A 141,240-nucleotide genomic window follows, 5' to 3' on the forward strand; every position below is an offset into this window, starting at 1 on the left:
ACTTGTATTGTCAAGTTTAATGTATATTGTATTGTCAAGCAATGTGTATTTGTATTGTCAAACTTAATGTGTATTTGTATTGTTGGTTTTAATGTGTATTTGTATTGTCAAGCTTAATGTGTACTTGTATTGTCAAACAATGTGTACTTGTATTGTCAAACAATGTGTATTTGTATTGTCAAACAATGTATTTGTATTGTCAAGCAATGTGTACTTGTATTGTCAAGCAATGTGTATTTGTATTGTCAAAAATGTGTATTTGTATTGTCAAGCAATGTGTACTTGTATTGTCAAGAATGTGTAATGTGTAATTTGTATTGTCAAGTTTAATGTGTACTTGTATTGTCATTTGTGTACTTGTATTGTCAAGCAATGTGTACTTGTATTGTCAAACAATGTGTATTTGTATTGTCAAAGCTTAATGTGTACTTGTATTGTCAAGCTTAATGTGTATTTGTATTGTCAAGCTTAATGTGTACTTGTATTGTCAAGAACTAATGTGTATTTGTATTGTCGTTGTGTAATTGTATTTGTATTGTCAAGCTTAATGTGTACTTGTATTGTCAAGCAAATGTGTACTTGTAATTGTACTTGTATTGTCAAGCAATGTTAATGTGTATTTGTATTGTCAAGCAATGTGTACTTGTATTGTCAAGCAATGTGTACTTGTATTGTCAAGCTTAATGTGTATTTGTATTGTCAAGCTTAATGTGTATTTGTATTGTCAAGCTTAATGTGTATTTGTATTGTCAAGCTTAATGTGTACTTGTATTGTCAAGCTTAATGTGTATTTGTATTGTCAAGCTTAATGTGTACTTGTATTGTCAAGCTTCATGTGTATTTGTATTGTCAAGCTTAATGTGTATTTGTATTGTCAAGCTTAATGTGTATTTGTATTGTATAACAGGATGATTTAAGATGCTTTAGTTTATTCTCTAGTTTTAGGACATTTAAAATAAAAATTCAGTAATAAAACTGTAAATTGAGCTTACATAGAGATATTCTAGTTTCCTAAGATTTTAGATTGTCCTGAAAAAATAAATAATAAACGCTGATTTATTTCAGATGTTTGAAGTATATAAAATAATCTATAAAAGCGCTTATAAATTATTCTGGTGGACACTAATGTTTCGTCAGCACTGTTTACTAAGATCTGTCAGCTCATATCTGGAATCACTTCATTGCGATATCTACATCATGGTTGAAAAACTTGTTACTGTACATACCATGCAATAATAACTGTGAACAACTGCTGCCAAACCTTCCTGTTTACAAATCCTGTCACTCCACCTTGCGGATACAAACGACGCTAATGGCCTCACACTCCCTGTGGCCAAGACGTGATGGATTTAAATGACATCACTGATATTCTCGCTGTTGGGTCCCAAGCCTCTATAATTTTTTTTTTTGGCTCCCAGCCCAGAATGATATCATGGTTCTGTGCTCATTACTCACCCTGAAAGAACAGGAAACCAAAATAACAGCGTAGACCCTCCTTCAAAACAGTGACTGTTAGCCAAATGAATCAAATTGTAGTCAGTGAAAATTCTAAATGTTTAAAACTTTTCATTTCAAGTTATCTTCAGTAAATATAAAAACAGTATTAATAATAATTTATTTAAAGATGAAAATTAGTTTAAATAAAAATGTATTTTTTCATATCATGGAGAATAAATAATATAATGCAAAAAAATAGTGTGGAAAAGGTTATTCGAAGTCATTAGAACGATTGTAAGAGGTTTTTTTAATTAATATACTAAAGTTTACCGGTAGGTGTCAGGATTATAGTGGTTATTGTGTGTGTGTTCTCTGATAGCAAAGTTATCTCGGGCTATCTGCCGAGTCCACCAAGGATAAGAGAACCTCTAATTTTAGTGTTGTAAATCCGTAGACTTACCGCTGTACCAGTGGGGGACGGTAGTTATGGTAAAAATATTTACTAGAGATGTTTCGAAACCACTGGTGAACATATACACTTAACAAACTTATCAGATGACTTTGGAACCATTATGATTCGACTTTTGAAAATCATGAAATGACACTAACGCACGCGGTGAACGTAATATCATGAAATACAAAATCGATGGTGACCAAAAATAATTATTTAACAGGAATACGAGAAAACAGTTCATTATCACCACAGAATCGTTAATTAAATCTTTACGGTTGAAAATACTTTTCTTAGTTAGCAAAGACTAATTAAAGTCTAATTATATTTTTTCTTCATTCTATCCACTGTGAACCTCCATTCTAAGAAATTGTTAACATTTCACTAAAAAAAAACGTTTAACAAGGAAACACAAACACATTGGTTGTCCATTTCTTTCAAATTACAATAAAACTAATTCAAGTAGATAATAATAATAAATAAATAATTGGTATTAGCAATAAATACATAAAGATAATAATACTTTGTTATTAATCGTTATTGGGCGAAAGTGTTCGTTGACACTGATTACGTCAGATATTGTTCTTTTGATTTGAATTTCGCGCAAAGCTCATCGAGGACTATCTACGTTAGCCGTCCCTAATTTTTCAGTGTAAGACTAAAGGGAAGGAAACTAGTCCTCACTACCTACCGCCAACTCCTGGGCTACTCTTTTACCAACGAATAGTGGGATTGACCGTCACATTATAACGCCCCCATGGCTGAGCATCGCTGGTGTGACGGGGATTCGAATCCGCGAGTCTCAGATTACGAATCGAACCCCTTAACCCAACTGGCCATGCTGGGCCAATTGAAACAGGAACTACACCAAAAAAATGTGAATACATTTCCTTTGTTAGAAAAACTGTAATATTGAAGATGTTTTAATAGATAATCTTTCATTACAGGTTGATGGGAAACACTCATAACTACAGAGATAACAATAGAAAAAGATAAAAGCGAGAAACGAAACACTACTGATGAGAACCAAACAATTATCTAAACATTATGGTTGCATATAACAAAAACAGATGAAAATTCCTAGACTTGTGATTATGAAGCTTATGATAACCAAGACATATTTACATAAAATATTTTCAGGCTTAAATAAACATTCTCTCTTGTAAATAAAGTACCGCAAAATAATTCCGACACTTTAAGCTGTGAATGCGTTATAAGTATGACAGTTAACTCTTTAGCAAGGACAGTGGGTTGTAGAGTGCTGCTGACTAGCTTCCCTTCTGGTCAGTGATTAATAATTAGGAACGGTTTCAGATAGTCATAATAGCTTTGCCATAAATACAAAATATGAATGCAAATATTAGTAACTTACGTACAATAATCTAAAACACAATGTAACAAAAACAAACCTCCTGCTGGTGCATAAATTATGGCAACTTGAGCCGGTATGTCATAAATCTTCGTCTTTGGTTAATAAGTTATACAATTGAGCTACAGTATAATAAAAACCTTACTTATTAAGCTACATAAAGTTACACAAGAATTGCCTTTAACAGTGGGTAAATGTTTCGTTTTAAACTATTTTCTTGGTTGTCGCTAAATCTTCGGTTTTAACATACATGTATAAGAAAGTTATAAACCAACTAGAAACTTTAATACATATATTTATATATATATAGCAGCATAGTGAAGGTAAATACTCGTTGCATTAATAAAGATTTCACCTCGAGCTTCATTAATAAAGCACGACAAATAAGGGATTAATTTCAAGCGTAGTACAAGAACTTCTTTCAGTAGTTTATTTACCGCGGATATTGCGCGTGTTAAAATGCAAACAGTATCTCTAGTATCTCGAATCCTAGAGGAATAAGTCTTGGTACATTAATGTACAGAGAGTTCTACATGACATAAGATTATTGACTTATTTATTGTGTACTTTAACTAGATCCAATAATAACCGTTTTAGCTATTTTATTGGAACTAATGTATAAGGGTTGATGACAGTTTATGATTCCCCTTATGTTATTTTATTCCTGTGTTTTCCAGATTTAAGGTGCAAAATGTTTGGATTCTATTTACTCACTTTTGTCGGATATTTAGTACCTTTAAGGATACCTAGAGCTTTCTACAATGAAACCTTTTGTTTTTTTCAAACACCTGTTTATTTGTTTTCAGAATTTTGTCTCAAAGCTACAAAACATGTTTTGTGCATTGCAGGTCCTGATTTTAAACCTATAGTTTAGAGAGAATGTAGCTAGTTAACAGTACACATCGCCATCTCTTGGACTACTCTTGTCTCAACGAATAGTTGGATTTGATTGTCAGTTTTTAAACTAGCTCACGGCCTGTTAGCGCAGAGGACTTTTTGTGCCATGGTAGATGAGTCGTAAAGTCTCGGATTCACAATCCACAACCACTAATCACTTGGCCACGTCTGACTCGGTTTAAATATATTAAATAAGATCTGTAACAAAAAACAACAACATACATTTATTATGTACAAAATACAAAGTTAAAAATATTACACGAAATAAACTTCTAAATATTAGAATAATATATAAATGACCTTACATTACTTGCAAAGATGGACAAAATGTGCATTCAGAATGCTTTATCAGTGAACATATGGTATAACATATTCCCAACTGACACGTGCACCTTCCTGCAAAAGTCTGGAATTGCAATCAAAATTCCAAACCAGTCCTTTGACGAAAGCTATCTTGAATAATTTGTTTCGTACATACGTAATACAACAACATTGTTTCGTACATACGTAATACAACAACATTGGTATTCTTAGTGTTTATTGTATATAGAGAAAAAATTAACTTCAACTGATAATATTGTTGAAAAAACTCAAAACTGTAAACATGGAAAACATTCGCATTAAATATCTTTAAAAAGTAGGAAACAAAATGTTATAATATTTATAATATGTTATATGTTATTATGTTATTTTATGTTATAAAATGTTAAAATATTTATAATATGTTATATGTTATTATGTTATTTTATGTTATAAAATGTTAAAATATTTATAATATGTTATATGTTATTATGTTATTTTATGTTATAAAATGTTATAATATTTATAATATGTTATATGTTATTATGTTATTTTATGTTATAAAATGTTATAATATTTATAATATGTTATATGTTATTATGCTATTTTATGTTATAAAATGTTATAATATTTACTCAGTGTTTAATTGTTTACAATATTAGTTCAATTTTGTTTGAAATAAATGTGCTCGTTTTGTTTCACATATATTTATACATATAGTCACAATTATTAAATTGCCTTTATAAATATAACAATTAAAATTAACGACTTAATAAAATTTGTGTTCATTAAAGTAGCAGGCATACCATGTATTAGATACTTTGCAGTTAAGAGAAAAAATGTTATTCAAAACAATAAAACATAAAAAGATGACATGGTTGTTCCCATATATTTTAAAGGAAACGTTACACTAACAAAAAAAATATTTGCTATTATGCTAGACGTACCGAAACGTTAGTTCTAAATTTCACATAATTCACTGTTTAATCAAGAACAAAATGATTTTCCTGATGAATTAAACACTTTTAATTTGCTTTAAATGAAGATTAGAAAAAATGAATTTAAACAGCACGTGATAATTTTGTCATACTTTCGTCCTTTACTAGATTTCATTGCACGTATCAGCTATGTACGTTGGAGCTATGTTTCAAAATACGGATTGCTGACCACGTTAAATGTACTATACATTATTTTATAGTACGATTTAATATTGCTCTAATTAAAGTAGAACAAAGAAATAAACGACTGTGAAAAGGAACTGTATAGATATGTCTTGAAATTATTTTCCGAATCATACGTGAATAAGTAAGAAAAGTAGCTTTGTATATTTAATGATAATAAATGGGATGCTGTTGTCGTTTATTTAATTTGTTTAAATGAAAATATCATACAAGAAAAAAATAACTCACCACATGAACAGTTTTTCATCGTGAGATAAACTTAATCATTAAGTAGCTCGTTTAAAGAGCCAAAAAAGTAAAGAAAACCTTAAAAAAATAATTACATTTGTGGTAAAGATAACCATAGATAAGAATATAAAAAACATTTTACTAGAAATAAAGATGCAGAGCAAGTTCACTCAGACTAACGAATTACCTTTAATAATGAAGAAACATTCCTAAACGATATGACAGGCATGATGAATAGTAATAGCAGAGGAATAAAACTGGCATTATAACATTGAAAAATAAATACATTATAATATGTCGTGATTAAGTGTACCGGTTTATGACAAAAGGACTTAGATCATTCAGAAAATATAGTTTTAACTATAATTTAAATAAAATAAAATGTAAAGTTTTGAGAACATCATGTTCACATATTTTTTTAAGTCACTTTGTCACGTGTTTTACCTAATATTAATGCAATAGTTATCTTAGCTTTATTATATGCTTCGTCTAATACAACTAAAATTTTCTATTTTCTGTACTGGAAGCAGTATCAATAAATATTTAGCTGTCTTAGCCTTATTATATGCTGAACCTATTACATTAGGAATATGAGAAAGAGGTTTAGAGTAATTGGTTTGATTTGAATTTCACGCAAAGCTACTCGAGGGCTATCTGCGATAGTCGTCCCTAATTTAGTAGTGTAAGACTAGAGGGAAGGCAGCTAGTCATCACACCACCGACTCTTGGGCTACTCTTTTAACAACGACTAGTGGGATTGATTGTAACTTTATAACGCCTCCACGGCTGAAAGGGCGAGCATGTTTGGTGTGATGGGGATTCGAACCTGCGACTCTCGGACTACGAGTCGAATGCCTTAACAACCGGGCCATACCGGGCAGTTTAGGTTAATAGGATAATCCAAATATTCTAAATGTATAATGTTACAAGAAACATTGCTTTCCAAACACAAAATGTTGTTTATTATTATAAGTTCTAAAAGTTGCCAAAAGTGTTAAGATATTGTTATGATTATTTCTGCAGTTTTGATACATTATATTAATATGATGGGTCGCGTATATTCTACAATTCATAAAATGTACATAATTCAAGAATTGTACAGACTAAGTTTCGAAGCGTTGAAACAGTATAAAATAATGAAAATTGAGCAACATTATAACATTACAGAAAGGCTGATTGAACAGAACAATACTTCAGTTTAGTAACTGACTGACCTAGAAAAAAAGACAAGAAGAAATTAATATTCTTTAATGCAGCCATTTACAGTAATTTGCTGTTTTTTAAATTGTTATCACCTAAGACTAATGAACTAAAGACATCAGGAGAAATAAACGAAATATTAAGAACTGGATGAGTAATTGTTTTGTTTGTTTGTTTGTTTGTTTGTTTTTGAATTTCGCGCAAAGCTACTCGAGGGCTATCTGCGCTAGCCGTCCCTAATTTAGCAGTGTAAGACTTGAGGGAAGGCAGCTAGTCATCACCACCCACCGCCAACTTTTGGGCTAATCTTTTACCAACGAATAGTGGGATTGACCGTGACATTATAACGCTCCCACGGCTGAAAGGGCGAGCATGTTTGGTGAAGTAATTGTAATATATTAATATATTAATTTAAAAAAAAATGAATCAAACTAAAGAAATACACTTTAATTAATTTATCCAGACAAATTAAAGTGTCTATGAAAGATCAGAATTTTACGTGAATGGTAATAAAAATGTCTCTTTTCGAGTAAATTTCTTTCATTTATTAGTTCCAATCGTGATTATTAATAAAAAAATACTTTAAAACTATATCGAGTAATTCAAAGGTAAGGTCAAAATGTATTACCTATCTTTTGTATAATTCTTCATTAGAGTTGCTTTTGAATGCTTAAAATGATCAGCAAACGACTAATTAAAACATTCCCTTAAGAAATCACTCAGTATTAAAAAAGATTAGTTTTAATGTTTCATTTTATGTTATTATTTCGTATAAAGGAAATACTCTTTGGTATTTAACAAAGTAAAATGAAGACCCATCTGATCATTGTAAATTATTTATTTTATTCTTAATAGTTTAAAATTCTTTCCTGGGGTATTAGTTCAAGGAAGCAGTATTACGTTTCAGTATAAATACGTAGCAAACAGTTTAGTAGCTTTTATTGTACATGATTCTTTCTTTGGATATCTCTCTGAAAGCAAGAAACTTAACAATTTATAACCTGCAGACATAAAGTGATAAACATGGCGACTCTTGTTCCGATAAACGATGAGTTTCTCTTTTTTTTATAATCATCATAAACTATTTTGGTCCCAACAAAGTTATTTTAGAAAATTAACTTTTAAAAAATTATCTTTGGTACTTCCATTCCAGACTTGTCCTTAGACTTCAATGCCATTAAAAGTGAATAAAGAAAAAAAGTAAAAAGCGACCTCTGTTGGTTGAATGACCCACCACAGTCTTTCGTGTGTAAACAGACAAAGAAAACTTTGTAATCTTAGTGAATCACCTTGATCATGACTTCATAGAAACATAATTTACATTTTGATGCTTAAGGCGGTGAACACCTGCCCAAGAAAAATGAAACGCTTAAGGGGCACATTAAAAACTTGTTCCATTTCAGATACCGAAGCGGTTATTTAATATATATTACATTGAAACTACGCTTGGTCGAAAGATCACTGCGTATTTGGATTAAATATCAAATCTTATTTATTCATGTCTCTGGAAATGGTGTTGATGTTTTATTAATGTACACGTCCTTTTGTTGCACTAGTAAAACAACAACGTTATACATACGTTGCACCCTGAGAACTTTGCTAATACTATCAGGTTACTGCCATACGTTGTGTAGTGTTCAATGCATACGTCAGTACCAACTATCAAAGGCGTTCTGAGTCATTACGCACGATCTTGTAGGAATGCGTGTATTCATAGAAAACAATTAGATGATACTTGTTCCATACACTGACATTCCATGAATGTTTTCGTCAGAAGATAATTATTTTGCCAAATACATTAATATTTTTGACCTCTTGGATACCTGTACTTCTTTCTAGTCTGTCTCAGTAATAAAGAAGGCGGCACAAAACCCACAATAAATACGTTTTTCTGAAGCCACATTTCAATTTTAGCTGTTTGATAATTTAAGCCAGTTGTAACCAAAGTAAACATTAATTTGTTTTGCACTTCAGACACTGTTAAATAATTAATAGTGATGAAGTGCGCACACTCTATATTACATAACTTTACTTACATGAAAATGTACGCAAACGACACGTTTTTTGTTTTTTTCAACGCCTGGAATGGAACCTCGGAATTTATCGTTGAAATTCCATAACTTAACCACTGACCCACCCAGAAACATAAATGAGACATATAATTATGTTGCTTGGATAAGTTAAGCCTAAAGTCATTCAGTGATAAATGAACGTATCTGATCACTCGAACATAAGTAAATAAGCACAACTTTTAACTTAGTTCTCAATATCGAAATAGCATTAAGTTAGATAAATATGATATTGTCTTGAAGTCATTTGTTTTCTGAATATTGAAGATGGTTAATATATTCCAGTTCTGAATGATCATATGAGATCGGGTGTGGCATAGTGGTTAACGTATAAGATTGTGGTTCAAAAGGTATTTGGTTTGCTTCCTGATGCCGCAGAATTGCTCTCCGCACTTTGTAACCGTTCTAATACGTTGATACGTTTTAATGGTGATGGTTAAATCCCACTATTCGATTAGAGTAGCCCAAGCGTTGGAGACGGGTGTTGTTAATTAGCTGCTTATCCTTTAGTTTATCAGTGAAAATTGCGTTCGGCTAGTGCGTGTAGTCTTAATGTATCTTTATGTGACCATTCGAGACAAAAACACAAAGAAATCGCTTAAGAACTCTTTGTTTATTGTTAATCACATTAAATAGCGTAACTTCTAAGCCCCCAGATTACACGTGGAACGTGTCACGTGTGAGATAGGTATAGAAACATCGAATCACGTTTGAGGTATCTGCAGAAACATCAAACATTTAAACTCGTGAAACATGTCTCACGTGAGGTATTTAAGAACCGTCGAACACTGAAACGTGTGAAATGTCTTGTGTGTGGTATTCATAAAAATATTTATGGATGAGAGACGTTACACATGGGCATTATTTTTTTATAAAAAATATATCAAATACTTATAGAAATAGACTGTTTCACCTGTGTTTAAAGACTTTAAACATTTTCTGAATAAGACATTTATAGAAATATATAACAATAAGACATATGTAATGCCTCGCATGTGAGGTATTTATAAAAGACACGGAGCACATGCAAATATGGAATATGCTATGTTCGGCATAGTTTACCGATCAAACACTGGTTGACGTTATATAGTAAGAGAGCGTTTGAAGGTTTGGAGACGTTATTAAAGGTTATTTCAAATTTACATTCTTCTTGCAAAAAGCCCTCCAATCAAATATAATGGCAAGGAAATTGTAATCGGTCTGAAGTCAACATGTATTACCAACTACCGGATCACGTTTTCAGCTAGGCATTAAACACTGTGAAAATAAAACTTATATAAGAGTGATACAATCAATGCTGTGCATAATTTAATACAGACTGACCGGCTCTGATATTACACGAAAGGCCTCATGGCAATGACGCACAACATATAACTGCCGTTAATATGTTAAATACACTTTAGAAACCAGTACTGACAAAAAGGGTGTGGTTAAAGTTATTGCTAGTGGTACTATAATATCATATCCTACCTACTATTAACTAATAGTTTTCTCCATTGTATTAAAACTTTTCATATGATTCATTTTTATTTTTGTACTATATCTTTTTCTTTAAAGTTTCTGCCAAAACTCGATGTATGAAAAGAACATGGAAAATTAAACAACGAATTAACATTTTAATACGTACAAAACAAAGCATTTCTGAATATGTACTTAGTACAGTTTGTTTGATTTAAATTATGTACTTAGTACAGTCTGTTTGATTTAGATTATGTACTTAGTACAGTCTGTTTGATTTAGATTCTGATATTTTGAGCCAAAGGCTAAAGAAACCACACTCTCAGTTTTTTGTATTTCTATATTTACAGTTGAGGTCCGGCATGGCCAGGTGGGTTAAGGCGTTCGACTTGTAATCCGAGGGTAGCGGGTTCGAATTCCGGTGGCACCAAACATGCGCGCCCTTTCAGCCGTGGGGGAGTTATAGTGTGACAGTCAATCCAACTATTCGTTGGTAAAAGAGTAGCCCAAAAGTTGGCGGTGGGTGGTGATGACTAACTGCCTTCCCTCTAGTCTTACACTGCGAATTAGAGACGGCTATCGCAGATAGCTCTTGATTAGCTTTGTGCAAAATTAAAAAAAAACAGTTACAATTGAATAGTGCGCGAACTTGTACCCTTAAAAATCAGGTTTCGAAATTCGTGGTAAGCAGAGAATCTTTGTGTTTAACTACAAACAAAAATGTAACAATATTAAAGTTTCTTTTTGTTTGAACCTGAAAACAAGAAAAACACTTTTTATAAAGTATTCCTTATTTGAAAATTATAGTTGCATTTACAGATAGTAGGCCGAATCATAAAATATTTTAAAAATAACGTGTTTTGAAATTTACATCTGTGAATTATGAAACTTATACATTACTCTATAGGGTTTGTTGTTTTTAAACAGGGAGTTTTAAGTACTTTATACATGTATTTGTTCCCAAAAAAACCTGATAGTAAGTTTAAATAAAACTCACGTACTTTCCCTCAAAATCATTACGGTGCTAAGAAGAACTATTAATAATTCATGATAATACGTTTTCTAATATTACAAAAAGTATGATATAATGATTTGTTGCCTGATGATTTACTTCTAATTATAAACGAACGCTGCCAATCCAAAAGTGCTAATTCAATTTTCACTGTGCACAACAATCTGTGAGACAAATCTAATTGGGTGAACTCACGCGAATTGATAGCATAGTATTATTCTGGACTGTCGTAAGTTACTACGGAAACAAAAGGTTTTTAAGCAATCGAGCTAATGCACTTCGAAACAACACAGAAATGGGACCGTTCTAGTAAAACATAAATTGCTGAGATTAAAGAAAGTGTAATCATGCATAGAAAAAAATTGCTACTATTATACGCCAAAAGATAGGTAAGTAACCCAAGTTATAACAAATACTAAATACGATCCTAAGTTTTCAAAGCTGCCACGACAAATGTTTAACAGAGAATGTGACGGAGAACCTTATCTTAGCCTCAAATCATCAAGTGTATTGTAGTCACTACCTGCCAACATAAGGTTCTAGACGGCCTATATAACTTATTTAACTTTTAATAGCATCTAAGATTAAATTTGTTTGTTTTTTTACTTGAAATGTCTTACTGGAAAGAAAGTAATCTAATAATCACCCTTATTTACATCTTTATCAACAAGTTGTAAATGCACAGGGTCACAATAATCTTAACTTCTATTACTAACAATTAAGGAAAAGAATAACAATACAACCGTGTTCTCATCAATCGAAAATAATACACTAACTTCAATGTGATTTATTGTAAAAACTTACCAAGAGGTTTTAAAAATACAGGTAGATATAATGGACAGAAATCATATTAAAGGAAATCAAATATTTGATTATTTGAGATTATGTGGGGAGAGGATAACGTAACATTATTTCGTGGATTAGATACAATTTAATTGCGAATAATCCTGCATACGTATTTTAAAATGTGCCAAACATAATGTACAATATATGGCTAACCCTACAACTTTCATTAACAATTAAAGTATCTTATATGATAATTAAAACGTACAAATACTTCGGTAAAACTGTCTAGGTAAAATTATTGAAACTTATCCATTTCTGGTCGTTTCTTTTTGACAAAAAAAAACTGTTTCCATTTGCCTATGTATAATTTTATGATATTGTAATCACAAATCACCTACTTTTCGGCCATGCATGGCTAGGTGGGTTAAGACGTTCGACTCGTAATCTGAGAGTTGCGGGTTTGAATCCCCGTCACATCAAAATATGCTCACCCTTTCAGCCGTGGAGGCGTTATAATTTACGGTCAATCCCACTATTCGTTGGTAAAAGTGTAGCCCAAGCGTTGGCGGAGGGCGGTGATGACTATCCGCTAGCTACACGAGGACTATCTACGCTAGTCGTCCTCCAATTTAGTAGTGTAAGACTAGAGGGAAAGCAGCTAGTCATCACCGCCCACCGCCAACTCTTGGACTACTCTTTTACCAACGAATAATGGGATTGACTGTCATATTATAACGCACCTACGCCGAAAAGGGCGAGCATGTTTGGTGCCACGGAGATTCAAACCCGCAACCCTCAGATTATGAGTCGAATGCCTTACCATCTGGCCATGCCAGGCCGAGTTGAATAAGTTTCTTTTGTTTCATCTGTGCATAAGTTGAGATATGATCTAAACATTTTCATGAACTACAATGACTTAAAAGGGTGTTTTTGTCTTCATCTTTAGATCAGTTGAGATATGATCCAAGTATTTCCACAAATCCTAAAAAGAAATGGCATAAAATACTTCGAAAACAGCTTGTTTAATGGGGTTAAAAGGTAAAGTTTTCCTGAAGTATAAGCTTGTTCCACAGAAGTGTGTCCGTTGACATATTAGACCCGACCACCACTTTGTCTACAGTAGCAGTTAAGAAAACAGGTTCTGGAAATCTAGTTTATATTTACATAAACTAAACATAATTAAAACTTTTCCAAATTTAGAAAATTCAATTAGATAAATAGTGTCATAAAATGACTAATTATAATTTATATACACGTATATAGATGAACAACATAGCCAAAAGTATGTAGACAACCCTTCTAATTAGTGGGTTCATATAATGATTAATTATCATCTATTTACACGTGTATAGATATGTAGCACATATATACTTACATAGTGTTTAACTAATTTTAAGCATCAGTTATAAATTATATCTCAAACGATTTCCCGAAAAATTTTTCATTCACCTTTGGCTTTTTCGAACTGATTACGTCACGTGAGAAGACCACGTCTTTATTCTCCCGCAGTTCAATGTAATCTAGGTTTCTTACAGTGGAATAAGTAATCATTGTTAGTATTTTAATACTGTTATTTACTTATGTAAATCGTGACATACATACCTGTCTCTTCTTGACATGTTTTCTCTTTTATTTGTTTTTCTCCGTTTGTTAAGTCAGCGCCAAGTCGTTTTGCATTGAATTATGCATGACCTACGAAAATGAATTACATAACCTGTCGACAAACATTACTCAAACTCGCAAAAGAGAAAAGAAAGCAATGAAAAAAGCTAATCCTCCCTCGATTTAGTTGAAGTTGTTTTTGGTTTGTTTGTTTTCACTAAGTATGTTTCAACCTTTTGGAATTATCACGTGCATGCCAACTGTCTAGCTGTCTGTTAACATAAATTCATCGTTTCTGACACTAGAACTGAATACAAAAAGGTTTCACTCGACTCGTAATTCGAGGGCCTCGGGTTCGAATCCCTGTCGCACCAAACATGTTCGCTCTTTCAGCCGTGGGGACGTTATAATTTGACGGTCAATCCCACTATTCGTAGTTAAAAGAGTAGCCCAAGAGTTGACGGTGGGTGGTGATGACTAGCTGCCTTTTCTCTAGTCTTACACTCTTAAATTAGAGAATGCTAGCGCAGATAGTCCTCGTGTAGCTTTGCGCGAAATTCAAAACAAACCAAACAAAAAAATTTTGACTGATTTCTCACTCGGAATACTCAGAGATATATGAAAATGAACTTTAGAAAGTGTGCAAGCTAAGACTGAAATATCCTAGAAAATAATTAAAATATCATAAGTGTTACCAAAGAAATAGAGATTTATTTGTTGAACAATTACACGTCTATGGGCAATAACTGTTAGACTCAGCTAAAAAAAAAACCCACAAAAAACATAGTTTTTCATCCGAAGAAGACTACTTAAATATTTTTTTTGCAAAATATCTTGTTTATCGTAGCAACTCATACTCAAGTGTTAATTCTTAAACATTAGCTTTAGTCATACTTGTGGCTGTGGCATTATGAAAAGATGGATCCAACTCACATTGTAACTATCATCCAAAAAAGCCATCATATCTTTAGAACAGTATTTAGTCTTTAGTTTCTTCTTCTTAAGAATATTGTGTTAAAGAAAGAAAAGCCAAGGATCCGTTTTTTCTTCATCATCATGTTTCTACGATAGTAAATTTAAAACAGTTTTTAATGCACTTTTGCATGAAAACTTAGGAACAAAAACGTAAGTGTGATACCTACGTAAACTGTTCCGTTTTTATATTATTCTACTTAATTATTTTGCATCAACAAATATTAGTTCTTACGATACCTTTTTATTCCATTCTTTGGTATTCGAACATGACCTAATTTAATTGGTGAAGTAAAAAAGCATTTGTGTGCCAGTAGCTTGCACATAATTCCTATTTACCTGATGAACCACTGTTGGAATTGGTGTTTTCAACATGAAGAAAACATTGTGAGAAATTCTGGTCAAATAGCCCCTAGAGCTGATATACAGCTATCTAATTTTGAACAGCTGAATAGACGGAAAATAGCAAACTAGCAACACCCTCAGCCACAAGGAATTTGTTCGACTCTATAAATCTAATAAGGGACTGATTGGTTGTCACTTTATGATGCGCCCACAGTTGAAAGTTGGAGGAGAGTTCAAAGAACCTTGCAACTTACCCGTAGCGCTGCGCTAACCACGAATCCATGCTTGGTCATGAACCAATGTTTTTAATTCTAGTAACCTTCAATGCCCTTAATAACGTATAAAGTAAAAACAGAGAGCTGTGATACTTGGTAACTTACTTCCAAATAAATGTAATTATATTCTTAAAAAGGAAAACTATATGAATTTCTCACTTTAATGTATAATGATTAACTAACACTTAAAAGATTTATATTATGTTGTTATCGTAAACGTTAATAATTAAAAGCGATTGTTGTTCACTTAATTTTTAATTTAAACAGCTTTCACTTTGTTAAATTATGAGCAAGTACAATAAAATTTTGACCATAAATTAATCTTACCTTTTGTAATTAAATGATATTAACTAAAACATGTTTTTGTCATTTTTATATTACACTAAAGATTGGACACCCTGTTGATGTTAGTCATTTTAATGAGGTTACCTTTGAGCACCTGTTTTTAAATATAGCGTTCACCGCTAATACATCGGTAAGTCTACGAATATACAACGCTAAATTCAGAGGTCCGATTCCACTCAGTGGACTCAGCGGATAGCCCGATGTGGCTTCGCTATAAGAAATCACACACGCTAAATGTAGTACGGAATGCGTTGAAAACTCCGTAACGAATTTTATTAATAATACAACAATGACAATTGATAAAATATTATAAATTTTGTCAAAACCATTGTTTCAAGACTTGAAGTTCTTTCATTTCTGTAATCCGTTTATCCTGTGATTGATTAGCCTTACAGTTTGTCATGAATAACACTAATAACTAGAAGTATTAATTTCAAGGTTTATAGGTCTCTTCATCTCGGCCTGGTATGGCCAGGTGGTTAAAGCGCTCGAATCCTAATGTGAGGGTCGCGGGTTCTAATCCTCGTCACACCAAACATGTTCGCCCTTTCAGTCGTAGGGGGGTGTTATAATATGACGGTCAATCCCACTATTCGTTGGTAAAAGAGTAGCCCAAGAGTTGGCGGTGGGTGGTGATGACTAACTGCCTTCCCTCTAGCCTTACACTGCTAGATTAGGGACGGCTAGCGCAGATAATCCTCATGTAACTTAGAGCGAAATTTAAAAATAAATGCTCAGAATAACGCGTTTTTTGTTTGTTCAACACGTTCAATCTTTAACTATGTTTTGGTTAATATAATTTTAAGCGTTCTTGGTATATATATCAAAAGTTTTGTATAATTTTAATGATGAAATCATTGTGAATACAATTATTGAAACTTATATCAAATGATTTTAATTTTTCCAGTCAAATAACTCGTTGTCCTGTTATTCGAGTGATAAAACACTATATACTGACCGATTTCAGGTGTTACACTATATTTGATACACTGAATTTTTAAAGCATCTTAAGAAATAAATAAAAAACATAAGCTCATGATTCTTACATTGCTTATATTTATAAATATATTCATGTTGGTTCGGGAGAAGGTATAAATCAATCCGCAGCAGATACACCGATGTAGCTTTGCTATAAGAAAACAAACACACAAACTGAATCCGTATATATCACATCATAGATCATAATGTCATTCATAACGTGCTGATCATTTCTTTTCTGCTTTGAATAGATGGTGGAATAAAACAAAACACCTCAGACATAAAGAGATGTCTGTTGCTAGTGCAAAAATACCAATTTATATTTATTATCCAATTTGTCATTATTCACCGTTTGTCTAAAAGTGATCAGCTTGTACTTCCTAAGATAATAGTAAGTCTTGTAAAGTGCCAACAATTCTATATTGATCTAAGCTTTCAAGTCTCCAATGCATTTATAGTAAAAATAATATTTCCCAACAAGATTCGAAACGATAATTATATTTTTATAAAGAATTGGAAATAAACAGTCACTTTTATAAAGTACTTGTTTGTTTGTTTTTTGAATTTCGCGCAAAGCTACTCGAGGGCTATCTGTGCTAGCCGTCCCTAATTTAGCAGTGTAAGACTAGAGGGAAGGCAGTTAGTCTTCACCACCCACCGCCAACTCTTGGGTTACTCTTTTACTAACGAATAGCAGGATTGACCGTCACATTATAACAACCCCCAAGGCTGAAAAGATGAGCATGTTTGGTGCGACCGGGATGTAGTACTTAACCGAAAAGTGAATAATAAATTAACCAAGTTCTTTCAGTTTTTTTAACCCTAACAGTACAGATCTTTTTATTTTTTTATCTTTATATTTTTAACTAACAAAGTTAGTTAAGCGCTCTAAATTTTGAAATGAATCTCATGCTCAAATGTTGTTAAGAAAAGAGCTGATCTTTAATTATAAAAGATTGTAAAGGTTATTAGTTTAATAGGTTGTTATGAATTTTTAAACGAAAATAAATAAGCGAATATTTCAGTGATTGGAAGTCTTCAAACAAAACTGATTATCATGACAAAATCGCAGACAATATGTTATCTAACGTTTTCGTAGTAGTTAAAAATATTTAACCAAGGTAGATTTCACCAGATTTGAGTTCTTCTTTCAAACAAACAGTACTTAAATCATTGATAAGAAAAAAAATCTGGTACCTACTTTTCTGTGGTCATGCAGTATGCGTGGATCCTAGAAGTGTTTTGTGTAATTATTAGGACTTATCTGCCATTCTACTTGTATATATATATATCTTCTTTACGATCGACAATAACAACGTGAAAAAGGGAAATCAATTATGCATATAGAAGAGGAACACAGGCAGTTTTCGTAGTTTCTCAACCAAGCTTGGATCACAAACAATCTAGATATTAGTTTCCTTTCTTGTCACTAGGGAATACACTGTGTGCTCAATTCTCATAAAAATTTCAGAAGCAGAGCTTCCAAACTTAATGAGCAATGTTAGCGATGATATCAAATAAAATGATGTCATTCATAAACAGTAAGTAAGTGGGCGGATTATTGAACGATATAATTCATTTTTAAGCAATATTTAATAATTAACGTAGTTAATATACATATATATTTTTTAAAGTTGTAACTTGTCAAATAGCTGGGACTTCGCACTCCTGTACATCATAATTTTATTTGCTACGTGTTTAAGTTTAGAAATTCGCTCTTTAAAATATTGAAATTCTGTGTATTTAAAGTATGTTATGTTTAATTTAATTTTGCGTAAAGCTATACGAGAGCTATCTGAACTAGCCGTCCTTAATTTAACAGTGTAAGACTAGAGGGAAGCCAGCTAGTAATCACCGCTCACCGTCTACTCTTGGCTTAATCTTTTATCAACGAATAGCGGGATTGGCCGTCACATTATAACGCCCCTAATGCTAAAAAAATGAGCATGTGTGTTGTGACGTTGATTCGAACCTGCGACTCGCAGATTAGGAGTCGAGTGCCTTAACCACCTGGCCATGCCGAGCGTTGATGTTCAATACCACTTAAATTTTAAAGTATTCATTGTAACTGAAATAGTTCTACAGTTTTGCCTAACTGATATGTGAAAACACCCTTTGTGTTCAATAACACTTGTGCCATATTTTCAAGAATCAAAATTTAAAGAATATTCATGATTTAAATCTATAAACAAGTTACTTCTTGAAATTTATTGTGTGAGCATTAACTAATTACTATACATATATATCATTACATATGTGGTGGTTTCGGCTGTTTTCTAGTGGTTAACCATTTAACTCAGTTTAGAGCACTCCGCTAGCGTCCGGGAGGTCTTGGGTTCGACATAAAGCGGAGAAAAAAATCACTACAGGAAAACTTGGCGCCAAATGAGGTGGTCGTCTATGATCCTGAGATAAGGCCCGAGGACGGACTTTGTTTGTGATAGGTGAATAAAGTAGTAGCTCAGTTGTTAAAAAGTGCCTTACTAGCAGTTAGTGAACTACTTTTCTAGCGTGATGATGACAAGTTTTACTACCAGCCAAGGAAGGAAAAAATCTTAAATTAGCAAACATACATGAAATATTTATTATAATATTAAAGGATAAACATATTATGTTTTTAAACATAAGTACTAGACATCAAAAAAACGTTAAATTAGGCCTAACGTCTGCTTACAGTTGTAAACGAAAAACATGTTAAATTGCATTATTTTACTTATTTAGTCTTTCACATGTTCATATAAAGTCTTCAGATTCGTGTTTGATATCTTCCTGGAATAAAATAAGACAAAATTCACTAGTAACGCACTTCCTTTGCAGAATATTTCATAATTACAGCAATAATTCCATTGTTACCTGCTGGAAAGAACATTATGTATATAATGCAGTGTGAAATTTTACAGAAAAACATCTATTAATAATGCAATCAGATTAACAATAAAAATATAAAAGTACGGGTCAAGCCTATCTGAGGTTTTGTTTGTTTGTTTTTGAACTTCGCACAAAGCTACTCGAGAGCTATCTGCGCTAGCCGTCCCTAATTTAGCAGTGTAAGAATAGAGGGAAGGCAGCTAGTCATCACCACCCACCGCCAACTGTTCGGCTACTCTTTTACCAACGAATAGTGGGATTGACCGTAACATTATAACGCCCCCACGGCTGAGAGGGCGAGCATGTTTGGCGCGACGGGGATGCAAACCCGCGACCCTCAGATTACGAGTCGCACGCCTTAACACGCTTGGCCATGCCAGGCCTTATCTGTGGTTAGTAATACACTAACTGGTACACTTAGCATCTGTCCAAAGCATCTTTGAATTTTTTATACTTGAGCGAGCCTTGACTAAACTGTGGAAAGTTTCTTTGTGAACATTGGTCGGTCGGTTCTACGTAACCCAAGAATGGACACTGAGAAGAGGAAGCATTATAAGATAAGAAAGTATGGGGACGTAGGTTTAGAAACGAATAAAAAACAAATCAGCTAAACGTAGCAACTGAATATGAATAGTCAGTTAAGATCTTATGGAAAAGCAACCTTGATTGCTAAAAATCTGAAGAAAAGGTTAACAACATGGGTGAGGTGCATCGTGTAAGGAAAGACTTCCAAGTCCTATATAGAAAAATGCAAGAGAAACGGCCTACGGATAGGAAAGTAAATATACTATTAGACAACTTGAGAGATGAAGACTCGTGCAGTAAGATAAAAAATGAAGAAGTTTAAGGGCTGCTGAGCCAAAAACCTGCTCTAAGGCAAATAATAACAATGTTAAACTCTTATATCCACACAGGCTGTTAATCATATCAGTGGATATACTTCATGGCTATCTTGGAACAAGAATATCCAATTGTTAATTAGCCAATTCACACAAAATCATATACCATATAAATTATCTACTTACGGTCATGTGACATTACTATCTGTGTATTCTATCATCCGCCAAAATGTTTTTAATTAGTTTTTGATGCTTAGTTATGTTCCTTTATGATCTGGTTTAAATATTCAAAATTTAAATTTTTATAAATATGGAATTAAGAAACGTTTTGCCATGGATAATTTCTATTTGAGAACTAACTAAATAAAAAGTTTCAGTTAACGTGTTCAGTCTAATTTAGTCATTTTCGAACTGGAGAAACAATCATTATACATGAAACCCACAAATCCGAGCTAAGTAATAGAACCCGTAAAATTATCATCCGTGAACTGCAGTTGTGAGAAGTACCAGTCGGTCAACAATAAAGATAGTTACTTCATAAAATGTAGCTTTTTAAGGCGTGTAAGAAAGTTTTGCGAATTTTTTATACGCCACACTATTCCTAATAAAGAAACTTAATAATCAACATGTTTCAATGCTATAATTCTCCTGGTACCTCTGTGTCTTTGATCCATACATTCTGGAAACTGTATTCTACAGTCATAATCAGTATTTCAAAATCATGTTGTTTTTAGTGTCAAAATCATGGGTTACATATGCTATTGATGTATATTTATTTATTTAACAGAAATAAAACGTTAAGCTAATTTCTTACCCAATTTTTCATATCCTTCTGAGACTCGTTGTCATTATACGTAGAGTCTTGATTAATATTTTTTAAACAGAGCACGTGCAGCAGAAGTTCATCAAAATGTAATCTGGACGGCAGTGTACTGGCCGTTTAGCGGTGGACTTGTGAAAATCACTTTGAGTCAGAGATGAAACATCACAAGCGAAAGGTATCGATCTCTTATGGACAGGTCATGCTTGACTTCACAGATGGGGATCCCTATGGAGAGAGTGGGCTGCGAAAGAGATTCAGTGAATGATGCAATAACGAGACATTCGTGAACAAAAACTGTTAAAACGCCAATGTAACTATGTCATATACATGGTAATTTACCACAATGTGCATTCAAGGCTCTAACAAATCTATGGCTCCTGGTTCTCTTTTTTTTTTGTGTGTGTGTGTGGAAAAATAAATCACCTAATCCGAGGCATTCTGTCAAAAGCTAAAATTAAATAGAGTTTAAAATAAGACAGAGCATTCGCCTGTTATATCCATTCGACCTCCAAGCGAACCACAAAAGTATAGTTAAATTTACATTTTCAAAACTTTTAAAATTTTTGTTCCCGTCTTTTTTTTACGAGGGTTTTTATCCTCAATCATTTTCACGGTATATGTTTTAACTACAACATACTCTTTGTTAAACCCTAGTTGGTATAAACTGCTTTTCTCACTGGTAAAAGGCCAACCTTCTAGGGAAGTTCTACTTGTATAGCTTGGTTTTATGAACAGTACATACTTAGAATGACGTCTATCAATTTAAGTTATTTCTTCAGTTTACAACTAAATACAAACAAAATATACTGAAAAACCTGAACACAGGTTGTATTTACTTCAGGCCCGGCATGGCCAAGCGCGTAAGGCGTGCGACTCGTAATCCGAGGGTCGCGGGTTCGCGCCCGCGTTGCGCTAAACATGCTCGCCCTCCCAGCCGTGGGGGCGTATAATGTGACGGTCAATCCCACTATTCGTTGGTAAAAGAGTAGCCCAAGAGTTGGCGGTGGGTGGTGATGACTAGCTGCCTTCCCTCTAGTCTTACACTGCTAAATTAGGGACGGCTAGCACAGATAGCCCTCGAGTAGCTTTGTGCGAAATTCCACAAAACCAAAAAACAAACAAACTGTATTTACTTCGCAACTTTTTCAATGCGGTTTAAAACTCTAAATCCACTTGAGTTTTACCACACGTAATTTTTAGTAGGTGATCTTCGTCAATCTTATCCATACATTTCTCTAGTGAAAAAAAAATCCATGTAAATCTCACTCACATACAAGTTGTAACAAAACATCTACGTTAGACTTATCAACATACATTCTCTAGTGAACTTCACCCATGTACGATTTGTACTGAAATATTCACGTTGTTATACTGATTCACTTATATTTTAGAGCAAAAACAATGAGCGTGAGTCTCACACAAAGACAGTTTATAGTCAAACAGAAACGTTTTGTAGCATATAAAAGAAACAACTAACAGGCCTTCTGTAAAATACGAGAAGTAGTCGCCAGTAACTGATGTTAACGTGCAGGATTTCTAGGCTAATAAAATTAATATCTTGTTAGCGTTCTCTTGTTGGCCTGTATTAAATTTCGTGCTCTAAGAAACAGGAAGAGCCTTTGTTCCACTCAGCCTGGAGCAGTCACTGAATATTCAGCATGTTGGATGCAACAATTAACATTATTAAAACAGACAGTAATAACTAAAACTGAAATAAAAAAATATTTCATTGGTCTACAGTTATTCAGAAAGTACGGATAAAAAGATTCAAAGTGCTCGTTTCTGGGTAAGTGGTTCCATCTATAGCATTTAATATGCATTATTGAAAAAAATTAAAACTACACATTGATATCAAAATAAAACATCTTATTACATTTCATATTTTATAGGCTCTATAAATAAAACCCATCCATACGACTCAGCGGTAGCCCTGAGAACTTCGATTCCTTCAGTGGGCACAGCATACATAGCCCATTGTGCAGGTTTGCTCTTAAAAAAAGATAACAGATAAGAGTGTATGTGTTTTCATTTAGCAAAGCCACTGCGGGCTATCTGCTGAGTCCACCGAGAGGAATCGAACCCCTGATTTTTGCGTTATAAATCCGTAGACTTAGCGCTGTACTAGCGGGAGACTAACAGACAAGAATAAAATTAATTTATAGATTATGCAAATTGTTTTGAAATATTTATTCAAAATTTCCTTTTTTCACAAACTACAATAAAAATGATTACACGTAATAAAGTCTGTATTTCGTTTAAAGTCGGCGTCAGTTTACATATGAAATAATCTACCGAAATAACGTGATATTGAAATACACTTATAAAGCAGAGAATAAAGAAAACCTTATTTACCCAAGCACAGAAAGCACTGATATTTTATCTTCTGACGGACTTCAAAGTTCCTTGCATGAGTTGGTCGTCTACACGACAAAAAAAGTGAAACATCAATAATGGCATGTCGTCTTGTTAAATATTTACTGCGGTATCCCACAATTCTAGTATGTCAGTGTCAAAGTCATTAACATTATACAGATGCAAGGAAGAAAAACCTTTGACTCATATTAAATTGTACGAATTCCTAAACCACCCCTCAACTTAAATACAACCTATATTTCAGTACAAAGTTAGTGTCAGGCAAATAAATGTATTTGAAGAATAAAAAAGGTGTATTCTTTTATAATAATGTGAGGTTGAAATATATCAGTTTTTGTTAAGTGCGATAAGATTATGTTGATTCGTGTACTGATACAAGTTTCGAAGCTTGAAAGTATAGTTTTTTCGTCCATTCTTTATTGATGGATGTAAGTTTTATGAGGCAATTTATATAAAAACATAAATTTCATTATGGCGCTTTGTAAGAAAATTTACTTCGCCTGGATATCTGGAATCACAGCTTGGAAATGAAATATCAGATTGATCATAACGGTCAGTGTACAGAAGAGAATGATATAGAAACAGAAGTAAACATAGATTGCAATGTTATAAACCAGCTGTTAAACCAAAAACCAAATATAGATTAACAGTCTTCGAGAGATGCAGCAAAGGAAACATAAACATTTTCGTACAAATACAAATTACAAATAAACATTATAAGTAAGCATTACAAATACATAGTACAAATGTACATTACAAATAAGTATTACAAGTACACATTGCACATTAATATTACATGTATACATCATAAATAAATATTACACATACACATTACAAATTCCACTGAATAATCCTTTTTTCTTGCTACATAAATAATGTTCTCAAGAGCATACTGACCAGAGCTACGCGTGTTCACAAAGCGAATCAAGAACAACCTTTTCTTTATATATATGTGACGTAACGCATAAATACTACAAAAGAATGGATATACTTCCCCAGTATCGACCCCTGGATATTCCCTGATGCTCCTCCAACCATTCCTGTAATTATTCTCTTTATTACTTGTCGCTTTGCGCTTAAGAAGAAACAGAGATAGATCAAGTATACACAATGCAAACCTGCTTCCAATGAGTGTAGGAAAGATTTTCAGTTTCCAATAAAATAACTTGGTAAAAACACGTTTGAGGTGCTCACAATAAGTATCATTATTTATTTTCTAATCTTTATGCTAAATATTCCTTGGACACAGAACTACACTGAGTTTGGACAATTTATAGGTTAAAAGTTTGGCACAAGTCAAACACTGCTACAACAATATACAGATGTGTCGAATGTCAAACACTGATACAACAATATGCAGATGTGTTGAATGTTTCAATAATCGTAAAGATTGGATACGTCCATCCCTCTCAACATTACCAAGAACAATCCAACTTTTCAAAATACTCCACTTTATCTGGAGTAGTTCAATAATTCAATCTCTCATAATAAACTAGCTTATAAGAAATAATTAAATAATCCATCCTTACATAATTCACTAACTGATCAGAAGTAATTCTAGCACGTGTGCAACCATCACTCGATTCACTCGACCCTCCTTGAAGCTCAAATTACACGAACGAGAGTGCATTTAATATTCAAATCAAAATGTTGATAAATGGAAGTAGGAGTTAATTTTAGACTGGGCCTGGTAAATAAAAGTAGCTAGTCAACTTCTTCAAATACAGTTAAACTTCTCACAACCTTTGTAAGCTAGTTGAAAAAGGTTTGTTTGTTTTTTAAATAAGCTACATAAACAAAAACAATACACTGGCAACTCAATAAAGAAGACGAGTTTATGATGTAAAAAGTTTAGGTATATTAATACTAAAAATCGGATTTGGAAACCTGTAGTGGGAACAGCACAGATAGACCATTGTACACAAATGCAAGGAATGTATTGATGCACAATTATGGCTAAGAATCACATTGGCGTTGACTTTAACAAGAAACCACATGGAAATCTGATAGTGATCTTGATGTTATAGAAGTTACGATCTCTAATGTGATAAAAGTAAACGTGTGGATCTTAAATCGCAGATCCTTTCATTGTAAATTAAATAACATTATACGAGAAAAACTTGTAAATTAATGCATTAGATATACCTGGACTTGAATAAGTTATTGTTAGTAAAAACAGCATAAAATTAAACATAAAAACGTTTTGGTTTGAAATAAAAGAAAAATAAATGAATTTCTCGCAAAAATACACGAGGACAACCTGCGCTAGCCGTCCCTAATTTAGAAGTGTAAGGCTAGAGGGAAGGCAGCTAGTCATTACTGCCTACCGCCAACTACTGGGCTACTCGTTTTACCAACGAATAATTGTATCAATCAAATTTTATAGCACTTCCACGGCTTAAAGGTGGAGCATGTTTTGTGTGACGAGGATTAGAAATTACGACCCTCAGATTGCGAGTCGAGTGCTCTAACCACCAGACAAAAGATAAAAAAAAGTAAAGTAATCTTTCGATACACACCTTACAGTTTCATAAAGAATCAAATCCTCTACTTTGTTACCAAAATATAAGAAGCCCTAATTTATGCGGTTTTCCTTCTTCTGAAGGTGAGTAGACAAGGTAACCTTATGAATATTTTTATGATATAGCTTTATATTACTGACTGTTTTTCTCTTAAGTTAACAATTGTTTAATTTTGTAAAACAAGTTTCAAGAACATGTCATTATATTGACCATACAAAGAAAATGTGACCTATTTGTTATAAGTGTATAAAGTACGCATTTTATTTGAAGACAGCTAGCCCATGGACGTATAGTCCACATTTCCAGTACCACTCTAATTCAAGTTTAATACTACCCGCACTAGACGTCGCCAAATTTGCAGTGTAAGACTAGAGGGAAGGCAGCTGTGTCATCATTACCCACCGCCAACTCTTGGGCTATTCTTTTACCAACAAATAATGGAATTCACCGTCACATTATAATGCTCCCCACGACTGAAAGGGCGAACATGTTTGGTGTGAGGGGGATTCGAATCCGCGACCTTCAGATTACAAGTCGAGTGCCTTAACCACTTGGCCATGCCGTGCCTATACGGCCAGAGGTTTTGGAGGAATTGCGTGACACACAATTTACAAACATTGAATCTTATTATATAAGATTAATAAAAGTTGAGTTGTTAATTTTAAAAAAGGGGGATAGGGATCGTAAAAAAAAGTACAGAAATAATTTGAATCAAACTAGGTAATAAACCTAGGTATATCTGTCTAGGTTTTGGTGCAAACTTGTTTTGTTGTAGGTTTGTGTCCATATTATGAAGAAATATCAAAAATATTGATTTTGTCTACAATCGTGAAGTCACTCGTTTTGCTTATTATCAATGTTTGGGTGGTCTTAACTATTGAAAAGTAAGGTTTGGGTGTTCTGTCAAAAACAAGTCTGCTCTTTCGGGTGTTTTTATGCTCAAATGTTCGGTTAGAGTTTGAGCAGTTCATCTGCGATCCCTATTATGAACCACAATCGTGGTTCACGAGAGATGCGTAGACCTTCTGAAGGACATCACGAAGTTTCTGCACAGATACGTTTTATTGACCAGCATACCATAGTATTTTCTGTTGGTATTAACATATAAAAAATTATTTATTTATTGAGGTTGATAAATTATTAAATATCATGGAGTCTTGTGTATAGATGTATATATATATATAATAGTAAGAAAGTGTTCTCTAGTGACTAATTAAGAAAATAATTTCTTTTCTAAAATGTTTGTTTTTCCAGTTTTTCCAAATGCAGGTTCCTTTTAAGTAGGCTTTAATTAATATTTTAGCTGAGATCTAGACATATTTCAAGATAATACAAGTTAAAGATGTAATTTCCATCATCATATAACCAAGGGATGGTAAAGAAGTGTATACGAGGGCTGTTCAAAACATACGCGGACTGACGTCATAAAACAAAATGTACTTTATTTAGAAGTTACAGGTCTGGGACCCCTTCAAAGTACTCTCCTCCCCAACGCACACACTTATCCCAACGGTGTTTCTATTTGTTGAAACGGTCTTGGTACGCTTCTTTTGTAATGTCCTCCAGCTCCTTCGTCGCATTTGCCTTAATCTCGGGAATCGTCTCAAATCTTCTTCCTTTCAAGGGTCTTTTGAGTTTGGGGAACAAGAAAAAATCGCAAGGAGCAAGGTCAGGTGAGTAGGGAAGGGGTGGGGAAGAACAGTGATCGAGTGTTTGGCCAAAACCTCACGCGTTCTGAGGCACAAATTTCGCAGCAACGCGATGCATCTTCAATTTTTCGGTCAAAACCTCGTAACAAGATCCAACTGATATCCCACACTCTTCAGCAAGCTCCCTGACAGTCAGACGTCGATTTTCCCGCACCAGGGTGTTGATTTTGTCGACGTGTGGGTCGTCAGTTGACGTGGAAGGACGTCCAGGACGCTCATCATCTTCAATGGACTGTCGACCATCCTTAAAACGTTCATGCCACTTGAAACATGCCGTACGCTTCATAGCAACATCACAGTAAGCCGTGTTAAGCATAGCAAAAGTTTCAGTCGCAGATTTTCCAAGTTTAACACAAAATTTCACAGCAAGTCGTTACTTTTTCAGGTCATTCATTCTGAAATCCGCCAAACGAAAAGATCGCACTTCACTTAAAACCGCGTAGCTAATACACAAATGAAGATATCTGCAATCGGGAAATGGCGTCGTAATCAGCTGATCTGTGCAAACCTAGCGACATCAAGCGGATTCCGCTGGAACCAACTGAAGCCGCGCAATTCAAACAGTCCGCGTATTTTTTGAACAGACCTCGTATATACCAGTGTCACCTTTTTTACCAAAAATTGATGAGTCTAAAAAATTTAGTTCTCTTTAGATTACCGTATAGACCAATAACCAATAGTTAACTATATTTACACTTTGATTCCAACATTGGAAGTCTAATCGAAAACATACCATAACAGTAGTTTGATATACTGGTATTGTTGCCTTTATTGTACATAGTGTCTAGATTTGCTTAGTGCGATCCACTTGTCAAGCGCTTGCACGTGTGATAAATATCCCATGACAATAAGACTGAATTTATTTGAATCGTGTCCTCATTCTAACTGTGAAAAATGAAATATACTTGAAATAATTATATGTTTAATTGGGATGTAACTTCATTTTCATAGCAAAATAGTATATATATCTCTTCGGTAGCATAAGCAAAACCCAGAGTGCTACATATTCAACCTTGTTCAGGCAGATCTAAATTTTTAACTAAAATATATGTTTTAACTCTTTACACATTTTATATCAACTACTTTGTAACATCTTATTAATAAACACGTTTAATGTTAGGTTATTTTATAGTTTAAATGCTTTAATTTATCAAGAAGTACTTTTCAACCTTTGGACATCAATACTGTAACCAATATAAAGCTTTGCGAAAACTTAATTTCTATGCAACTTAAAAATTGATAATAGCATTTTGTTTTCACAATAAGTTGAACGTAAACTACCAATTTTTTGTCACCTTCGAATTTTTTTTTTCCATATTATACAATATCTATTTTTAAAATTATGAAATAAGTTTATAGAATTGGATCTGATCCTCGCTAGTATAGCGGTATGTCTCCGGATTTGCAACGCTAAAATCAGGGCTTCGATTCTCTTCGGTGGACTGAGAAGATAGCCCTTTGTGGCTTTGCTATACGAAAAACACACACACACACGCAGAATTGGATCTGTGAATTTCAATCCTATGATTTTTTTCTTTCTTAAAAGATACGTTCTTATTTTTTAACATTTTATCAAATAAGTCGTGGATGTCACCAGAGGACTCTTCCAATCTTACTTTCACATGTTACAGAATAACTCATTTGTTATGGCCCGGCACGGCCAAGTGGGTTAAAGCGTTCGACTCGTAATCTGAGGGTCACGGGTTCGCATCCTCGTCGCGCCAAACAAGCTCGCCCTTTCAGCCGTGGGGCGTCATAATGGTACGATCAATCCCACTATTCGTTGGTAAAAAAATAGCCCAAGAGTTGGCGGTGGGTGGTGACGACTAGCTGCCTTCACTCTAGTCTTACACTGCTAAATTAGAGACGGCTAGCACAGATAGCCCTTGGGTAGCTTCGCGCGACATTAAAAAAAAAAACTTATTTGATTCTGTTTCATTGTTTACCATATTTAAAAAAGTGCAACTATGGAACGCAAAAGATTGGCAACATTGTCACGTGCTTAACTAGCTCTTCAAGACAAACAGAATTGAAACTGTAATATAAATCGTATCATTTCCCCATATCACTTAATTAATACGTATTTGAGTTGTTTAGGTACCAGTGATGAACCAGAAACACTGTATTAAATACAAGGAATAGTTTTAAATAACGCTGGCGAATATCAATTTGAATACATCACTTTATACAGGTTAAACCTAAAACGAGCTAACCATGGTTACTAAAATGTCGAATAATCATAGTTAGAGAATTATACGCTGTTACTGCTCTTCATTCATTCTTATCTCTTCCAGAAGTCCTTTGGGAAACAATTCCAGATGAGCTTAATATTGCGATTAGCAATGACGTTCCACTGGTGACAACTGTTTTAAGGTATTAAAATGTTTGACATGCTTAAAAGTAGGACACGGATGATTTTGCTTTAGTTTTAGTTAAACATTCGATGTTAACATTCTCCCCGAGGCTTCTTCCAGAGCTGTGAGACGTTAATACGATTTATTGATTTACACATTACTACAGCCACTCAGATCAATGATAAGCCTAGAAATTAAATTATGTGTGTATATATATATATACGTACAAGCCAATGTGCAGCAACGCTCGAAGCATAAGGTCGAAATATTATCTAATATAGACTAGTTTCACAAGAAGCATATGACGTAAATACAGTGATTTTAATCTCGCAGCTGTAAGAGCAGACTTATAGGTTTTGAAAGAAGACTGAACACAGTCTTGTTGTTAGAGTGTCACGCTGCTAATTGAATAGCACCGATAAGTCAAGTGATGACAAACGCAGTCGATATGAAGTCGCTATGGAATGGATATATGAGAATTACGTTTTGACATTTTTTTGCGTTCACGAGTAGTGTGATGTCACCAAAAATTCATCGTTTTTGGTTTGGTTTGGATTTCGTGCAATACTGCAAGAAGATTATCTGAGCTACCGTCTTTAATTTAGCAGTGAAAGACTAGAAGGAAGGCAGCTAGTCTTCACAACCCACCGCCAACTCTTGGGCTACTCTTTCGCCAACGAATGGTGGGATTGGGCATCACATTATAATGCACCGCAGCTAAAAGGGAGAGTATGTTTGGGAGAGAAAAAGGATTCGAGCCCGCGCCAAAAGACGGTACATATTACTGGTTTGCTACAGTTGGTATATTATAAACCTCGAAAGCTATAACTGAAATTAACGATTATTAAACGGGAACTTAAGATATAGTAACCAGGAACGTTTACAGATTTCCAACATTACAAACCATTAAGCTGCAGTGAATTCACATTGGTGTGTTTTTCTTATAGCAAAGCCACATCGGACTATCTGCTCAGCCCACCGAGGGGAATCGAACCCCTGATTTTAGCGTTGTAAATCCGGAGACATACCGCTGTACTAGCGGGAGACGAATTCACAATGGACATTAGTAATTTTACGAAAATTAAACGTAAAACTAGCTAGCTTCCCGTTAAGTGAATTGTGCCTATATCAACTCAAATTTGATTCGATCATTATAAATTCTCGACAAAGTATCCAGTTCCAGAACAAATAAAAGACTCAATATTGTTTCTGAGTTTGTAAAAATTTTGTTTAAAAATCATTATTTATAATATCTGTTATTGTAAATTGTGTTAATTTTTTGTGTTAAATATTAAAATATATTTTTATTGAAGAAGAAACTATGGGTATCGACCTTGTTAGTAAGTAACATAAATTGAATACATATCGACATTTATTTAACTTCTAAATCTAAATGAAAATTTAACCCGGTTTTGGGCTACTTCAAATGGTAACATCTTATTTTATTTTTTTATAATAGCTGTGACGATCTGATTGAAGTGTTTAATATTATTAAACGATTGATACTTTTGGTGCCTCGTTTTTTTCATCGTGTTTAATGGTGAAAATGGAAAAACTAGGATACACAAAAATAAATTTCAAGCATATTTATATGATTATGATCCGAGCGTATGAATATTTTGCGTTGGAACGCGTTGTTACATACACTTCCTGTTGTTTATAAAATAATCTTAGGGTCGTGATTTCGATCCCTATCACACCAAACATGCTCACCCTTTCAGCCGTGGGAGCGTTATAATGTGACCGTCAATCCCACTATTCGTTGGTAAAAGAGTAGCCCAAGAGTTGGTGGTGGATGGTGATGACTAGGTACCTTCCCTCTGGTCTTACATTGCTAAATTAGGGACGGCTAGCGCAGATAGCTCTTGAGTAGCTTTGCGCGAAATTCAAACAAACAAACATATATTTATAGAAAGAAGACTAGCAATTTTAAATATATTTTTGTTTATGGTAAAATTAATTGTTTTACGGTACAAAAACGTTCCCATTCTTCAACTGTAGTGAAATATCTGTTTAGCATTTAGATCCACAAAAATCACTAAAACTTTCTCCAAGAAACGTGATTAGAATTATTAGAAAGTCATCAAAAAGAATAATTGCACCTCGCATAACACAAACAGTTCCATTTGGCTTTAAATAATAGTAATTATAACGGTTAATACGTTAACTAAATATACGTGACTCTCAATGATGATTTCGATCAGTAAAATCGAACAAATAATATGAAAAAGATATTACCGTTGCTCAAGGAATTAACCAGATTGATCATGTTATAAATGACATCATTCACGTTGATATTAAAACGGGATTTAATTCCAAACCGCGGTCCCGCCATGGCCAAGCGTGTTAAGGAGTGCTACTCCTAATGTGAGGGTCGCGGGTTCGCATCCCCGTCGCGCCAAACATGCTCGCCCTTTCAGCCGTAGGTGCGTTATAATGTAACAGTCAATACTATTATTCGTTGGTAAAAGTGTGGCCTAAGAATTGGCAGTGGATGGTGATGACTATCTTCCTTCCCTCTAGTCTTACACTGCTAAATTAGGGACGGCTAGCACAGATAGCCCTCGAGTAGCTTTGTGCGAAATTCAAAAACAAACAATTCCAAACCCCGAGAGATGAAAACATTTTTTTTTTTCTGGATTCCCCATGTTATCTAATCGCCTAAAGTTGCTATCTATGTATACATTTATATCGCTGGTTTTGAATGATAAAGACTATTATTAAAAGCAATTTATATGTTTATTCTACTGATTATAAGAAAACATTTCAGTCAGTCAGGATGTTCTTTGACTCTATTTTACGTTTCAGTGTGCTGCTATTGTTTGTTTGTATGTAATTAAGCACGAAGCTATACAATGAGCTATCTGTGCTCTGCTCAACACAGGTATCGAAATCCGGTTTCTAGAGTTGTAAGTCCGCAGACATGCCACAGGATGGGAGGGGTGTTGCTGCTTTCCTACCTCTCCTCAATATTTTTCTCATTGTAAGTAGAACTTGAATTAAGATATTCTGATCTATCTTTACCTGTCCTTATTTTTACATAAGTGTAGCATTTCATTCACTCTGAGACAGAACTGAAATTAAGATGTTGGATTTTTGTTTTCTGTTTCTATGAGCTGTTTACTTACTTGCAGGTAGCATTTCTTTCAGTGTATTTGTTTGTTTATTTGCTGAGTTTCGCACCACATGTTTCGAATGTTTTCTGTCTAGACGTACCTGGTTTTGAAGTGATGTTATTACACTCTATAATAAAATCGTTCATTACTTCATTTTCTATATGCTAAAATATGTTCTCAAATATTAGTCCTGGTTCATTCTGCAGTAACTATTTCCACCAATTAGTCTCTTTACCCTCCAACCCTTTGATTATTGAATTTCATGTTGGATTATTCCTCATGTATGAGTGTTTAAAATATGATCGATAACTGCTTCCTCCCGGTTACATTGGTTGTAGCTTCTTTGATCACATGACAACCAGTTTTCCTCGTCTTGTGAACATTTCCACAACGTCATCTCGACAGTTGATCTCGCTAATTTTATTAGGAACTAAGTGATTTTTTTTATCCAATTGATTTTTAGCATCTTACCATAATTAGTAGAAACTAGCTCTGCGGGTGGCTGTTTGTTCTCATAATTAGTAATCGTAGTATTCATACATCATTAGAAAATTTGCAAAAATTCAACATTCTCTAAAAAAAAGCATTTTTTTTCTGGTAAATACTGCATGGTAAGAGTGTTCGAATTGTGCTACTTAGTCATACACAACTCTTTGGATCAAAATAGTGCTACTTAGTCATACACAACTCTTTGGATCAAAATAGTTCAATGTGCAGAGATACAAATTTTCATAATTTTTACTGATATAAACTGCATTCTTTTAACATATCAAACTTGCTACCCTTTATTGAAAAATCATAATTTTTAAGAACTCTAGTTTTTGGTACTACATTTAAAACTTACGTAAAGATATAATCAAACCATCACGTGCAGTCTTAACGAAGTCGTATTCCAGTTCTGGGAAGAGTGTGAAACGTTTGAATGGATTTTTGTTTGTGGTGCGATTCAATAGACGGCGCCACACTCTGTAAGCTTTAACTACCACTTCTGGCGTTGAGATCTCGCCGCATTTACGCACAACAGATGGCACTATTATATTAATCATTCGATCACATAAATAAATACATAAATATATAAGCAGATGGCCATGCCATTGCTCCATTATGGTAAGATGATTTACCTAAAAAAATTACGGTTCACGAAATAAGTAACTGTGCCAAATTTATTTAGCAAACAATGCAAAGAATATTAGATTACTTTCACTGTTTTGTAACAAACGCTATTCGGGATCTAGCTTTTGTTTTGATCTTTGTTGGAACTGTGTTGAAATAAAAAATGAAATACTTGGATCATATTGAAACTTTTGGCATAAAGCTAAAACGAAGATATTTACACTTCGATGCACAAAATAATTATAAGTACTTTAATAATCTAACGTATGAAAATATTGCATTATGTTTTCACTTGTCACAAACAGTACAATATCTAAGCATAAACTACCCTATAGCATGTGGTGAAAGGATTGCCACAAAAACACATCAGATTTTGTATACAATACAACTCTAATTTAATATATGTTAGTAAACTACAACGTGAGATAATTTTTTGGTGTCCTTCTACAAAGTAATTGAGTAAAATGCAAGTTTTTTCAGCTTGCGAACGAGCTCATATTGTTTGAAATGTTACTTCTATTTATTCAAAGTACGCAAAGAAATATTGTTTACTTATTTGAACCACATGGCAAACTAGGCAAATTTTTCAGGCATACTCCATTACAAGTTTGTTTGCTTTGAATTTCACGCAAAACTACCTAAAGGCTATCTGCGCTGGCCGTCCTTAATTCAGTAGTGTAAACATAGAAGGAAGGTAGGTAGTTATCACCACCCACCGCCATCTCTTGAGATACTCTTTTACCACCGAATAGTAGGATTAACCGTCATGGTATAATACCCTACTGTTGAAAAGGCAAACATATTTAGTGTAATAGGAAATTGAACCCGCGATCCTCAGATTAGGAGTCGAGCGTTCTAACAACTTGGCCATGGCGAGTCTCAAATGGTGCACTCTGTTAAACAACTAAAATATGAAATTAGTTGGCAATATTTTTTCAAAGTAAGTGGAAAGAATATTTTCAAAAGTTATAGTTTACATTCAATGCTCTCGTAATTATGTAATCACAATTAAATTCAATATAGAATTTATTTTATACTTTTAATAATAACATTAGTATTAGAATAAGTGTGTACCAGAGATTCCTTAATAACACATTTTCTCATTGTTACTTTGTAATTAACGTTAAGGTAGAATTCTTAACAATATCAATGTAAGTTAATATCAATTCAAAAGATGAAGAGAAAGTAGACAACAAGTAAACTTTCACACTTTTACACTTACTAGTTCTAATAACTATTGCACTTATCTACAAATACTTCCACTTGAGATTATGCTGTATCAGGCAATCTAACGGATTTACTATTATACGTTTATTTTAATATCTACGCTTGTTTCAGTTTAGTGCATGTGATGCTTTTTGTTAAATATGTGTTGTGCAAGTCCCGCCTGTCCTTTAAATTTGTAGAAGATTCTCAAAAGTAAAAATCAATAATGTACTAGGTCTGTATGTAATGCTAATGACTGATACTGTTGTTGCGAAATAGTTTATAAATCAGCACGCAAGATACAGAATACCGTGGTCAGCTACAGTCACTATACTATAAGCCTAATAAGTTATAATTGTGATAAACCACAACTGGTTTATAAACTACAGGATTCAAACAACAATAATCAGACATTACATGACCAGGTTTTGTTTTGTTTTTACAAAAATGGCAGATATGTCTTGATGGTTTTGATAAAGTTTTAAGCTGGCTGTCAGAAGGCTTTGAACTAGAGGAACCGAAGTTTTAAAAGAATTGTCAACTTTAATGGATTGAGCAGATACAGGATTTTGCTGATCTAACAGGAATTTCATTTTATTAAAAGTAGTTCTATGTGAAAAACCAGCTGTTTCCTGTAGTTCTCAACTTTCATTTCATCCAAATAAGCTTTGAAGTGGTCACTTGTACAGCTTTTAAATTCCTCAATTAGACATTATTGTTTTAATTTGTCGAAACTGTTGTTACTGTGCACAGAATTACGCCATCGATCAAAATAAATCTCTTTTTCGTATACAAATTCCATATAAGTTAGGCTATATTGCTTGCGATAACCTCAAAACTTTTGGCAATAAGCCTTCAGTATTAACTCGCATGTTTTTAAGATAACTGCTTTAACCTTATATTAATCTGTATAATCTTCTAGAGAAAAAGCAGCATAAGCTTCTTGTGCTTTATTAGTTAAGTGCTTTTTAATAATAATGAACACATTTCAGTGAGCCATTCCATGATTCGGACAACTTCTTCAAAATGTTGGAAATACTAATCAATTTCATTCTCAATAAATGTTGGTACATTATTATATAAATTGAGTTCACAATTTTCAATTGAAGTTGAGTTTAATTTCCATTTCCTCCTTGACTTCGATACGAGTTTGTTCAGCCTCAAGACGTTAACTTTCTTTTTCTGCTTTGACACGGACTTGATCTTTCTCAGCTTCGATGCGGGCTTGTTCGAACTGTTTGTTTGAGTTTTAACTAGATTTCTAAGTTAGCTTTATTACTTAACTCTGATTGGCTAGTGAAGTCACTAGAGTATTCTACCAATGTTTCCTCAGACAACAAATCATCATTGACTAATATTTCGACAATATTGTTTTTAATTCCTTTTTCTCATTGATTTTTAACCTCTTAAATTCTAAAATTTTGACAATTTAGAGCAATTTACTTTTGTTATATTTTTCTTGTTGTTCAAAGGAGAGTGAATCTAGTAAACCTTAATAATCAGACATGATCAGATATTCTTCGCTCTGATAAATATAAATTGAATTAAGATTTAAATTTAAATTTAAAACGAATTTTGTCTCTGATTCAGATCTCGGACATGAGCCTTCAATTTATTATGTTTCATATTGCTATTTTAAGAAACCAAAAATTTTATTTAAAAATTAATTAAATGTTAATATCTATTAAATATATTATATTTGCTAACAAGGTGGATACACACAATTGTCTTTCTTAACATAAATGCATTTTAATATACAAACAACTATACAGCGGTAAGTCTCAAGATGTACAACGTTCAAGACAACGTGAAAGAAAACACACAAGCCCCTGAAAATGTGATGTCTATTCTTTCCTACTACTACATTCGACGCTAGATTATAAATGGAGTATAGTTGCGAAGCGTGTAGTGTTTTTTTCAAGATAATAGAGAATCAATGTGTTAGCTATTGCAGTTATCGAGTTATTTTGCGAGGGTAACTTGATTTAATTTTACGTTAGTCATATTATCATCAGTTTTGGACGTCACTTAGAAAGTAGGCTTAGAACAATTTACGACTGTATATGTGTTCAATACAATAGAAACGAGAAAGGAGATTTGTTTGTTTTTGAATTTCGCACAAAGCTACTCGAGGGCTATCTGTACTAGCCGTCCTTAATTTAGCAGTGTAAGACTAGAGGGAAGGCAGCTAGTTATCACCACCCACCGCCAACTCTTGGGCTACTCTTTTACCAACGAATAGTGGGATTGACCGTTACATTATAACGTCCCCACGGCTGAAAGGGCGAGCATGTTTGGTGCGACGGGAATGCGAACCCGCGACCCTCAGATTATGAGTCGCACGCCTTCACACGCTTGGCCATGCCGGTCCACCAGAAAAAGAGAAAATAAACTAATTCGTTAAAAGTTTACTGAACCTAACTTTGAATTATTTACATCACAAAGTTTAAAAGAGCTCGCCAACGAATGACCAGTGCTACAATCTGTTTGTCAGAAATAGGATATTAATCTGGTGAAAACAACAGAGAACGATATCCGTGATGACGAATAAACCCACTTGTAAAGAAAAGTATATATGAAAACGGCTGGTATGGGTAGAGGAGCGAGCAATGTTTGTAAAGAAAAGTATATATGTAAAAACGGCTGGTATGGGTAGAGGAGCGAGCAATGTTTGTAAAGAAAAGTATATATATAAAAACGGCTGGTATGGGTAGAGGAGCGAGCAATGTTTGTAAAGAAAAGTATATATGTAAAAACGGCTGGTATGGGTAGAGGAGCGAGCAATGTTTGTAAAGAAAAGTATATATGTAAAACGGCTGGTATGAGTAGAGGAGCGAACAATGTTTTAAAGATAAGCATATATATAAACAACCAGCTGGTATGGGTAGAAGAGCGAACAATGTTTGTAAAGAAAAGTATATATAAAAAACCATTGGTATGGGTAGAGGAGCGAGCAATGTTTGTAAAAAAAGTATATATATAAAAACCATGGTATGAGTAGAGGAGCGAGCAATGTTTGTAAAAAAAGCATATATATGTAAAACCATTGGTATGGGTAGAGAGAGCGAGCAATGTTTTTAAAGAAAAGTATATATATAAAACCAATGGTATGGGTAGAGGATTTAACAATGTTTGTAAAAGAAAAGTATATATATGTAAAACCATTGGTATGGGTAGAAGAGCGAGCAATGTTTGTAAAAGAAAAGCATATATATAAAAAACAGCTGGTATGGGTAGAGGAGCGAGCAATGTTTGTAAAAAAAGTATATATGTAAAAAACAGCTGGTATGGGTAGAGGAGCGAGCAATGTTTGTAAAGAAAAGTATATATGTAAAAACGGCTGGTATGGGTAGAAGAGCGAGCAATGTTTGTAAAAAAAGATATATATATAAAAAACCATCGGTATGGGTAGAGGAGCGAAACAATGTTTGTAAAGAAAAGTATATATGTAAAACAGCTGGTATGGGTAGAGAGAGCGAACAATGTTTGTAAAGAAAAGTATATATGTAAAAACGGCTGGTATGGGTAGAGGAGCGAGCAATGTTTGTAAAGAAAAGTATATATGTAAAAACGGCTGGTATGGGTAGAAGGGCGAGCAATGTTTGTAAAGAAAAGTATATATATAAAAACGGCTGGTATGGGTAGAGGAGCGAGCAATGTTTGTAAAGAAAAGTATATATGTAAAAACGGCTGGTATGGGTAGAAGAGCGAGCAATGTTTGTAAAGAAAAGTATATATGTAAAAACGGCTGGTATGGGTAGAGGAGCGAGCAATGTTTGTAAAGAAAAGTATATATGTACAAACGGCTGGTATGGGTAGAGGAGCGAGCAATGTTTGTAAAGAAAAGTATATATGTACAAACGGCTGGTATGGGTAGAGGAGCGAGCAATGTTTCAACCTTCTTTGGTCGTCGTTAGGTTCACAAAAACTTTATGAACCTGATGATGACCGAAGAAGGTCGAAATGTTATTCGCTCCTCTAACCACACCAGCCGTTTTTACATATATAAACATAGAACGTTAACTTTTTATTCAAGATAATTATAAGGGCACGAAATGAGTTAGAAAACACGTTACAGATGGTAAAACAAAGATAATAAGAACGAATAACATAGAGGGCATTTAAAGAACATTGGAAAGAACGCGATACAAAATGTAAAAAGAATTACATAAAATTAAAAAGAGAATCGAGAAGTAAGAGATGAAAAACAAAATAACATTAAGGAATAAGATAAGAGTTATAAGAAAAAAACACACTGTTTAAAGTTCAATTTCGAAAATTAATTTTACTTTTGAAGCCACTGGAGGTATACAAAAACTTACAAGAATAAGACTGAAGTATTGAAAAGCTGTAATGACAAATCAATGAATTCAAAACCAAAGTACAAAACAAAGCATGAATAAAAAGACATCAACTGGATACAAAGTAGAATCAGTTAAAAAAATGAAACATTTGGAAAATTAGTTACCAAATGCGAAGATTAAATGAGCCATTCATTTTCCTGAATTGAATGTAACTTCAGTTACAAAATACGGATAGAACTCGCTTCTACTGCACCTATTTTCACTGTTAATGTGTCATGTGTTAGCAAAGGACCTTTCAGGACTGTTTCAGCCATGACACTACTAAATCCAGTCCCAGAATTTAGATGGTCAGTTCAACATCAAGTAATACAGAAACCAACAGACTATGATGGGACAGTACCATAGGAATCGTAGGAGTCTCGGATTTGAAACACTCCCAGAGTGAAAGGGTGGAATAGTGAACGACAGGTTATCCAACTTATTGCCCATCTGAAAGAACCAACTTTGACAACAGTTCGCAACCTTCAAGTTAAAAGCTGTTACAAATATCAAGCATTTATATTTGGTTACTGTCTTATACATAAGGCTGGAAGTGTAACACTAGAAAGAAGTAGTTAATGCACAGCTCCCGAATAAGATGCTAACGACAGATAACACCTTGGCCGAACTTCTAAATGATTTGAAAAAGCTCGCCTAATTATCTTATACAGATGTTCCTCTTGAAGTTATGGATTCATAGGTACATGACAAATTTAGATACCATAGCAGATGAACATTTAAGGATCAGGTTGAAGCAAAGTAGAAGTACTTTTAAAATGAAGTTTTAAGGTTGGCATGTAATTTAAATCCATCAGATAAATTACTAACTGGGTCATGCAGCATTAAAACATTAACTACTTCTAACAGTAGTCTAGAAGAACTAAAATGATAGATCAGTTAGCTAGTAGTTACATAGAATAGGAGAAATAAATCATAATATAACAGATGTTTAAAAGAATAACGTGAAGTGATATATTGCCAACAACTGCACGCAAAAGTCTGTCTGGATAAAGAGCCTCTCCCAAGGGAAACCAGGAAGAAATAATTCTTGTAGATGTGGGAGAATATGGCCATTACAAGTTTAAAACAAAAAGTAAAGTTCGAAAACGCTACGAATAAAACATCTCATTAAACATGTTTTCATTAAACGAAATATCATGCATATGTTCGGTTGATGATTTAACTTTAAATCTCGATTTTTTTGGTTGGTTTTGTTTGTTTGTGTTGGAATTTCACACAAAGCTATACGAGAGCTATCTGCGCTAACCGTCCCTAATTTAGCAGTGAAAGAGTATAGGGAAGGCAGTTAATTATCACTACCTACTGCTAACTCTCTTACCAACGAATAATGTGATTAACCGGAACGTTGTAACGTCCCCACGGCTGAAAAGGGGAGTGTGTTTGGTGTGATGAGGATTCGAACCCGCGACCCTCAGATTACGAGTCGAGTACCCCTAACCACGTGGTCATGCCAGCCTAAAGTTCAGGTTCAGTGAATTAATTTATGTAATTTTTCACAAAATATACCCAACACTGAAACACATGTACTAACGAAAACTGATTTAAATTTATTTTTCAAAATTTAATTTACCTCTTATGGCTATATCTTAATGGTACTGCACAAGGTTTTAACTGTATTCAATTTGTGATAAGTAGTTGGTTTTGAAGAGGGAACCATGATTTTTCAGAGGTAAATAACAGAATTCATTACCCATGCAATATAGGAAACAAAGAATTTTAATGTTTATATTTGAAGTTAAATCACTGCATTTAATTGGTACTAATTAAGATTTTATACGGTATTCTTTCATCTGAATTTAAGTAATCAAAAGCATACAAAACCTCATCACTGCGCACAACGTAATAAACAAGTAGCATCAGTAAACTTTAAACAAGCATAGTAAAAAACACACACACACACACACACAAAGTTCCCTTATCACGTTCCTATGACGTCATTTGCACAAACGCCATCCGTATTAAAATTACACTTCAGTATTTTAAAACTATAACGTGTGGAAAGATTCAATAAGGAAATATAACGTTTACAATTTATTTATTGTGAAAGTTATTTTCAAAACACAAGAGTCAACAACCTTCTTTTAAGAATAATTATCACAACTCAACATTCCTACTGAAATTCACAATTACAATGTGTTTATAAACAACAGTAAAAATAACGAAATTCAAACACGTGTTAACAACTTGAAAGAATCTGAAAAGCTAGGAGATCATTGTTGATTACATTTATTAGGTTTTAATGGTAGATGCATATATTATTGCAAGGTACAGAACACAAAACTATAACGATAAATATTTAACAATCACAAGTTGTACAAAATTTTAGGGCACAAAGTAAACGACCAGTTATTTTATTGGTTCCTTTTATATAGCTTGATTCCTATTATCTGTACAATGGTTAACGTTATGAATACTTAATAAGTTGACTGTGGTGTATTGCTTACAAGTAACATCACAAATTTGAGCTATGTTATCTATTAAAATGAATATTAGTAGCTCAAATTAAATGGTGGTACAACTAATCTTACCACAACTCTTTAAAAATAATTTATCTAAATAACTTTTTATCTTTTCGTCTACGTTAGGGTCCATCAGCATGCTTTTACCGCTATATAAAAAGTAATTTCGTGCGTGTTTTTATGTACATATTTGTTTACACACGTACGTTTTTAAATAAAATACAATAAAAATAGTAAATCAGACTGAGGCAGCTTCATTTCTAATTTCAAAGTAAAACGTCAATGATGACCATCATTTAACGAGCGCTTTTTGCTTCTGCTATGTGACAAAATATTAGATTTTCTCAGATAAAGATCAAAATATTTAGGAAAGATCCCTTCCAAATATAAGTGAATTATGTTCTTACAATGTAACTAACTTATTTCCTAGTTTCATAATTGAGATATACCTGGCAATAGTTGTAGAATAAGGTTTAACAGAACTTTCGATGCATGTGGGTGTATATGTTCTCTTACCATTAACACAAATTGAATTGGATACATTATTTTTTGCTGTATTTTGCATAAAATTAAGAATTAGCAATCTTAATCACTCAAACTTACAACAAGGTTAATACAGGTTAATTCAAGAATTATTCATATAATTACAGAATAGAATCATAAAATAAAAAGCATAAAGTGAATCATTTGAAATATAACAATGTATAAATATATATATAATATTTTATCTATTTAAACCCAAACCATTTTTCAGACTTAACAAGAAAGAGCACTTGAGTGAACCAACAATTTCTTCACACTTGGCATAAGTTACACATGAATCACACTTTCCAAACAAGAAATTCTATGAAATAATTGTTACAAAATAATTATAAATTTGTGAGTCTCATTAATTTAAGCATTTATCAGTTAAGACTTTGTTACCTTCTTGTCTTTAAACACTACTACAATTTAAGGTTTGGTATGCTTTGGTTTGTTTTGAATTTTGCACAAAGCTTCATGAGGGCTATCTGCACTAGCCATCTCTAATTTAACAATGCAAAACTGCAGGTCTTGGTTGGCAGTTTGTTATCACCACCCACTGCCAACTCTTTTACCAATGAATAGTGGGATTGACTGTCACAATATTAACACCCTTACAGCTGAAAGGGCAAGCATGTTTGGTGTGATGGGAATTCAAACCTGCAACCCTCAGATTGCGAGTCAAGTGCCTTAACCACCTGGCCATGCCAGGCCTTACAATTTAAGGAATAACACATATTACATAATATAAAGTTCCCTCTTCTCAAACATCACACACCTTATATAACATGAAATCCTCTCCAATCATATCTTTCATACAATACAGACTTCAGAAGTCCACTTCATACTCAGCTATCCCACATCTTATATAGTAAAAATACTATCTGCATACACCTATTATATATCTGTGATGCTAGAGAAACACACAGGTTCAAAAAATTAAAATCAAAGACAAAAATATAAAACCCTATAACTCAAATACTTTTGAAAAAATTGGCCTTCCTTTATAATAGTAAACCTGATGAATCTACCTTTTAAAACCATTTTGGTTAAAAGGATTCCCTCTCTATGCACAAGGTCACACATTTTACATAATGAAAATCCAAACCATCCAAACTTGTTACAAATTTTACACAGTGTATTCTTCACAACACAAATCTGTCACACATCTTACAAAGTAGACATCCTCTTCAAACCTCAGGTAGCAAATACATATATGCACATCACACCTACTGTTTCTCAAAATCAATTTAATTCATTGCAACCATAGTAAATATATCCAAAAACAAAACCACAGCAATGAAACAAAAAAAATATTCTAAAATAAACTACAAGATTTCAAAAATTAAACAATCAAAAGAGAACACTTCAAACATTGCCATAATTAGAGAACTGGGTAAAAAAACACAGTACATTTCACCAAAACTTCATGTTTCAATGACCATAGTTTTCGAGAAACCATTGTTGTTAATAAAGGTTTTATGAAACATACAGTTGTCTTTGTATTTCCTCAATTTTGTAATAACTAGATTTCTATAAGTACTGATGGTTTCAAATACCTCTTTGGCATGAATTATATTCAAGTTGAAAAAATAGTAAAAGATAGGAGTGCATCACAAAGTAGTCACAATATTAGTGTAACTTGTAATGCAGGACAAATTAATAAAGCACACACGATTTTATCTTCCACCTATCATGTGATTATATGGCATACAATTTTCGTTGTTTCAGTGGTTTAGATCATTAAATAAAAAGGGAACCCATCCACATAAGAAAAAACAACTGTGTTTTGTTTACAATTTACATGACTGTTTTAAGAAAGGATGAAAATGACATACATTCAGATAAATAAATTTAGAATACTTATTAAGTTGTAAAAAAAATATGTCTATATATTTTAAAGATCTTTATCTTTGTTAATAAGGTGAAGTATATATAAATATATATATGAAAACACTATAAAACAATTAGAATGGAAGTTTACAGATCACAAATCCACAATGAGTATCAATATATTACGTAAGTTTAGGTTGTACAATTTTCAAGAGGTTTCTAATTTTAAACAATATTTAATTTTTAATATTATATGTAGTAATAGCAGCTTGTTTCTTTCCTAATAGATTCAGTATAATACAAAACATACAACATTCAAAACTGTAAAAACAATGTTTTAATAGCACCTGACATAAAAGTTCAAAAGTGTTGTGACTTTTTAAATAGAAATTATAGGTACAATTTATTACAAACTAAATAACTAGATACAAACTAAATAATGTAAACCTGAAAAGTACATGACTACCTTTATACATCTAAGATAACATTATCATAAATGATAATTCATGATAAATAAGTTAGTTAATATCAGTTTTCTTCTACTACTACCCAACAGTACAAATGATCAGTTGCTACAATGTAACATGTTTTTAGGATGCACAACAATATATTTTCATATAAAAAAACGTTTTGCATAGTTTTTAAGTACACAAATTAAATATTTCTATATAGTGAAAAAGCACAAGTTTTATATAGAGCCATGTAATGTACATATAGCTAGTTTTCTAAGCACAATTAACATGGTGCAAAATCAGACATTGTGAAAGTGTTGTGTAGTGATAATATAAACACAATTAACACAGTATTCAAGGGAAAATAAACTAAAATAATATTAGGAAATGGGTATTGATGTTATCATTTCTCTAATAAAATGGTTCACTGTTTAATGACATATTACTCAGCACCATTTTTCTGTAGTTTTCACACGTTTATGATGAATTCATGTCAATTTAATTATTTTCTGTAGTTACTCTTTAAGATAATTATTTACTTATTATGAGCTCTTCTTTGGGAAAGGAATCTATTACAGGCTCACAGCTGGGGAAGGACGACTCAACTGAACTCAGGAAGGTCGGCCAGCTTGGTCACTGTACTCAGATCTAACAAAGAGTCTCACTGTTCTACTATGATTTTCACATTTACTATCGATAATAATGTTACTTACTTAAGTGAAATAATGGAAGGAACAAAACTTTGTTTTTCTAGTAACTTATTACCTACATTAGGTAACCCAAATTAGGTTCATGCATCTGTTCTCTGATATTTTAATGTTTTATTGCTAATATAAGTGAAGAGGTCAACTGATTTTCTTGGGAGGCAGGAGGAAACCTGTCATACTATATTTACAGGCCTTCAATGTATAGTAGTTCTATAATACTAGTTTCCAATGCATAATGAAGAAATGTTTAGGAAGTACAATTACTAAATTACATTGATAAATACAATTGCCTGTCAACCTCTACAACAAATCAAACTACAATGGTTCAAACAGCTTAAAACAACAAACTTCAAAACAGTTTGACATCTTTGAAGAGAATTCTTCTTCCATAATATAGAATTCAGTGTAATATATTACTAGTTTAAATAAATAAACACAACAAAACAAAATAAATCATCTTACAAAACTCTGAATAAATAATTTTTCTCTATAAAATAAAATAAAATAAAATAAATGAAACAATTCTCATTTTTATAATACACACATTTTTTGTTAAAAGTAGTTAGCAATTACAAATGTTACAATATAAGAGCTTTTTTGAACTGTAGTAATATCCATTTAAAAAATGCTATGATATTTCTTTTAAAAAATTTTAAAAACATAAACTGAGTGATTGAAATGCCTAAACAAGGGCAAACAGATTTTTTAAAAATCAACAACCATCTTCTTATGGATGTCTGTGTTTCCAACAACCTGGAAAGAGAAAAATGAAACTTTATAAGATTCATAATAAACAAAAATTAAATATATTACTTGCAGATATACACTACTTTTATTTTATTTTTTACAACACTATATAATTTAACTCAGTTGTGGTCTGTTTAATTGCATCATTTAATCCAGATGCTAGATACAGTATTCTGAAATGATCAACCCATTCTTACATGATGTAAAAACATTTATGAACTTAAGGAAAACTTTGATACAATTTTTTTTTTTTTACAGCAAAGCACTCTCATACTTACACCACAAAATTCTTCAAAGGAGATCATTCCATCTTGATCTGCATCTGCAAAAAGGATGGTTTTGTCTACAATCTGTTGAAGCTGTGCTTCCTTCAAGTTGCTTCCTACCATCATCTTCAAAACCTGGAAGAGCTCTCCATTCGAGATGTAACCATCATTGTCCATGTCATAGATTTTGAAAGCAACTACATTTAAAATTAATATGTTTTCACAAACAGTGCTCAAAATATTTAGAATACTGAATTTCTCAATTTATAAAATCTTCCCAAATTTGAGAAACAAGGTAAAATATATACTTCTGTCTAACATCAAACTTTTCAATAGTCTATAATATGATTAGACTGAAACTATAACAACTGTGAGTTTCTATGATTTGTTTAAGTTTATAACACAGTAACATAATTGTACTAAACACAGGAAAATATAATTTAATTCCACTTTTTTATACTACCTAATTTTTAGGAATAAATCAATGATTGAAATGTTTAAGAATTATAAACACTTATGAGTTTTATCCTACTCTTCTGTAAAGGAAATAATTTATTAGTATGTATATGACTTCAGAGAAGGCTGTTTTATAATAATAAGAAAAATATGACAAAATTGATTTCCAACAGAACTTAGATTCATAACTCTCATTGGTTGATGAAAGTATTAAAATTATTTTGTTTAATTTTCCTATAAATGTCATGCTAAAAGTTATTTTTATCAATTTCATTTGTAAGGATATGCTGTTTATTAAGTATATTTTCATTGTGTTAATAATAAGTTACACAAGTACGTGCAAACATTCTGATAACAGACTGAGATATAGTACACTGTTTTTTTATCTTTGGTGGAAACATAACAATAACATATGAAAATACTTGGAACAAAGAGAGATTTTTCTTGCTTGTATGGTCATGATATTCTTTCATAAGTTATTTTTTTGTTATCATTAATAATATCATGTATATATTAAATAATCATATGTGATTAAGTTAGTCATAATTCAGCTTTATAATGAAATTATTTTTAAACGATATAAAATTATTATTTCCTTGTTTCCATCCAGCTAATGCAGAAATGATGTAGGAAGTTAGATTAGTTTGTAAAATAAGACTTTAATCAATTACAAAATTATGGAATATATATTATAGAAATAACAGAACTACATTTTTTCAGCTTCACATTCTATGTGTTATTTTTACGAGTGGTTTATCTTATGGGCAGAATTTGTACATTTATACATTTATAACAGGCAATTTATTGGACCAACTGTACTACACCTGGCATGTACTTGGGAAAGAGGGGAGCAGTGTTTAGATTTAACTATCCCATGTCTTCTTCCTCAAGCATCAAATTAATATGTTAGTTAGTAAATATTAAATGAGCTAAGAAATTTAGCCAATAATCTTTCAAAGTGAAATGACAATACAAGAAGTAGAAAAAGAAAATTTACAGAATGGAAACAAAACTACTTGAAAAACTATTTCCTAAGAAGTTTTTGCTTGTTGGATTACTCAACTATAATGAACTTTAAGAACTCTCTGTGAATTCCCTATATTTCCGAGTTATTGCATTCATTGTGAGAAAAAGTCATATAAGGTTTAGTAAATACAATATTTTGTTTAGTAATGATAAAAATTCAAAGAAAAATTATATAAAATTTAAAAAAATTGGCTATATATATATATACACATATTGACTTTCACTATAGAAAATTACATAAAGCTTTGGAAAATGCATACACGTTTGTTTTGGCTAATATAATACTGAAAAAAATTCCATCAACTTTAAAAAATGTGTATTTTTATATTTTCATACAATCTATTTGAAATACTGTTATAAATATAGCAGTACTAGTACCATAAAAATATTATGAAGACATTTTTGTCCAAACATCTACACCTATTAAGGAAAGTATTAACTAAAAACGAAACATGTTTACACTTACACCTTAATTTTGACTTCTTATCTCCTTTCACACTAAACTGAGACATTCCATAAAGAAACTCTGAAAAAATGAGTAATGTGAAATGATTATTTTCATAGGCACGTATTTTAAAGTGCTTATACAAAATAGTTTTTATTTGTGAATTGTATAATTATATTAATCATCTCCTTTATTTTACTTAATGTTTGATTATTTGAAAAAGTATTAGCTCTTTTTTGAACTATGCAATTTATTTGAAAAAGTAGACACACATAAGGTATGTTATTTATGGCTAAATGAAACAAACTGGCTTATGTATTTATTTTAATGTAAATAATTTCAAAATAGAATTCATACACAAGTCAAACATTTTATTAAATTTATAGTAAAAAAATCAACATATAAACAAATTACCAGTAATTTCAAACAAAATTAGTGATATTGTACACACTTGATGTAATGGTATCCAAACACTCCAATCCATATATACACAGCCACTTGCTATGTAATAAATAAATCTGTATTAAATTAAAAGTAAAAAAAAAAAATTAACGTAACATGTGCCATTATATCCAATGTGAGTGACATTTCAATAAAGAATGTTCAGTACTAATGTCAATACTGTAAGTTTGCATACATAATTACAAATACACCAACCAAAGGAAATATATTATCACTTTCCTGTAATTTAATAGTCACATGCAAACGACATAAGCTTTTTTTCAACAAGTGAAGGAAAGGTTTTTCATTTATTTCTCTACTGCAATAGATTAGAAGAACAAGCACTTTTTTTTTCTTACCATTAAAATCAACTTCCCCATTTCCATCAGTGTCAAATATATCAATTACTCTTTGCACCAGTGGATTCTGTTGGAGTTGTGGTAATGACATAAATTCATCTACACTTAATGAACCAGAGTTGTCCAAGTCCAGCTTTTTAAATCTCTTTCCCAGTCTTTTGATTTCCTCAGCATCAACTGGAATCCATAAAAAGAAAATTAATGAACTGATTAATATCTATAATTGATTAACTTGTATGTGTACATGTCTATTATTACACTACTGATTGAGTTTTGTTCACTATACTGTGTACCATTTATATAAGAAAAATGGATTATTCCTATTAGTTTTATCTTTGACATGGTGAGAAAAAAACTAATGTACACTTGAATCTCAGTATTGGAATATAATAAAAAACACTACAGACAATGTTACATCAATACAACACAAGAACAAAAAGCAATCATTTTCAAAAAGCATGAGAAAAATGTGACAGTCTAATTAAACAGAAGAAAGATATGATGTTGTACATTTTGATCAATAATTGTATAGCCTATTCTTAACAGATTAAAAAATAAAAGTCTATACAATAAAGTTACAACACTTGCAGAGTCTAAAATTTTCTTACACCTATTTCTCCTCAGAAAACAATGTTATATTTGCACTTGAGGAATCTAGTAACATTGTTAATTTTGAACAATTAAAGTAACATTCATCTAAAAGAGTATTTTTGGTTACCATTATCTCACAGTTAAGGAAATACAAACTGTATTTATTCCTCTAGAACATAACAGGTTTAAAATATTCCAAATGGCACATCTGGTAAATCATTATTTTGATAACTGTTTATTTTATAAATAATTTAAATACTTACAGTTAGAGCAGAGCTCCACTGGAAGTGATGTTTCATTTCCCTGAAATAAGAAATAACATAATTACAAAATTATAATTCTTAAAATATAAAAAAATATTTAATTCTTTACTGTCCTTCTTATCATTAGAAGCAACACCATTAGATTCATATCTTCATCAACATACCAACAGAGTTAAATACTAATAACTGAATCAGATCAGTTAATATTACAGTTCACCTAATTATTGCATCTTCAAGTAAATGTAGAAGTTTTGTTTTGTTTTGAATTTTGCACAAAGCTACACGAGGGCTATCTACAATAGCCGTCCCTAATTTAGCAATGTAAGACTAGAGGGAAGGCAGCTAGTCATCACCACCCACCACCAACTCTTGGGCTACTCTTGTACCAACAAATAGTGGGATTGACCATCACATTATAATGTCCCCATGGCTGAAAGAGCGAGCATGTTTGGTGCGACCTGAACAAAGAACCCTCAAAACTACGATTGTGTTTTCAACATGTAATTGGACAAGTACTAATTGACAGTAATAAATATAAAGGATTATGAGTCGAATGCCTTAACACGCTTGGCCATGGCACACCAAATGTAGAAGTGCAATTTAGAAGAGATAAAGAAACATTCTAATTACCATCAAATAACCAAACTTTGCTCATTCTTTTTGCATCCTTAAGCTATTAATAATGTTCAAATGGATTTGAATGCTATATTAAGCTTTTGTTATAAGCAAGCAATGCCAACTACTAAAAAAACCTAACTTTTAGAAATGTGTCATGAATTTTTATCACTAAACATGTTGTGCTTTTTCTTATCTGTAGTAATACAAAGATTAAAACAGTAATTTGAATCTTCAATAAATATCAAAATACATAAGTAATACTAAATTGACAGAACACTAAAAACACCTTCAGTTTGTGCCACAGACATGTTTAGTGGCAAATGGTTGCAGAGATGAAATGCAATGGGTTAGAGCTGAAGGTTTTCTTGGGCATTACACAATTTTGCATCACACAAAAGAGACTGCAGGAATGGTTCATCTTTTAAGCATTGTAATCATAAAATCAACAAAAAAGCAATGAATACATAACTTGCACAAAATGGAAAATTAGATCATAAATATTCCTGGGACAAAACCAGGATAACTCTGTTCTTCTCAACAGATTAAGCAACTAATCAATACACAAATTTTCGACCAAGAGTTATAAACACTTAACACTGTCTTATTTATAAATTAAAAATAAAATAATGTATCACATATGATGTACATATGTGTCTGATTATGGAACTCTACTTTAAATATGGCTCTGTTGTTGCAACTTTGAGCATTTTCAGAAGAGACTATTGACATAAAATGCTCTACGTCATAACACCAGTCTCACTTTAGTTAAAAAGTTTGATAATGAGGGAAATGCTTGTCCATCCAAGCATGCAAAACATTCCACAGTGAAAACAGAAGAAAACATTGCTGAAATAGATGTAGCAATTGGACGAAGTCAACCTGTCACTTTTCAGCAGAAATTGATGTTATTAGAACAAGTGTCAAATGTATATTCCATGAGAATCTTCACCTATGACCATCCAACTTAGAATCAGGATTATTGAAGCCATTGCTGTTATGCAAAATCACACACTATAGACAGTAATGAAAAATGTACATCAGCTACAATGTTTGTACTTCACTTCAATATAATAAAAACTTGCTTTTTTTAGTTCACCTTTCTTGTGTTGCATGAATAGAGTATTAAAAAGCAATTTTGGATCCAAAAGGTTATGAAGATGCTGTCACAGTTATATTGATGCTGTAAATGGATGGCAAAGGTTAGGTTTATTGTTATTTGGTACCATATTTTCGTGTAATAAAGTAAAAATATCATAAACAGGAACAATTTAATATTTAAAGAAATTGTAGCCTGTACTCATCCACATTTATTTGTTACTTAACACCAAACAAAAAGGCAGATTCACATGAAATACAAAAATACATAAGGTTTGCTAAATGAGTAACCATGGTTAGTAGGTGAGTGAAACTGGACAAAGAATGGACTGCTTATTCCTTGAATAACTTGGAACTTGTTTGTGATATTTTTGCCCACAGCTCATACTTTTTCCACATTGTATATTTTGTGTTAGAAATGTTGACTAGCAACAACAAAAATTCCACATAGCTACAAATATCTTCTTAAAATATTAGCTTTTTAGATCACAAATCTAAACCAAAAATTGTGGCTTTGCACTGCTTTTTGATAAGCATTTAATCTTCTTAATAAGATTCCTCATGGTCATATGCTCATTTTCTTGTTTCCCACTACATTTTGATAATTCAATTTCTTTCTGCCTTCATGCTTTTAGTTTGTCCATTACAGACCATGGTCTAGGCCAGGTTCTATATCATATGCTGTCCAGAAGTTAAGTAAAATTTGTCACAATATGCCATCCATTTATAAGAAGTCAGATTCCATAAGATTGCCTTAAACCTTGACTTTAATTTTAAGCTAATTAGGCTGAGTAACCACAACTTTATCATAATAGGTTAGAGCCACTTGAAGCTCACAACTCACAAGGCCTAAGATTAATTTAGACAAAGCCAACTCTATAAGCTTATGACTAACTTAAACAAGCTAATCATCTCATGAAGCTTCCATGATGATTATGCTTTCCACTTCAATTGATTAATTTTTGCTTTTCATACTTTCCTTCTTCTAGAGTTAAATACCTGTATTCTCCCCAACCCATTTTGGCATTATTCTAGTTTTCTCCACTGCTCTTATAGAATACAATAATACTGTCAATAGGCTATAAATTGTCTGCAGCAGTTTGGATCTACAAATGACCTTTATATTTTAGTATGCCCTGTATTGCAATTCTCTATGTACAAAATTCAGATACTTCTTATAACAAATACTTAAACAAAATTTTATGTTGTTTCTAAATACAATCTTGAACATGTTATTTAGGTTACTTTAACCGAAAACAGAGGATAAAAATTTTAGAGAATGTACCTGTTAGGTGAATTAGGAATAATAGTAATAGTTAAGGCAACATGTTAGGCTATCAAATTTTACTACATCTGAAACATGATCGACACATTAAAAAAAGAATAAGTAAATGTTTACAAAAAATTTATTCACTAAGTTTGTAAAGAATATTAAATCCATGGGCCACTTGCTTCTTACAAGTGTTACTAAAACATTATTAACCAACTAGTATATTTGAACTAGACAAAACCACACTACATCTACTAAACCAAGCTTGTTAAAAAAACAATGAAAGTCTTGTGCCAGAGAATACTTCATCAAAGGTTTTCAATGTTGTTAAGGTGGATATGTGAACAACTTGCTATTAATTTTTGCAACTCCTTGAATAGTGGGCAAACACATGAAGATTGAAAGTTAGCTATTGTAACTCTTCTTTTCAAAGGAGTTGAAAAAATTTATCCCAATAATTACAGGCCTATTAGTCTTACATCAGTTGTGGAAAACACTCTGGAGAGTTTTATAAAGATGCTTTTCAAAGTCATTTAATAAGGTTTTGAATTTTGTTGGAGAATAAAACCTGGTTTCACTATGAGAAAAATGCTGCCTTACAAATATTTTGATATTCTTTAAGAAAGATTGTTTTTTGAATTTCTCACAAAGCTACATGAGAGCTATCTGCACTAGCCCTCCCTACTTTAGCAGTGTAAGACTAGAGGGAAGGCAGCTAATCATTACCACCCACTGCCATGCCAGGCCTCTTGATAAGGTTACTGCTTACATAGATAAGGGTAAGGGTATAGATTTAGTGTATCTGAATTTTCAGAAAGTATTTGGCAAGGTGACACATAAAAGGCTTTTTTTTTTAAAAAAAAAGGTCCCTATAGGTGTGGGAGATAAGTTAGTAAACTGAAAGAATGCAGAGGGTTGCTATAAATAGTCCAGTCACACTGGTTTGGTGTTACAAATAGGATACATCTGGGCTCAGTCTTAGGACCTCAATTCTTTTTGATTTACATCAATAACAGAGATGAATAATTGATCAATAAATTACTTAAATGTGCTAATTATTTTTATGTACTGAGTGTTACTGGCTGTGAGGAACAGAATGTTTAACAAAAAGATTTAGATTATTTAGTGAGTTGGGCAAACAAATGGCAGATAGGTTTTAAATTATAATAAATATAAGGTAATGCATGTATGTTATCATAATTTGAATTATAAGTATAATTTAGATGGGAATAACCCTAACAATATCATAAAAGAAAGTGATCTGGCTGTAATGACTGCTCAATCACTTAAGCTATCGAATAAGTGTGCTATTGTCAGCAGTGGGTCAAATAGGACTTTCAGTTGTATCTACAGAAATATTAATTACAAGTCCCAAAAGGTTATAGTTTCATTTGCAGTACTGTGTTTAGTCTTGGGACCCTTATCTTAGGAAGGAAATCAAATTGTTGGAAAGGATCCGGAACAGGACCACTAAAACTGTGTCTGGTATGGAAAGATTGTCATATGAAGAAAGGTTAAGATCTCTGAAATTGTTTTCTCTTGATAAAAAATAAAAAGGTTCGAGAGAATCTGATTGAGGTGTTTTTAAGATTCGTAAGGGAACTGATGATATTGATACATCATCTTTGTTTTCATACTTAATGGTAGAATTAGGGGACACAACCATATACTTTGGAAGGGTAGGAGGCATATTCAGCCAAGATAGTTTTATTTTTCTAACAGATAGGTTACCTTAAAATGTTGTGAAGGCAGTAAATTTCAGTTGTTTTAAGAGAAAGATTGATAAGTATATGAATGCTTAGGACTAGCTTTTGGAAATTTTTTTCTTATGACTACACTAGATGGACCAAACGAGCACTTGTTGTTTAACTTAAACATTAAGTTAAACTTACCAGCCAAAAAAAAAAAACAATAACATATGCAAAAGTATAACATGTAAATGTCAGAAGATCCATGTGGATATGCTTACAAATATGTCTTTAGAAAACTTAAGCATTTGAAATACAATTCTTCTTTCTTCTATCACTACTACATTACTGGCCTTTATTTCTATTATTTGTATTGTAGTAATTTATACATTATAAATATTACTTTTCTGATTACTGTTATTCATGATTTGTGTGATGGATTAATTTTAACATGAAAAACAGTATTTAATAAAATCAGTGTTACTGTGTTCATTTATAAAAGTGTATGTAATTAATACTAATGACAATATTTGGTTAAATGAACTGAGATGGAAGATACAAGATTTAGAACATAATGTAATTAGGTATTAGGTTTAATTTATATGTTTAACCAATTAACATTAAAAAAGAAATAAAGTTTTACCAACTGTAGAGTTCAAATAATACAGGTATATCGGATTCTTTACAATTAAGCTAATTGTGAAATAATCAGATGTAATTCAATAAATCCTAATTACAATACATGAAATGAACAGTAAAATCAGTTTATTTCTTCTTTGTCAGTAATTATTTTGAAAAAATTTTCCTTAGATAATATATTGTAGAAATTTATAACTAGAACATCTTTACTTACTTATTTAGATAGGCTATATATGACAGTAAAATACAAAGGTCCACTCATAAATATTACTGTTTTTTAAATTAATTTACAGTAAACATTAAACTTTAGAACAAAAGTTATACAGCAAAAATAGCACTGGTCTAAACACTTAAAAAGATCTAATCTTATCTAGCCAACATCTTTGAAAAAAAAAACTCTCTCAGAGTGTAGTGAGAACCCCATTTCTAATATTTATCAATAACTAATCTAATTAACCATCGAATTACTTATTTCCTTTAGCATGGTACTCCTTTTATATTGAAATTTACTGGTGGTTGTTTTTTTGTGTAACACATACACTAAAAAAAAATTATGTCACACCCACAACCTCCACAGAAAAACAATGATTGTTACTGAGCAGCAATGAAACATTAGGATAATAAGATGTGTGCTTATTTAATTATTATGAATTAACAAAAAGCAGGTTAATAGAGCTTTTCATTTGCTTCATTTAGTTGTTAAACCATGGAATAAGTACACTAATATTACTAGTTTCAAAATAAAGCATCAAACAGTGTGACACTTAAGTTTTTCATTATCTTTTCCAAGTAATTAGTAGTGCATTAGGATTTTAAAAATGCTATAAAAGTGTAAAAAATTTACATTGGAACATAAATGCTGAATATAAACATAACATTTCTCAAACAGTCACAGAAATCATTGCATTTGAACTTGTGGATAACTTATTTATGATGTGAATAACCTACTATTGAATACTCATGTTCAAATACCAGTAAGGTTAAATCCCTAAAGACAGTAAAGTATTCACTGGGCTTTACACAATCTTATATGCCTGAAATTCAAGTTGTTTCTAGTGGCAACAATTTAGTATGAACGTTAATTCGTTGCATTTTTATAATTTTGTTATTCATTTAAGGTTTCTATTTGTTCAGTATTAAAACATTATCTTTAAATTTCAACAACAAAAACTTAGTAATTACTATCTACTACCCACTTCCAAACTACAACTCCATAGTGGTACCGATTAATTGATTGTGAAGTGATAACACGCCAATTCCCAAAGCGAAAGTCGCAAAAACATCCGGGTGAAGTGCAGAACAAGAAAAAAGAAATTATAATTACTTGAAAAATACCGAATCGAAATGTTTTTAAGCACACAATATTTATTATCTTATAATTAGTAGAACAGTAATCAATTCCTACTTTTCCCTAAGAATTATAGGTCTTAAATTTCAAAACCTCTACGTACTTTAACCTAGTTTGAGCCGGTAATAATAAAAGCGCTCAGTAGCATCCTTTATAGTTATACACGATTTAGTATAGTACAAGTAGCAGTATTGTCGCATTAATACATGTACAGATTACTTAAATAACTACTTCTTTATTTAAATTATTATTCGAACCATCTCTACAACTGTGAAAAATATAGCACCTATTATTAGATTACATTACTAATATATATACATATACACATTCTACATAAAATTTTATCATTTAAAAAGTTAATTTTCTGTAGACAATAAATAGTATGGGAATATGAATTTGAGTTTTCTTTGCTTAAGCCTTACCATTTTTTACAGTATTTAAATCGTTGCAGGGTTTATTTTTATAATGTGACAAAACAGAACAAACTTAAACAGTCACCAACTATACGGTACTTGTAAATAAAATTATTATGGCACAACTCATGGAATTTTGGAACATTCAACGCTTTGATATAAAAACAAATATATACTTCAATCGCTGCAGACAACACAAAAATAATACTACCATAGGTAGCGCTCGCAATGCTGCAGATTTTAGAGAGTCCAAAATTAAACTACGATATGACAACGTGTTTGCGATTTTAGAATTATGGATTGCCTAAATCTTATACAAACGTTTTATTCTATGCCGTCACGATAAGAAAATGAGATGAAAACAAAATATTGTTAAATGTTCCATTCTGTTTCTTTTTCAGTAAGAATCTTTGTTATATAACATTTCTGAGTTAGACGCATAATATTGTTGTTGTTTTTTAATATAATTCACTTACTTTGTGCTTTGAACATGTTTCACTTTATTTACAGCACACGGTCCGGCATAGCCAGGTAGGTTAAGGCGTTCGACTCGTAATTCGTTGGTTCGAATCCCCGTCGCACCAGACATGCTCGCCCTCTTGTTATAATGTAACGGTCAGTCCTACTATTCATTGGTAAAAGAATAAACCAAAAGTTGATGGTGGTGATGACTGACTGCCTTTCCTCTAGTCTTACGCTGCTAAATTAGGGACGGCTAGCGTAGATAGCCCTCGTGTAGCTTTACGCGAAATTCAAAAACAATTTACAGTATTTCATTAACTTCCCACCTCATTTTTTCCATTATAAATTTATTTATTGAGTTGTGAGATAAAGAAGTGTTTGTTGTTTTTTTTACAAGGTATACTTAATAAATATCTAACATAAATGAATAAGCTGACGGATAATGGTAAATAGTTATCTTTAGAGGCACTCGTTATAACTATATATAATTTCTTCTAGTACGTACTTAAGGATGAAAACAAGGATGATAGGCAAGGTCGGTCGAGCGTATTTTAATAGAAACAAGAGTTGCCTGTTATATTTGCAATATCCAAATTGGTTTTGTTAAAGCTAGGGCTTAATTTCAGCGAATTTTTGCTGGCTCACCAAAACAAAACTATATTCTTTAAACCTCCGCTACAAAAATGTGCCCCCAAAATAATGAGAAGTTTGCAGGCAAAAACAACGATGCCCAATTACTGCCTGATATTATTAACTCTTTCTCTTTTTATTTAAAAAATAATTTCCAATCAAACTGATACTAATAGAATTAAGAGAAAATATTTAGGAATTTTCCTATTTAAAGATTCCTGCCATTAATCATATGTGGAGCAAGGATGACATCACTGTATCTGGCAAGTTTGTTCTAGTTTGTGTTTATTCTTAAAAACAAAAGCGGTACAGTGGCTTACCTATGCTGAGTTCATCGCAAGGATTAAACTCTGAAGTTTAGAGTTATAAGCTCTCAGACTTACCGCTGAGTCAGTGTGGTATATATATTATGCATAAAAGTTTATAATTTAAAAGTTAATTTTTCCGTACACAGCATTAGGAGATATGATTACGTTTTGTTTAAGTCTTACTATTTTTTTTACAGTATTTAAATCATTGCAAGGTTTATTTTTAACCTTCGATACAATAATAATGTGACAAAACAGTACGAACTTAAACAATCACGTCCCTAATCTAGCAGCTAATCATCACTACATAGAGCCAACTCTTGTGCTACTTTTTTACCAACAAATAGTGTGGTTGACCATTGCACTATAACACCCCAACGCCTGAAAGGACAAGCATGTTTGTTGTGATGTGATTCAATCCCGCACACCTCAGACTACGAGTCGAGCGCCCTAACCATCTGTCCATTCTGGGCCGTTTAAAGAAAAACCTGTGATAGTTTTGACATTTTTATTAACATATAAAATTATTGGTTAGACCGCAATTCAACGCAATCTTGTTTGTTTTTGCACTCCTTATATAATACTCTTAACATTTTGAGGACTGCAATATATTACCACATTTTTTTCTTCCCATAACCAGTGAATATTATATCTTTATTCAAAAATATTCAGATATTTTTTATTTTCGTCTTCTGAGTGTGGTTACAGCATCCTTTAAGCCGGATATAGGTAGCTAGCATTTTTCTAATTCACTGCCTCAGACGAAAGTTTGTTATCATAACGATTATTCCACATGGTTATATTTGCTTAGTTCCGTTTCTGTTCATGTCTTTCTGTAGAAATCCAAGGGGCGGAACAAAGACTTGTCATTTGAAAGTACAACTCCCTCATATATTTCTTTAATAATAATTGTTGACATAGATAATTTAATTAAAGATTGTAAGTTACAATATTCGTACTCTGGTCTGATTTAAAATTTAGGTATTTGCATTACACTAGATGTTTGGCTTGTTGTCCTGTTTTCTGCCCTAAGAACCGCTTCAAACTAAACCGATTAAAAAATTTGACTGGTTGCATGCAACTTACTTAGTGCATGAAGAAATATTTATGTTTCATTTTATACAGTTACGGTGTTTCAATTTTCTCTGCTCTACTGTTCATTTTAATGCGTAAAAATTATGTAAGTTATGTTTTACGCATACTACATACTTTTCTGTTGGATGTCAGTGTGTCTGCATGCCACGGACTAAGTAATCAACTTGCATTTTATTCTCTTAGCAAAACAAAGGATTTTTTTATTATTACGTTTACTTTGAGCATGCATTTTTCTGTTTGATTCTCTAGTGCTGTATGGTTTTTAGAGTATGAACATTATACAATATCACTTTCTGAGACGATGTAGAACCTATGAATGAGAGGAATAATTTGTGGTCGAAGTAAAGACACAATCCAACAGTACCTTGAAACAGTCGGAAATTTTCCAGCCAGCAAGAAATATCAACTAATCTCTAAGACCATGTCCAGTGGCTTAGGTTGACTCCTATCTTTGTACATCAGAGAACCATGTTTCATACAAAGCCTGAAGATGCCATATTTGTCAGTATGCACAAACCTTTAAATTTTGTACAAGGAGATGAATAAAGGTGTTACCCAAACGCTGACAGGATCTTAACCGTACAGTAGTAAAGTAATTGGTAGCAGGTTAGCACAGTCATTTAATGACGGTGTTTGTGTGAAACAGATAAACCCATCATTATTCAACCTTACCCAAAATACTGCATACCTTTCAGATGATAAATTCGTACTTGTTTATCAAATTTTAAAATTTATTAAAGGCAGTAATTCTAACTCTGCTTCAACAGTTTTTAACACATAAGTATAGATTAATGACCGTAATATCCTTTGCTGGCTAAGTTCATGTTGTCTGAATATTATCTGTTCTTTAGTAAATATCGTGTTTGTTTTCTCAAACTTATTTAGCCCAGCATGGGTAGGTAGGTAGGGCGTTCGACTCGTAATATGAGGGTCGCGAGTTCGAATCCCCGTTGCACTAAACACGTTTGCTCTTTCAGTCGTGTGAGCTTTATACGTAACGGTCAATCCAATTATTTGCCCATAAAAGACTAGCCCAAGAGTGGGCGTTGGGTGGTGATGACTAGCTGTCTTCCTTTTAGTCTTATACTGCAAAATTAGGGACGGCTGGCGCAGATAGCCCTCGAGTAGCTTTGGGCTAAATTCCAAAACAAACAAACTAACTTATCTAGTGTCATTCTTCACACACCTTGACGTCAGTCAAGTTATGAAAGTCAGATTACTCTACTTATTTCCTGAGCATTCGAATATACTCTTATTAGCTAATCTAAATATCTAATATTTCTTAAGGAATTGCTTTTTTACTGGAAAATACTACATATAAAACATATGGGATTATTTACAGATTTAATCGTTAAAAAAGTTTAGAAAATCTACATTCAAAAGCAGGTTTTTTTAACTCGATTATTACAAGTGAAATTAAGCCAGGGATGGCCAAGCGTGTTAAGGCGTTCGACTCGTAATCTGAGAGTTGCGTGTTCGAATCCTAGTCGCATCAAACATGCTCTCCCTTTCAGCCGTCGGGGCGTTATAATGTGAAGGTCAATCCCACTATTTGTTGGCGGTGGGTGGTGATGACTAGCTGCCTTCCCTCTGGTCTTACACTGCAGATAGCCTTCGAGTAGCTTTGCGCTAAATTCAAAAACAAACAAACAAGTGAAATCATTCAGCAACAAGTGAACCACCCCGTCAGACTGTAACTAAAATCAATTTTATTGTCGGTCCTTACAGAACTTATTTCCGTCCCTTTTCTAATATCTTTGGCGAATTCATCCAAGACAAATAATTTATGGCATATAGAGACAAACCAGGTACTATAGTCTTTTTTACTAAGATTATTTCACTCTTGTCTTTTATCCCCGCCCTGTTAACTGCTTTCTTTTGTAACATTGGTTCACTTCGTCGTGTGTTTTATTTAATTATTGGGGTTTTCTCGACATATCATGTTTGTTTGACGAAGATTGATAAATAAAGTGTACTTCCTGAAAACCTTTAAATACGTATAAACTTAGTATTTGAATTACACAAACACTTAAATTAAAAATATTTTCGAGTTTTGTATGTTTGTTTCTTAAGTGCAAAGCTAAATTGGGTTATCTGCTTTGTCTGCTGCTGGGAATTGAACTCCAGATTTTAGTACTGGAAGTTCGTCATAAACTTACCGCTGATGCACCGGATGGACATTTTGAATTTTCTGAAGAAGTTATTTTTTGTGACTCTTAAATGTCACAGCTAACTAGAAAAGTATATTGATTTAAATCGATGTTGTATTATGAATGGAATAAATATTATTTGTCATTCCTCACACACTTACTTGATTGTTTGTTTGTTTATTTTCAATTCTCGCGCAAAGCTACACGAGGGCTATCTGCACTAGCCGTCCCTAATTTAGCAGTGTAAGACTAGAGGGAAGGCAACTAGTCATCACCACCCACCGCCAACTCTTGGGCTACTCTTTTACCAACGAATAGTGGGATTGACCGTCACATTATAACGCCCCCACGGCTGAAAGGGTGAGTATGTTTGGCGCGACGGAGATGAGAACCCGCGACCCTGGATTACGAGTCTCGCGCCTTAACCACTTGGCCATGCCGAGCCTTATCAAAATCTGTATTTTGTAGTTGATGACAAAGAATGTGAACTTAATGGCATAAAATGCTATTTCAACTTCATTTTTGTGATTATTTTAATTTTCATAATATTATTCGAGTGGAATAGTTTAGTTTTGTAGGTGGCTTCATGTACTAGAAATACGCGTTAGTTGGTATTTAACATTTGAATAGGTGAGTATATTTGTTAGCATACGTGTCTTATATTATATTTATATCCGTTTGTGTACAATAAAGTAATATATGTGTAAGAGAATAATTATTCAGCCAGCTAACAATATCTGACTTTATACTACAATATTTGTTTATCTCTAGTAAAGTCTGCAGAGAATATTTTGACGTATTCCATGTCTTTTTAACGTTGAAAAAGAAAGCAGTGAGTTGCTATAGAACCAATATTATTCAGGTGAAAAAAATACCATTTCTTTATATGTAGATGAAGGAATATTTTTGCACCCAGTACTGTGCAAAAGTTCTTGGCAAAGTCAAAAATTAGGTTTAGGCTACTTTCAAAGAACAATGAAAGTTGAATCACAGATGAAACAACAAAATGTCATTAATTTTTGTATTTACACAACAGAAACTTAGTGGAAGTGCTTGAGTTTTTCAGTGTTTTGACAGTATTTTAAGATCTAAATAAAGGTTTTTAACTGGTACACCACCAAATATTCCATTTACGTTGAGTCTTTTTGATAGAGTAGATTTGGACACTTTTCTGTCATTTGGTCGTTTATGTCATGTTTCAGATCAGTAAGTCTTCCTTCTGTACCGAAATCTGTATGAATGAAGATACTTAACATCAGTATAATTAATTTTAGATGTTCTGCCTATTCTTTTTTTTTCCTATTTTCAAATTTGTCTGTTTCGGTTTTACGATACTGGATGTACCGAGAAGAGTTTGGGGAGCATTTCAATTTCGTAGTAATTTGTTGGAAAGTCCAATAAGCATCACGTATAGCTTTTTTGTGAACTCTCTGCTCTACCAAAAATACTTTTTTTGCGGCGTAAAAGCAAAACTTAATATATATTGTTAAACACTGTTTTTATAAAGGATTATTTATGAAGTGCTGTTAAAATCAATTGTTGTAGCATATACTGGTATCACATGCTATATTTTTTCTTTATAGTTAAGACGCTGTATATGACAACTATTTCAGACCAACTTGTCTACAAACACCACTGAAGTAGTTCATTTACTTGCAGTTGTAGATTAAAATTGTTTGTTTAGAGTTTTACTCTCTTTCCATTGGAACCGAAGTTTTACCTTTTACGTAACTAGATAATAGATGTCTTTTATAAAAGAGTCATTCATCAGAGTAGCTGGGACGTGACTGGACCACAAGTGCTGTTTCTGATAAAGGTAAATGATACATGCTGACAGTAGTCAACTATGCGATACGTTAATCCAAAAGTAATTGTATTACCGAAGATAGACAGAGTGACCAGCAGAAGCTCCACTGGAAGGGTTCTTCCCAAAAGAAGCCCTGAGTAATAGAAGTACCCAGTTGACCTCAAAACTGACGAAAGAGATGTGCAAACTCATCAGCACTAGGCAACTCTTTACCGTCCCCCAAAACCCCAAATAAAACTGTGGTAATGTAAGGGAATTTATCACTGATAATGTCGTGATAACAGAGTGGAGAAGAATAAATCCTCTTGGTTCTAAATTAACTGAATTAGCCTGTGTGGACTCTTAACGAAAAGAGACTATTATTTAAAGCTCTGAATACAATTTTGGTAATCAACTGTGTAACGGACATTTATGTATATGTTTGACTCCTTTTAAAACAACTGAATTATGTGCTGTTTGTTTATTGTTAAAATTTATCGCCAACAAGTCACAGGCACATACTATAAAAAATACTATCCATCCAAGCATAAAACCTTATAGCGAGCAAAAACAAGCAATTCCAATAAAAAAATGTGCACTTGCAGCGAGAGTCGAGGAAGACATAATAGGATCTTTGTAATGTATCTACCAGAAAATGAGGTTGACATAAGACGTGAACAATCTTTTATTTATTTCCATGAGAATACTTTTCTTTCTTGTCACATGTTGTAATTTTTTCTGAAGTAATATATAGGTCTATCTATTTTATTTTTCATCATTAAGTCAATGTGATACGCTTATGCAGACTCACCATCTACTTTCTACGTTTTTGTTTCAAAGTAGGATTTTGAAAATTATTCGATAATTCTAGTATGCGTGGTTTTTATGTAACATATAATCAAGAAACTCAATCAGCTGCTTTCATTCTTTTTCATTCTCTTGAGATAACACCTAGTCTGTCCGGTAGGGTATGCTTGAAAAGCTTTACATAATGTGTAAAATAAACAGCAGTTTTCTTCAATAACACGTCAGGTGACACCAAGAGGTTGTGGTCTATCTCATGTTTCAATGGGACTCACCATCAGAGACACTAGTGACACTCGCGGCTTGAGAGGAAAGTATTATAGAAAAGTATATAAAGCACTCTAATATTTTTGTTTGCTCTTTCTCTCTCTTTCAAGCTCATGCTCTCTTTTTAATGCAAAAAAAAAAACATAAGTTTCTAAAATTAAACCCGTAATAATAACAAATTCTTGATACGTTCTTAACAAACTTTAGAGATAACTATGTAGTAAAGACCCTGCCTTTTCCTGCCCTTTCTAATACGCACATTATTACAGCTGTGTTTGTGAGTTTGAATAAATATTAGTTCATTGTGTTTTTGTACACTTATGTTCAGTCTCTTTCTTTATCAAACTCAAAGTCGGATTGCTCGGTTTAATCTTTAACATACACAACTTTAATGACCCTCTTAATAAGTTCCAGGAATAGCAAAGGTGATATATTTCGTTTAATGCACACATTATTTTATTTATTTGAAGAAAGATTGTTTTATTGTCCTTTATTATATTTGTATCAAGTCTCTTTTTTTCTCAAAATCTGTCAAAGTCAGAGAATTATTTCTAAACAACTATCTTGTTAAATCTCTCGTTATTCTGTGGACCTATTTTGTTACTCTTAGGGTAGATGAGTTCTATCGGAGATCATCACTTGCTTTTCAATTTTTGTTATGCTTCTTCGAGTACTAATATGTTGTCTTCTATGTTCAACTTAGTGTTGTTTACAATGGTGTACAACGTGTAATTATGAAATTTCTTTTGATTGTGTTTTATGTTCGGGTTAGCTGTTAAACAAGTTTGTTTTAATTTAACTAATTTAATTCTATGTCATTTTAACTTTAATTTTTAAATCTGTTTTTCATGCTTTACATTGTAATCATTTTAATTTTTATTCCATTTGCTAAGTCGAAGTTTATTCTGTATTATGTCCAATTTTACGTATTGTGTTGGGCCCGGCATGACCAAGCGTGTTAAGGCGTTCGACTCCTAATCCGAGGGTTGCGGGTTCCAATCTTCGCACTAACCATGCTCACTTTTTCAGCCGTGGGGGCGTTATGTGACGGTCAGTCCCACTATTCGTTGGTAAAAGAGTAGCCCAAGAGTTGGTGATGATGACTAACTGCCTTTCCTCTAGTCTTACACTGCCAAATTAGGGATGGCAAGCGCAGATAGCCCTCGAGTAGTTTTGCGTGAAATAAAAAAACACAAACAAACTTATTGTGTCATCTCTTAAGCCTTTGTTTATTGAAAGTCGACAAAGAGGTAACTCTGCATTTTGTTTTTATTTTTACAATTAGTTTTAGGTAAATAATAATCTTGATGTTAGTTTTATCTTTGCACTGCAATTATGTTTTATTGTATTGTACTGGAGATTTGTTCTAACTTTTACTTAGTAGTTTAAACTTTAACTTTAATTTTAATCTATTTTGAGTTGTTTTTTTTTTAAGTTGATTTAGCTGTTTTGAACGTTAATAATTAATTTCCATTTTTGCTGTTGTTTTTTAATCAAGCACAAAGCTACACAATGGGCTATCTGTGGTCTGCCCACCACGGGTATCGAAACCCGATTTCTAGCATTTTAAGTCCAATGACATACCGCTGAGCTACTGGGGGGGGGCTACAATTTTTGCCTTAATAGAAATGTCATGTCGTGACGCTTATGATCTAAGGAGGTGATTAATGCTATTTACAGCCTTGTAATTAATTATAAGACATCCTTTGAAATTAATTTTAAAATTGAGGTCTAGATGTTGTTGTTCTGGATTAAGCACAAAGCTACACAATGGGCTATCTGTGTTCTGCCCACCACGGGTATCGAAACCCATATTTTAGCGTTGTAAGTCCGCAGACATACCGCTGAGCCACTGGGGGGCTTGAGGTCTAGAGAAACCATAAAATAAGGAAAAAGCAGTGTGATTAACAATGTTGTCAAAATCTTTTGTCCATCTCTAACAAGTGAAGGACATATTTTTATTCATGTTTAATCGGGTAATTTTAAGTTCTCGTGCAGGGTTTCTACATATATATATAAAATCATCTATTCTAGTTACGTAATGGTCATATTTTTGTGCTGGTCCTTTGCTTCAGATAAAGATCACATTTCGTAACGATTGTTCCTTAAGATTATACTTACTGGGCTTTCTTCTGCGTCATGACCTTCTGGAATGAAGCCAAAAAATCAGTATCAAGACTTTTGAAAGTTAATATAAGGTCAGATTTTATCTCCCATAAATATATTTATTTGGAGTGAGTATTGTCAAACGTTATCTAATAATTGTAGGATACTACATGATTGTAGATCTTATTCTAGAGTTATGTCTATGTCTTGTGTCACCATTTTGCTTTTTGTACTGGTCTCTGCTCTAGCTGACAGCTGAAATTCAACTGATTACAAAATTCGTTGAAATTTACCACAATTCGTTTATGTATAAATATTTTGCTTCTATTTATCCATTTATGTCTGTTTTATTCTACGTTTTCCAACTGTCCTTTTTTTTCCAACTTATTACCAGAATCATCGTTTTTCAGATACAATACTTTTCTAAGAAATTTCAGTGAAACTGAAAACCACTAGGCCCAGCATGGCCAGGTGGTTAGGGTGCTCAGTTCGCAATCCCCGTCACACCAAACATGTTCGCCTTTTCAATGGTGAGGGCGTTATAATGTGATGGTTATTCCTACTATTCGTTGATAAAAGAGTGGCTTAAGTGTTGGCGGTGGGTGGTGATAAATAGCTGTCTTCCTACTCGTCTTACACTGCTAAATTAGGGACAGCTAGCGCAGATAGTTCCCGTGTAGCTTTGCACGAAATAAAAAAACAACAACAAACCAACTGACTACCACTGAGTGAAACATTGCGTCTAATTTTATGAATATCGTAAAAACAACAATAAATTTGCAAGCGTGTGACTTTTAACGTAATGTTTATTAATAATAAAAAAAACAAATGTCTCAAGCCATTGGGTATTAAGAAGAGAAAAAAAAAATCAAATGAGAGAAGTGCTTAAAGTTATTATATTATCATCATCAGTCAGTTAGCAGCGGCATTTAGGTCTTGAAGACTTGGAAGGATCAGGTTCTAGGAGACCTCTGTCCTGAAGATATTATAGCTTAGATTATTCCTTATTAGGATTTAAATCTTAAAGACCTGGGATGGTCAGGTTCCTGTAGACCTCTGTCCTAGACCTCTGTCCTAAAGTTATTATAGCTTAGATTATTCCTTATCAGGATTTAAATCTTAAAGACCTGGGATGGTCAGGTTCCTGTAGACCTCTGTTCTAAAGTTATTATAGCTTAGATTATTCCTTATCAGGATTTAAATCTTAAAGACCTGGGATGGTCAGGTTCCTGTAGACCTCTGTTCTAAAGTTATTATAGCTTAGATTATTCCTTATCAGGATTTAAATCTTAAAGACCTGGGATGGTCAGGTTCCTGTAGACCTCTGTTCTAAAGTTATTATAGCTTAGATTATTCCTTATCAGGATTTAAATCTTAAAGACCTGGGATGGTCAGGTTCCTGTAGACCTCTGTTCTAAAGTTATTATAGCTTAGATTATTTCCTTATCAGGATTTAAATCTTAAAGACCTGGGATGGTCAGGTTCCTGTAGACCTCTGTTCTAAAGTTATTATAGCTTAGATTATTCCTTATCAGGATTTAAATCTTAAAGACCTGGGATGGTCAGGTTCCTGTAGACCTCTGTTCTAAAGTTATTATAGCTTAGATTATTCCTTATCAGGATTTAAAGCTTAAAGACCTGGGATGGTCAGGTTCCTGTAGGCCTCTGTTCTAAATTTATTATAGCTTAGATTATTCCTTATCAGGATTTAAAGCTTAAAGACCTGGGATGGTCAGGTTCCTGTAGGCCTCTGTTCTAAATTTATTATAGCTTAGATTATTCCTTATCAGGATTTAAATCTTAAAGACCTGGGATGGTCAGGTTCCAGTAGACCTCTGTTCTAAATTTATTATAGCTTAGATTATTATTTATTGAAATTTAGAGCTTGAACACCTGGGAGGGCCATGTTTGTATGACCTCTTCCTCTCTCCAATACTGTGATTTTAGGTTTCTGATGAATGCGAATATTGATATGACATGAGGGTCAAAGTAAACCTCATTTATTACGACCCCTTTCAGGACAATGTCCATGTAGGTATTGACATTAACATTATTCTGTTGTATAGACCGTCACTTATGTCCAGTGTTACAAAGTTCTGCACTTAACGAAAAGTTCAGCATATACAATTACACATTTTACTGGTTTTAAAACTAATTTAAGAACATTTAACATATAAAACCCTTTAAATGTTTTCGTCTTGGTACAAAACTTGTGCAAGTTTTACAGTCTGGCATTAGATGGCCTTATTAAATCTCTATTTTTCCTCCTTCTAAAATGTATGTTAACAAGCGAGAGGTACTTAGGCCTACTTTCATCGTGTATGAAATGGCGATCAGGTTTATAAGACAAATCGTTTTTTGTCAGTTTTTCTCAAAGTCAATTATAGAATTGTGCAAAAGTCTATCAGCGATGGTTTGCATGTTTGAGAACTTGTGGGTAAATTTTGATGAGGTGTTATGAGGAACCTTAAATGCTATAGTAATTACAGAGTTTTGTATTTATTGTAGTTTGTTTATGTATTTGGGTGCTGTTTGTTTTGTTTGTTGTTTTTTAATTTCGCGCAAAGCTACTCAAGGGCTATCTGCGCTAGCCGTCCCTAATTTAGCAGTGTAAGACTAGAGGGAAGGCAGCTAGTCATCACCACCCACTGCCAACTCTTGGACTACTCTTTTATCAACGAATAGTGGGACTGACCGTCACATTACAACACCCTTACGGATGAAAGGGCGAGCATGTTTGGTGCGACGGGGATGCGAACCCGCGACCCTCAGATTATGAGTCGCACGCCTTAACCCGCCTGGCCATGCTAAGTCTCTTTGGGTGCTATTCTTATTCGTGATGGACATGCATATTCAATAATAGGGCGAATATATAAATTGTATATATTTTTATGATATTGTAGAATGAGTTTCCATGGTTTAAGCCATTTAGACGTCTTGCATAATTTGTGCGTTTCCGAATTTTTATCATTATCTATAATTTGGGTAAGTACTGTGCAGTTTTTTAACATTTTTAGGCACATCAAGCAGATCATGTAAAAATAATTCTCAAAAATCAATATAAATTCTTCTCTTGCTAATCTTATTTGTATAATTATGACAAAGCTACTAAGTCTATTTCCGCCTCCCCTAATTTTGAGCTGCCTTCAAAAGAAAAGTCCAGTAACTCCCCTTGTCAACTTTCTTCAAATGAATAGTGAAATTGACCTTCACATAATAACGCCCTCAAAGCTGAACGGGTGAGCATGTTCGTCACGGGGTTTCATTCCCACTGACCCGCAGAATGCAAGTCGAGTGCCTCAACCACCAAGTCATGCCAGGCCTCACCCATCACTTCTGTTAGAATTTAATTTTTTAATATTTTGTCTTGTTTAACCTCGGTCAGCACATAGCTGTTTAAAATTATTATTATACGCACATATATAATCAGGAATGAGCAAATAATTATTTAGTCAGGTTAAAGCCAGTTTTCAAAGCTTGATACAGTGCAGCGTTGTCTAGAGATTTTACTTACTTTGAAGATTCATGTTTCCAGTATTCATTGTGTATTCATGGGGCAAAAGAATATTTGTTATTTAAAGTTACAACATCGGCAGATTTATTTACAGTTTATGAGCTGATTGTAATGCTTGGAATATGTTACACAGAATAATGAAGTAATCGAAGAAACGTTTTGATATGTAACAAATATATATCGTTTAATTTAGTATGATTTCTGATTCTCAAAGGTTATCGCACGAGCTTTCTGCGATTTAAAACTGAACTTGAGCTCTTTGGTTTTCGCACATATTAAATGTCCCATAGTTTTACCTCCGCTTTGAAAATATTGTGTGCATTGGTGCACATCACCACTTCATTTCGTTGATTCAAAGTTACCTCTGAAATTTCTAGGATACCATAATTAAAACTTTATTTTTGCTGTATCAGAAAATTATGTTTCAGGTTATATACTATTTCCTCAGTATAATATAAAATGAATAAGGTATGCACGCATATACTGTGGGAAATTATGAATGGGATTCGCAAACTTAAAGGTAATCTTGCGCATGCGTTTAACAGATAGATAACGACTCGTGTTTTGTGTGCAATTAAAATGAGCCACACACGAACGTGCAGCAGTTAAGAAACAGGATACGATTATTGTCAGCAAGGATACAATACCATAGACATCCTGTAATTCAGTTCATTTATTATATAACATTTTAAACATGGACGTATTATACGTTAAGCCTTAGTTAGTGTTAGGAGAGAATTAGTTTTTGTAAGGATCATTCGTGCAATATCCAAACACCAACTGATAGATAGTTGTGCGCTAAAGGCGACTCATTGATAGGTTGTTTGAGTGACTTATAACCGTGTGGTTTGATCCTATCAGATAACTGGTGCCCATAATGCGAAAATTAAGCGTAGAAGAAAGAGAAAACTCACAATACTAAAATTTGTACCTGTACTAAAGCCTAGATCATCCCTTTATATTACTAGATATGCTGTGATACCACTTCATCTTTGTGTTAGTTAATATTCTGTCAAACAACACGAGATGGGTCGCCTGGGATGTTCGACCTGTTTCATAGTGTGGCTGTTTGTGACACCAGGGTGTGTTGCGAAAGACCTATGTTATTCTCCTGGTGGGGTTGCGGGGATCGTTATTGCAACTTTTATAGTCACAGTGATAATTTGTGGCTTGATTTTAGCAGCAGCTTGGTATTTTTGGAAACGTAAAACAGGTAAATATTCTTGTGATTAACTTGAATACTTAATAATTCTCAACTGTCACTTGACATGATAAAAATACACATATTCTTACACCGATCATGATTGACAGAGTTAAAATTGATAGATAAACAGATATGTGGATTTAACATTATTTTGTATGCTTTCTTTATGTGATAACCTAAATATAAAAATGTAAATAAAAATGTACTTTACTTTAAAATGATTAAATAATTGGTAATCCTTCGATGGGTTAGCCGTAATTTTACAGACCTATAACTCTAAAATTTCTTTGGTCAATTCCTGGCAATAGGTATAGCCGGTTTCGTGGCTTGAAGTAAAAACAAGTTAAAATTAGTGGTACCTCGATAATTATAATGACGTAGGATAACTTAGATTTATATAATATGTTTTGCCCTTTGTTCTCCGTGGATCAGCGGTGTCAGCATTTACAATAGGGTAGACGTATCACAGATAACCCACTCTGAAGTTTTATACTGAACATATAAACAAACTATCCGTTTATGCGATATAAAACTATTTAAAAGACTATTTGGTTTTCACAGAACAAAACATATATTTTTTGAATATTCAGCTAAAATCGTGTTTCTATTCTTAATATTTCTTTTATTACTTCTCTAAATTTCTGTAAAGTAATTGAGTGAGAAAAATGCTACTTGTTTTATTATAATTTTTATTTCAATAACCGACATTAGACTGATTGTTATTCCAAGCTGATAAATATGAACATTAGAGAGCCTCCTTGAAAGCTAAACCTGCTCCTCTTTCATCTATAGTTATTTTGAACTCCACCAGTCCAAATACTGAAGTGAAAAACAATTATCTGAAAGGCAGGTAATTTTCAATTTTCAATTCTACGTACGTGAGAAAGATGAAATTTTTTCAAAAACTGACTAAAGTATTGTATAGATGAATAAGTAATGAAGCATGATTAGCGAAACTATAGAAGTGTTATTGTTGTAGATCAGTTGTTTGTTTTGTTTGTTTTTTGAAAGCTATTCGAGGGCTATCTGCACTAGCCGTCCCTAATTTAGCAGTATAAGACTAGAGGGAAGGTAGCTAGTCATCACCACCCACCGCCAACTCTTGGGCTACTTTTTTACCAACGAAAAATGGGATTGGCCTAACATTATAACGCCCCCACGGCTGAAAGGGCGAGCATGTTCGGTGCGACCTGGATTCGAACCCGCAACCCTCGGATTACGAGTCGAACGCCTTAACCCACTTGGCCATGCGGGGCTCTGTTGTGGATCAAACGAGCAATGTATGACAACTGTGTTCTATTGCGTCATTAACAAAACAACATTATAACACGTATTTAGTCAAACTACCCTAATTTGTCACTTTTTCTAGTTCCATAATAATCTTTAGATGTCATAAACATAATTTTAATGAGCATTATTTTATAATTTAATTTTGCAACATTTTTAGCATAATATCATATAGTTTCTTCATTTCTCGGAGTTAAAATATAACACATTTGAAACGTCTACAAAAGCACACTGAAACTTTTGTTCACCCAGGACTGCGAACTACCTAATTTAGGTTTGAATAGCTTCTGCTTGTTAGCGAGAGAAAATGTGATGTTGTTAGCGACGGAATGATTCCACTGTATTTGTAACCCTTTCTGCTGTAAACTGAAGTTTGAAACGAGTTATTAAGCTTGTTTTTTAGTAGAACTTTTGTGAATTTGTTAAATTTAAAAATATGTATACGTGTGTTTATATTAGTCATATAATGTTTTCAATTAATGTTTATATCAAAACATAAAATATTCTTTTGCACATACGCGATGATAAGACGTCTTATTTTCCTTTCCCATTGTAGACCCAAAATTTCAAATGTTATTTTAAGACAATATAATTTTAAAACAATCCACGTCGACATCAATAACTTGTCAAAAAAAACCTTATAAATGTAATACTTATTAAGAGGGAAAAAATTGTGTTTAGGACATATAAGATTAAGAGATTTACATTCCAACAGTGATAAGTGCTATACTCGCACCCTATATGTCCTCAAAGTTGTAAATATGAAGAAAAGTTGAATTACTTTCCAAAGTCATTGTAATTTTTTTTTATATTGTAAACCGATATGAGGTTTGCTTACCAAGTGGATAAGCACTGTTCTGTATTTAGGTTAGAGAAGAAATTCATCAGTTCGTATCTCGTTTGTTGGTTTCTTGTAAAGCACAAAGCTATCTGTGTTTTGTTCACTGCGGTTACCTGAACCCGATTTTTAACCTAACCAGCTCAATGACTTGCCACTGAACCACCGAGCGGGAAGCAAAACCAGTATTTAATAACCAGCTGATCTGAACAGTAAAGCAATATAACTAATGTAATGCCACAAAAATACATTTATATATCATTTTGTGATAAATGATGGACTGTTAACTCTATACGATTTACGTCATTCGGGTTTCAAATGCTCATTTTGTGAATGAGAAAAAGACAATTTTTATAAGATGCATATATATATTGTAAAGCCTTTTAAAGATAAGAATACTTGAAAAAAATGCTGTTCGCATTAAAGTTAAATCAGTTACATTTTAATGTTACGGATTTAAAGAACTATTGCAATGATAAAATATATATTATGTGAGAGGGAAAAGAAAATTAAAATTCACCGTGATCAGCTATTACTGACTGAAGTGATCAGACACCAAATACAGACGAAGATGTAGCTGGACCAGTATTTGTCTGAAACATTCAAGCTTGGCAACATCCTGTTTACAAAGGTATACATCAAGGTCAGCTCTAACAGGTTCTTGTCCTTCAGTAGAAGTCTGATGTCGAGAGTCTTCATGTATCGTGCACGCCGTCTCTTTAATAGTATGAGTTAAAAGAAACTCTTGTTTCCAAGAGAATGTCTCAAAAAAACACTTAAAACTACCCCTATAAAACAAATGAGTTTTTTTCTTAAATACTGTACAATTATACGACATTGTAGGATGAATGAACCATTAAGATGTGAAAATTTAAGTGTGATATATCACCCATAACAGGGACAACGTCTACACACTGCAGTTAAGAAACTTTTTCTCTTTTTCTTTTTTCTACGCACGTTGTTGTTGACACACTTATGGTTAAATGGTCATTACTGGAAAGTGTAGTTAATACTAACATTCTTGTGATTCAAGTGATAATATAAACCTGGTTGTCCTGAAGCGGCCACTAACTGCCTTCTGTGTAGATATTAGCCGAGAGAAGTGATGCAGAAACTTAAATTTGTTCTGTTACTGTGCATTATCACCACATTCCTCTTGTATAATCGAAAGTTTGAAGTACTTTAAACCCTTTTATTTTGTTATCCAATCAAAATAAGCAAACAAGTAAAAAATGTACATATACTTACTGTCGGAGATCTGTGTGTTTTGAATTTCGTGCAGAACTACTCGAGGCCTAGCTACACTAGCTGTACCTGATTTTGAAGCAATAGACTAGAGGGAAAGCAGCTAATCAACTGGTAGGCTACTCTTTACTAACAAATTGTGGGATTGACCGTCAAATTATAGCTTTTCTGTAGGCTGGTGTTGAAAGGGAGAGCATGTTTAGTGATGGGATTCGATTCCGCAACTTGCAGATTGCGAATCGAATGTCCTAACCACCAGGCCAAGCCAAGTCCCTACTGCCAGGGATCCTTAGTGTAAGCAGTTGATTTTATACTCATGTTCTCTAGAGAAAAGATTCAATCTCTAACTTGAAAAGAAAACCTTAACGAAAGAAATTTGATAAAAAAAATTATCGTTTGCGTTTTTCAGAAATCCCGCATATGTAGCAAAGTCCTGTTTTAACGGTTGTGTAAGCAATGGCTAGCACATTTAATTATTATAGTAACACGTTAACGCGTGAATTCAGTATTAAGTATATGTATATTAGTTGAGTATAACTGTATTATACTCTCTAGATGACATTCTTACACATGTATATCAAATATTATTTATCATCTCTTTCGATTTTTCTTTTTACAAGTAACATTGACAACGTGTGTTAAGTGCATCATAGCAATGTAAAATTTGCATCTTGTCTTCTTCGCATGTGAATATTTTCTATTACACGTTTAAGGGTGCATATACGAAGTATTTTTGTTCATTTCTTCGACCTTAAATGATATCACTGGACAACAAAAGTTTTTGCTTCTTGACCACTGTTGGGTGTTCCTTATAGATTTTTGGCTGCTGATCACGAAAATCACATCCAAATTTGCCCATCACGTACTGTTTCATCGAAATCTTCAGTTTTGCTATAATGGGATAACGATATCAGGGCAACTGGAATCCGTCAATGCTTACTGACTACTGTTGGACACTGCAACGTGATGCACCGGACATTGAATACAAACGAAAATCAGGAGCAAAACACTTTTAATTATGTTGAACTTAATAGCGTATTAGAAACATAAACGCAATTAAATATGTTATTGCCGGTAAACAGTTAACTGTCTATTTCTCAGAGTTCCTACGCGATGAAGCAAAACCAAAACTGTTTTATAATATAATATAATATTTCTTATGAGTCGCTTTTCATTTTCATTCTTTTTTAAATAGTGTGTTGTTTCACCAAAATTTTATAAACATCTCCAAAACAATGTTTCGTTTGGCGAGTATTCTAAATTTCTATAAGATTTTTTTAAAGTTTCAGTTCATTCATAAGCATGCCTAATTTTCTGCAAAGCTGTTCAAAAACTAGCTTTTTCAGTCGTCAGTAAGTTTGCAGCGAAAGACCAGAGAACTAGTTGGTCAACAACATCAACTCTAGGTCTACTCTTTACCAACGAACAGTGGGACTGGCTATCACATTATAACGTCAACATTTGATTCCTTATGTATAACACCTACCCTATAACTACTGAACACTTAGGGTTCACAAATACACTTAATTTCTGAGAATAATATATTGTGTTTGAAACATTGAAATGATATTGTACATCCTTCTTATTTGTATGTATCACTCGTCTTTAAATGTTTACTGTATAATTACGTGATCTTAACTTTACTCTTGTATTACTTGTGGAAGTAGCCCTACATTGTTATAAAGCTTTTCGATGACATCTATGCTCTTTTAGTGCAGTAAACAAATAAAGCTTTAGAAAATTAGTTGACATATATGATTTATAAATGGCATTTTAGGTTTATAGCTCAAAATATTCTTTAGCTGCACTTATGTAAAAATAATAATTGAAATTTTTTTATCATTGATCAAAATAATGAACTCCGTAGTAATGAAGATCCTAAGTTTTCTAATGATTTAGTTATCATTATCTAATGAACTCCGTAGTAATGAAGATCCTAAGTTTTCTAATGATTTAGTTATCATTATCTAATGAACTCCGTAGTAATGAAGATCCTAAGTTTTCTAATGATTTAGTTATCATTATCTAATGAACTCCGTAGTAATGAAGATCCTAAGTTTTCTAATGATTTAGTTATCATTATCTAATGAACTCCGTAGTAATGAAGATCCTAAGTTTTCTAATGATTTAGTTATAATTATCTAATGAACTCCGTAGTAATGAAGATCCTAAGTTTTCTAATGATTTAGTTATCATTATCTAATGAACTCCGTAGTAATGAAGATCCTAAGTTTTCTAATGATTTAGTTATCATTATCATACGTGAAGATCGAAGCTATATAAAAGTACGATAATTTCAGCTATATTAACCACAGAATCTTCAAAAACGTTCTTAAAATTACCAATCAAGTTTTCGAAATGTTGAGTTTCGAAAACAACAAGAAAACATATTATTTTACCATAAAAAAGGCCAACATGGCTAGGTAGTTAGGGCGCTCGGTTCGTAATTTGAAAGTTGCAGGTTTGAATCTCCGTCACATCAAACACTCTCGTCCATTCAGCCATGGGGGCGTTATAATGTTGTGATAAATTTCATCAGTCGCTTGTAAAAGAGTAGTACAAGAGTTGTCGGTGGGTGGTGATGATTGTCTACCTTCCCTCTAGTCTTACACTACTAAATTAGGTACGGCTAGCGCAGATAGCCTTGGTGTAGCTTTGAGCGAAATTCAAAACAAACGAAACAAAAAACACCAAAAACATGTCATTAAATTGTATTTAGTACTATACCTATCAGATTCATTGCCAGTTTCCCACCAGTTAAAAGTGCAGTGTTAACAAATTAAATTTATGACTGAAGAGTGCAATAGGCACTCTTTCCAACTAGGAATAGCTACACAAAACGATATTATAAAACGAGAACCAAGTATACAACACGTCAAAGAACGGAGTTTTAAATGTTCTCCATGTCGGTGAAAAACTTTCATAACAAAGCGTTGGCAGCAGTAGGTTCAAACATCCTAACATAATCCGAAATAATCTCTTCATTAAAAGATGAGGGTTATGAGTGCGATAGTGTCCTCCAACCCTAAAAATCCGTTGTGATGAAGTTGGAATACTCAGTGTCTGGTCTAATTAACAGAATAATAAACAATTATTTCAAGTTGATGAAGGCTAGCTCTGAAGCCAAAAGTCCGCGAATTTCCATTTCAAACTTCGAAATCTACGGTTGTTTTCGATAAAATTATGTCAAAAAACGTTTATAATTTTCGTTTATCAAAAATGGCTTTAGAAGTCAAAGTCCAAGTACAGTGAAGCGTCTGTAGAAAGTATGTCAGTATTATGTAAGTTAAGACTGACCTAGTTTTCACACTCAGGAACCTAGGAATTGCTATGGTGAGCAAAAGTGCGTAGTTATGGTTATTAAACTGATTGTGATCTAGAATAGAGGAACTAGTTACAAAGACAGCACGAGACAGTGAACATCATCGTTGTACATCATACAAATAAAGAGCACCTGAGATGATAATTTGAAACTGTTGAAAAGCAATATTTTTTTCACTTGCTAACGAATGAGTCAGAGCATCTATCTAATCTGTACTTTTCTGGTGTGATAACCCTAAACAGCACAATTGTAACATATACACTTTACATCTCAAAATGTACAAAATCAGATTCTAGCAAATGAGTCACCGCCTCCATCTCATTTCATTCCATACCATTTAATATATGTCCAAAATTTTCCAATGTGGAAATCTAAAACAGATTTAAACATTACCTGATTATAGTTTGTAAACTTGTAAAGTGTTTCAATCTCTTTCATCGGTAAATCATGTGAACTTTATAGTCTGGTACATGGACTACGTCATGGAGTGCTTGGCATTCATTACCGTAGAGAAAAAAAAGGTGTTATTTATTCTGCTATAAGATACGGTTTCCTGAGAAAAACTATGAAAGTGTACACCAAGCCATTGTTAGTTAAGTTAAATATCAAAAACAACAAAAAAGAAGAGATATTACTGTATTTACAAATAACAATAGATTATCTAAGGAGCTCATGACGACGTCATCTCTCCCTCACTGTAAGACTTAGTTTTTTATTTTTATTGACCAAAAAATACAGAGTGGTATCAAAACCAGGTTAAAACTTCAAATTTACTGCTAAGCCACGAGGAGAGTCAGGTATAAAGTAAATAAATTATAAGCACATTTGAAAGGTGTATCTTTCTCCTTCAGAGACAAACTGAATGGGAGAGTTAAATAAAAACATTCCTCTGTAATCTATGTCTCTCATGCAAACGATAAATAAATTCAACAATATTAAACTTTTTATCTAATTTATGAATCAAAATACTTCCAAGGTATACATTATTCTCAACAGATTAGCAAAACTAAGACAGTTTAATTCAGTAGTTTGTAAACTATGTTAAACCTTTATTGGTCTTTGGTTCAAGTTCTTTCACGTTCATCAAAATTCCTTACAACAAACATACTTTCCTATAAATATGAATAAAATTATAATAAACTAGCACGTGACTGGTTTAAAAATCATCTGATATATGACTGGCTGAAAAATTTAAGGTTATTTAGCTTTGCGTCAGTGTTAGATAGACGAAGACGTTTTAGAAAATTTGACATTTTATACGTTATTGGAATGTAAAAGAAGCGGCGAAGTTTTAGTACAAGTATGTATTACGAAGATAGTCGTTGCTCTTAGGAATGCTTTGTTTTGTTTTTGAATTTAGCACAATGCAATACGATGGCTATCTGCGCCAGCTATCCCCAGTTTAGCAGTGTAAGACTAGAGGGTTTGGTTTGTCTTGAATTTCGCACAAAGCAACACGAAAACGCTATCTGCGCTAGCCGTCCCTAATTTAGCAGTGTAAGACTAAAAGAAAGGCACCTCGTCATCACCACCCACCGCCATATGAATAGTGGGATTGACCATAACTTTATAACGCCCCCACGGCTGAAAGGTGAGCATGTTTGGTGTGACGTGGAATAATTTAACATTTAATTAAATTACGAAATATTAAACGACTGAAAGAGTAGTTGCTGGTTCATGTTCCCCTTCAAATAAAATATCACATGAAACAATCTGTGTCACTAAAGATTTAATTGGTTTTCCTGAAACAATTGATTTGCGCGTTATTTGAAATCTATATTGGAATTACATATGTTAAATAAACAAGCAACTATAAGAAAATAGTTTTTATTTTTCTGTATTTTTTCTTATCAAGCCAGATTTGTACGTCATTATTTTTACATTATAATCTGTATGTTTCTGCTCGTAGTTCTAATTCTGTTGTTACTTGTTATACTACTGTGTTACGAATAAGTAAGCTCTGTTCTTTTTTCTGGGCCTGGCATGGCCTAGCGCGTAAGGCGTGCAACTCGTAATCCGGGGTTCGCGCCAGCGTCGCGCCTAACATGCTCGCCCTCCCAGCCGTGGGGGCGTTATAATGTGACGGTCAATCCCACTATTCGTTGGTAAAAGAGTAGCCCAAGAGTTAGCGGTGGGTGGTGATGACTAGTTGCCTTCCCTCTAGTCTTACACTGCTAAATTAGGGACCGCTAGCACAGATATCCCTCGAGTAGCTTTGTGCGAAATTCCAACAACAAGAAGAAGAACAACAACAGTTCTTTTTCCAGTTTTGTAAAATATAAATAGCTTACGACATAAAAAAATGGAGAGTGTTTAACTTTAAGATATTAAAACACAAATGACATTTGCAAAGTATTTCACACTTGTATACCTATATGACTTTGTGTATGTGCCTGACCTTGGATGATCTAATATATAGTTTCAATATATACAGCAATCTTTGTCACAGACACGTTACACGTTTGAGTAGATTGCATTTCTTATTCTGGTAGCATTACTAAGTAATAAAACATTAGCTTATCGACTGAAATCAGAAAAATATATTACTCTATCTCGTGAAACTGGACGTACGACAACCTTTTATGTTTTGTTTTGGTGTTGTTTCTTTTGCATTGTTATGTTTAGATATTGGTTTTCTTTAGGTTTATGTTAGGAGTTGACTATATTACAGTTTAGTAATTGATTATTCGTTTTCTAAACTCCCGCCTTTGTACACAGTTCTACAAGAATGTCCACAGTTGGTAACATTTATTTCGCTATTTGAGAGATAAAGTTAAAAACAGAGAAGTCTCCGAATTATAAAATTATGTAACGATAATACTAATCTTATTCGCCAAGTCTGATCTTCCTGACTAAAGATATTAGTCAGAGATTTTATTAATGTGAAAGTATCATATTGACACTTGTTTTAGTTCTTTCTTGTTTCAAGATGTTGTTACTTCGTGACTGTATAATGTTCAGGTTACACAATTCTTTTCAGGTATACCTGTGTTTTGGCTCAAGTTACGTTTTATCATGACATATTAAAGAGACTGTAAATTGCAACAGTCCACAAACTGTTTCAAAGTAAACATAATAAAAACTGTCTAACAGAGATGACTTTTAAGTAATTTTGATTGTTATGAACCTTCTCGGTTGTTCTTATAAAAAAAAAACTCCGTTGTACATAAGACTCCTGGCTGATTATTCAACGCTTTTTGATCATATATATTGCAGATGTATCCAGTTCCTTTAATACCACCGTAAATTACAGGTAAAATATGTGGGAGGATAATAAATAAATTACTTGAATTATGATAAAATAAAAGAACATCTCTCCCGACCAGTTCTTATAAAGTAGCTTTAGAATCAATGTAAGAGTGTGTGAGTTTTCTGATAGTAAAGCCACATGGGGCTATCTGCTGAGCTTACCGCGGGGAATCGAACTCCTGATTTTAGCGTTGTAAATACAAAGACTTACCGCTGTACTAGTGGGGGTCAGCAATGTAAGAATATAATTTAAATTATTCTCTGTCGTTGACGTTTCGTGAACAATTTAGAAAGAATTCGTAAAGTCTTCTCTCACACAGACATGTCGTTTGTTTTGTTTTTGAGTTTCGCGCAAAGCTACTCGAGGGCTATCTGCGCTAGCCGTCCCTAATTTAGCAGTGTAAGACTAAAGGGAAGGCAGCTAGTCATCACCACTCACCGCAAACTCTTGAGCTACTCTTTTACCAACGAATAGTGGGACTGACCGTCGCATTATAACGCTCCCACGGCTGAAAGGGTGAACATGTTTGGTGCGGCAGGAATTCGAATCCGCGACCTCGGATTACGAGTCGAACGCCTTAACCCACCTGGCCATGCCGGGCCATAGACATGTCGTAAACAGTTCGAGAAGAATGCGTAAAATCTTTCTTCTCTGTCATACACAAATTAGGAGAGGTATACAAGTCTTCTCGGGACAGAACCTCGTCAACCATCCAGAAAGAGCGTGTAAAGTATTCTCTGTGATGTGATAACAAATCTACATCCATCGACCATAAAATTCAACTAACTTATTGGTCATACATATTTATCAACATGGTTTTGAAATGGTGGAAAACCTAAAATTTCGAATTACTTCTTTTCCTGTGTTGATAATTTTATATGTTCATTCATCCTTTCTTTTGCAAATAGTGCATGTACAAAGCTTTATAAGTCTGGCATGGTCAGCCTACTCTGATTGTGAATCAGAACATTCATGGCTCGTGTCTTGTTGTCATAAAAACGCACTTTACAGTTTGGTGCTACAAGTTTGTTTTATAGCAAAACGACTTTCAACTATCTGCTGTGTTCACCGTGTGGAATCAAACCCCGCATGGTAAGTCGGTAAACTTACCGTTGTCTTACCGGTAAATCGGTGTAGTAAGTAATGGCCAGATCCCGTTATTTGATATGACTATATTATTAGCTCAGATTTAATGATGGCAAAGATAGTCCTTTATCTTTTCTTCTCAAAATTCTGAAACAAAGAAACAGTTAAGGCGTTTTTCAACCAATTCTGTGTCAGTAAGAAGTAACTCGTTTATCATATCAATCAGTATATATCTAAATATGGTTTTATTGGTTTGTTGAAATAATGTGTTACATAATATTACAATGAAGTTGAGTATGACAGCCCTTACCAAGATATTTCGTAATTTTTCGTGTTTATATTTATTTTGAGCCGTTACTTTTGATGTTATTTAAAACCTTGATTGATTTAAAATCTTAAGATCGTTTTTCAAGTAAAAGTTTTGCAGAAAACTATTTGGTAATTTGGTTATTATTTTGGTTAAGTGAGGTTGAACTGAATGAGTGTAAGACTGGTAAATAAATGATACAATCGAAGAAAAAATAATAAACTATGAGCAAAAAAACTTAATGTAATGAGATATTTTCATATATATATGCAGTAAGTATGTTTAATAATAATACTGCGACAAATGTACTCAACGTTTAGCGTGCCGGACTATGGAACAGAGGATATTTGCTCGTGACTAAAGATCTGGCCGAAAATACTGTGTACTAGTCGTTTTCTCTCTGGTCTATCAATATAAAGTTACTGAATAGTGTGTATAACTCTTGCTTTCCCTCTAGTCTATCAATTCAAAGTTACTGAATAGTGTGTATAACTCTTGCTTTCCCTCTAGTCTATCAATTCAAAGTTACCAAATAGTGTATATAACTCTTGCTTTCCCTCTAGTATATCAATTCAAAGTTACTGAATAGTGTGTATAACTCTTGCTTTCCCTCTAGTCTATCAATTCAAAGTTAAAGATTAGTGTATATGACTCTTGCTTTCCCTCTAGTCTATCAATTCAAAGTTAAAGATTAGTGTATATACTAGTATATCAATTCAAAGTTACCAAATAGTGTGTATAACTCTTGCTTTCCCTCTAGTATATCAATTCAAAGTTACCAAATAGTGTACATAACTCTTGCTTTCCCTCATGTCTAGTCCCCCGTTGGTACAGCGGTAAGTCTACAGATTTAAAACGTTAAAATCAGGGGTTCGATTCATCAGATAGCCTAATACGGCATTGTTATAAGAAAACACACACACCCCTCTAGTCTATTAATTCAAAGTTAAAGATTAGTATATATAACTCTTGCTTTCCCTTTAGTCTATCAATTCAAAGTTAAGGATTAGTGTACATAACTCTTGCTTTCCCTCTAGTCTATCAAATCAAAGTTAGGGATCAGTATATGTAAGTTTTGCTTTCCCTTTAGTCTATCAATTCAAAGTTACTGAATAGTGTGTATAACTCTTGCTTTCCTTTAATGTATCAATTCAAAGTTAAGGATTAGTGTACATAACTCTTGCTTTCCCTCTAGTCTAGTCCCCCGTTGGTACAACGGTAAGTCTACAGATTTAAAACGCTAAAATCAGGGGTTCGATTCAGAAGATAGCCTAATACGGCATTATTATAAGAAAACACACACACCACTCTAGTCTATCAAATCAAAGTTAGAGATTAACATATGTAAGTTTTACTTTCTCTTTAGTCTATCAATTCAAGATTAGGTATTAGAATATATGATCCTTATATGTTAATAAGTTTTGCTCGAACATCCGAGAAACAAAGAACCACGGTCTTTCTAATCACAACCACAACAACGTTAAGAGTTACTCCTGATTAATTCTTCCTAAACTAGCTTTTGACAAGTAATTCCCTCAGATAAACATAATTACAATAACTATGTTCTAATGTATTTGAATTGTAACATAGTGATTATAGAGCATCGTTTAAGTAAATTATTAAAATACTATATGCGTATATACATATGTGTATATGCAGAGGTGTATCTCTAATAAGAAAAGCATACGTTCAGAAACAACTTCCGAGAAGTATGTAAAATGTAAGTATTTTCTTGAATTCAGCTTGACACGCCTTTATATTTCCAATAATACAGTATATGTTTGGAAATGTATTTACGCGTATACTTATATTTTTTCTTTTCGTGAATGCATTGTTTTTACAGTTGATGGCCTCAGTTCACGATCTCTGAGAACACAAAAGCACAATCCAGGAGGAGTCGGTAAATTCGCCTTTGACAATCCATACTTTCATCATGACGAAATAAAAGAAACAACACAAAGTTCCAATGGTAAAAGGTTTTGTTGATATATAGTTCAAGGGAATATAAGCTTTTTTTTTTTTATTCTGCAGTTGACAAACAAACGATGATTTTGCAACATGTATTATAAAAATCTTGAGATTATGTGAATATAAACTTAGTCACCCACCCAAACACATATGGAACCCTGGTGTTTAAAAGTTATAAAACTCATAAGTTATTTTAAATTACCCGAAGTCTTCAGTTCACTATTGTTTCTAAATAAAACAAAATGTAATTTTTATTCGCTTTCTGCAAGTAAGAATGACATTGAAAACTTTCATTCAAATATTTCTTCTCCGCATTTTATTGTAGTCATTATTCAGTATTCTTACCAAAAAATAAAACTATGATATTTTTATGTATTTAAGTTGAATGTTTTCTAATGAACCACGTATTTTTATCTTGAATTATATTAGCGTACTCAGTGAAATTGCTATAAAAATAGAAAGAAAACAGAACTTATTTTCAAAGCGTTTGAAGGAGACACCATTGGATTATCACAGAAGAACTGGCGCCAACTTACAATGAAGAAGACCCTTGTTTGTGAAAAGGAAAAATATGTTACTTTGAACTTTTTAAAAGTGCCTTATTGGCAAATTTACTTTTGTTAGTAAGTGACTTAGGTTATAATTACCCCTCAAGTCACTTGATAAAGCACTCGCCTGGTGAGCGAAAGGTCTTAGATTCACTCCATCTCGAGGAAATAAAAATAAAATTAGATTAACATACAAAACCTAGGCCTTGACGTAGGGCTCGAACGTAGAGCTCTGAGGTTTCAGATTCATATACTTTACCGACAGACATTACCTGACAAGAGCAGTGTGAATATATAGTATGTGAATTTGAACATAAAGTAGTTCTTTCACTGAGATAGATGAAATTTTTAAAGAGCTAAATAAATCTCGTAATTTTACTCCTTCCACGTAAAATGTAGCAGGTTTGGAGATAATATAGTTCTAATGAATGTTGCGTCATTATATGTTAAAATTAGCAATATATTTGTAAGTTTTGTCTGATATAGACACTTCTCTGGCCAATACTTTGACCTTTTGATTCCATTTACTTTTGACTTGAGACAACATATATCTGTTTCAGCTAGTTGAATGTTGTTAACTAAAAAGTTGCACAACGTGGCGTCTGTGCTCTGCACACCACAGCTATCGAAACCCTATCTCTAGTGCCGTAAACCTACAAACTTACCGCTCTGCCACTGAGAAGCATCTGTTTCAGTAATTCCTGGTTTTTCTCTCCTTCTACGACTGTGTAAATAAATAAATAATTAATTATGATGGATTGTTTGTTTATCTGTTGAATTTAACGCAGAGCACTACAATGGATTAACTGCACTATGTTCATCACAGGAAAAGGAACTAGGATTTTAGCATTGTAAGTCAGTAAACGGCTCGGCATGGCCAGGTGGTTAAGGCACTCGACTTGTAATCCGAGGGTTGCGGGTTCGAATCCCCATCACACCAAACATGTTCGGCCTTTCCGCCTTGGTGGCGTTATAATGTGACGGAAAATCCCACTATTCTTTGGTAAAAGAATAGTTCAACAGTTGGCGGTGGGCGATGCTGACTAGCTGCTTTCCCTCTAGTCTTACACCGCTAAATTACGGACGGCTAGCGCAGATAGTCCTCGCGTAGCTTTGCGCGAAACTAAAAAACAAACAAGTCAGTGAACGTACAATTGACCCACTGATGAACAGTTATTATTTTCTTAAACTGACAGGAAAAAAGTCGTAATAATAATAATAATAAAGTTTATCAGCTGCATGAAAGAATATATTATTTTTATTAGACAAACACGATGTTTTAATCACTTCCCTCAATGAATATAAGTCTTAGATAAATTTGTATTTGAATTTAGCATAAATCAACACCAGGGTTATCTGCGCTAGCAGTGTAAGACTAGAGAGAAGGCAGCTAGTCATCACCACCCACAATCAACTCGTGGGCTACTCTATGACCAACGAATAGTGGAATTGACTGTAACATTGTAGCGCTTCCATGACTGAATGGGCTAGTATATGTGGTGTGACGGAGATTCGAACCCTAACTTTCAGATTGAGGGTTGAGTGCCCTGAGTACTTGGCCATGTCGGACCCATGTCTTAGATAATGAAACATTAGTTATTTATTGATAAAAAATATTGGATACAAATAATAATTTTACAAGGCGTACAGAGAGTAGAATATGTTAAATCAACATGATTTTGGATATGGTACTAGTAAACCACATCACAACAACAGCCGACCTATTGTTGCAGAGGAATGGCATATCTAAGAAACTACATTTTTGCACTCTTTGGCCATACGTTGGTTGTGTGATATCACCGAAAAGTGATCGCTTTTGGCAACAGTATGTGGCAGCTCTTTAAGACGCAAATGACCTCTGATGAGTCGTTAGTCGTTTCCAGCGAAGAACAGTGTGCAATTAAACCACTGTGTAGTATTGTACATGCAAATGACGCAAAGTATTCATACTCTCAGATCATAAAAATGTGCTTAGATCGGGTAGTTAAAATTTTAGACTAAAGTATTTCTATAAAGGAATGGCCATTGAAAACAAAAAAAAAGGGAATATGGATTAGCTTGGAGCATCAGGACCATCCATAAGAAAAGTCTGTAATGTGTCATATCCCAGCCGTCCTTAGCAAAATTCGGATTCGTATAACTTATGAGAATCCACAAAAACATTCTCCAGGCATCAGTTCACAACACAATCAAGAAGGACATCCATCTGGAAAAGCGTCATAACTGACATCTACACAAGATGTTTCAACCATTGCATATCTCAAGTAACTGTGTAATGAAGGAAATATCACGCTATTCCGTAGAAAGATTTACCTGTAAAGTCGACGGATGCAAAGCATATGTATTTATTTGAGATAGGACTGATGAAACCGGCGTTTTGAAACCGTACACTAGATTTATTATTGAAAGTTTGAAGGGAATTATGGTATGCTTACGCTATAACAACATCGTGTTATATCATATCTGTATATAGAACAGCGTTTGGTAATGAAAACTGTTATACAACTATTTTCAAGGTTCACATTTATCGAATAAAGTACAATCAAACATGGACTGTAATGATTTAGGTTCCATGTGCTTTAAAGTGTCGCTTTAGTTACAGTCAGACTAGTTTCAAGTTGAAGTAATGTCAATGTTATTTTCCTTAAGAAGTTTTTGTTTTAGTTTCTCTGGCGGCTGACATAAACAAAATGGTGACATACACTGGAATAGATCCAGTTTAATTAACGTAAAAGTACTTTAAAAGTCGCTAAAATACTATAATATTCACTCTTCACGAAAAGAAGAGTGTATAAAAGACGGTATTTTATATAGATAAGCAGTAAATTAAAAATAATGATAAGAAAAAAGAAATTAACTTACATCTATGAAAATAATTAATAGTTATTCGCAATAATTAAACTTTTATAAAGTGAGATTTAATTCTTTTGTAACATTTTTGTTTCCTTTCAGACCGGATTTCAGCTGGTTCTCTGTCTGATGAAAGTTATTCAAAAATGGTCAGTTGCATTACAAATATATCACTTTCAAAATTCTCAAATTCTTTTTTAAGCTCCTGATTAAATAGAATATATCTGTTTTATTTCTTATGTTAAACTTTCAAAAATATTTATAAAATTATGACCAGCAGCTTTTGAGTGACTTACTCATTGTTGTCAAAATGAATAATTTTTAAGCAATCCTGAGTATTTCTAACAATAGTAGATAAGGATTATTACAAACTCACGACTTATAATCATGAATTTTGATGGATGAATAAACGTTAATCAAAACATAGGTAGAACATAATAACGAACTATGAAAATGATAAATATAAAACAAACAATGCATTTGACTGGTAGTATTTTTTCAGCTATTCACTTCAAAGCTAGATTAAAAATATCCCATAGTAGAATAGTATTTAGCAATTGTTTCGTTTTTCTTTTTAAACTAAACTTTTATTTTTAAAGACTATGACGACAAAGATGTCCAAACCGAGCCAGATTTCCAGCAAATTTCAAAGACAAAGAGCAGTAGATGATACTTGTGTTGGGATGGTAGGTTTATAATCGGTTTATGTGAGTAAATGTTTGCATATTGTGATTCAGACTTTTATCTTTATTTCTATGTGTCTAATTTAATGTCTTGCATCTTTAAATCTTCACCTTTCCACTTATACATTTCTTGTTTTCTTTGAATCTGTTCTCCGCACGTACAGAGGTAAGTCAACAAATTTACAATGCTAAAATCAAAAGTTCGATTCCCCTCCGTGGACAAACCAAATAGCCCAATGTCTTTTTGTTATAAGGAAACACACACATACTCTGTGAAGCCAACCTGAAGGTCCATGACATCCAAGCTCTAATTTTTGTTCTTTTTAGGTCATTTGAAGAACCGAATATTTAAACCATTACTTTGTATCTACATATCAGATTTATTTAAATGTAAGAAATAAAATGTTGCTAAAAATCTAATCTCTATCATGTTTCTGTTTAAGTATTTCTGAGCTATCGGATTATTTGAACATTATTTTTGTTTATTTTTCTTTTAATTCTATAAATATCTGAGCATTGCATGTTAGGACTGCTACCTTATTGTCAACGGTTTACCATATCATGTTCTAATGCTAAGATACAATAAACAACTAAACAAAAGGTCCCTGTGCTACTAAGTGGATTTAAGAAATTTTACAAATTTACAAGGGAACATTTTCTCCTTTTTCCTGGACTAGGCATGACCAAGTGATTACACCACCAAACTTCAATTTTATAGTCCATGACTCGTGTCTGGTAGCCGCTAAAACTAGGGATATGTACTTTGAACTGCGTATGTATAAAACAGGACGGTTATCTCCTACTATTCGATAAGAGTAGACGTTTAACTCCTACTATTCGATAAGAGTATCCAAAGAGATGGTGGTTAGTAAAGTAGACTAATTCAGTAATTGACTTTCGTCCAGGGACGTATAGCGTAAACAGTCTTTCTATTGCTTTGCATTCATTTTCACAACAAATTCGTCTTGCCACATCAGTATACATATTTTCAATTTATTTTCTTTTATCTATCGTTAATAATATCTTAAACCGTCATGATAATAAAAAAAAATAATATACTGAATTCCACGCAATAAAACTTTCTAAATTTATTTCACTCAGGAATTCGAGCGACTTCTGGTGCCATTAAGAGGACACGACTTTACCGGCCTAGGTTTCAATATCTGCGGTAACATGCGAGATGGAATATTCGTAAAAGATGTTCTTAACAGAGGACCCGCGAACGAGTCAGGGAAAATCAAAGCAGGTAGAACAATTTGTTGTCTTAGTTATTACTATTACCTTGAACAGCGGTAAGTCTACGGATTTACAACGCTAAAATCAGGGGTTCGATTTCTCTTGGTGGTGTAAGCAGATAGTACAATGTGGCTTTGCTATAAGAAAACACACACACACAATTACCTTACTAAAACGTACATTTTAAGTAAGGTACAACCTTCGTTCTTCTCCAATCTAAGTAATGTAAACAGCAAATACGGATGTTTAAGACAAAAAGGTTAAATATTGTTACCTTTAACATTATGTATCTTTCGTAAGACCCGGAGCTACCTTATCCAAGTTGTGTGTGTAAGAAACCTTTCGACATTCACATGATTGCACATATTTATCTTTTTATGTTTGTTTATTTTTCTCTGCATTTATCTTTCAAATGCAGAGTTAATCACCACACTTACAATATCGTATTAGAATTGTATATTATTTCTACAGAACTGCTACCTTTATAAATCTATTCAATGTTTGCTTGTTTTATAATTAAGCACAAAGCTACAGCTAACAGTGCTCTACCCACCACGGGTATCAAAACCCGGTTTCTAGTGATGTGTTTGTTTTTGAATATCGCGCAAAGCTACTCAAGAGCTATCTGCGCTAGCCGTCCCTAATCTAGCAATGTAAGACCAGAGGGAAGGCAGCTAGTCATCACCATCCACCACCAACTCTTGGGCTACTCTTTTACCAACGAATAGTGGGATTGACCGTCACATTATAACGCCCCCATGGCTGAAAGGGCGAGCATGTTTGGTACGACGGGAATTCGAAACCGCGACCCTCAGATTACGAGTCGCGTAATGGCGGGTGGTGATGACTAGCTGCTTTCTTACAAAATTAGGGATGGCTAGCGCAGATAGCCCTCGTGTTGCTTTGCGCGAAATTCAAAAACAAACAAATAGTTCTCAAGTAGAGGAACGAACAGAAGACAAAAAAAAATTATATTACACATACTTCGCCTGAGTCACGACCTGTAAATTTTGCAAGTATCTGATACTAACGTGTTTTATTTAATTGTGAATTTAAGCGAGCAAGTTTAATTTAATTTTTCCCACTAGGGTGAAAAGGTATTGTCTCTCTCTACAAAAAAAAAAAAAAATAGAAAGAAATAAATGCAGCCCAGTAAATTGCTTTTAGATGTGATAAGGTTTGGCAAAATCTTTAGATATTAGATAGCAATGCAGCGAATCCAAAATGTAAATCAACCAGTTAGGCTTACTGTCATGTTTCTTCTTACACTTAGTGCCTGAATGCGTTATTAGTTTAACAGTTATTTAGTGTATAAATCACTTTAATGGTACTAACAAGTAACTGAAACACATATAAGTAAATCTGTTTCCAGTAAACCTTCTAAATATCAAATGCGCAACGAAAACACCAATGGCACTTGATTTATCTAATATTTAAGTCTTTTGAACCATACACATAAATACATACGTTGGCTGCTTCTATATTTCGCTAAACACATCTACACGCAATATATACGTATATAAATACAAACTGGATTACCCGTCATTATATAAAAACAACCTGCTATAGAATAATTAATATTAACTTTTGAGCAGAGCAAGCTACAATAACGACACAATAACGAGCATAGCCAATTAAATTACTTATAAAGGTTAGAACTAATTGTTTCTTGAGTTGGATACCCTCGCTGTTAACGACGTATTTAGCTGCAAATCCAAAAATAGTTCAAAAAGTTTGACCAGCTTAGTAGATATACGTTAGTCCTTGTTTCATAAGTTAACCATCTCTACAACAAGAGTACGACAACAAACATTTCAGACAATAAAACTAGATGTGTTAACTAACACTTTTAATTAAAGTAACCTTAAAAGAAGAATAGAGTAAAACTAGTATGTATTAGTCCATGTAATTTCTTTGTTTTATAATCTATCTAGAATTCTGAAGAGCTGTGTTACTTTAAAATATCAAGTTGTTTCCCAGCATGTACAAATATCTGTTATTTTTAATTTAACATAAAGCTAAAAAAGTAGACTATCTGTGCTTTGGCCACCACGGGCGCATCAGTCAGAGGTATATCAGTTTCTCACATAACTATTCTAACAGATAATCCAGTTCTTCATATGACCCATAGCAATACCTGCTGACGATGACCGAAGAAGGTCGAAACGTTGTTCACTCTTCTACGTAAAATATTTTCTCAACCCAAACGAGCCGTTTTTGCATATATACATAGCAATACTTGACCAGTTTTTCGTATGACCTATAGCAACACTTAAGGTGCTTAATATAATTTACAAATACGGTAATTCTTTATGCAACTTGGAAAAAAAGTCAAGTCTTCTTTTAACCAGCAAAAGATACGTAGCAGTTTTTTAATATAACCTGTAGCAACATCAAAATTCATTTCTTATTATAACAAGTTCCAACACGTAACCCAATTATTCATATAACAAGTTGTAGTAACAAGCACGTTAGTTTTTCATATAACTAGCATTAATTAGCAAACCAGTCTTTATATAGTCAATAAAAATAATAAAGTAAAACCAGTAAAATCATGCAACTAATAAATAGCAACATGTAAATGAGAAAAATCATAGAATCTACAGCAACAAAATAATGAGTTGTCATCCAACCAGGGCCCGGAATGGTTAAGGCACTCGACTCCTAATCTGAAGGTCGCGGGCTCAAATCCCGTCGCACCAAACATGCTCGCCCTTTCAGCCGTGTGGGCATTATAATGTGATGGTCAATCCCACTATTCGTTGGTAAAAGAGTAGCCCAAGAGTTGGCGGTGGGTGATGATGACTAGCTGCCTTCCCTCTTGTCTTACACTACTAAATCAGGGATGGCTAGCGCAGATAGCCCTCGTGTAGCTTTGTGCGAATTTCAAAAACAAACAAAACTATCATCCAACCAGCAATCACACGAAAACTGATTCTTATATAGTTAGTAAAAGCAACTCAGTTCTTCATGTGTCTATTAAGCAGCATTGAATAACAACCACGCCAGTTCTTCGGGTAACCAATAGTAATATGATCAGTAAAAACAAGTGAAACAGTTTTTCATAGAACTCATGGTAACACATGTAGCAGCATCAGTGTCATATGTGCTAATGAAACTAGCAGAAACAAATTAGTTAGCTCTTCCTATAAGTAATGGTAGTGAGGGTCCCTGTTAATGTACATATGTTCATAAAAACGGTAGAAACGAACGAGCCAACTCTTATGACATAAATTTTAGCAAGACAGAGATTAAGTTTTAACACAACCATTATCAGCAAGTTAGCCACTTTTTACTTATAATCAGTATTAGCAGCTCGCTCTCTTCTTCATATAATCACGAGCAGTAACTCAGTTTCTATGAACATTTCTTTGTGGCTATGTATGAATTTTTAATGACGTTAATAATGGTGTTAGTAACTACATCGCATTTCCTCTTGAACCTTTGTATGTTATAGATGCCTTCTTCAGCTACTAGTAGTATTTTACAGAAGTCAAAGTATGAGATAATTCACACTGTGGTTAGCAATTTAGTCTAACTATTCTTCGGTAAAGATACGTGGGTCGTAGATTCGCTGTATTTGTGAGATCGGTCGGCCATGACAAACTGCTAGACTGAAGCTTGGCTTAGTAGCAGCTGATCAAAGAGAAGGAATCATGGTTAGCCTGCGTTCTGAATATGTGGTGGTTATCTCCATACATGGTTAACTCCTGGCTATTGTTTGCATAGGAAGAACTAGGATATAAGTACAGTTGTGACGTATGACGTAGATAGATAACAATAACAGCTGTTCAAGGTTTTATGAATGAACATTTTTTAATGACTTTAGAAGTCCATTCGTCCAATAACGTCTAACTAATTTACAGCAAATTCGAAGGCCATTGGAAATCATACAGTTTTATTCTTACAGGAAACAACTGTTTTTGTCGTTTTTTCACAACAATTTTTAATAGTTATTGTTTTCATGACATCCATCAAAATATTACATACCATAATATTTTTCATTAGTTATCATTAAACGTACTCTTTAAGACTGATCATTAGATCTTTAATATAACAGAAAGGCATAACAATGAATTACAATGTATTCTTGAAATTATCGTTTATTTCTATCTCGAATCTTCAGGGATACATTCAGGTTTGGTTTCGTTTGAATTTCACGCAAATCTACTCGAGTGCTATCTGCTCTAGCCGTCCCTAATTTAGTAGTGTAAGACTAGAGGGAAGGCAGCTAGTCATCACCACCCACCGCCAACTATTGGGCTACTCTTTTACCAACGAATAATGGAATTGACCGTCACATTACACGTCCCAATGGCTAAAATGGCGAGCATGTTTGGTGTGATAGGGATTCGAACCCGTGAATTGCGAGTCGAGTGCCTTAACCACCTGGCTATGCCGGGCCTAAATTCAGGTGTGTGTGACTTTTGTTTGTAAGGACAAATAGTTTTATGAACGGCACCTATTGTGTACTTTACATTTGCAGAATATGAAAACTTTTTATTCATCTATTGTGTAAATAGAAAATAAAATGATTATTTCTTAAAATCCCTCTATTTCCTAGTTACTTAACATAAAATTTCAAATTTGAATAAAAGTTAGTTAGCAATATGATTTTTGTAGCTTAACGCAATGTTACACACTATACTCTTCTGTATTCGGTTCGTCTCAAAAACTGAGCCCCTGAGTTTAATGTTGAATGTGCTATTAAACATCCCTGACTAATTGAGGTACTAACCTCAGATATCTTCTATTAAAACTACGTTATTAATCTATAAAAAACTTAGTATGGCAAAAAGCCAAACCTTCTTAAATAAAAAGCAGTAGAATGAATTGTAAGATTAAATTTTTAATCGTGTTTTTAATTTTAAAATATTTGGTGTTTAAAAATTAAAAGCTTAAACATAATTCAGAATCTACTCAAGAGATGACGCCACATAAGACGCCTTCGCCATCGTTTTTTTTTTTTTTTTTGCGGTAGACATGTTTGATCAAAGTGTTTTTTGAAACTTTAATGACAACATCATTTTGGTTACGATTGAATGTATCCTATTCCTTGTTTATGGTCACTAACATTTACTTTCCTTGAGTTTCTTCTACAGTTATAAATCAAATATACCGTTGTTGTGAAATTTTTTGCTATATTTGTAAGGCAATTATATCGTTGTTGTGGACTCACTTGCTACATTTATAAAACAGTTTTTCCATTGTTATGAACTCAACTATTTATTTAACATTTTCATTATAATATTTGATATTGCGACTGAACATATTATGTTTCTGTTGAACTGGTACTATTAAACCGACTGTAAAATGAAGTAAGAAAGGTGAATATATTTGGAAAATATAGAAACAAAATGAATCAATGAGTGTACTTTAGTGCGTTTTAATTTTAATAGCGCACGAGGAAAAAGTAAGAATATATCTTTGTAAAGCAAAACGGATGGGCGTGAATATTTCATTTGTTGTCTAAGGTCACTGTCAAACGTACCCTATTCCAATAGCAAGGGTTTCGAAAAATACGACTTCTAGGGTTAGCTAGGAAACTGTGTGGACTCAAATGCATTTTCACAATAAAAGATAATAAAGACAGATTAATCAGCAAAAGCTAGCTTTGTTTATGGAATGAATGATTAATATAACGTAATAATACATTTGTGTGAATGATTAGTATGACGTGTGTGTATGTTTTTCTTATAGTAAAGCCACAGCGGGCTATCTGCTCAGTCCACCGAGGGGAATCGAACCCCTAATTTTAGCGTTGTAAATCCAGAGACATACCGCTGTACTAGCGGGGGGCTAATATGATGTAATAATACATTTGTATGAATGATTAATATAACGTAATAATACATTTGTATAAATGATTAATATGACGTAATAGTACATTTGTATGAATGATTAATATGACGTAATAATACATTTGTGTGAATAATTAATATAACGTAATAATACATTTGTATGAATGATTAATATAACGTAATAATACATTTGTGTGAATGATTAATATAACGTAATAATACATTTGTGTGAATGATTAATATAACGTAATAATACATTTGTGTGAATGATTAATATAACGTAATAATACATTTGTGTGAATAATTAATATAACGCAATAATACATTTGTATAAATGATTAATATGACGTAATAATACATTTGTGTGAATAATTAATATAACGTAATAATACATTTGTATGAATGATTAATATGACGTAATAGTACATTTGTATGAATGATTAATATATCGTAATAATACATTTGTATGAATGATTAATATGACGTAATAATACATTTGTGTGAATAATTAATATAACGTAATAATACATTTGTATGAATGATTAATATAACGTAATAATACATTTGTATGAATGATTAATATAACGTAATAATACATTTGTATGAATGATTAATGTAACGTAATAATACATTTCTATGAATGATTAATGTAACGTAATAATACATTTCTATGAATGATTAATATAACGTAATAATACATTTGTGTGAATAATTAATATAACGTAATAATACATTTGTGTGATGATTAGTATGACGTGTGTGTATGTTTTTCTTATAGTAAAGCCACAGCGGGCTATCTGCTCAGTCCAGCGAGGGGAATCGAACCCCTAATTTTAGCGTTGTAAATCCAGAGACATACCGCTGTACTATCGGGGGGCTAATATGATGTAATAATACATTTGTATGAATGATTAATATAACGTAACAATACATTTGTATAAATGATTAATATGACGTAATAGTACATTTGTATGAATGATTAATATGACGTAATAATACATTTGTGTGAATAATTAATATAACGTAATAATACATTTCTATGAATGATTAATATAACGTAATAATACATTTGTGTGAATAATTAATATAACGTAATAATACATTTGTGTGAATAATTAATATAACGTAGTAATACATTTGTATAAATGATTAATATGACGTAATAGTACATTTGTATGAATGATTAATATAACGTAATAATACATTTGTGTGAATAATTAATATAACGTAATAATACATTTGTATAAATGATTAATATGACGTAATAGTACATTTGTATGAATGATTAATATATCGTAATAATACATTTGTATGAATGATTAATATGACGTAATAGTACATTTGTATGAATGATTAATATAACGTAATAATACATTTGTGTGAATGATTAATATGACGTAATAATACATTTGTATGAATGATTAATATAACGTAATAATACATTTGTATGAATGATTAATGTGACGTAATAATACATTTGTATGAATGATTAATATAACGTAATAATACATTTGTATAAATGATTAATATGACGTAATAGTACATTTGTATGAATGATTAATATGACGTAATAATACATTTGTGTGAATAATTAATATAACGTAATAATACATTTCTATGAATGATTAATATAACGTAATAATACATTTGTGTGAATAATTAATATAACGTAATAATACATTTGTGTGAATAATTAATATAACGTAGTAATACATTTGTATAAATGATTAATATGACGTAATAGTACATTTGTATGAATGATTAATATAACGTAATAATACATTTGTGTGAATAATTAATATAACGTAATAATACATTTGTATAAATGATTAATATGACGTAATAGTACATTTGTATGAATGATTAATATAACGTAATAATACATTTGTATGAATGATTAATATGACGTAATAGTACATTTGTATGAATGATTAATATAACGTAATAATACATTTGTGTGAATGATTAATATGACGTAATAATACATTTGTATGAATGATTAATATAACGTAATAATACATTTGTATGAATGATTAATGTGACGTAATAATACATTTCTATGAATGATTAATATAACGAAATAATACATTTGTGTGAATGATTAATATAACGTAATAATACATTTGTGTCAATGATTAATATGACGTAATAATACATTTGTATGAATGATTAATGTAACGTAATAATACATTTCTATGAATGATTAATATAACGTAATAATACATTTGTGTGAATGATTAATATAACGTAATAATACATTTGTGTGAATGATTAATATGACGTAATAATACATTTGTGTGAATGATTAATATAACGTAATAATACATTTGTGTGAATGATTAATATGACGTAATAATACATTTGTGTGAATGATTAATATAACGTAATAATACATTTGTATGAATGATTAATATAACGTAATAATACATTTGTGTGAATGATTAATATGACGTAATAATACATTTGTGTGAATGATTAATATGACGTAATAATACATTTGTGTGAATAATTAATATGACGTAATAATACATTTCTATGAATAATTAATATGACGTAATAATACATTTGTGTGAATAATTAATATGACGTAATAATACATTTCTATGAATAATTAATATGACGTAATAATACATTTGTGTGAATAATTAATATGACGTAATAATACATTTGTGTCGACTACTTGATTCGTTCATCTAATTAAATGTTGCTCTCGATAACAAGTTTTTCGTAATCATTTTGTGACTAATTTAGTTAGAACATATTCATAAAATCAAAGCACGTGAAACTACATGCAATAAGCCTAATTTATCACACTAAGAACAGGTAATTACATTTAACGGAAGTGATTAAAAACTCCTTTGATTGTAGTTGTTTTAACATATGATTATGAAGTAGTCCATTCAGATTCAAAACTTTAAAAAAAAGCATGTGAAATGTATCTCAGCTGTCACTATGAAGGGTAGTTTTCTTTCAATACCAATAGGCGTAATGATTGAGCGAATAGTGCAAAGCTATATCGGGCTATCTTCAGTGTCCGCCGAGGGGAATCGAACTCGTGATATTAGAGTTGTAAATCCGAAAAATTACCGCTCCCTCACAAGGGGACATCTAAGTGAATTCTCGATTAAAAGAAAAAAATAAACTTCCAAAACCAAAACTGATTGTCACTCTACTTTTATTTTTTTGTTTTGGTTTAAAACACTAAAGAGCAACGAAACAGCAAATATATTTTAAATATAAGTGTATGAACGAGTCGATTACTAGCTTTATATTCCTCTATGACTGATAACTGACTCTTACATAGTTAGACCTGACATGGCCAGGTGGTTAAAGCACTCGACTCGTAATTCGAGGGACGCGGGTTCGAATGCCCGTCACACCAAACACGTTCGCCCTTTCAGCCGTGGGGGCATTATAACAATGTGACGGTCAATCCCACCATTCGTTATAATGGAATAGCCTAAGAGTTGACGGTGGCCTTCCCTCTAGTCTCACACTGCTAAATTAGGGACAGCTAACCAAACTTACATAGTTAAACAATTAAAACATCATTCCTATCACTTGAATGTTTATTTGGTTGTTTTAAAAATTGGCCATAAATCAACTTAAATGGTATCAATACTTTGGAAAAAAGTAGATGACTTCATACATCTAATTAAAGACCAGTGTTTGTTCTTTAATTTAACTACTTTTTTATTCAAAGCATGAAACTATAGCAATATGGAACACTTTCTTCATCATAAATTTAACATTATCCATTCATACCCTTTCTCTAAATACATTCACAACGTTTTCGACTAACATATTAAGTTGGTGAATATGTTAAATAATGGCATGTGACTAACGTTATGAATGGTAATGTCTTCCACTTAGGTGACAGAATTTTGAATGTGACAGTATCATTCACCACTATTGTCTATGAAGATGCTTTAACTATCCTAAGCTACGCTTCTCCCTATGATGTACAGCTAGAAATAGAAAAAACATCTCGAGGAACTCAACCTGTAATAGAGGGTGTTGCGGGTAAACGTTTAGGATCATCTAATTTGAGTTCTGAAGGAGAAAGACTTTTCCACCCATTGTACCGAAGTCAGTCTATTGACGATTTGACACAAATCGAAAAAGACTCTACCTTGTCTCGTGCCCTTGCACCGAAACGTTCTCAGACAATTGGTTTAGTAACACAAAGGAGGCATTCTCAGTTTATATGTAGAGAAAGAGAATCAGTGAACAGAGAAATGGATCGTTCAATAACTATGACAACTGGCTCTCTGAATGAGAAAATGTTCATAAGCGCAACAGACAAAAACGCTCATTTGTTAAAACAGCCATCCACGAGATCATATCGAAAAAGTAATAAAAGTTTGTTCCACGAGAAGGAAGATGTCCCTTTTTTTAGAAGATATTTTCGCATGTCCACGTCTACATCTGAAAAACAAGGAAATAAGAATCACAATTTGGATGGTCCTAATAAACAACCTTCTCCAGCACTAGAAGTGAAAACAAATTTGAATTCTACTTCTTTTCAAAGCTGCTCTTCTCAAGAACTGTCAAGTTTCTTGTTAAATAAAAACATCGATAGTTATGATCTTTCTTTTCAACAAAAAGGTCCTTCTATTAAAAAACAAGGATTCTCTCAGGCAACTGGAACCACAGTACAATTTCATCAAGCTGGAAGTGGAAGACAATCAACAACTACAGAAACATTGTTTTCTCACCCAAATGAACAACACTTCTTAAAGTCTTATCAACATCAAAACAAGTATTTGCAAGAAAATCATTTCCAATCACAAGAAATATCTAAAGAATCGTTAGATCGTCCTGACCATCATTCAGAAATCGAATCGTCACTGGAAACTGGAAACTCGGATATTTCCAACGAGAACACTTTTGAAACTGAAAACAACGAAAATATAAGTTTCAAATCTTCATCTTTTGAAGATTTGACAATCATTGAGGAAGCATTTAATGAATCTTCAATTTTAATGGAGCGTTCTGCATCTTTAGGTTTTCAGCAAAAGAATCATTCAAATTTTGACTCAAATAAGACTAAACTTCACGTTTCCTTAGAGAACATTCCATCAACAAAGGCTTCGAGAAATTTCGTAGTAGAAACAAATGCTCTGACACCAGAGACAGCAAACAGTACTGTAAGAAACTTTATCCAAGATGAGCCCCCTCTATCACATCATTCATTTTGTAAATCACGTGAATTTCTAGAATGTAAAGAAAATCATGTAGTTGAAAATACTAATCAAAGACTTGATGAAAATAATCAATTGAGTAATAAAAATGTATCACCCAGTTCAGCGGATTCAGCGACAAATCTTTTAAATGCTAATAGCCGAATTTCGCTGAAAGATTTAGATTTCAAAGATAAACATATAAAAAATTTAAATGTGGACACTGTATCATGCCTAATGAAGGATCAAGTAGGTTTAAGAAAAGAGTGTTCATACAACAGAGTAAACGTTTCTAAGTCAAATTACTTAAGTGAAAAAGGAGAACGAATTTCACAGTTAGCCTTAACCAAGCACTCACAACATGGGCGGAGCAGCTTCACAAATCTTTCAATTGAAATTCCTGTCATTCCACCAGTCATTAGACAGGATCGTCAACACATTTCCCCTAGTGTACCTCTACTCGCTACTCTGAATCCATCAATTCATGAAAAAGAAGTAATTGAAATAAGTAAAGATGAACTTGATGACGTCCTGATTTCTCATCAAGACTTTTTAATCAAACAAACAAACAAAACAGGAACATGCTGTGATTTAAATAAGAAACGTCAACGCAGGACAGACAAAGATGGTGAAAGTGAATACTGGATTGTAAATGACGAAAGTCATAGCTACAAAGAAAGAGCAAATGGGAGTCATGAAACAATAAAAGAACGAGTAGCTACAAGACAACAGTATTCTGACCAACAATCCAGGCACGATGCTTCACGTTATGCTGTTAAAACAGTTGACAACCTAATCGCCAGAAGAGTAATAATTTCTGGACCTTCAGTGTCCCAACACAGTCCAGAAGAAAGGTCATCTCCTTCTTCAGAATCTCCCTTACCACTCTTAAAACCACCTTGATTTCTTTCATACACTGAACCATCAAACTTGTGGTTTCAATGGTGTAAAAATGCAATCAAAGAACGTACTTTCTCATTGCTTAAGTTTGTTAACAAAATATCTCTGTTTGCAAGTCAGATTCAAGTAGATAGCTAGCATTGCCTACAGTAGTCTTATATTTGAGTATTATCAAGTACTCCTTAATATATTATCAGAAATAAGATTTATTATAAACTCCAAATCTCGATAATTTTACGCCTATGAAGACTCAACTTTTATTATGTATTACATCTTTAAAATATTTTCTTTTTGGCATGAAATTGGCTATTTATAAAGATTTACTGTAGTTTTTATTCTGCCATTAACGATGGTGAACACCGCCAAGAACTAAAGGTGGATCAATCATGTCCTAAAGGTTTGCACGTCAAGACGTGGATTGTAAAGTTCAAGTTTCGAGAGATAATGTACTCTGCACCTGCAATTGTAAACGAGTTGTAATAGTAGCAGTCAATCTCAGCTTTAGACTTAGAGTCACCGTATAAACGGTGAGAGTTTCTAACTGATCGGCCTCTTTCTGGTTGACTTATCAAAGTTGGGAATAACTTTGCTTAATCCTTGGAGTCTCTAAAATGTCTCTTTAGTTCGTGTATCGTATAAGATGCACTCAAGAAACACTAAATGTCAAAAACTAACACTGAACAGGTATCTAATGACACCTCACTTTAGTGCCTAGTACTGATAAAACATTTATACTTTGGTTTCTTAGTATTTATTTAGCTAATGTTTAACTAACATTGTGTATTCAGGTACTGACAATCCATAGCTAAGCTTAAGTATTCAGAAAAGAAGGTTCTGGAACCGTAATCAGAAAATAAAATAAGATCGAACAAAAAGACAAAACAAGTAACGCAAGTGAACAAATAAAATCTTTATTGACTCTAAAAATGTATCTAGACTTTAGTTTTTAAAATATCTGCATTGTCAAAGGACTAAAGCAAGAATAATGAAATGCCACATTGTTTTTTTCAAGCCAGGGTCTTAGTACGGTATCCCACACTCCTTAGATTACGTACGTGAATTATCATTGCTGTTAAATGTATTAAATGAAGATCAACACCTACTCGTATTCGTGTTAAATCTTACAAGTCTCTGTGTCGCTGCATTCAGAACACATGCAAGAAGACTTTAAAAATTACCTGTATACTCCTCAGTAAAGATAAATTCTATACTATTTATGAGATGGTTAAATTACGACGAAATTTTATACCAAAACAACGATATCATTAACACATTTGTACTCAGGACTCCTAGTTTAGCTTTCATTCTTATTTAAAAGACTGTGAAAAACTCAAAATATTTCTTTTTTGTTTGCTAAGCTTAATATATTAGAAATCAGTTTTGGCATAAATTATTATTGATACCATATTAATCATGAGTGATTTATAATAATTTCATCAAATTCAGGATCTTCCTCTTTCATTATAAATTATGGATTTTTTAATATTATGCAATTAATATATAGTTTATATGAAGGCAAATTCTAATATTATTCTACAAATAAATTTAAATGATCCACTGGACTTTATGCGATTAATTCTTATTATTAGCTATAAAGTTGTACAATCCTCCTGTTGACGCAATCTTTCATGTATAGAGAATATTTGTATTAAATTGAAACTATTTTGGACTCACCACTTCCTTACAGTGAATGTTATAATGCTCATTAAAGCTCTGTCTGATGACGTTTTAGCTTGCCAAGAGCCCTAAAGCATAATTGCTATTGAAAAGAGGCGCCTTCGTAAGACTTCAATTGATTATCCACCCAATGTACAACGCGACTGTTTCCCAATACCCATCTCAGTGGTCCAATAGTACAGAAATTCATATGTGTTTAATCTAGCAAAGTGACTAGTTTGTCTTTGCATGGACTAAATAGCATCAATGCCAATTTTGTTCTTCATTTGCTAGCAATATGTGATAGTTAAATAGAAGGTATGAATGAAAGCCTTATCTAACTCATTCCTTGTTTACCTCACTTTCAGATGGAGATCATTTTTACTTACATTGCATACTGATGCCTGTTAATTGCATATCTTTTGCTACCTACTTTTGTGGTTGAAGATTCTTACTAATTACAAGATCCAACACTTTGCTTACCAACGTGTGGTACGAATTGTTATAGGTCTCTTTCTGGATAGTCCTGGTGCCCCAGATTGATCCATTTCCTATGTTTGCCAACGCCATTAAGTAAATGGATATCTACATCTTGGGAATTCAAAATTAGCGATCTGAACCCAACTTTACGACCTGAGTGTAGGGCTGTTTTATTTCAGAAAAAGCTATTACATTCTTTTCCCAAAAAGTGATCACTTGTAGACGGCATCATATTACCTACAAATGACGAACATCATCTGAATGTAGCTCTTACATATTTCATTCCATTACGAATTTATAATGGCTATAGTTGTGACATGAATGCTGAATTGCATATTAAAAATAGTTTTAATATAACATACTCTACCCTGTATAAATAGAAATATCTACAGTCATAAAGTAACATAAACTTACTAACTATTACGGTGCGTTTAAAGTACAACTTTGCCTGCAAAGACATATCATAATTTGTGCATACTTTAAACATTCAGATTTTACTCACCTTCGAATCATCTGGTGGTAAAGATCCTGATGGTTAATTTCACTTATAATATTGTTCAAATATGGATAGAACGTTTGGCCATTTGCTACTGCTGCAAAGAAGAGTCATCAAAGAGATTTCAATACGATAATATGTAAACAAAATCAGTTGTTAATCAAAAAGTACTCAGCACAAGAAGGAATAAACAAGCAATAAGCCATAGATTATCTTCATTGTGCTCTCTGACATTCGAGAAATAGATTATTTTGTGTAATATAGTATCGTAAATGAAATCTTCTGTTTGATATACGTTAAAGTGAGTTTCCTTCATCTGTGGACTGTTCTAGCCAAGAATCATCCTTACGTTACTACAACTATGCTATAACAACTGAACACAAGAAGAATTACACAAAAGGAAAAGCTCGTATAGCTGTGTAAATAACTCAGATGAATTAAAGTAATTCTCAAAGGAGTCAGAATACGAGAATATAAATACTGAGAGTTATGTTATATATTAATGCTTCACTGGTAGCATCATGGAAAGATTCAAAGGACAGGTAGCATTATTGCTGTCATTAAATTCATTAGCATACTTAAAATAACACTGTTGTGTAACACTTAATGATGTTTTGTCATAAGTTTCTGCTATGAAGAGCCACAAGGGCTTGATCTTTTTAATTTCAGCAAATTCTTTAGAGTTAGGCCTACTGTGGGAAATGTTACCCTCGTCATTGGTTTTAAGCTACACTAAACAAAAATATAAATGAATCATACGAATAACATTAATTGAAAGCATCTAATGTGAATAGTAATTGTAATGTACTTATCTAAATACAGACTGAAAGAAATAAAAATATTAAAGATATTTTTGCAAGAGAACAGTTGAAGAAAACATTAAACACAGGTGTGTGAATTAATTCTGTTTAAGACTGAAAATGAGATATAATATGTTTAAACAAGCATTGTTCTGTTTCTATAAATGTATCATCTTACTTTTTACACCAATAGTTGTGAATATACAATAAACTCTTTTAGAGAAATAATAAAAATTAAAATTTGTGTCGTTCTTTTTGTTCATAAACAATGAGGTTTTGAAAGAATTTTTGTAAAGAATATTTAAGAATACTACAAACTGAAAACTAATTTAAGAAAATTCAATGTAAAACTCTAGGAATTATATTCAGATTTCAATTACTCAATATGACGTAATTTATATATTACCAAATGACCTATTTAATTAATAATGTCAAGCTTCAAAATAAATTTTATTTTTGACACATTTTTGCATTTCAGATACTGTTTAACCCTTTTTTATATCTAGTTGTATGAATCTAGAATAGCCTTTATTGACCTCCAAGTCCCAAAATTATGATCCAATTGCATGTTGCAAGCACACCATGTACTTTCCTACCCCTTAATTAGCATATGAAATTATTCAAGATATATTGAATATTTTGTTACTACTACAGAATGTTGATCAAGGGAATTACAAAACTTTCCTTGTCTTAACTACTAATTGAAGTATATAATCAAACATGAGTATCGTGTGTTCTTACAAAAAAAAAGAATACTTAATGTCAACAATAATATTTTTCAGTAGCAAGACTTGCAGTGCCCTATGGGTAAGACATTTTTGTGGTCTTACAAAAAAGAATACTTAATGTCAACAATAATATTTTTCAGTATCAAGACTTGCAGTGCCCTATGGGTAAAACATTTTTGTGGTCTTACAAAAAAGAATACTTAATGTCAACAATAATATTTTTCAGTAGCAAGACTTGCAGTGCCCTATGGGTAAGACATTTTTGTGGTCTTACAAAAAAGAATACTTAATGTCAACAATAATATTTTTCAGTAGCAAGACTTGCAGTGCCCTATGGGTAAGACATTTTGTGGTCTTACAAAAAGAATACTTAATGTCAACAATAATATTTTTCAGTATCAAGACTTGCAGTGCCCTATGGGTAAAACATTTTTGTGGTCTTACAAAAAAGAATACTTAATGTCAACAATAATATTTTTCAGTATCAAGACTTGCAGTGCCCTATGGGTAAAACATTTTTGTGGTCTTACAAAAAAGAATACTTAATGTCAACAATAATATTTTTCAGTAGCAAGACTTGCAGTGTCCTATGGGTAAGACATTTTTTATTTTGAAATGCAAGTGACCGTCACTTAAGGAGGTAGTTCTTGTATTCTGAGAAAAAATGTCATTGTTGTTGTGAGTATAAAATGTTGTTTTCTCAATCTTGAACAGCTTGATATGTAACTTGGTTCAGCTCAACTAACTTAATACAACATTAAACTAGAAGAGCATGAAACAACTCTAAAATCCATTTGTGACTGTGTGTTACTGAAAACTCTTTAGTTTACTAGCTTGATCGGGAGTCAGAGATCGAGACAGGGAATTTGAAGTTCAGTGATAGAGCTGATGAGGGGTAAGATGCTGAAAACACTTATCTGATTGTGCAAGATGAGAAATCATCCGAAGAATAGGTGCAAAGAAGACAAGTTGTCGGTCCAGATTATTATGATTTCTGATTGATATGACTAGAATTAACTACCAGATCAGCAGCTATTATGGTTATTTAGTTTAAACGTTCTGAGCAGTCACGTGGTGTTTACTGTACAATGAACGTACTACATTACATGATTGTTACTTTAGTACCAGTAGTTATTTGGTTGACGTTTGTCCTACAATCCATTGTGTAATTTACTCTTGATTACTACCAAAGTGTATTGATAGTAATGGTACTGAAAGGAAATGTCTTGTATCCATTACTGTCCGAGCTACTAATCAGTACATTATATGATAGCTGTTTGGGTATTATCTAGTTGAAATGGATAGTGTCAGTAAATATGATGAACTACAACATTAACAGTTTGCATGACTTATGATGATCACTGGAAGTTGAAAACTAAACTGAAATAGCATTATAGTTCTTACCTTCACAGATATTTAGAGATTCTATATAATTAAACTGTCACCTGATATTTCTTGAGAATCATTTTCCATAAGTATCCAAGTAGCAGGAGTTACATCTAGCAACCAACATAATGCTCTTTGGACTCTCCTCGATATACTTAAATGTGTTTAACTGTTCCATATACAGTGAGAAAATTGTGTTCTTTTTCAACAAGTAACTTAAGTTAGGTTGTTGTGAAACTCGGTGGAATGGTCCTTGTTTTACTGGATTTGTCTATATTTACCTTTCTGCAGTGCCAACCGAAGCAAGTGGATTGACTTGCATAAAGCAAAAAATAATATTGATAGTTTCACTACTTGTGACTAAAACAGTCAAGTTATTTTACTTTGAATTATTGAGTTTAGCCTAAATTTATATGCTTTATTGATATATACAGTAATGAACATGTGAATATCAAACTTAGCAGAAAGGTTTCAATCTTCCATAAATTCAGCTAGTGATTATCAATTTCAACTTAACAGTTCACAGATGGCAGCACGTTACAGAATCTCAGCTACTGAGGCTGTTTATAGCGATTTTTAGTGCCTTGTACTATGGTAATGGTGCACTAACCAAATCAACCAAAAGTAGTCTATCTACAGCTATTAGCATGTGGCAACTTGTAATGTTATGATATAGATTTGGTGACATACATGTGTGCGTGTGTGTGTGGTGTTGCTAAACGTATGTAAAAACTTAATGCACAGTCTTATGTTATACTTATGGACTAAAGTCAAAATAAAATAAAGGTAAAAACCCTATGTAAATGTCAATAATTATTCACGGAGGGGACGAAAAGGAACCACAACGTTTCTGAACACCCCAGTTGGAGAGAGAATTCTTCAGATTTCTCTCTCTCTAAACTAAACCCCTGCCAAGTTAGTTTGCGTTTTGCGTTTGCTGCATCTGACCACTGCTTGTCTTCGAGCGCACGTGAACGTTTGTCAAATAACTAACTAATTTTCGTTGGTTTTTTTTGGTTATTACTATGTTATCTTTAGTTATAACACTGCACAACACAGTTTTTACTTCTTGAACACTGTTGGATGTTCCTTATAGGTTTTTGGCTGCTGATCACGAAAATCACATCCAAATTTGCCCATCACGTACTGTTTCATCGAAATCTTCAGTTTCACCAGGACATTGCTACAATGCAAAAACGATATCAGAGCAACTGAAATCCGTCAATGCTTGCTGACGGACGTTGCTGTTGGACATTGCAACGTGATGCACCGGACATTGAATACAAACGAAAATCAGGAGCAAAACACTTTTAATTATGTTGCACTCAATAGCGTATTAGAAATATAAACGCAATTAAATACGTTATTGCCGGTAAACAGTTAACTGTGTATTTCTCAGAGTTCCTACGTGATGAAACAAAACCAAAACTATATTTGTACATACCCACCAGGTACCTGTAACAATCAGCAAACACTTTTCAGGAAGCAAAACTTTTCAAAACAATTGTTGTGCAGTGTATATATATATAATTATTTTACCAATACTTTCACCCCTCCTGACAACACTAGCTTTGATCAGGGCCATTTCTCCAAAATTATCGATTATAACAGGATTTGTTTTTCACTTACTTTTCCGATTAACATATCTTCCACGATTACAAACATATTCACACACACATACATGCGAATACATCAAACCCGGCATTGTTCTCCTAATCTATCAAATCATCTAAAAAACGTTTTTAGTAGATCTCTCTCTTCTCCAAATGTATCCCCCAAAACTTTTAAAGCATCAATAATCACCCTGACCACTAAGAAAAATTTGATTTGCCTTAAATTTCGCGCAAAGTTACACGAGGGCTATCTGCGTTAGTCGTCCTTAATTTAGTGCTGTAAGGGTAGAGTGAAGGCAACCTAACTCCAACTCTTGGGCTATTCTTTCATTAACGAATAGTCACATTATAACGCCTCCGCTGAAAGGGCGAGCATGTTTCGAGTGCCTGGCCGCCCTAAGAAAGGACAGAACGCCAAAAGCCCAAGTAGTTTAAAACCTATAAGCCTGTTAAACTGCATGGAAAAACTCTTGTAAACATAGTTATTACTAGACTACTGTGGTTACTAGAGCCCAACAACTCGTTAACAGACATTCAAAATGCTGGAAGAAAAGAAAAAACAGACAAACATCAGATCACTTCGTCAGCTTAAAGATTCAATCTTTATCAGCTTTGAGAATTACCATCCAACAGTCGTCCAAAAATCTTCTCACACAGATAAGCTTTTTTTTTTTTTTTTTTGGAATTTCGCACAAAGCTACTCGAGGGCTATCTGTGCTAGCCGTCCCTAATTTATTAGTGTAAGACTAGAGGGAAGGCAGCTAGTCATCACCACCCACCGCCAACTCTTGGGCTACTCTTCTACCAACGAATAGTGGGATTGACCGTCACATTATACGCCCCCACGGCTGGGAGGGCGAGCATGTTTAGCGCGATTCGGGCGCGATCCCGCGACCCTCGGATTACGAGTCGCACGCCTTACGCGCTTGGCCATGCCAGGCCCACACAGATAAGCACGAGAGCCTAAAGTATAGGCCAATAAAGTATAACATTTCCATCACCTGCACTAAAATGGATAGCCAGACACTTTCCTTGAAAATCTAACAATTAAAATGCAAATTTAAACTACTAGATTACAGCCAGTTACCTTAATACTTGAGTACTACAAGTTTAGTCTTGAATCTTCTCTTATACATATCATTTGCTACCGATCTGACTCGTCTCTCACACTTGCATCTAACGAAAATACGATCTATTATCTTTCTCAGAAGCCTAAATAAAAATTCAAAATATTAAGAAGCGTCAAACTTCCAATATACGGATCTATCATCTTATTCAAAACAGCATAATTTTAAAACATGACCTTAAACCATAATTTTACATAACATTTCCACATTTAAAAAAATAACGATAAACTATGAACCGGAATAGCTCATATCAGGAACATAGTTCATCACATACAGGGTACAATACAACTATATTCCTCTACACATATAATTATAAGATAAGGATGCATGGTTACATGTGACATGAAAAATCGTCTGTTAGCATTATCACGAACATTGCAACATCATGCTTCTTCCTTAGCATACCGATTCTTACCTATACACCTGCATTTCACACAGAAAAACTATCGAATCTTCTCCCAATAAAGACTAGGCTTATGAAACTCGCCATTAATTGCTATAAAAAACAAACAAACCAAAGAACCGTAACTGTAACGCAGTGACGTCACTTTTTCCCGTGTTGCTGCCGCTCCTGCTGTCATGAAGGAAATATTTATCTCCTTACATGAATCTCATTAAACAGAATACGTCGAATGTATATGTGTAGAATTTGTCTCTTTCTTACAGATTCTCAACCAACCACGAAGCAGATTATTTCCTTTTTCCTCTGAGTACTGTTTGGGGGGCGGAGCTATCACTCGATTTCACCCAATGGGTTTTCTCAAGCTACTGCCATTCCTTTCGCCGAAAACAATCTCTGGGCATTGGTTTACGGATTCCAACCAAGGTATTTGAATTTTTAGCTCCCCGCCAGATCCTGCAAAGTCCCGTTTATTGATTGTCAATGTCGGCCTTATTCTTTCTTGATTAACATCTTGGATCGCACACGCCTGCCTTTACGCATCCTTCGTTTTTCAGTTATTATTAATTACAGTTAAATTAGGCCGACTTACTGTTCCCACTAAAGCTCGTGCACTACAGCCCCTAGTTACAACCTCCTACCCGGTGCAAAACGAAAGAAGATACAGTTACGACAGAAAGTGTTCGTACTCCTACGTCCGGAGTTGTTTTTGCTCATAACTTAAAAAGTATCACGATTAGGCTAATAGAAGTAACATATATTATAAATATTATACTAATACGCATCTACATAAATTTTTATGCTAATTAAACTACAAATAAACTGTTTATAAACAAATAACCAAAAATAAGAGTAGTAGAAAGTGTTCGTACAGTTCAGAACGTGTGAAAAACTGATATTCCCGTAAAAATTTTGTTTGGTTTAGCAAATAAACTACATTATACCATTCCAGAAATAAACACTGGGTTCATAATTATTGGAATTTAGCCAGCAAAAAATGTACTTCCGGCAATTTAGCGCCGTCTCCGTCATTATATGCTTGGACATCATAGCGAACAGGAAACAACTGTCCAGTGATTTAAAAAACCGAATTATTGTAAAATACAAGTCTCGTGTGTCTCTTTGCGGTATCGCTACACAACCTAATGTGCCGAATTTTACTGTTCAAAGCATAATTGCCAAGTTTAAGCTTACAGGATCAACTGCTAACCTACCTCGTTTCGGACGCCCCACAAAAATTCCAGAGAAAACCAAAAGGAAAGTTCTCAGAGAAGTTAGAAAGAACCCTTGTTTAACACGTGATGACATACAGAAGCTAGTAAGGGAAACTGGGGTTGAAGTAAGCACCTCTACAGTTACGAACACGTTACGCTCTTCTGGGTTCAAAGCATGCCGTCCTCGTAGAACTCCATATTTAAAGCCCGTTCATTTAGAAGCACGATGAAGGTATGCAAGAAAGTATGTACATAAATCCTTTACCTATTGAAAGAGTATTCTTCTTTGGTCAGACGAGACTAAAATCGAGTTTTTTGGCCACAATGATGTTTGATATATTTTCCGTAAGAAAGGGGAACGAAATCTTCCAAAGAACACCGTCCCTACATTTAAACATGGAGGTAGCTCGATCATGCTATGGGGTTCCTTCAGCTGCTCTGGTGTAGGCAGCCTTCACCGCGTCAACGGAATCACGAAAAAAGAAGAGTGCGTTGATATATTAGGCACTTATATAAAGAATGACGCTCGGAACTTATGGCTTGGGCGTCGTTGGATCTTCCAGCACGACAATGTTATTAAGCACACATATATGTGCAATCATGGTTGCAGAGGAACCATATAATCGTTCTGGTGTGGCCATTGCAGTCACCCGATCTCAACCCAATTGAAAACGTTTGGCATGAGTTGAAGACCAGGGTTCATCAGCGTCATCCAAAAAACTTGCAAGAGTTGGAGGCCTTCTGTAAAGAAGAATGGAAGAAACTACCAGTCGAGTACTGTCAAACGATCATGGCGGGCTATGAGGAGAGATTGCGCCAAGTAATTCACCTGAACGCACGAACACTTTCTGCCCCTCCTATGTTTAGTTATTTGTTTATAAACAGTTTATTTGTCGTTCAACTTACATAAAAATGTATGTAGATGTGTGTTAGTATAATATTTATAATATAGTATACTTTCATTATTCTAATCATGATACTTTTTAAGTTATGAGGAAAAAACTACTCACGACTCAGGTGTACAAACACTTTCTGTCGTAACTGGAGTATGTTTGATATTATAGGATGATTATACTGGAAGTTGTCTCATACGTTCTTAGAAACGATAAGAAATTTTCACAGGTGAGCGTTAGTGAACGCATGATTGTAGTATATGACTTTATAGTTGCTTAGAAATGTACAGCATATGTTTGTGGTGAAGCAATCCTTGAAGTAGTAAAAGCCTAAGAAATTTGTTCTGTGTTTATAAGATGATTGGTGTGACATTATTTATTAAAGTTACACTTATCCCCTTATAAATAAATAAATTAAAATAGCTCTAAGCTTTAATCTTTTTAAATACTACAAGATAAATATGATAAAATTTGAAATATTTCACGAGTTGTTGTTGGTATTTTGAATTAAGCACAAAGCTACATAAAGAACTCTTGGTGCTCAGCTCGGGTCTCGAAACCCCGTTTGTAGCGTTGTAAGACCCCAGATATACCGCTAACCCATTGTGGGCCGTCATGATGTATACTTACCGATTTAACTAATACAAACATAGAAATACAAATGCTATCTCAGTTAGTTTCGAAATGGCTTCGTGGTCATTACTATGCTCCTTTCAGTCGTCAGATAAATTTAACAACTGCCTGTATATATTAGGAAAATCTACGAACCTTACGTATTCGCATACACACGTCCGTACAAGTCAGCAAACGTTTAGTAGTATGTTTATAAGCTCCCAGGGATACACCCGAATTACTTTCAAATATTAACTATTTTACATTTCTAATCTCAATAGCATTAATTATCGATAATTTGATATTGATTTGTTTTAATCTGGCATGAAATAAAATGTGTAAAGAGATCCTATCTGCTATAAGTACATACCCAAAAATATAATAATTTTTATTTCAGAAGTTATTACAAATATTTATAACCTTGAGAAGTGCTGCCATCTTCTATCAACATATGTCACTATTTATATACATCTCGGATCTGGTTTCTTTGAGTATATATTAATTTTTTTGTTTTATTCTTTCTTTCTTTTTTTTTACTATACATTCTTGTTAAAATTCGAAAATGACTCCTTGATTGTATTACACGAACGAATATTTTCGTACAGATTAAGACACTAAAGGAAATTCAGAACATAAAATTTCAATAATGATTTTAACGTAAAAGTTATTGTTTTTCTATAGCAAAAGGACAATGATTTAAGAGGTTGGTATTTTGTATAAACTTTTATTATAGTTATATATATAAAAATATATTTCTTACATTTAAATTTGCTTTGGATAATAATTAAGTAGTTGCAGGAAGATGTTTTCTCTGTTTATGGAAACATGTTGGTAAAAATTCAAATAAATGTGACAAAACTTTTCCACTCATGTAATGTCACACTATATTATATTTCAAATAATTTGTACACTTTCTCTAATTTATGAGCAAAATTAATCCTCTACTTTTATCTCATAACCTGTGAATATTTAAGTTCCTTTTCCTTTAGGTTTCGTAATTACGTTTCTTTTTAGATACCAAACCGCTGTTTAACATGCAAGACTTTTGTACAAATACTATACGTTCAAGTGTTTTACCAAAGTTAGAATCAGTAGCTCAGTATACATTTACAGAATGATCTGTCATGTCTATAAGAGGCATGGTTCAGCGGTTTAAATTAACCTTTTATATTCCAAACATCTCAACAGAAAACGCTAAATTTATAATAAACCAAACGACTCGCATTAACAAAATGTATAGTAAGTCCTCGAATCATGAATAGTGGTGAGCTTAAAACACAACTACCTGTGAATGAACGATTATTTGAATGTTGAATCTTCTGGTTTGTTTGAAGGTCAGGCTGTGAAGCCGAAGGTCCAAGGTTCGTAGCATTACTGTGTTCCTTACTTTGGAGATGTGAGTATTTTTTATAAGAGTAAATTAATTATAGAATCACGATCAGATAAGAGTAGCTAAAGAGTTGGCGATAGGTGGTGATGACTAGCTGCCTTCCCTCTAGTCTTATACTGCTAAATTAAGGATGGCTAACGCCGATAGCCCTTGTGTATCTACGAGCGAAATTCAAAAGCAAACAATCAACAAACGCGGAACCTGAACGATAGTACTTTGTAATACCTTCAAATGCTTACCTTCAAAAGGTCTCTCAAATGTATTCCAAATACTTGCGTAAGAGAGAACGTGAAATCTGTCTTATCGCATATGATAGTGGTAACATATCACTAGAGAGAAAACTCAAAGTCTGCTGAAGTAGCGTCAGTTAGAGCAGTAAAATTATCACATATATTGTTATCAAACAGTGTAACTAAACTGTGACCACTGTGTTTGTATTTTGCAACTTACAATTGACAATGTTATATTGACAAGACTGTGGATCAGGAATTCTATTATTTTTCGCCCTATGAGCATTAGGCCCATTGAGGTGTTACAGTTCGCGTCCCGTTACCTCCAGAATACAAAAATATATATCGTGTTCCGCATTCTGAAAAGTGTGTGTGTGTTTGTGTGTATTTTTATAGCAAAGCCACATAGGGCTATCTGCTGAGTCCACAGAGGGAAATCGAATCCCGGATTTTGTTGTAAGTCCGTATACTTACCGCTCTAGTAGCAGGGAACTCTCTAAAAACAGTATTAAGACTTGGCGGCGGGTGGTGTTAATTGGCAGACTTTCTTTTAATCTATCACTTCGAAATAGTTTTGCATGAAATTTAACAAACAAAATTATTTATGGGATAACCTGAACATTTGTTTGTTTGTTTTGTGTTTGTTTTTGAATTTCGCGCAAAGCTACTCGAGGGCTATCTGCGCTAGCCGTCCCTAATTTAGCAGCGTAAAAATAGAGGGAACGCAGCTAGTCATCACCACCCACCTCCAACTCTTGGGCTACTCTTTCACCCAACGAATAGTTGGATTGACCATCACATTATAATTCCCCCACTACTGAAAAGGCGAGCATGTTTGGTGTGACGGGGACGCGAACCTGCGACTCTCAGATTGCGAGTCGCATGCCTTAACCCACCTGGCCATGTCGGGCCTAAGCTAAACCTGGGCTCTTGGTAGTTGTTTTTGAGTATGACCACGTACTTTGACTTTCATTACTTCTGTACATATTGTTGAGTAAGTTATGGTTTATAACAATGCCCAAAAGTATACTTACAGCTAGTGAAATAACTTTTGAAAATCAATCAAACGTTTTCAATCAACATTTTACTCAAAATACATTATGCATTTATAATACTGCCACAGAAACGTACGTATCAAGGGACAGTAGTTTGTTATTAGCATGACGTCAAGAACATTCGACGTCTCGTGTTAATACTCATACAGAGCTAGATTGAAGCTTACATAAACCGATTATCTACATCAATCATTTCAGGTAACCCCACCAGGATGGGTTCGAATTGAATTCTAAATACATGTAACAATTAAATTCTGCTGTTATTTAAAAGTATCCTAGCTACGACTAATCTCTATAATTAAACACCCAAATTATTCGTTGAGGAGAGAGACTAGATTTTATTCGTGTACAATGGATATTATCTATAATGTCCTACCCTGAGTCTGTTGTTGCCTAGGTGTGGTTGGTCTGTCTAAAGCATCGTGGATGATTGTTTGAAAATTTTGGAGTAACCACGTTCCTGCCCTCATGCCCATTATATTGCCAGTTGTTTAATATGTGGATAAAATAACACTGATAAAGTTAATTATGTAAATTTACTTTTAGATATAAGTAGCTGCCATTTAGAAAGCTGAATTACTTCAGAACTTAGTTTTTGAAATGTTTTACATACGATCGATTCTTTCTGTTTATTTATTGAGTTTTAGTTAGTTAGTTTTTGTTTTTTGAATTTAGCGCAAAGCTGCACGAGGGCTAACTGCGCTAGTAGTCCCTAATTTTGCAGTGTAAGACTATAGGGAAGGCAGTTAGTCATCACCACCCACCGCTAACTCTTGGGCTACTCTTTTACCAACGAATAATGGGATTGACTGTCACTTTATAATGTTCCTGAGTTTTAGTACGTATGGTTTTACAAGTATTTATATCTTTCTAATTTCTCTTAATAACAAACCAAAATGTAAAATTAACAAGTTGTGATTTTTCATTGACAAGTTAAATGTGTCAAAAACCAAACATACAGCGTATGTTCAGCGTAATAAAACAACAGCTGACCATTAAATAACAATTTTCTATCAGAAATTTTCATGATAGAAAACGCTTTATCAGAGGTAACTGTAAATCTTACGAATAAGAAGGATAAAGCTATGGATAATTAGGTCTTTATAGTAATGAAGACTTGAACTGATATTTTCATATAGAAAAATGCAGATCAAAAGCTAAGATATATATTGTTTAAACTATATGACTGTAGAATGATATGAATATGTTAAAAGTAGTTTAGTTATTTAAGGTATAACATATTTTATAATATGGAATAACAGTTAGTGGATGTGCTTGTTATAATGCTTTTCAAGCTTAGAATAGTATTTTGAAATATATAAAGTTAATGAGTTATAATAAGCATGAATTATAAAATCATTTTCACAAAAACAATTACCCAAACATTAAACCAGTATAGAACCTATTTGTATAAAGCAAGTTTTTAGGGCTCGGCATGGTCAATCCCACTATTCGTTGGTAAAAGAGTAGCCCAAGAGTTGGCGGTGGGTGGTGATGACTAGCTGCCTTCCTTCTGGTATTGCACTGCTAAATTAGGGACGACTAGCGCAGATAGTCATCATTTAACTCTGTGCGAAATTTGGAAAACAAACTAACTAACGAAGTTTCAATTACCAACAAATAGAAAATCTGTTTATTTGTTGCGAAGCACAAAGCTACCAAGTAAACAATTCGTGTTGTTCTTTCCTCAGGGATCAAACCTTAATTTGTAGCGTTATAGGCCCTAAAGTGGGGATGGAAATTTGTTAGATTAAATGGACTATATAATCTAGGGAACAAAGAAGTGTATTATGTTGTACTATATGAAAGAGAAAGTATTCATAACTATTGTGATTATTTTGGCCCAAATGTAACGATTTGCCACTTATTATAAGTCAAAAATACGTACAGTTCAGTTGAAAGAATGCATATATTTAAATACTTTTTGAAAGCTGAGAACGTAGAAACGTTTATTAATCTGTTAAAGTATTTGATTAGTGTGTATGAATATGTGATTTTTTGTTGAATTTATTGAAGAACAAAAAATCGATTTGTCTTCTCATTAATAATTTTACAGAAGCCAAGCAACAAGTCGTTGCTTTAGAAACATTTAATGTATAGTCTTTAAGCTGATTTTAAAGTAAATGATGAAACAGTTTTATCTGTATGTACATATGTAAACATTCTTATGTATTTACACACGTATGCCTATGTGCTTTTTAGTGGATAAACACAAATCTGTAAAGAACGGTGCTACGTTTGGAAGAAACAAGAGGGACTCCTCAATAGCCGCGGCAATTGAAATTCTTTTAAGCAGAACCAGAGTAAATTAATCTATAAAACCTCCCACCTTTTTATTAACTATATATTTGTGTACCAGCAATACCAGTAATCATCTCATCTTTAAATATTTTTTTAAAAAATGTGAACAAAAAATAATATTCGAACATTTGAGTTCACCACACTGTGCATCACAATTCCATTAAAAGAGATTTGATATTTGTTTTAAATTAAATAATAGAACAGCTCTGTTATCCTTTTATAGAACTGGAAGAAAGAAAATTTAGCTCCAAAAATATAAAATATATATTAAGTTTCTGTATTTACAATTAATTATATATTTTTCAATAACCAGGTTTTTAAACAAGTAGGAAGCGATCCAGTAGAGTTAACTGTTTTACTTGCATAGCAAATTTATATCTTTACTGTTGTGAGAATAGATTTATTGAAAACTACACATCAACAATTTATAGTTAATGGATTTAATAAATACACTTTAAATAAAATTATTAAACTATTCTGTGACAAATATAAGAATGTATTAAATAAATAAAAGTTAATGAAATTTTACCAAAAATGTCTAAAAACTATTTTCAGTTGTAAATAAGGTAGTTTAACAACTTCGCACTACTTTATGCGGATGTACATGTTACTGCATATAACGACTTATTTAGAACATGATAGTTACAGTAGACTTATTGGACGATGTTTGGGAGTTATATTAATTAATTAAGGTAACTGGAAGGGACCCTTCATACTATGATAGTATAATTCGTTTACTGGGCTACCAATAAGTGCCTTTCTACCATAATGGGGGCTGGCATGATAACTTCAAGAGGTAAATGTATTTAATTTACTTACCCCTCAAATGGTAATACCTTATTTTACTTTTTCAATTATTTTTTTTTCTTCTTTACTTTAAAAAGCATTCACCTTCCCATAACTGTCTGCAGGCGTGAAGGATAATAAAGATGTGGGTGTTGTGGACTTGAGCACCCACACCTCTCTCTCCTAATTTATATTTCTATATCTATTATTTCTATTGATATTTCTTTACTTTCTTTTTTCTCTACGTGAGACTGGAGAATGGAGGTTAAGACTGATAGATGATGTATCACCACCTCAATGTGGGTCCTACTTCCACAGTCACCTCCAAACATAGGGTACAATGTATATTCCAGATTATAGTTTGAACCCTTTCAGCTAGTGCAGCGTTTTTATTTATTTTTTTTTGTTTCAGCTTCTTTTTGGTTATAACAAACTAATATATATATAATTATTAACAGAGATTTGAACAAAAATGAAAATATTTGTTTCTTCAGCGACATGGGAAGAGGAAGGTGATACCAAAATTTAGTTTCACAAATGACAATAAAACCTGGTTTCAAGAATAGGAAACCGACAGACCACCATAGATAAATGAGGACTGCCTCAAGCTTAGCCTAGCGGTCTGTAGTCATTCTTGCATTATGGGTAAGTGCATTACCTTCTTAAAATACATTATTATTAATAGTCAGACAGAACACTACACCACACGAGAGCCCTCTGCAATAGCCATCCTTAATATTGAAGTGATAGACCAGACTAGAGAGAAGGTGAACAGTCACCAATAAGAACTATTCTTGTTCAGACCGAACAGTTAGAGCACGATATTTTATTTTTTGGCTGCAAGAGGACGTGAACTATACTACCTCAACTCTATAGTCCGACACACTAATTATTGTGCCAAGCGTGACACATAAAGTACAGTGCGACCACGGTCCTCTAAGATAGCGCAAATGGATCTGTGTTATTACATATGTCATTACCATTAACGCTAGGGCCACTTTCTGGGTAAATACTGGTTTTAACAAGTTGAATACATTACTTTGGTGATCATCAGTCGTTGTCATGGTTGCGATTACCTTAGTCTAATTATTAATTTTAGGGTTACTAGCTTGTAATTACTAGATTCAGTTGCAACTAATTTTGTAATTAATATTCAGTAATTACGAAAACGTTAGTAAAGTTTAGTAATTAGATCGAGATAATAATATTCGACATAATACCCTTCTCCTTAATGAAATGTAGAAGCAACCCCACACGGCTGACACAGCAGTATGTCTGATGACTTACAACGCTAGAAACCTGGTTTCGATACCTGTGGTGGACAGAGCACAGGCAGAACTTCGTGTAGATTTGTTATTAATTTCAAAAATACAAACAAATGAAATGTAGAAAACGTTAGTGAATACATCTACAGCGTTATCTCACGTAGTTATCGTTTGTGTAACCACGAAACTTAACCCTTCGCAACAAACGAACTGTGTCCAATAAACGTTCTCTCCGCTTATAATGTACCAATTGACAATTCATGAGAAATTCAAATATTCCGAGTATCTAGGTAATCGTATTTAAGGTTATATGTTCGTGTAAGTTAAATTTTTATCTCAATTTTTACCTATACTCTAGGCATGATAAGATAATAAACAAACTGTTACGTTAGGCTGTTCCATCTTTAGATAACAACGAAAATATTTGTTGATAACATGTTAGCATTTACCAAAGTACGAGAGTAACAAGTAGTAGAGGTACTAGACTCTAAAGAGAAGTTTTCTCTTGTATAAGGTAATAGTTTTACCTTGGCATGATTATACATTGTTTGTTTCTTAACTAGAGTTATATTCTCTGCACTAAATCCTCAAATTACCCATTTGTTTTTTACCGTTCTCATTCTGGAGGTCCACATACTGTATCATAACGAGTAATTTTGTTTTGGTATTACAAAACGTAGCCCAAGAAGCTAGGAAGAATTGCAAATTTTCTACGTAAAACACACAGAGGGATTAATTTTAATAATGATTGAGTAATATGAACATTTTAGATAATTTTAGGGTTAATTAATTATGCCACACTTACTGCTGACATTTGTCTTTTTTTTTTTTGTTCTTGAATTTTGCGTAAAGCTACTCGAGGGCTATCTGTACTAGCCATCTCTAATTTAGTAGTGTAAGACTAGAGGGAAGGCAGCTAGTCATCACCACCCACCGCCAACTCTTGGGCTACTCTTTTACCAACGAATAGTGGCATTGACCGTCACAAATAACGTCTTCACGGCTGAAAGGGCGAGCATGTTTGTCTGAATAATCTTAGGGTGCATTTGCAGTAGTTTATTATTGAGTTTTAGAGCACAAAGTGCTTAAAGGATGCGTGGATACCTTTTTGGAGATAAGGGGTTTAATAAAATAACTAAGCAGTTAATGTTAGAACAAGGATTTAAAACCAGCCCTTTGACATTATAAGTGTTAACACGTTCTTTGTTTATAGACATTATAAATTTATATATATATGTGTGTTCCCAGATGGATCAGCGGTACATCTGGTAGACTTGTAATGCTAAAAACCTGGTTTCTTTACCAGTAGTGAGAACATCTCAGACTGTGTAGATTTGCACTTATACAACAAGCCAATCAGTATGCGCATAAATCTATGCACGTAAAAACTGCAACACGTATGGTCTTTATAAACTTGGAGACTTGTACGACAATGTTTTGTTGTTGTTGCTTTTTCAGCAAATCCATAAAATAATTTAGAATTGATATATTTGACTGTGAGATCGGTACAAACAGCAAAAAATAAAGTTGTTAGGAAACGGAAGAAAACCAAAAACTAATAGAAAGAGATAACACAAAACAACAGTATTTTAACATAAATATTTGATTGATAGATGTATTATGTCTGTGCTCTTTAAAATCAACCATTGCATGAAATTGATTATACACACTTGTGTGAATGTGTGTATGTATTATAACCATATTTTTAAGCATAACAAAACACATTAAAATTAAACAAAATAAGCTGCACCGTTTTAAAAAGATTCTAGGGTACAAGCTACAACATGGGATTATAAAATGTATCCTAGGTTTTGGAAGTGACTACAGAATAGGACTCACATTACGGTGGGTATACACCGTCTACAAGTCTTAACCTCCAATCCGTTAGTCTCACGTAAGAAGATTAGAAATTAGGAGAGTGAGATGTGGGTACTCGTGTGTGTGTGTATATATGTATTGTATATGTGTTTGTATATATATATGTATGTGTGTATTTGACTTATTGAAGGAAAACTACTAATCGTGACAACTATATATAAAAATTAAAATATTGTTTAAAACTTTCTATAAAATATACACCTTTTGAATATTTTCAGTCTATATTTATTTTAACATTCTTTAAATCTTTTAATAGACTGTTTTTGACATAAACTGAAAATTAAATTATTGGTTAATTAAAGTTTCTTGGTTTGCACCCCGTTACTGATAACTGAAGGAAAAAAATCGTGTTCCGTAATTTGAAACAGTGAATACGTTGTAGGGTTGACGATCAAATTATTTTACTTAATCTAACAAGAACAGTTCAAGAGTTGGTGGAGGATGGTGTTTGTCAGCTGATCTTCCTTTAGTTTATCACATTAAATAAGGACGTCAGGTGGAGGATGGTGTTTGTCAGCTGATCTTCCTTTAGTTTATCACATTCAATAAGGACGTCAGGTGGAGGATGGTGTTTGTCAGCTGATCTTCCTTTAGTTTATCGCATTAAATAAGGACGTCAGGTGCAAATAATCATTGATTAGAGTTGCACGAAATTCTACAAATAAGTTTAGAAACCTAAAACTGTTATAAAAGTTTTCTTTAGGAAAAAAGCAATAGTATTTTGAAAGAGTTCTGTAGCCATGAGTTTTTGTATGCACACACCCTTAGGGTCGTAGGTTTTATTAGAAATCCCTTGTGGCATTAGCGAATTAAATCGTCTCATTTTACGAACATTATCATTAGGGATATCACTAATTGGTTCTGAGAACGTTTAGAGGAAAAGAATATTATTAAGGCCCTGTTAACACAAAGGGTCTTCATGTAGTCAATCTAATCAAAACCTCGATATCATAGTGCCAGTCTACGTTGGTTCTCGACGTTTCGGCTTATGCCTTTATCGAGGGTCTATGAACGTTACAGGCTACCAATTTAATTTTAAAGACAGTAATTGGAAACAAAACACAGCTGCTACAGTATAACGGAAAAGTCCTTTATGATCATTAGAAACCCACTTGAAGTAAGAATGTATTCATAATACGGCTATTATGGGTATTAAAACTTTAATTAAAATAAAATACAGAACAACGTTTCTACCATCTTAGGTAATCTTCAGGTTATAAAATAAATTTGGTTTGGTTTGTTTTGGAGTTTGCGCAAAGATACTCGAGGGCTATCTGCGCTAACCGTCCCTAATTTAGAAGTGTAAGACTAGAGGGGAGGCAGCTAGTCTTCACCATCCACCGCCAACTCTTGGGCTAATCTTTTACTCTAACGAATAGGGGGATTGATTGTACCATTATAACGCTCCCTACGGCTGAAAGGGTGAGCATATTCGGTGTGACGGGGATTCGAACCCGCGACCCTTAGATTACGAGTCGAGTGCCTTAACCATCTGGCTATACCGAGCCTAGCAACGAGAATTTGCAAACTATGTGATTTCCATACTCCTGACAACATGAACTGATTTACTTTTCTGGTTCTTTCAAGGAGCTCTGTTTAAAAATAATTACAATTATCTACTTCTATGACTTCGTTGTTAAGCGTGATTTGTCCTGGCATTGCATTTTCAGTTGTCTTGATTTAAGAACAATAATTCTACATTTTTAATTAATATCGGTATCACACATATGTATCGTAAAATATCATAATTCTGTTTCCACTAAGGTTCTAAGACCACATTCATCACCAACGTTTCAATTCTACTGTAAATAAAAGAGGCGGGTACCTATGAGTACATAAAAGATTTGCACGTCAGTGACTTTATCTTTAAAATTTTGGAGCTTCTTGTTGGTATTAATTTGAGATGTAGTGTGAAAATAAGCTTTCAACTAATCCTAAAGAGATTAGTTAATTATACTCTTCAAAACAAGAAACGCAAAAGGGATATTTTTGTTATTTTAAAGAGAAATATATGTAATAACGTTACAAGCTCAGAGTATGTGATGTTACACGTGTTAAGGCACTGATTGTCAGACCAAAATGACAATAAAGGTTGTGCACTTTGAAAACGGAGGAAAACATCGGATTTTTCGCCAAAACTCATGCGTGTCCAATAAGTTTGTTTGAGAGATCTGCATGTTCTGCAAGTGCAACATGTGCAAAATCCCTATAAAAGTGACGCGTTCTCGGTTTCCATAGCTCAGTGTTAAGCCACCGACACGCAATACAGTTACGCCAAGACTGACTGAAGCACAACTCAACAACGCCATTGGTCGCTTGGAAGCAGGCGAATCTCGATCAGATGTTGCCAGAGCTGTGAATGTCCACCCAAGCACCATCACAAGGCTATGGAATCGTCACCAACAACATGGATCAACTCGTGACCGTCCACGATCTGGCAGACCTCGTATGACCACGCCCGCACAAGATCGCAACATCCGGCTACGTCACCTTCGGGATAGGACCACCACTGCAACGTCTACTGCCTCAACCATACCAGGGCTGCGTTGGATTTCCGATCAGACCGTACGCAACCGTCTACGAGATTCTTAGGCCCCATGTGCAACCCATCATGGTGAACGTCAACGACGTTTTTCAACATGACAACGCCCGTCCACACACAGCCCGACTCACCACTGTCTTCTTGAGACACCACAACATCAACGTTCTTCCCTGGCCCTCCAGATCACCAGATTTAAACCCCATCGAACATCTTTGGGACGAGTTGGACCGACGTCTGCGACGGCGACAACCTCAACCGCAGACTCTACCTCAGCTTGCAGCAGCTTTGCAGGCTGAGTGGACAGCCATTCCACAGGATATGATTCGTCATCTCATCGCTTCCATGAGCAGGAGATGCCAAGCAGTTATTGATGCTCACGGGGGGGCATACTCATTATTGACGTTGAGTGACGTTAAACTTCAACTAGTGAGCGTGGACTTCGCCTTTGCAGACTTTGGATTTTCAGCAGTGAATGTGCAAAGTTTCACACATGTCATACAGAACTACCCAAAATAAACTTGTTAACAATTTGTCTCATATTTTGCCTTTTGCGTTTCTTTTTTTGAAGAGTATATTTTTTACTAAATATATAGCTAAATATATTTAAGATGACAACTGATATCTCAATACAACAAACTACGAATCTCTAATGGGCAAAAAACAACTGAGATTCACAGAACTCCATCTGCTCAGCAAAAGCATAATCCATCTATTAAAATTATTCTGTACCTAAAGTGTGTGCTGCATAAACACACACACACACATATATGAACGTACGTGTGTGTGTAAAAAGGGGTTAAGTTTGATTACTTATTACCCACAATGCGTCCATCTATTCGTCATCCTTTTTACAGCCAATAATGTGCATGTAGTGTGTCGGATGAGGTATTCATTAAAACCTCAAGTACTCTTATTTCACACAAAGTAATTTATTAAGATATTTATAAATTTCCTTGCTTCTATAGCTTATAAACTAGTCAACTAATACCTACAACATGCATTTGCTTATATTATTAGATACTAATTACTAACTAATTTTATCCCACATTTCGGCTGGTAATTCGCTGTTAACTTCAGACAAGTCCTGAAAAGGACAATTTTCTAACTTGGTTTAAGCCAGAATTCAAATCCTTGGTTTCATTTATAAAAGTATTAGTGCGTTATCCACTAACCGTTTGGTTTTTGTCCTTTTTCATTTAAAAGGTGAATAAATTACTTGGTTGTTTTCAAGATAAGTATTCATATGTGGTTTGTTGGATGAACAAGGTTTCATTTTGTCTTTATTTTTCCAACTTATGGTCTTATTTTTTGGCATAATGCAACACACTATTATAGATAGATTGGTATCACTGATTCTCGTCGGTCTGCTAACTGACGAACCCGTTCAACGCATAAAGAAAAACATAACAATGAGATCCGACTGCTGACCCACAGATGCTGCTGTTTACAAGGAAGTACAAAAGGGTACATACCTTGTATGGTGATAGTCAGTCAAGCGGCTCACCAGTTATAAAGTTCACATACAAATGCTTTTGTTACACAGTGGTTTAGATTGCGCTCTTGCTATTTGTTGTTCTGATTAGTTTGTTTTTGATAGTCAGGTTAATGTAAAATGCTTTTTTCCTCTTCATTCAGTCTATTGAGCTGTTTAGTGCATGCTATCTGTGAACGTACTATGTCGTGGCTTGTGATTACTGATCTGACTTATGTTGTTTACATATGCTGTTTATGTTTTAAAAAAAAGACCTCTGATACATGAAATATGTTTGTAATTTTCTTCCTACTTCTTCTCGATGTTTATTATTTTCATATCAAGTGCTCTGTGTATCTGTTGTCAATAAGGTAGTTTGTGCAAGTGTTTTTTCAACTTCTTGATTCTTGAAACTAGGGCAATCTGTGATATTCATCTTTACAATGTTGTGTTTGATGTATCATCGAACTATTCACCCTTATCTCTATGTTTTCGGTAAACACCTGTAATATGTGAGCTATGTATCTTGGTAACCATCACATCAATAAATGTAAATTGGATTTTATTTTTAAATTTAAATTGTGAATTCTATTGCGGATCGTTCACTTCTTTAGTACGTGGCCATTTTGCAGATTTATTATCAACGTAACAGAATCTTGTCTTGGGATCTAGAGCCGAAGTCTTGAAGGCGTTAACTTCAAAATGTTTTAGATAAAATTACTGATTGTTGGTGATAGTGATAAACACATAACTAGGCCTTTTTGTTGGTATTTATCTTCATGTTAGAAGAAGCTTATGTTGACAAAGCAATCTGTAAGTTATAATATTATGCATGTTGCTGCTTAAATGATGTTTTTTAAATAATCCTATCCTCTTTAAGTTGTTGGCATAATACATAGTGTGCCAATGGCTGGTAGTTAGTGAAGACATTGGATTCGTCAAACTGATAACTGTGTCTTGTGACGTTATCATAGTCTCTTTTATAGTGTACGAAGTTCTGAGTTCTTAACCTTTTAACAGTGATATCACAACTACAAGATATCTAACTAAGACTTAGTCTAGTAAATCGCTACAGTTTACTGTGGGACTGAGGACATAGCCTTATTTGTCAATTTTGTGTAGATTATATTATTTCTATGCTATATTATTGAGTTATTGTAACTTTCATTAACAGTACTGATTATGCCACTTAGTATATCGAATAACATTACTTTTATTATTTATTGTTTATTTTTATCATACATGTTGTTTTGCACTGCTAGCTTGGTATATACATTAAGGAATAACCTAAATTGTAAGATATTGTTGGGATTATGGCCGTGAAATATCGTTAACGGATAAAGTACCCAGTTAATGAAACAATGCATTCTACACGTACGAAAAGTTTATATATATATATATATATTTAATTCAGCTATACTCAGAGGCATGCTGAACTTAAATTTTGCTCTACTCTAAGTACATATCTTGCTCTGATCGGAAGTTAATATTAACACATGTGTTATTGTTAACTGTTTTACTCTTTTTTTGCCGAATTAATTCGATGTTTCATGACCAGTTAGCTAATTTTCTTCTCTGTGTTAACGATTGGATCACACTTGGTTTTCGTGTTGTGACCAAACAATTAGTGAGTTCTGTTATTGTGAGTGTTGCCATTAGGATGTACTCCTTAAGAATTGTATCATTTTTAAGCTTTTGGCGTGTCATGGCTGGTAAGTTAGTGAAGAATTTGGATGCCTCAGAGCTGATAATTATGTCTACTTAGGTAGAGGTATTACGTTGTTGTCTTTCTTTATAAAAAATGTATCGATGATTAGACATATACGATACTGTTCATTGCAAAGACTGAACCAAACCGCCACAATCTTACTGACAATTCGTTTTCACAGGTTTTGAATTTGACTGTTGAATTAGGTGAATGTGCTTATACAGATATTTGTAGTTAAATTCTTACTAAAAATTAAATAAATAATTTTCACGTTTCTAATAATTCTGTTTTATACTGTCTTTACTAGATCGTTTGATACATATAATAACTGATTGAATTATAAACTTATTTAGTGTTTTCCACAATCTCACTTAAGTAAAACTTTCTCAACACGGGCTCGATCTATTGACCGACCACGTGACACCTTTGAACTCGTTTAAAGTCTATTTAACTTTAATACTTTTAACTTTCAGTACTTTTCCTTTGCAATAGGGTTAAACTAAGAAACTGAAAGTTTCGTTGAAATTTATCTTTTTAAATATTTTACTTTTGAAATGTCTGATGTTGTTAAAAAACATTTAGCATGAATTTTTGTATAACACAATATACCCTGAATCGTCGTTTGTATAAATCTGTTGTTGTAGTCTTTATACAAATATTGATTTTAAATGTTGAATATTATTTTCATTCACATTTATCCAAAGAATGCTATTCGTGCTTGAAACAACCTCTCTTCATATACATATGTTTTTTTTAAATTTATGAAACCGTAAAAAACTCCATATAAAGGAATATTTCTTTAATGTAGTTACATTATGAATTATTGTATTTTACCAAATACGTTTATCTTATCAAATTTTGTACAGTAGACTGTTATCAAAGGTTGCCTATTACACCAGAAGGGTGTATAAGTGACTCAGTAACAAGTCACGTAAGGTGACTAAGAATTGACAGGCTACATGTACTGTGGTTAATAAAGAAGTTTAATTTATACGAGTGAGAAACAATAAAGGTGTTTCTTTGGCACAATGAAAGTAAACCTTTTTACAGGTTATTTAAAATGACTATTCCGATATCAATTACTATCAACAGAGCTTACGAACATAGTGTTAGCTTAACTTATATTAAACTCCAAACTTTAATGGATAAATTAAATAATGCCTTAGAATTGTGAAAAGAAGCACAAGAAACATGTTCAGGTGGTTTGGGCGCTTGCCTTGTAACCTGAGAGTCACGGGTTCGAATCCCTGTCACACCAAATATGCTCGTCCTTTCAGCCGTGGGGGCATTATAATGTGACGGTCAATCCCATTATTCGTTGGTGAAAGAGTAGCCCAATAGCTGGCGGTGGGTGATGATGACTAGCTACCTTCCCTCTAGTCTTACACTTCAAAATTAGGGACGGCTAGCGCAAATAGCCCTCGTGTAGCTTTACGCGAAATTCAAAATAAAACAAGAACATTACACAAAGATTATTTACATTTTCCGCGAATATAATTGAAACACTACAAACGCAGGGCTCTTATACAAGGCTTGAGAAGAGAACTCAACAAAAAAGTCAACTTTTATTGAACACAATGAATGGAGAAAGTCAATAAGTAGAGGCTTAAAAAACAACAAACGTTTATTCGAGTTTTAGAGATTTTATTCATTACAAACGGAACACTTATATACAACACTGTAGGTAAAATAAAAACACCATAAAATGTCAGACGTGGAATAAAGCATTTAAGTAGAGTAGAATCCCGGCAGGTGAAAAATTTATATTCAACAGTGTGAGTAGAATAGAAGCACAACAAACGGAAACCATATACAGGGCATGGAAAACAAAACAGAAAACAGAAAATAAGGCATTACTGAGCTGAATAAATTAAACATTTTGTTTAGTACTGACGTCATTCATTTATAATAATATATCTAAAATGTTAGTACAGCTAATGAAACAAAGTCAAGTACTCTATATCAGTGTAATATACACATACCACATTAATAATAACTGCACAAGACATTTTATTAAAACGTCTCAATGCTTACATAATTATTATATATTAAAGAATTATTCTAATTTCATGCACAAATAAAACAGCAACTGATGTTGGCACTGCTGTAGTGCAGCGGAACTTCATAATGGTCTAAAGTTGGCACTCAGTAGCCAAAGGAACAAAAATACTTCTCCACAAGCGACATGTCTTGGCAAACAAAAATATTAGCCTTGTCCAATTTTAATAATATAGAGAGGTCAAAACAAACATTTTTCATTGAGTATTGGATTTAAACAGGTTTCTGCTACTGAGAGTATAAAGTAATGTTCTATCTTTGGTCAAGGCACGAGATGTTTATCAGGTTCACGAGAGTTTCCGCTTCATAATTTCACCTTCCAAGGAATAGTTCTAAAACTAAGTTAAACTTCAATGTTTTTACAAAAATGTCTATCAAACTCTCAGAGTTTTTTTTAATATATCCAAATAAATTCATTTATTGTTTTAAACGTCCAAAGGTGAAGACAAAATATACAAAGATCATATCTTAGAGCTAAGAAGGAAAGTGGTCATCATCAGTAACTAACTCTTGACGCCCAAGTTGTTGTCCTTCAGTTGATGTTTGTGTTATAGAGATTTCTTCTCTTATCTCTACATATTCGACCTAGAAAGAGGACAAAATATTTCCAGTATAATAATTAAAAGAGGAATCCTTATAATCGTTTGAGAAAGGATATTTAGCATTAATAAACAAGCTTCATTTTTGTTCCTAAAACTCACTGTCATTAAAAATTAATATTTGAACAAGTTTCAGTATTTCCTATCTAGGAATTCATTTGAGTGAATTGAAAGGTGTCTTAACGTTTAGCTACCTAGTGGCACAACGGCATGTCTACGGACTTACAACGCTTAAAACCCGTGTTTCTATACCCATGGTGGGCAGATCACAGACAGTTTTGTGCTTAACTTCAGATTACTTAACTTTTAAGAACTTTTACTCCATGATAAACATCGTATTGACTAGAAATTTTTTGTCTATATTTAATTATAAGTTGTTTATGAAATGTTCGCTTTTAGCTCTCTCTAGAGGACTTTCCGGAACGCCTCAACTTTTAATATGTTTTGTAACTTGTTTGTTTGTTTTGATTTCTTGTTTAATTTTTGCACAAAGCTACCCGAGAAATGTTTGCATTAGCCATTACTGATTTAGTTGTGTAAGACTAGAGGAAAGGCAGCTAGTCATCACCACCCACTGCCAACCCTGGGCCTACTCTTTTACCAACGAATAGTAGGACTTACCGTCACATTTTAATGCCCCTCTGGCTGAAAGAGCAAGCATGTTTGGTGTGACGGTGATTCAAACCCGTGACTCTCAGGTTACGAGGCGAGCGCCCAAACCACCTGAACATGCCGGGCTTTTTCGAAGTTATCGAAGTTCACTTATTTGCAAATGTTAATCATTCGCAAAAACTTTATGTACAATGAAGACCAATTTGTTATTCCTTACCTGATAGGAGTCTTCAAATTCTCTACTAATTCTCTTTAAAATAGATCCTGCTTCCCGTATACGTTCGTCCATCGAAAGAGTTATTGACTGTGACCGCTTGCGCACCAGGAAAACATCTGAAGAGTGGGTTTGCATCACATCTGGGATCGTTTCATTAGGGTTCAGAACACTGTCATTATTTTGCAGGTTAAACACCGGATCACCTGTAAAAACGTTATATTAAGATGGTCACTAGAGAAGCCCGATGCCATTAAAATAATATGTAGAATTCTTAAAATACCTTACTTTTTTCATAATAAAATTTCATATCATTCAGTTTATATATAGGATGACATGAAGGTGTAAACAGATGTCTATATTGTAAACCAATTTTTGAAAAATTAACTTCATGAAATTCATCGTGTCCCCTCTTAAAATAATTCACCACTACAGACAGATGGCCAATAAACATGTTAGAGAATGTAGACATGATTTATTAATAAATTAACTATCAGCATTCACATCACTTACTTCAAATTTCAAAATAATTATGATCACTGATATAAGGCTTAGTCTGTGTGTAGCATATAATAATTTCCAATTTTTTTATACGTTTGTTATAATTCGGAAACAACATTTAAAGTTTCACTTTCAAAAGAACTGACATCCGTGTTAAAATTCTCTTATACTGCAGGAATGTTTTCATAAGTTCTAAGAGCTTTTTATCTCAAAAATGAGACGTATTATATTTTAATGATTTGCCTAGTTTCGGTGCATGAAAATAAGTTACAAAAAAATAATGCGACCTCTATTTATAGCTTAAACAAGGTGTTGTAAATATACGCTTTGTAGCGTTTACTGTGTTGTTCACTAGGAATCATAGATAAGAGCTTGTGTATATATATATAACCAAAAGCATATTGTTTCTTGTAAATAACCACTTTTAGTGTAATCTAAATATTACATATGTAGCAGCAGAACCTTAAAATTTTAGCTTTGTTCTATATTGATGTAAGCACAAAATAGGGTTAACAAAACACGTGCCTAAATTAAGTAGCATAGTATGTGTATATGGTAAATAACCAGAAATATCTGTTGTGGTTTTCATTCACTTCAACCTGTGTTTCTAGTATACGTTATAATACCCCAAAGTTGAAGATGGTTAAGGTAGCATTTACCTAAATCGTGGGAAAGCTTATTAACGACGTACGATTTAAAAATCAAGCAACGACAGAAAGTTTACAACAAAGTTAAGGTGGCAACTGTTAGAACATATATAATTTAATTTTGTTTGTGTCAGATTAGCTATTCATAAAGTTTATAATAAGAAAATCTCTATTTCAACGAAATTCGTGTATTCAGCTTGTGAATGGTGTGCATTTGTGTATTTGGTATGCAATAAAAAATAAAAAGAGTGTAATTTAGCCAAAATCGTTATAACGTTAATGGTATATACCGCTCTAATATCGCCGAAACTCGTTTAACGCGAGACACACCTCTAGCCCTACATTAGTTAATTTATATTATTTACATTTGGTTGAGATGATAATAATTAATTTATATTTATGAAAGACGTGAAAAAATTATACACTCGCTCACGTTAATAACTTGATTACCAGCGATTAAACTCCATTTGCTCTGCAAGTCTTGAATAGAAATAGGCATCAACTTTTATCACTGCAAAATCTATGTGGTTATAACAATACAATAGGTCTTACTGTTGACTTCGCGGGTGAATCTTCTTCGGCGAACGATGGCCTTCAACGTAGTAAACGTTTCCAATTCTTTTGACATGTCGACTTATCTTAAACCAGTATACACTATGCTCATTCCCTGGACTGTAATATCTGCCTTGATTGTATATAAAACTCAAATGCTTAAGTATAACTCTAGAGAGGACGTCTAAAGCTCTATTCTTTTATAAAAGTTTCCTTCGTATGCAGTTTCCTCCGTTATTTGGTACTTTATCTTATCTATAAACCTTATCTTAAGTGGTTACGTTTAATGCATTTATTTCCTCTTACGTGTTCAAAATACAGGTGCTTTCTCACGATAACCAATACCCTAGACCACATAGCAAAGGCTACCAGTTTGCCAGTATTTCCCAAATGTTTGTCATCTACGCTCCCCTTTAACAAATATGGTTTATTGTACGCCTTCTCTTTCTCACACGAATGAAAAATTGAATTATGCGAAGAGATGTAATAGTGAAAAGCTGTATGAGTTGTAGTAATTACTTATCATTTCATCAATAAAAATATATTAAAATGCTTAAATGTGTATTATTGCACTATTGATTCTACCCTAATTGCTTGCCCCCCCCTCACCAGAGATCATTTTGGTTCCCCACCCTTTGGATAACGCTATACTCTAAACTGCAAAACTGGTAATTGATAATTAAAGATTTCACGCTATGTCTATTATTTCATGGTTCACTAAGAGCTAATCACATCTGAACAAATAATAGCTGGATTATGTTTGCAATAGTAATTCAACTAGTATACAATGTTGTATTAAAAGAATATACTTATCAAACACTTTATCAAAGATGTCGTCAAACAAATGAAATTATGACAACAACTTTAGATATGACATGAATCTATTATTATTCTATTACTCACCAACGGCTCAAGTTGCTACAGTAATTAATTTTATACTATACACAGGAACCCGACAAGACATTTAGTTCGAATCCCCGTCACACCAAACATGCTCGTCCTTTCAGCCGTGGAGGTGTTATAATGTGACGGTCAATCTCACCATTCGTTGGTAAAAGAGTAGCACAAGAGTTGGGAGTCGGTGATGATGACTAGCTGCCTTCCCTCTAGTCTTACACTTCTTAATTAGGAACGACTAGCGCAGATAGCCCTCATACAGCTTTGCGAAAAATTCAGAAACAAATAATAGTATGCATATAGGCACCCCAAGCGAGGATCAGTGACTTTGCCCCTTTAGACTTATAGTTGGATGGTTACGAATTCGTGGCTGACTCTCATCGCGTATTGGAGTCCTTACCCAAGTTGTTCCTGTTCACCTTGCTATTTGATGGGTATCTTCTATTAATTGGTAGTTAACCTATGAGAGACTGGCATCTTATCCAGAGGAATTAAATATGTCATCATTTTCACCCTCTTGTACCAGTGAAGCCAAAGTTCAACATTGGAGCCTATGTACCACTCAAAGAAAGGATTAATTTCGCCTTTTACACTCAACTACAAACATGGAGAAGGAAAAACAAGCTTGAACATTATAAGCATCCGAAACATCCAGATTATTATTCCTGATCCTAATAAGAATAAAACAATATCAAAGTATTAAAGCAATGTGCTTAGTCATATGTTGTATTTGGACATGAAGTCGGAAATACAAATGCTCAATTTGTATCACGCTTCGTAACAAACTTCAAAATAACAAAGTCAATGATTTGTTGAGATCGCTGTATTCCGTAGAAACTTACCAACATGAAACAGATTAGAGTCAAAATATTGCTCGTTTTAGAGTTTCGTTGAATACAAACATTTGGTTCGAAAATTTATTCAAGAGAGCACAAGCAACGGAATGAATTGCAGCTGGTAGCATTCAAGTGTAGATGTGGCAGGAAAGTGGTAGATGATGATAAAAACTATGAGTAGAAAAACAGAACAAGTTTCAAGATGCATATCAAAATACAAGCGATCGGTTTACTTGTAAACCTTCAACCTTATCTGTAAATTTAATTTTTACTTGCATTTTAAGTTTGTATATACTTTTTGTTTCGTTGTAATAACCGAGTAAGAGTAAAATGTATACAGCAATTTTAAAGATGAAAATGTTGTAAAGCATTACATTGTACATTAAACGGCCTTTAAAGAATTTAAACACGATGATTTCAAATATAAGTACCAAACGTATATGAAAATACAAAAACAAAGTTTAAAAAAAAGCATAAAGTTTGAAACACCACATACCCGCCAACGTAGAAATAATTATTGCTATTGGTACAAGATGTCCCAAAAAAGTGATCGAAAACTTCCTCCTGGTGGCAAGTCTATGTAATAACTCCGTCACAGAAAGTCCTTGTTTCTAAACATTCGCTAGACAACCACTTAATATTGGGCCGATTGTGTGGAAATTTAAGAACATATTTCTTGTTCCAGTACACTGATACACCGTGTGTGTGCGTGCGCATTAGTCTCCTTTCTGATTTTTATTACGATCAAACTTTGTAAAAAATGCAAAAACTAATTTTTATATAAGTTACCAAATGTTTCTACTAATCAAAATGAGACTTCTCACAAAGATATCCTTAAAAAAACCCACAGAATAAAGTGGACATTTTTGTGATTTTTGCTTTTATTTTGTGTGTGCGCATTAGTCTCCTTTCTGATTTTTATTACGATCAAACTTTGTAAAAAATGCAAAAACTAATTTTTATATAAGTTACCAAATGTTTCTACGAATCAAAATGAGACTTCTCACAAAGATATCCTTAAAAAAACCCACAGAATAAAGTGGACATTTTTGTGATTTTTGCTTTTATTTTGATTTTACAGGAGTTAAAAAATGTTTGTTTGTTTGATTGTTTGTTATTAAGCACCCGTCCCCCAGCAGGTCAGCGATAAGGTTAAGAATTTGTAAAGCAAAAATCCGGGGTCCGATTCCTCGCGGTAGACACTTTGCTCCTAAAAACCTATAAAACACTAAGTCACACAATTTATTAACTCTACTGAGTCCAAGGTGATTTTTGGTGTTACAAACCCTCAAATTTACCACTGTTTCAGGGTCAAAGGTAAAAAATAAAATAAATATTTAAATTAAAAGGTTGGGCTTCTTATTTCTAAATCTTTTGACCAATCCACAAGAGACTTGGAACAGAGATACCCTGTGAAAACCTTCACAGAATGATTCAAATAGAAATGATATTTGTGCCTTTTTGTCGAGTTTACAGGGTCAAAGTTCAAACATTTTCCAGAATTAGGTTTTTGGTTTCTCGTCTCCGTAGCTACCCTGTATTATTTCCTAAAATATTAATTGTTGTGTTTTAGTCATTGTAAGCAAATCTATTTACTCAAGAAATGACTGGCCTATGTATTATAATATTGTATTTAGTATCTCCAATATATCTTTATGCCCCCTTAGTCTGTCTCGGATCCCAGTCTCTCTTGAAATTCATTGTCTTTTTATGATCGTATAATGTTTATAGTGTATCTTTACGTAATATTTAAGATAAGCCTAATATGACTTTATGTACAGCATGATCACTCTCAATTCATTAGGGGGAAACTGTGTGGAAAAATGTAAACATTGCAGACAGTACTAAAAACTATGAAAAAAAGTAAATGTAAGAAAAATCACCACATTTTTAAAAACTTAAAAGGCAGCAGCAAGTCGATATCTAAGAGATGAAAGTTCAGTCGAATACGTTCATAAAATAAAGGTGAAATAATGTATGTGTGTTCTTATAGTAGAGCCACATCGGGCTATGTGATCAGCCCACCGACCACATCGAGTTATCTGCTCAGCCCACCGAGGGGAATCGAACCCGTGATTTTAGCGTTGTACATCCGTAGACATACGCTGTACTAGCGGGGGGCGTGAAATGATGACATCATTCAGTTATTCTGATAGCACTTATTTGGAGGTGTGGGAACTTCACTATTGTTCTACTTTGTGCAAGAGGAAGTTGCAGCTTTTTGTTTACTAACGAGCGAAATACGTCACCAGATACATGGTTTTGATAAAAGTTTACGTTTGTTTTCAAGAATGACGTAATTGATCTTTTACTTCTAAACCGTAAATATCTCGTTAAGTCATATTGTAATCTCGAGGTAAATCTGAACATTGTACCTTGACAGTCCGTATTATTGATACTGTAACGCACTTAGCTACATTAAACACAAAGCTACACAATTGCTCTGTCCACCAAGGGTATCGAAATACGGTTTTAGCTATGTGAGTCCTAAGTGTTGTGCCACTGAAGGGCACTTTCAAAAATTTCGTCAAAGAAACTATGATCTGTTATTTACATTCGTGGTATAAGTTACTGAACAAACCTAAATATATGCAATTTCAATAAATCACTCTTTATCCAGTAAGAGAGAAAACACTAACATACCATTTTGCAAAATAAATCATGAGCATACAATTTAAAACATTAAACAACAAAAATTTTATCGATATACAACAAAAACCACATAGAAATGAAAATAAACAAAAACAACGGCTGAGTTATAAACAAACTATCGTATATGATAGAATACGTGAAACTATAGCTATATTCCATTTCAATATCAATATATATATTAACACAACTCCCTCTACATTAAAACTAGAAGTCCACGTGATAGTTGTAAAGAAAATTAACAAATAATAACACAGTGTCAAAAACTGTGAACAGATGTAGTGCTTAAGTTCCAACATTACGAAAGTGTTAGAACCGCAGTCTTAACTACATTATACGCTAGATGTATTCGTAACAACTGTTGAAAACATTATAACACGTAATGATAAGACACTATCAAAATGCGTAAGGAGACGTAGTGGCTTAAATTCCTACACTGTGAAAGTGTTAAGTTCCTTGATGGCATTCCACAGCAGTCAGGAGAGTTTATTTCTATCAGAATAAATAAATATTTAAAAAAGAAATTAATCATATATAGCATGAAACAAATAAGAGGAACACACACATATAAGAAATTGTGTTCTATAAAAACTTATCTATTGAAATATCTAAATCTGTTAAAATAGTTTCCTAAAATTTACACTACAACTTATGTTGAGAAAAATAATAATTTCAAGCACAACCAAAACAAGATAACTTATACATATAATTCGTAAGAACGAAGTGGCTAAAAAAGGTTTCTACACTACTGGCTTAATTTAGCTTTAAAGTTGACGCTTTATGTAAATTTTAATAAATATTAATTCACGAATGAAGGAGAAAAGCCAATCTTGATGATAAACTTATGTACGTTTATTTAATATTCGGCTTAATAATGATGTTGTTGTTGTTTTGAATTAAGCACAAAGCTACTCAATGGACTATCAGTGCTCTGCCCACCACGGGTATCGAAACCCAATTTATAGCGTTGTAAATCCGCAGACATACCGCTGAGCCACTTGGGGGTAACAATGATGCCTTTTGTGTCACTTTGATTTTTGTTTATTATACTTTATCCAATATTGTTACTTAAATGTCATAACCTTAAAAATTCAAATAAACACTAAGGAATGACAAGTGCAAACTCACTCTGTCAGTAAATTAAAGTAACATAGCAAAGAACTTTATTCTGAAATATTTATAACTATTGTACGAAATATCCGAAAAGCTTGGGGCCCGGCATGGCCAGGTGGTTAAGACACTCGACTCGTAATCTGAAGATCGCGGGTTCGAATCCCTGTCACACCAAACATGCTCGCCCTTTCAGCTGTGGAGGCGTTAAAATGTGACGGTCAATCTCACTATTCGTTGGTAAAAGAGTAGCCCATGAGTTGGCGGTGGGTGGTGATGACTAGCTGCCTTCCCTCTAGTCTTACACTGCTAAATTAGGGACGGCTAGCGCAGATATCCTCGTGTAGTTTTGCGCGAAATTCAAAACAAACAAAACCAAAAACCTTGCGAACATAGACAATTCAAAGAATTTTACAGAATGTGTTACACAGACTGTTCTTATAACCTGAAACAAGTTTGGATTAATAGCAGGATTAACAGTGCCGTATTCAGACATGTATCTGAAGTTAAGAAAAGCTTAAAATCACCCATTGTTCCAGATTTCTTGAAGTTCCCGTAGTTATAACGTAACAAACATGTCGCATTGTGTAAAACAAAAATGTGTTTTATATACCATTGGGCTAAACATGATTTTATAAATACAAATACCCGAATACTGGTTTGTTTATAGTTAAGCATAAAGCTACACAATGGACTATCTGTGCTCTGCCCACCACGGGTAGCGAAACCCGGTTTCTAGTTGTGTAAGTCCGCAGATATTCTGCTGTGCTACTTGGTGGCTGTGAGGAGGTGCGGTAGAGTAATGGTAATAAAACATCCCATTTTATTCGCAATGTTTCATTCTGAATATCCGCATTCAAAAACCCCAATTTCATATTTTATCATATGATTCGTAAAATCGGTATGAGATTTTTAATTGTAACTTTTCATTGACAGTTCGTATCCGGTTTGTAGCAACATAATCACAAAGTGTGCGCTTATCATTGTCTCTCAATCTTCCATAGATAGATATATTGCTTATCACAGCACCCTGTACGCACAATTTTATTTGTTTTGTTTTTATGTTGTTTAAAGATTATTATCAGTTGAAGACAAATTCTATATCCGTCTAATGTTACCAGAAATCCAAACACTCACAGTTCATTCCATAAGCAAATTAATATTCCAAATCACTCTTCCTTTATCATTATACAATATTTTATAGTATAAAACATTTCTTTACTTATTCAGGCAGTAAATTTCAGTATAGCAGAAAAAGAATTTTGTGACACCTCAGGTATATGATAGTACGGATTTGTTTGATGGCGCCCTCTAGAGATGAGGCATAAACTTTGATAAATTGAAATTTTGTAATAAGTAGAACTGAATTACTATTTGGGCTACAAAGCTAATTCTAAAAATGTACGATCTTGTAAAATTTCATACAAACGTATTGATACAAAATTTTAAAGATACCCACCAAAGAACACTAAACGAATCAAACTTAAGAGAATTAACTCGAAATTAAAAACAAAAATATGAAACTTGAAATTGAAATTTTGAGTAAAATAGTAAAATATTAGTTTGATCATTGATCGCCGCCCAACATAGTTAAGCTCCAACAGCTTGAGATTCAGATTAACTATGCCAAAGATTCAACAGAATGTGGAAAGCCACTCTAACTTGTAATAAATCAGACTTTCTAAAGTCTACATAAAATCTGATACATTGATACATGTGAGCTCTCTGGTGGGTAAATGGTATTTTACAGACTTATAACGTTCACATTTGGGTTTCGATTCACTCTCATCAACAGAGTGCAGACAGCCCATTGTACAGCTTTACTTATTACGAAAACAGCATAAATACACATGAAAATACAAAACTGTATCGCA

General features: G+C 33.2%; 3 protein-coding genes and 1 long non-coding RNA gene across 7 annotated transcripts; 1 reads left to right on the forward strand and 3 right to left on the reverse strand.

Annotated features, from left to right (window-relative positions):
* Positions 1-4,077: 4,077 nt before the first annotated feature.
* Positions 4,078-23,857, reverse strand: LOC143228124 (uncharacterized). Its single transcript, XR_013015205.1, has 3 exons — positions 23,788-23,857; positions 21,427-21,676; positions 4,078-4,352 (listed from the first exon to the last, which is right to left on the reverse strand). It is a non-coding gene; the product is annotated as an uncharacterized LOC143228124 (long non-coding RNA).
* Positions 23,858-42,212: 18,355 nt separating this feature from the next.
* LOC143229639 (calcineurin subunit B type 2-like) lies at positions 42,213-115,710 on the reverse strand. 2 transcript variants are annotated; one of them, XM_076462243.1, is made up of 8 exons: positions 115,695-115,710; positions 105,299-105,389; positions 86,673-86,731; positions 50,760-50,799; positions 49,906-50,082; positions 49,127-49,186; positions 47,191-47,375; positions 42,213-46,918 (listed from the first exon to the last, which is right to left on the reverse strand). In XM_076462243.1, exons 3-8 carry the CDS (start codon positions 86,691-86,693, stop codon positions 46,871-46,873), a joined length of 531 nt encoding a protein of 176 aa, XP_076318358.1. In that variant the 5' UTR covers positions 86,694-86,731; positions 105,299-105,389; positions 115,695-115,710; the 3' UTR covers positions 42,213-46,870. The 2 variants fall into 2 exon arrangements, with proteins under 2 accessions (XP_076318358.1, XP_076318360.1); XM_076462245.1 differs by lacking the exons at positions 86,673-86,731; positions 105,299-105,389; positions 115,695-115,710 and adding an exon at positions 57,840-58,056.
* LOC143229638 (uncharacterized) lies at positions 71,543-102,956 on the forward strand. 3 transcript variants are annotated; one of them, XM_076462240.1, is made up of 7 exons: positions 71,543-72,165; positions 72,949-73,002; positions 85,335-85,460; positions 88,960-89,006; positions 89,457-89,543; positions 90,642-90,786; positions 100,451-102,956. In XM_076462240.1, the coding sequence occupies exons 1-7, from the start codon at positions 71,979-71,981 to the stop codon at positions 102,661-102,663; spliced, it is 2,859 nt and encodes a 952-aa protein (XP_076318355.1). In that variant the 5' UTR covers positions 71,543-71,978; the 3' UTR covers positions 102,664-102,956. The 3 variants fall into 3 exon arrangements, with proteins under 3 accessions (XP_076318355.1, XP_076318356.1, XP_076318357.1); XM_076462242.1 differs by having other exon boundaries at positions 72,083-72,165; positions 72,949-73,006; XM_076462241.1 differs by lacking the exon at positions 72,949-73,002.
* Positions 115,711-130,313: 14,603 nt separating the features above from the next.
* On the reverse strand, positions 130,314-134,118 carry LOC143229637 (uncharacterized). The gene is made up of 3 exons (XM_076462238.1): positions 133,875-134,118; positions 132,178-132,380; positions 130,314-131,334 (listed from the first exon to the last, which is right to left on the reverse strand). The coding sequence occupies exons 1-3, from the start codon at positions 133,948-133,950 to the stop codon at positions 131,224-131,226; spliced, it is 390 nt and encodes a 129-aa protein (XP_076318353.1). The 5' UTR covers positions 133,951-134,118; the 3' UTR covers positions 130,314-131,223.
* Positions 134,119-141,240: the final 7,122 nt, after the last annotated feature.

Source organism: Tachypleus tridentatus, chromosome 10 (assembly GCF_004210375.1).
Source record: "Tachypleus tridentatus isolate NWPU-2018 chromosome 10, ASM421037v1, whole genome shotgun sequence".
Classification (NCBI taxonomy): Eukaryota; Metazoa; Arthropoda; class Merostomata; order Xiphosura; family Limulidae; genus Tachypleus; species Tachypleus tridentatus.

Coding starts and splice junctions, on each gene's coding strand:
- LOC143229638 (XM_076462240.1), top strand. CDS start 71,979: ATGGGTCGCCTGGGATGTTCGACCTGTTTCATAGTGTGGCTGTTTGTG. Junction 85,461..88,959: donor AACAACACAAAGTTCCAATG/GTAAAAGGTTTT, acceptor GTTTCCTTTCAG/ACCGGATTTCAGCTGGTTCT. Junction 89,544..90,641: donor ATGATACTTGTGTTGGGATG/GTAGGTTTATAA, acceptor TATTTCACTCAG/GAATTCGAGCGACTTCTGGT.
- LOC143229639 (XM_076462243.1), bottom strand. CDS start 86,693: ATGCTTCTCAGTGGCAGAGCG. Junction 47,376..49,126: donor TAAGAAGTCAAAATTAAGGT/GTAAGTGTAAAC, acceptor TTTTAAATGTAG/TTGCTTTCAAAATCTATGAC. Junction 46,919..47,190: donor CCTTTGAAGAATTTTGTGGT/GTAAGTATGAGA, acceptor TTCTCTTTCCAG/GTTGTTGGAAACACAGACAT.
- LOC143229637 (XM_076462238.1), bottom strand. CDS start 133,950: ATGTCAAAAGAATTGGAAACGTTTACTACGTTGAAGGCCATCGTTCGC. Junction 132,381..133,874: donor ATTCACCCGCGAAGTCAACA/GTAAGACCTATT, acceptor ACGTTTTTACAG/GTGATCCGGTGTTTAACCTG. Junction 131,335..132,177: donor AATTTGAAGACTCCTATCAG/GTAAGGAATAAC, acceptor TCCTCTTTCTAG/GTCGAATATGTAGAGATAAG.